Here is a 128010-nt window from a genome sequence, read left to right as displayed (position 1 = left end):
GTCGGGCTCTGTGCTGAACATTGAACCAGCTTGATATTCTCCCTCTCTCTCCCTCCCTCCCTCTGCTCCTCTTCCCCACTCACTCGCTGTCTCTAAAATTAAATAAAAGTAGCAAAATGGCACATGTAAATCTAACCACACCGATGATTACATTAAATGCAGGTAGACTGAGAGCTCCAAATCAAAAAACAGAGATTGTCAGACAGGCTAAAAAGGCAAGATCAAATAGATGCTGCCTATAAGAGAGACACTGTAGATTCAAGGACACAAGTGGTTTGAAAATAAGATGGAAAAAGATACACCATGCAAACGGCAACCGTAAGAGAGGTGGACTTGCCATATCGATATCAGATAAAATAGGCTTTAAGACAAAAAATAATATTCAAAGTAAAAAGTTATGTTACTAACTTTGGCAGGATTTAAAAAGAGGTGTTAAATACCACTAGTATTTAATGGGACATTCTTAAGAATTACAAATGGAGGAACGCCTGGGTGGTTCAGTCCATTAAACGTCCAACCCTTGATTTCGGCTCAAGTCATGATCTCACGGTTCAAGAGATGGGCCCCCTGTCCGGCTCTGCCCTGCTTGGGATTCTCTCTCTCCCTCTGTCTCTCTGCACCACCCTCCCTTGTGCATGGTCTCTCAAAATAAACACATAAACGTTAAAGAAAAAGAATTTCAAATAGAGGAATTTAGGAAAGATGCTTAAGTCATTGCCCAATACTCTGAACAAATGCTCCAGATGGTCTGTTCTTGGAAAAGTGTAAGTATTGCAACCCTTCAAGCACAAAGGGAAAGCTCAAGACCCAGAATGTTTTCTCTCTCCCAGTTAGTGCAAAAAAGCCACAAAAGCACAAAACCAGACTCAGTCCCCAAGGCAGGAGTCGAACTAGGTCAGTACAGATTCATCTGCCCACCATGCACCCTCACCTCTGATGGCCATCAGTCTTCAAGAGCTGCACATTCTCAGGTGAAAAAGGCCACAACTGCCCATAAAAACCAATCAATATATGGCCCTACCTGCCCATTCTTGTCAATAAAAGCTTCACTGTGTGTTGGAAATTTAGATCACACATTCCCATAAAACGAAACCTGACACTGACGTTGGGTTCTACCCGCCAAGGGAAGTCAGTCAGTAGCCTGGCAGACAACTGGCAAAATCCTCTTTAGAACATGAGAGCAAGGTTTCCAGAGAATGTCATTCCCCAGAAAAAGAGAAACATCTGTACCCAAAGATAAGGGGCACAGTGGGAAGTCATCTTTCCTCCCCACACTTACCCTTTACCCGTGTGAGCCTGGAGTTCCCTCCCAGTCTGAGAAGATGACCAAGACCTACAGCTGCCAGTTTAAGGGTTCCAGGTCACCTGGGTATGCTTCCCACCATCTTCCTTTCAAACGGATTTGTCTTTAAATATTTTTAATGGACGAACTATTCCCCAAAGTTGAACAAAATGTTAAGCACACACCTGTAGACATTCAAGAGATGTCTTTGGAATAAATGAGTGTTACCTCGTCTCCATGATCAACTCCAAACACTAACTTTGAGAAGACCATCCAAAATCACTAAAGCAGCTTAAACTTCCATACCACAGAGAATTGGCCACTCACTGGTGTCATTGGTTTTCTTTTTTAATTGTGTTAAAATGCACAAAACGTAAAATTTACCATCTCAACTATTTTTACGTGTACAGTTCAGTGGTATTAAACATATTCACACTGATGGAGCACGTGCTGGCTCAGTTGATAGAGCATGCGACTCTTGATCTTGGGTTTTGAGTTTGAACCCCATGTTGTATGTAGAGATTACTTAAAAATAAAATCTTAAGGGGCGCCTGGGTGGCTCAGTTGGTTAAGCACCCAACTCTTGGTTTTGGCTCAGGTCATGATCGCATGGTTCGTGAGTTTGAGCCCCGTGTGGGGCGCTGTGCTGACAGCATGGAACCTGCTGGGATTCTCTCTCTCCCCTCCCCTCTCTCTGCCACTCCCTCTCTCCTCTCTGCCTCTCTGCCACCCCTGGCAGCCATCATTCTACTTTCTGTCTCTATGATTTTGACTACTCTAAGTATGATCTATAATTGGAATCATAGAGGGACTTTTTGTGATTTATTTATTGCATTTAGCATAATGTCCTTAAGGTTCATCCATGTTGTAGCATATTACAGGATTTTCTTCCTTTTTAAGGCCGAATAATATTCCATTGTATGGATATGCTGCATTTTGCTTATCCATTCATCGGTCGATGGACAGTTCAACTGCTTCCATGTTTCAGCTGTTACAAATAATGCTGCTATGAAGATGGGTCACAAATATCTCTTCAACACCCTGCTTTCCAATCTTTTGGGTATATACCCATAAGTGGAATTGCTGGGTCATATGGTAATTCTATTTTTAATTTTTTGAGGAATCTCCACACTGTTTTCTACAGTGGCTGAGCCATTTTATATTCCCTCCAACAATGCTCAAGTGTTCCAATTTTCCCACACCCTCCCAACACTTGTTTCCTGTCCCCACCACTCCCTCCCCCCCCCCCCCCCCAGAGTAACCACCTTCATATATCTTCTTCAGTAGAATGCCTATCCAAGTCGTTTGCCCATTTTCTGAATTGGGTTGTTTCATTGTTAAATTTTAGGAGTTCTCTATATATTCTGGATATTAATCCCTTAGTATGATTTGCAAGTATTTTCTCCCATTCTGTGGCTTGCCTTTTTACTCTGTGGATAGTGTCTTTTGATGTAGAAAAGTTTTAAATTCTTATGAAGCCAATTTGTCTATTTTTTCTTTTGTTACCTGTACCTTTGGTGTCATATCCAAGAAATCACTGCCAAATTCAAAATCAAGAAGCTTTTGCCCTGTGTTTTCTTCTAAGGGTTTTGCCATCTTAACTCTTACATGTAGGTCCTGGTTTCATTTTGAGTTACTTTTTGGGGGTTAATTTCTATATATGGTGTTAGGTAAGGGCCTAATTTTGTTCTTTTGCATGTGGACATTCAGTTTCCCCAGAACCATTTGTTGAATAGACCGTGCTTTCCCCCATTGAATGGTCTTGGCACACTTGTCAAAAATGATTTGTTCATATTTGTGAGGATTTTTTCTCTGGGCTATTCTATTGCACTGGTCTATATGTCTGTCTTCATGCCAATACCACACTTTTTTTATGTATCTTCAAAGTAAGTTTTGAAATCAGAAAGCGTGAGTCCTCCAGATCTGTTCTTTTTCAGGATTGTTTAGGCCGTTTGGATGAGGTTCCATATGAATTTTTCGATGGGTTTTCCTATTTTTGCAAAAAATTATTTTTTGGGATTTTGATATTGGATTGCATTGGATCTGCAGATCGCTTTGGATAATATTGACATTTTAACAATATTAAGTCTTCCAATCTGTGAACATAGGATGTGTTTCCATTTATTATTATTTTTTTACGTTTTTTTTTTTTTTTAATTTATTTTTGAGAGACAGGGAGAGAGCGTGAGCTAGTGGGGGGAGGTGGCAGAGAGAGAGGGAGACACAGAATCCGAAGCAGGCTCCAGGTTCTCAGCTGTTAGCACAGAGCCCGACGCAGGGCTCGAACTCATGAACGGGGAGATCATGACCTGAGCCGAAGTCAGATGCTCAACCGACTGAACCACCCAGGCATCCCTCTATTTATTTATGTCTTCTTTAGCTTCTTTCAGCAATTGTTTTTTTCCCCCAATTGTTTTGTAGTTTTCATTATACAAGTTGTCACCTCCTTGGTTAATTCTTATTTTATTCTTTTTGATGTTATAAGTGAAATTGTTTTATAATTTCATTTTCAGATTGTTCATCATGTATAGAAATACAACTGTTTTGTGTTGATTTGTATTGTACAACTTTGCTGAATTCCTGTATTAGACCTAATGTCTTTTGTGTGGTGTCTTTAGGGTTTTCTATATATAAGGAGCATCTAATCTGCAAACAAATAATTTTACTACTTCCATTCCAATTTAGATGCCTTTTCTTTTTCTTGTTTAATTGCTCTGGCTAAAACTTCCAGTCCTGTGTTGAATAGAAGTGATGAAAGTGGCCAACCTTACCTTGGTCCTGATCTTCGAGGAAAACCTTTGTCTTTCACAACTGAGTACTATGTTTGCCACGGGTTTTTCATATATGACTTTTATTATATATATCTAGTTATAATAATTATATATTTTTATATTGATTACATATTATATTTTTATCATGAAAGAGTGCTGAATTTTGTCAAATGCTTTTTCTGCATTGAGATGACATGTGGTTTTTCCCTTTCCTTTTACTAACATGGTATATTACACTGATAGTCTTATGTTGGACCATCCTTGCATCCCAGAAATAAATCCCATTTGGCCATGATGTATGGACCTTTTACTATGCTACTTGTTAGTATCTTGTTGAGGATTTTTGCATCAATGCTTATAAGGGATATTGGTCTGTAGTTTTCTTTATAGTGTCTTTTCTGGCTTTAGTATCAGGATTATGCTGGCTCATGGAATGTGTTAGGAAGTGTTCTTTCCTCTTCTTTTTTTTTTTTTTTTTGAAAGTTAGTTATTTCAATGTCTGGTAGAAGTCACTAGTAAAGCCATTGACTTCAGGAGTTTTCTTTCTTGGGAGATTTTTTTTTAAATATTTTTTAATGTTTATTTTTATTTTTTGAGAGAGTGAGAGAGAGGGGGAGCACAAGTGGGGGAGGGGCAGAGAGGGAGACACAGAATCGGAAGCAGGCTCCAGGCTCTGAGCTGTCAGCACAGAGCCCAATGTGGGGCGTGAACCCATGGAATGAGAGATCACGACCTGAGCCAAAGTGGGACGCTCATCAGGCTCTGGGCTGATGGCTCGGAGCCTGGAGCCTGTTTCCGATTCTGTGTCTCCCTCTCTCTCTGCCCCTCCCCCGTTCATGCTCTGTCTCTCTCTGTCCCAAAAATAAATAAAAAACGTTGAAAAAAAAATTTTTTTTTAAAAAAACAAAGTGGGACGCTCAATCAACTGAGCCACCCAGGCACCCCAGTACTAACTTTTACATTATTAGGTGTGCTTAAGTCATGCAGGAAACAGAGTACAGTTACACACCATTGCTACAATATTAGCTTTTATAATTGCTCATGATCTACCTTTTTGAGATCTTTATTTCTCCATATGGCTTTGAGGTACTGATGGTGTCTTTCACTTCACCTTGCAGAACTCCTGTGGGCATTTCTTGTAGGGCAGTTCTAGTGATCACAAACTGCCTCCTCTTTTATCCGGGAATGTCTTGATTTCTCCCCCACTTTTGGACAGTTTTGCTGGATAGGACTATTGGTTGACAGGGGGGTTTGTTTGTTTGTTTGAGCACTTTGACTATATTGGCCCACTGTCTTCTGGCCTCCAACGTTTCTGATGAGAAATCTGTATACATTCTCATTGAAGATCCCCACATGTGATGATTTGCTTCTCTCTTGCTGCTTTCAAGATCTGCTCTTTGTCTTTTGGAAGTTTGATTAGAATGTGTCTCAGTGTGGCTCTGGGTTCATCTTACTTGGGAGATTCTGAGCTTCTTATATATTTATGTTCCTATCTTTCACCAAATTTGGTTAGTTTTTAGCCATTCTTTTATTTAATTTAATTTTTTTAAATTTTATTTTAGAGGGAGAACATGCAAGCAGAGGTGGGGGGCAGGAGAGAGAATCTCAAGCAGGCTCCAGGCTCAGCTCTGAGACCAACACAGGACTCAATCCCACGACTCTTTGATCATGACCTGAGCCAAAATCAAAAGAGTTTGACGCTCAACTGACTGAGACACCCAGGCACTCCTAGCCATTCTTTGAATGTTCTCTGCCCCTTTGCCTTCTGGGACTCCCACAATGTGCAGGTTGATCCTTTTGATAGTGTCCATAGTTCTCTTAGGTTCTGTCCACTTTTCTTTAATTTTTCTGTTCCTTAGCCTCACTGATGTCCACTGTTCTATCTTCAAGTTCATGGATTCTTTCTTCTGCCTGCTCAAGTTGGCCTTGGAGGCACTCTCGTGAATTCTTCATTGTAGTTGTAGTTTTCAGCTCTGGAACTCTGTTTTTTTTTAGGTTTTCTGTTTCTTTATAGTTTCATTTTGCTCATACATTTTTTTGGCTTTCTTCACATCTTCCTTTAGTTGAGCATCTTGAGAATTGTTTTAAAGACTTTGTTTAGTATATCCGCCATTACAAGTCTTTCCCAGGGACCAATTCTGTTGTTTTCCTTTGGATGGGACATACTTTCCTATTTATTTGTATGCTTTGTGATTTTTGGTTGAACACTGGACATTTAAATCTAATCATGTGATAAGTGAAAATCAGATATTTCCCTCTTCCCCAAGGTTTGCTGCTTTTTGTCTTCTATTTCTATCACTGTAAGCTCTTTGCCAAGGATCAGACTGAGGTATAAACTTCTACTTTTCTCAGGTCTTTCTGAGCCTTTCCTTGGGCATGCACAGTTTCTAATTTTCCCTGTGTATGCAGTTGTTTCTAAACATCCTATTTTATCGTCTGTCTCCTGAAAGGGGAAACACACACACAAACTGAAGCGGGGGCATGGGCATCAGACCATTAAGTCCTCTGGCAGCCAGAGCGGGAGGGGCTTGCAACAGTGAGGGGAGGTGCAAACAATGGCTGCCAGGCTCTTTGCACCTGTGATCTGAAGCAGCAATGAGTGATCAGAGCACAGATTCTCCAAGGTTGTAGTTTAGGGTCCTTTTTACTCACCATAGCTCCCCTATGGTGTGTGCAGGCTGCTCCAGGAACACCTGCACACCTATGTGGCTAGGGTTGGGGGATGGTAGTGCTTCTGTGCTATGAGCTGAAATTGATCAAAACTGACCACAATGTCCAGTCTTCTAGAATGTGCAAGACTTTAACAGACTCCAGAGTTCCAAAATGGTTCTATCAACACAGGTTTGATTTTAGCCATGATATTTTCTGTGACTGATCCCAAGAAAATTCTAGGTATCAAACCAACAAAACCACGTAGTCGACAGTTTAAAAAAATACATCTTTATTGTGTTTCAATGTTCTTGCACGATAGATACCTAGTCATATAAACTTAGTCTCCATGTTAAATATAAATTAAGCAAAGAACTATAAACAAATCAGCACAACTGCTGGAAAATCCCTCCAAGCCATGAATCCTTATTAAAGGTGCACACTGGCATGAGAAAATGTTCTTAAATCACCATATTCTGAAAATTGTTACCTGCTGCCAAATGTAAATGTTTAAAGAAGCAATCAATAAAGGGCAAAGTGATACAGGAGAGAACTGTGGTGGGTTCCTCAACTCCACATCCAGTGAGTCAGGCAAGACAAATGGCTCCATCCGACATTTCAGCAAAGTATCATCTTTGTGTAAAAAAAAAGATCAGGGCCTGTCCTCAAGCTATAGGGAAATGCCAAAGCAACCACCCAAGAGCATGGCCAGAAGCCTTGGAAGTTACATGATTCCAGAACACGAACCCCAGAGGGCCCAAAGATGAGGAAAACATCCATTCCACCCCAAAAGCCATTCCTAGAGCTCAAAACCAGATCACTAACAATGACTGAGGATCGGCACAGACCCTGAAAAGTCACAACTGTAGCAAAACATACACGAAGACATATAAAACCTGGAAAAGTCTTGGGTTTCAGAACAGAAAGGTTCAAACATTAACCTTAAGAGAGGTTTTTTACTGTGGCCAAAATACCCAAGTTGGGACTGGCCTCACGTGTTTTCCCTATAAATTCTGAGATCAAAATCCTTGAGAGAGGAGATGCACATTGTCTTTGGTCATCTCTCACAGAGGTGCACACACACAGGGGACCTAGTGTCCCAAGTGTCTCTGTGCCCCCTTCAGAGCTGGAGCAATCCAACTGGCTTGTGGCATGGTACTGAAAACTACACCAGGCCCAAATCCCACAGAGAGGGCAAAGTTCAGCCCCAACAGGTTCCATTCCTTACCAGGAAACAGGAGTGGTCTGTGACTGCCCTCGGAGACCCGTCTCTGAGCTCAGCAGCGAAGATGGCAATCGCCGCTTTTCAGGTGAACGTGGGCTCAGATTCCCACGGCGGGGTCAATTACGAGGCTCTGAGGCCGTGGGGCTGCGGACGGTGGACATGAGGTGCGATTTGTAGGTTTTGCTCAGACCCGTCATCCAGAACTTGAGCAGCTTGACATTGTCCTCCTCGGATGCTCCAAGGATACTGAGGAGCTTCTGCGTGTCCTCTTTGGGCCGACTGTCCACCTTGGTGAATTTAAAGAGGACCTTCACTTTGCTGAAGAAAATCAAACACAGAGCACTCAGACACCACAGCATAATCGCACCAGGGCTCTGGGCTGAGGCCGGACGGCTTCAGGACCAGCCAGAGCCCTGCAGACGCCTGCACACCCCAGGACCTCTTGCCCGCCCCACACTTCCGCCCTGGGTCACATGGCTGGGGCCTCAGGATGGGGGAAAACGCACATTTTCTTTAAATTCATTAAAGGAGTTCAGTGCTCCCAAGCTTCATTATATTATTAAATCAGGACAAGGTCTAACTGAATTTGACAGAAAATTACTAAGGAAAAATTACTAACGGAATAACTAGTTAGCTTCAACGGAAAGGGAACGTCTGTTATCTGGCTTTCAGATTTTTAAAGTTAATTAAGCAGCAAAAATAACTGCTTCTCTTGGAGGCACGTGTCACTCCCATGTCACAGAGGACCCGCGTGGGGATGAGGAGCGCTGACCCTGCTCGAGGCCACCCAGCTAACAGACTAAATGGCGAAGATGCTATCTGAACCCACGCTGTGAACTCCTATTCTAGCCCATTTCTCACGGAGGCCACGGCTTCTTCTTCTTCTGGAAACAGCTTCTGGCTCTCGCCAGCAGAATATAACTGCCGCTGGCTGCCAGCCCGCCCCCGGGGAAAGCCAACTCTGGGGGCCGACAGGGCGTATGCTCACTTCATCCACTCCTCCTTGAGGCAGACGAGGCACTGGTCCACCACACCCACAGACAGATTCTGGTTGCTCAAAGCAGCTTCCATCTTGTTCAGGATGGTGGGGCCAACTGGGAACAAGGGCGGGGCCGTCAGCGCGATGGGGAGCGAGAGGCAGCCTCACCCTCCTTCCCGCTCCCCCTGTGAAAGGAAGCCCTGCTCAGCAGCGCCCACCTCGGTCCGCGGCCACGGGACTTCCACTGGTCACCACGAACTCATACTTGCTGAGGGACTGGTCATCCTCGCACCCGACCGGGTGGAGGCTGGAGCGAGGGGCTGTGTGGGCCTCCACAACCACAGCAAATTCTGCAGCGACACAAAACGCACCACTCGGGGAGCCTGCCTCCCGCCGCCACTCCGAGTCATCTCGGATCACAGAGCGGAAACACCTCCCCGGACTAACGCTTGGGCATCTAAAGCCTTTTCTGGTGTACTTGTGAATACAGGTTAAGGATTAACTCTTGCCTCAGCGAACGCATTATGTTACAGTCACTCCTGATTACATACCTCAGTTCAGCTAACGCTAAACAGCCTTGTGGCAGGGTCCCACTGTTAGCCCCATTTTATGACAGGGGAACAAAGCGGTTTGGCTCAAGGTCACACAGTTAGTAGTGGTGAAGAAATTCAAGCCCATCTCTGACACCAGGAACCCGTGTTCCAAAAACAGGTGCCGTCCGAGGGACTCAGGACCCAGCCCGGGTGCTGACCGCAGCGGCAGCTCAGGACTGCTGGGCGCCAGAAGCTCCGCCCGTCAACCTCCTGGCCACCTTGCATCGGTGTGCTCGGGTGCTCAGAGAAGCCCCTGGCTTGCCTGGGGAGGCTGGGATTTACACCCACGCCGACTGCTAAAGTGCCCCAACCAAAAGACAAGGATGCTGACTAGATTCTTGGCTCTGCCCGGAGGAGGGAACCTGCCAGCACTGAGGGAGGAGCCGGGCTGAGCAAGCCCCACTGTACTCAAGAACGTCAAGGATGGATTTAAGGCACGTAAAAGAGTCGTCGTCTCCGGAATCCTGTTGGCATCACCAACTCAGCACAATGGCATGACGAGAGCCTGGCAGCCATCTGTGCCGTGCCCACCCCCAGGACTGTATCCTGCCCTCCACCGAGAACACATCCAGACAAGCCACCCTTACTCTGAGGCCGCCTTGTCCAACCCTCACCCGCTTCACAGACAGAAAATCGACGCCCAGAGCCGCCGGGAAAGCTGCTCCTCCTGCTTCGAGCCAGCAGCATCCTCACGTCCACGGCAGAGACCCACTTCTGCTCGTGTGCCCTAAGGCGCAGGGACTCGGGTCAGACGGGAAAGGTACGCACCTGAGGACAGCACGTGGGAGGGGATCTGCACGTGGGGGCTGAGCCCCAGGAAGTTGCACCGGTAGGCCTCCTCATACTGGTCGCTGTAAGGGATGATGCGGACGCAGCCCACCGGCAGCATAGTCTAGAGAGGACCCAGTGACTCAGGCTGACACCAGCTGGAATGTCCCCCGCCACTGCCTGTCTCCATCACCCACGCCCCAAGCGCCCTCTGCAGCTCAGTGCAAAGCCTCTCTCCTCCCAGAAGGCACTCCTGGTCACACAGCCCCACTGGGGTGTCTCCCACACGGCCCCAACTCCTATTCCGGCAATCAGTCATACAGGACTTAGGCTGCCTCTTGCTTTGCGGTATTAATCTATCGATCTTCGGTTTCTGTCTCTTCCCTCGTCCCACAAAAAGATTTTAAGCTTTCTGACAGATTGTGTCACATTCATCTTGTGCGCTCAAAGGCCTAGCAAGATGTGAGGCACCAGGTTTCTGATGACTTAAATATCATCAGAGTCAGACCTACGCCTTGGCGCCCTCTGCGCCTCTGGGGCGCAGACAGCACGGTAGACCCGCATCCCATCTGACTCACTGGGAATGTCCTGTGCCCAGGAACGTGTGGTGACCCGGACCTGCCTCTCTGGCAGCTGAGAACCATGCCCGTGACTTCTTGGAGGGATTTGGGGATGGGGTATAAGGTAGTCAGTTATCAATCTACCAGGGTAGCACAGACTCCTTCCACGGGAAAGAACGACCATTGATGGCTGCCATTTTTTTACACAGTGGAGAAAACAACACATATCTTAGATTCAGGCACAAACCTTTACACTGAGCCATTAATGCCTCTTAACATTCACACCCGAAGTCAGGATTTAAAAAAAAACCCACTAGACAAACCCGGTCCTGCTACAAAATACTTAAGAGAAAAAATCCTCTTACCCGAAGAACTTCAAAAGCTGACTGGACAAGGTCTGCGTCTCTGCTTTTCCAGATCACTTGATTCCCCATGAGAACATGCCAGGCCAACATGCGAAAAGACGGGGCACCCAGGACCTGAAAGATATAGTTCAGGGTTTTCTCTGTGAATTTTCTTCCATGCACCTCAAGTTATTTGTGTGCTCTCTGTACAGGGAAGGGAGATGGGCCAAGAGAGAAGAGCTGGTAACTAGCCTGCAGCCGGGAAGATGCAGCAGGAAGTCTCTGGATTTGCACCTGAAAGCCTAACCGCAAAGCCCTTGCACACTTTGAGATCTTTTCTCCAATTTTATTTTTAAACACTTGAGGCAGAGAATTGCAACATTCACTCTCTCTCTCTATATACGCTATTTTGCTGAACCATTTGAAAGTAAGGGACAGGCAGCATGACACTTGAGCACCCAGAAAGGACAGGGCTCTCCGACACAACCCAGTACACACCACACCCAGAAGCCCCACATGCATGTGCCACCAACCCAGTATCTGGATCCCCAAACCTCTAACAATATCCTCTATAGCTGCTATTCTTTCAATCCAGGATTCACTTAAGGATCACGACTGTTTTACTTATTCTGCTATCTTTATCCTACTTTAGCCAGAACAGTCCCTCTCTCCACCCGACTTTTTATAACTTCCCTGATACTGGCATTTTAGGAGAATTCAGTCTGTTATCCTATGGCTTATGAGCATGGCTTTAAAAAATAAAAAGGGAGGCTAGAAATACTAGAGATTTTAGAAGACTCTTATAGCTTCAAAAAACACTCCCACTTCCCATGGAATTTAAGATTCGTTCCAACTTTAAACTACACGAGCAATCGACAAGGATGGTTTTAGCCAAATACATGGTTTTGATGGGTGACTGTTCCTCATCCAGCCCCACAGAGCATCTGCCATTAAATCAGTCCTTACTCCATTTTCCAAAACAGAAATATCTTTTGATAAAACTCACGCTCACTGTAAAAACAGCCACAGAAAAGTATAAAAAGGGACTGTCCTTACAATCTTGTGACCTCTTCCTCCTGTATGACCCAATATAACCATGGTCAATAGTGCTGCGTGAGACTCCGTCTCTGCTATCGCATATAAACACACCTGCCACCCTGCACAATACACCGCTTGCTCTCTTCTTTGTGTTTAATGACATCCCATCATTTGGATGCAATTCCTTTGGTTGGACATCTGGGTTCTTTCCAATTTCTTGTAAGAAGGGCCATCATTTCTACTTTACAAAGTGTCTAGGCTGCAGGCAAATCAATAGTGATGTTCGCTTCCTTTAAAAGGTTCCAGAATGACAAGATGAGAGAACTGTGAGAAGCCAACCATGCAGGTCTTTCTTTAAAACAGACACGCACATCATCACTAAAAGGGGAGCACACATCCCGTGGCTAAGAAACCCCAGACGGCCACTGCCGTCTTCAGCCAGCCATCAAGGATTTTTTTGGTTACTCCTAACCGACACTCCTGCCAGGTCTCGAACACGACGGGCCTGAAGGACAAAGCTTGCTGGATGAGGGGGCTGGGCTCTTCTCTAGAGCTTCTGAGCGGGGGTGTGCTTCTCTGCCGCCTACCTGCCTCATGTGCCGAAGGGACTTAAAGACAGACAGCTTTCGGGGCTGCCAGTTTCCACAGTCTGAGAGCAAGGAAGACTCTGCTGGGCATTTGGTCAGCTCCCGCCCTTCTGCACCGTCTGGCACGACAGGGGCTTTCTCCTCCTCTTCAGCCTCAGAGTTGTCCCAGCTTTCTGATTCCTCTTCTAAGTCTGCAAGGCGGACAACACAGACATTTATGAACATGCTGCCCCTGGATCCCTTCATTCCCTGGATGCAAAAGGGTCGTGTCCACTTTAGCACAAGGCATCTCCTGATTTCTGGTTTGGGCCAGCTTTCATACGTCTTGTTCTCGGAGCCCCGGGGTGAGCAGGGAGGGTTGGTCTGCTTGCTTATTTAGTTAGCTCAAAGCCTCACGTTGCATTAGGAAGCAGGCACCTGCAAGACTAGGAGCTGCTCACGGTCATGGAAAAATGCAACGCTGAGCAAGCTGACAGCTCATTCACTGAACACTTCCCCAGGCAGGTGTTATGCTGGGGGTGGCCACACGCTATTCCTCTTCATCCTTCCAAGTGTCCCGAGGTCAGTGCTATTCTCATCTTACAGATAAAGAAATACTTGTTATTTCCATTAATCTGTGTGACAACTGTCACAAATGAGGACATCTTCATTCCGTGTTCCGAGTGAGACCTGCAGGGAAGAGGCCTGATCTGTGCACACAGAACACGACAGGAGCAGAGCCAGGATCTGGCCCCAGTTCTGTCCAAATCCAAGTGCGTGCTCGGAGCTGAACTACAGTCCAAGACATGACAGAGAGCCCTGCGTGCCCGCATGTCTAGCCTTCCTACGAGCTCGGATGGACTTGCTTGGCTCTCTGTGTAAATACTCTCACCAACAGACTACCCTTGCCATCTTCACTAGCCTCGAAATTTCTAATTTCTAATCAGAGTAGCAAATGGTCCTGGGCCCGACTTGATCCACGAGGACACGAAGGCGGACGGCAACGGCTTTGTTTTTCAGAGCTTGCCCTGCTCCCGCTGATACTCTACCCTCTTCTCCCACTCAGGAAAGAAGCATGTCGGAATCGAAGTGCGTGCGAAGTCACCTGACTAGGAAGAACCAGCTCCGATTCATTAAGGTCCATCACACGCAACCTGAAGCACGTCAAGTGTTACTGGTAACACATCACACACGACATACATCACAAGTCTGGTTTACCCAACCCGGAAGCTGAGGCCGTGGACCTAGATCACCAAGAATCAAATCACCTCCGAGGGAAAAGCTCGGCCGGGATTGAGACCAGAGGTTCCTGTGCTGGTGCACAGCACACCAGAATCACCTGGGGAGTTACTTAAAACCCCAGGACCCTGAGCCCCAGATCTGGTCACGAACTTGGGGAGGACTGCCCAGACATTGGAAAGGCTTGGGAACCATCCTTGACAGAAACCTTGGGTCCAGCTGAAGCGCAACATTTTATCATTAAAGAACAAAGAATGAGAGACTGTCTAGAGAGACCAAGCACCTGGATATTGTAAAACAGGGACAAGAAAAGCTTTAATCGATCCGTCCTCTCCACCCTCCAACAACCCCAACTAGCAGATTTTCCCAACCTGCCCAGAGCAGTAGATTCTTTCATAGGACTGTCAAAAAGGAGACAGGAAATCACGATAAAAACACCCAAGAACAAAGGGCAAGCCCTTGCAGACGCTCCCCCCGGTTTCCCATCCTTGGGTCCCCTTCATAAGGACGGAGGAGGGCCTGGAGGCTGTGACGCGGCCCCCGCCAGCCACCACAGGCAAGGCCTCCAGCACGGGCTCTCCCGGCTCACCCGCAAGCTTCTCCATCTGGACCAAGGTGTCCTCCGTGGGGGCGCCCTCCAGGAGCTTCTCAGTCAGCCGGCTGCCGCACGCTTTCAGGAGCCTGGAGAACAAAGCACCATCTGTGAAGGGTTCTTGCCAGAAGAAAAATGGAACCTGAAGCCAGACAAGCCTTTTGATCTGGCTACTAGTTTACAGAGAATATGGGATAAAAGATCACATTGCAGTTACATTAAGCCAAATCCAAAACAAGAATTCTGCAGGACAAGTGACCCAGGTCCTCCAACAAAAGGCACAGAGAACAATGTGCAAGTGGAGGGGTGACCTGACCCCACTTCAACGGTCAGTTCTGAGGCAAAACAGGAAAACTGAACATGGATTGGGCTGGATGATACGAAGGAATTTGTCAGTTTTGTTCGATAATGGCTCTATGTTTGAAATGATACAACTAAAACGTGCTTTAAGAAAAAACTCCGGGGGCGCCTGGGTGGTTCAGTCAGTTAAGCAGCCGACTTCGGCTCAGGTCATGATCTCGCGGTCCGTGAGTTCGAGCCCCGCGTCAGGCCCTGTGCTGACAGCTCAGAGCCTGGAGCCTGTTTCAGATTCTGTGTCTCCCTCTCTCTGACCCTCCCCCATTCATGCTCTGTCTCTCCCTGTCTCAAAAACAAATAAACGTTAAAAGAAAAACAATTAAAAAAAAAAAAAGAAAACACTCCGGAAAAAAGTGAGGAGACAGAAAAAGCAGTAAAATGTTGTAACTACTACAGCTGGATGATGAGGGTGTGCAGTTCATTAGACTATTTATTCTATTTTGGGTCTGTCTGAAAACCTCCCTAAATGACTGTACATTGGGTGGGGGAGACAGATACTTTCTCTTGACGTCACAGGTCCTCAGGGGCCACCCTCAAAGATCTTCGTTCTAGGTGCCTCATCTGTACCTGGGCCTGATTTCGACGACGAGCCCCCACACCTGGGGCCGCTGCTGCACAAGAACGAGAGTTTGGGAGTTTTCGCGAGAACATCTTGCAATGGAAGGAACAGAAGCGATCTGAGGCCAGAGGCCAGACTATGGTGGTTTTCAAAGGCAATCCTTTCCTCCTGACTTGGCAGGTGTTAGCGAATGGCACACTCCTCACAAACAACAGGTGCTTGACGTGACCATGCCCACAGCACCACCAGCTTGCCAGATGACTGCAGACCCAACCGATAAACTCCTGAGAACCTGAGCCAGAACCACTCAGCTAAGCCACTCCCGAATTCCTGACCCACAGAGCTGTGTGAGAGAAACGTTTATTGTTGTAGACAAAAAAGGGAGGTGATCACTGCTCTTGGTATGGGAGCATCATTTTAAACATATCACGGGGAGGGGCGTCTGGGTGGTTCAGCCAGTTAAGCATCCAACTCTTGGTTTTGGCTCAGGTCATGATCTCGAGGTTCATGAGTTTGAGCCCCGAGCAGGGCTCTGCACTGATAGTGTGGAGTCTGCTTGACATTCTCTGTCTCTGCCCCTCCCCTGCTCATGCTCTCTCTCTCTCTCTCTCTTAAACATTAATTAAAAAACTAAATAAATAGGGGCGCCTGGGCTCAGTCGATTAAGAATCCAACTTCAGCTCAGGTCATGATCCCACGGTTCGTAGGTTTGAGTCCCATGTTGGGCTCTGTGCTGACAGCTTGGAGCCTGGAGCCTGCATCAGATTCTGTGTCTCCCTCTCTGCCCCTCCCCCGCTCACTCTTTGTCTCTCAAAAATAAACACTGAAAAAGAAATTTTTTTTAAATAATAAACCAACAGACCACAGGGAAGTGAGTGCCACCTAAGTAAATCTTCCACACGCTCAGGGGAAGATGCCTGGAGGGAAAGGAGGACTGTAGCCCAGGTCGGTGCCTGCCAACAAGTACACAGCAGAGAGGCACTGAGGGGAACTCATCCAACAACCTTTCTCCCCAGATTCATGCATAACCCAACCACTATATGGGTTATGTGACTGTACCCATGACTGTACCCGTGACTGTACCCATTCTAACTGGTGCTAAAAGACCTGAAAATCTCCTTACCAAGCAAAGGAGGTGTGCAGGCACGCCCACAAGTTGTCATCGCTTGTCAAGGAGGTCAGTGAACGAGCAGCATTACCATTCCTTTGGTGCAGGAATGGCGTAAAGGCCGTGTTCATCCTCTGGGCACGCTGTGGGCATCCGAACTGCTCTGCTTCAAATACCTGAAATGCAAAGGGAAGAGTTAGTCTTTTTTTTTTTTTTAACGTTTATTTATTTTTGAGACAGAGAGAAACAGAGCATGAACGGGGGTGGGTCAGAGAGAGGGAGACACAGAATCTGAAACAGGCTCCAGGCTCTGAGCTGTCAGCACAGAGCCCGACACGGGGCTCGAACCCACGGACAGTGAGATCGTGACCTGAGCCGAAGTAGGACGCTTAGCCGACTGAGCCACCCAGGCGCCCCTTTAATGTTTACTTTTGAGAGAGAGATAGAATGTGAGTGGGGGAGAGGCAAAGACAGAGGGAGACACGAAATCTGAAGCAGGCTCCAGGCCCCGAGCTGTCAGCACAGAGCCCGACACAGGGCTCGAACTCACAGTCTGTGAGATCATGACCTGAGCCAAAGTCGGACGCTGATCCGAATGAGCCACCCACATGCCCTGGGAAGAGGTAGCCTGTTAACCAAACCAAACCAGCCAAGAAACCCAGAGCCAGCTCATTCACAGCCAACATCCTGGATCCTGCTCCTGAAAACTCAGTCCCCCTCTGAAGGGCACAGAAAGTGCCGCCAGCCTAACAATTCCAAACGGGATGGTTTTGCTTCGCATCTTGATTAAAAGCCACCCGAGGAAGAGGAATGGGGTTAAGTGACCTCCTGTCCCTCTCCCACAACCCGCTCATTAGGCACTTGACAGTACTCGGCTGGCACGTGTGGGGGTGGTCATCAGTGTTGCTCTGCAAGTATTTCCAGTCCCAGGCCCACGGAGGGACCCGGTGGCGGGGGGGGGGGGGGGGGGGGCGGGGGGGGACTCATGCCCAGTTCTGGCAATGACGGAGAGAGACAAGGCCCTCCAGCACCATCTACCCCTCCAGCAGAGAAACGAGCCAAATTCCCCTTTGGCTGCGGTCCACCTGCTGGGCTGACTGCAGTAAGCAGATCCCACTTCCCTGCCATGGACACAGAACATGAACAAAAACCAAACTGTGACTTTGAGCCACCGAGGTCCGGGGGCTGTCTGTTACCACAGCATGACCCAGCCTATCCCGAGAGACGTGATGCCACAGCTAGAGGCCTACGCTTGTGGTGGGTCTACAACACGATTAACGGACAGGCTTCGGAAATGAAGGTCAGAGGAAGCACAGGCACCAGGGAGACACCAGGGCATTCGACCGCAGTAAAGAACCCAGAGCTGGAGGAGAACTGGGACAACAGCGGACTCCAGAGAGCCCAGTAAAGCAAGCAGGACTGATGGTGAGGCTCATCACCAGCCCTGAGTCTGAAGGCAGAAGATTCAGACAGAGCAACAGCCACCAAGACCTAGGGGTCATAAATCCACCCGTGCTCTGACCCCCCCTGTTGGCGTGAAGTTCCTCCCCCACTGCCACCCACTCTTTCTGTGGGGTCACCTTGAGTGCTTTGCCCTGAAGTTCATCAATGATCCCTCGGATCTTTCCAAGCAGGAAGGGCCAGGAGTTGATGAGGTAAATCCGGTCCATCATGATGGCGATGATGCTGTACCAGCGCTGGAAGCCCCGGGCCAGGCTGTCTTTGATGAAGAAAGTGTGGCTGAACACGAAACCATGCTGCTCATCTCCAAAGAAGATGGGGCCTTCACGGCCAGGGCAGACCTGTGAAAATCAGCAGTCATTCCAGGACACAGTCCTGTGCTGGCTTTAGTGACACAAAGTCAAATCCTCCTCCTCAGACTTATCTCTCTGGCCTAATTAACTAGCATCTGTCATAGGAAGAGTGGGAAAGGTGGGGGCCAAGACAGGAAAACTGCTTTCATCTGCTCCTGGGATCAAACTGTCTAAAGATCACGTTCGTTATCATGGATTGCAAGGGCAAGTAGGTTCAGGACTTTTTTCTACCTTGAGCCATAAATAACTCCTATTCAAATATTGTAAATACTCCAGACTCAAATTTCCAACTGTCACTCATCTGGAACATACTGGGGAAGGTCAAAATAGTCATCGTAGGGTCCCTTCAATGAAACCTGCATACTTCATTTATAGGAGAAAAGTTAGGTCTCCCTCATGACATACTCACTCTTACTTTATACACAACCATCTGCTTCTAGCAGATTAGCCAACAGGAAATCAAAAAGAGGGAACGAGCTGAAGGTAGGCACACAGCAACCGTCAAGTGAAAACAGAGAGAGGCGCTCAGTGTGTCTGCTCAAGTCAGTATGGAAAAGGGAAATTTTACAACTGGGATTATGAATTCATGACAGATACAAACATAGACTAAGAACTTGAAATCAGAAGACGTGAACTAAGACTTGAAATCAAAACAGCAGCGGGGTATAGTTAAGGAACAAACTGATTTACCCTTCAGCAGGTTCGAAGACCACACGGTGACCACTAAGGCTTGTAATGATGACAGAGACAATAAAAAAGTGATATCTGATATGGTAAATGAAATATCCTAGAAATACTTAATATCTTAGAAATATATTCACCAAGAGTGAACAGATAACAGAAGTCTGGTGCTTGAAATTATAAGCTAGCAACCATTTAGAAAACTGGAGTCCAACCCAACCTATTCTGGCGTTCTAGAGACCTGGGGCTGCTCCGTGCTCCTACTCACTGATCCACGTCCTCTTCAGGGCAGGACTCTGTCTTCCTCACTGTAACCAGTACTGAACTTGTTCGGGGCACCTTAGATGTGTGTGATATCCCCAGAGTGCCCCCTGAGTCATGGTGCTCACCTCACAGCTCAAGCTCCGCACACAGGCCTGGCGAACAATGCTGAAGAGCTGGGGGTGGTTGGGGTGCTGGTGACTGACATATTTAATCGAGGTCTCTTTATCATGGCTGATATACCCAGGATGGCCTGCAGCAAGTGACCGGCAGCCCTGCCCCCCCCGAAGGAAAAGAGAACCAATTAGGAAGCAGGTAACAAACTTTCTTGTGCACATGGGAACAAAAGACTCCATCTATTTTCATATAAAAATAGCTGGCTTCTAGAGTACTTATCTGAAGATCTCAAATGTTTCCTGAACAGGAAAACCAGGACAGAGAGATCACAAAGATCATCAAGAGTGTGAATAAGAGGTCTAATCTGAGCACTTACATAGCAGGTATTATGAACAGCTCTGCATACATTATCTCATATAATCCAAAGCGTAGCCCTATGGGATAATTACGGTGAGAATCCCCATTTTACTGAAGGCAAAGCTGAGGCTTGGGGCTGCAAAGTGGCTCACATACTATGTGCCAGCCTCTGTCCTTGGTCCTGACATAGCCACTTAGTGAGGGCCTCAGGAGGTTGCCAGACTTCCAAGCTACTGCAGCAGCCTGAGAACACAAGCTCAGATCGTGTGCTGTGGAGCAGATCGACTGGTGGCCCCAGCTGCTGCCCCTCCGGAGCCACCACCACCTTGGTGCCGAGATCACGCATCCCGGAGGCTCTCCCGACCCTGAGACTGCACAAGAGGGTATGGAGGCAAGCCCCTCCCGTGAGATGCAGGACATGGCAATTCCAGCTCAAGGACTCTGTCTGCCCAGCCCTCCTCTTTCCTTCCTTCTCCTTCACAGCTGTCAGACTTGTTCACAGCAGCGAGGCTCTCCCCACCTTCTGCTTCCTCACGGGTGTTTCCAGCAATAAACACAGCAATCCTGGGCATGCTACCTGCTTCGCAGTGGAACCAAGCTCATGCAGTTGGATTCCTGTTCACACTGCAGTGACAGGTCTAACACTGCCTCTGATTTCAGGTCCCGACCTAGAGCTGTCACTCAAAGCAGCAGCCTGTTGAGGGAACTTAAACCTCATTCCCCAGAGCTCACAAAATGACACCAGAAGTAACAGCCAGGACCCCACGAGAAAACTTCCCGAGAGCACTGGACTGAAGGAAGCGGAGCCTACGATGGGCTGGCACGCAGACGTGAGCAGCAGAGGGGAGGGCTGAAAAAGCGAACGCTGGGGTGAAGGGAAAGAACTAAAAGGACATGAGAAGAAGCAAGCATATTCCACAGGGCCCACAAAGAACGGTCCGTGCTCACACCTTCCCGTGAGGTCACGTCCACTGCTCTTAGTCCCACAGGGTGTCCTGCCCACTCTCCAGGAGGTCAAATACACAGCATGAGTCCCTGTTGAGAAAGAAACGTCTCCAACACCCTGAGAGACACTTGCCTCGCACATGTCTGACTTTTTGGGCCCCGGGCTGCTGGACTCCGCGCTGGCCCCTTCCGCCGGGCTGTGAGCGCGGATCCGACTACTCATCTGAATGCCACCTTCCTCCTCCTCGGCCTGTTCGCCCTGCCCAGGGCTGTCCCCATTCCCAGCCCCCTGAGGAAGTGGGGCGTGCAGAACTTCGGTGCAAAAGAGAGTGCGGGGGCCGTGGAGCTCACAGAAGTGACAGAGAGCGACGATGGCGTTCATGGTGTCCTGGAGACAGAAGGGGGCCTGTGTGTATGGGGGGTGGGGAAGAGAGGAAACAACATCAGCGCCCAGCCTGTGTTCACGCTACAGAACCTGCCAACTCCTCTGGAGCACAGGCACTGGGGAGACACCACCGACAGGCTTCCTGACCAGCAGAGGCGGGTCACCCACCCAGCACGGTGTCAGGTGTACGGGAAAAACCACGTCCTCGGTCCGTGCTGACCAGGAGTCACAACAGAGGAAGGAGGATGTAATTCAAGGATCACACAGAAAACCCTTCAGTTACAGCTGTGACAGGGCTACAGGGTAGACAGCACGGAAGAGAACACATGTGCGAGTGACGATGGGGCAAACGTGACACAAATAAGTAACAGTGGGGTTTGGAGGAGACACTTTTTCAATGTATTCAATCAACAGCAGTTGTGCTGGGTGATAGGCCACCGCCCTCACGGAGCTTACCCCTAGGAGGGAAGGGACACATGACAGACTGCTTGCTCTCCTACGGTGCCAGCCTTGGGAAGGAAAGTACGGCAAGGCCAGGGCAGAGAAGTGCCGGAGAGGTGGGATGCGGTTTTGGACACAAGGGCTCGCTGAGTGAGAGCTGAAGGGAGCCGTGGAGGCGGAGGGGGCAGGACTAGGGGTCTGTCTACAGAGATGGGTGATGAAGGCAGAAGATGAGGAGGAGGTGGATTTTAGGAAGCCTTCTAGGCCTTAGTAAAGACTGGAATTATCTACAGATTGGAGAGCCTTTGATAGGTTCTGATGAAAAGTACGGTAAAGGAGCATAGTGGCCAGTGGCCAGGATCTAAACCCTCTTCTCTTTGGGGACCCCCTCCCCCATTACGGAGCCGAAGAAGGCGAGACATCCTCTGTCCTCATCCCCCCGCATGGGCATGACCAAGGCTTGGCCAGTCAGAGGCACCTGCCCAGGAAGCTGAACCCAGGGAGACAAAGTGGCAGTCCCAGTGCGAACATGCATGGGGGGCGGTGAGCAAGTCCTGGGTGACAGGGTCCTCAAAACCCCACGTGGTGTGTCCGTCACTGCGTCCTCCCAGCAGCCTCCCTTCTCCAGCCAGCTCGCTTACTCTGCCACCCAGCTGGCATCTCGCAGACAATCTCTCAGCTGCCACGACAACTACTGCCCCTGCCCTGCCCCTGTCCCTGAGGGAGGGGCCGGAGCTCGAATGTTACAGTGGGAAACTGGAGAGAAGATCAGCTGGGCTGATGTGAGTCAGCCATGGGGATCAGACGGGGATTACGTGCCTGGCACGTAGGGAGAGCTGGGGCACCTCCCGGAGGGAGGTGGGCAGTGGGAGAGGAGACAGGGTTAGAGAGACAGCAGGACATGTAGCTGGAAAACCCTGAGAGCTGCGTGGAGATTCCAGACCGCGCTGTCTGGGAGCCCCGAGCCACTCCACAGACCTCTACCCAACTCCCCATCCTCACCATTTCGTTCTGCCCGGCACATCCCTGCTGAGAGGCCTCCCGAACCAGCACCCCAGAACACTCGCTCACTCCCACTGCCTCACTCTCCCCTCCTCCGCACTGCGCTTCCCCTGTACAAACGTTCCCTAAGTGGCGACAGGAGTCAGCCTGAGGTTGTATCTACAACAGTTCCTGACACGCACAGGAGGCACCACATTAAAATATTGAACAGGGGATTTGGGAGCTGCCCGTGACAAGGGGGCAGTTGCTGCCACAGGAAGTGGAGAACTCATTGAGGATCTCTATGGGCAGGAGAGGTTCAAGAGCACAACCATGGGAACAGCAGTCTGAGAGCCTAGTGGCACGAGACCCAAGTAAGCCAAATTTAAACAGGGGTTCCACCAGGCTCATTCTGGTGAGATTAAGGAAAATGATGGTTTAAGAATCCATTGTGAAAGGGGTGGTGAGGTGACCACTGACAGAGTAAGAACCTCAGAAAATTAGTATTAAGACCCAAAGGCAGAGGCATTAACCCCAGAAAAAGAGGCCACATCTTCCTTGAGGGACATAAAAGGGAAGAGAAATAAGGTTCCTTCCAGCAAAACATTCGCATGAAAGCAGCACTTGGCTAAGCTTCACCCGACGTGTAGAGCATCCACACGAACCTTTATACTCAGCAAAGTCACACGTCCACCGTCCCACCTACACAACAGCGTGCAAGGCCATTTCCAGATGAGCCAGGCAGGGTGGCCATACTTCAGCTCTAAGACCTGACGTTTTCTAGTGAAGAAAAAAAAAAAAAAAAAAAAACTAGAGTACATTCTAAGAGCAACTGACTTAGTGATACACAAAAAGCAAGCAGTTACCGCCGACTTAAAATCAGAACATCACAGAAGAAGACGTGGGGCTGCCCAGGGCTCTGAATGGCTTCGCGGGCCTCTTGCCTTTTGAGCAGCAGCGGACAGCAAGCTGGCTTTGCAGCCAAAATGCGAGCTGAACTTTTACACCTCTACAGGAATATTTCGTAAAGGATTTCTTTAGATAGAAATATGTCTTTTTAAAAATACAAAATATTTAAAAATATAAGGTCCTCATCCTTCCTACCCTTGGTTACAAGGGGACTGCCTTGGCAGCACTCACACCATGCCAGTTCAACCCTTCAGACTTTAGACCTACAAGTTTCTCTCTTCCTCGAATGGAAAGGAAAGATCAGAGATGATGTTGCTAAGCTACTTCCCAGCACCCATGGTCAGCCTGGGTTACTCTCACTAATAGTTTTTTGGTTTTTGCTTTGGTTTTTATTTTGTTTTTATTTTTTCATGTTTATTTATTTTAAGAAAGAGATAGAGTCAAGCGGGGGTGGGGGGGGCAGAGAGAGAAGGAGACACAGAAACTGAAACAGACTCCAGGCTCTGAGCTGTCAGCACAGAGCCCGACGCGGGGCTCGAACTCACGAACCGTGAGATCAAGACCTGAGCTGAAGTCAGGCGCTTAACGGACAGAGCCACCCAGACACCCCCTTGTTTTGTTTTTTTTTAAAGAAAAGCAGTCCTGTCGGACAAGAGGACAAGACTTCTGACTCTTCCGATCAGGAGTACCATGGTGCCAGGCAGCCAGTGGAAGACAGGGAGGTACCACTTGGCTCTGAAGTCACACAGAAAAAGCCTGTCTCCAGCTCTTACCTGCCAGGTGATGTCCAATATCTTATTTATCCTCATCTGGCACCACCCTAAAGCTGAGAAACAGAGGAACCCCCACCTCTCAGGTTAACCGCTGCACGCGGCATCAGAATTCTGAGTAGCAGGAGGTCAGTTCTCTATTCATTCTCCAATTCCAATCTCCATCAGATGTTTACTGAAGAAAACAACCTGGCTTGAGTATGCCTAACAGTTCTTCGCTTCCAGCCAGCCTTCCGGAATCCAAGGAGGCAGAAATCTGCACACGCGCTCACACCCCACCCTGGCCAAATCCCTTCGACTTTATATTCCAAGAGAGAATCCAAACAACTGGAGGAGGCAGGGCCCTTCCCACAGCCCCCCTCCCCCAGTGGCTGAGGCTGGCCCTGGGCCTATTTCCTCCCCACTTTCTGTGGTCTTCTCATAGGACCACAGAGGATCACAGAGGGCTTTGCAAAGAAATCCAGTATCACAGTAGCTCTTGGCCAGTAATGACCATCAGAATCCCCTGTGGCTTCTCCACCTAGTCTCCCACAGGGGAGTCTTACTGGGTCAGCAGCTGGATCTCGGCAGGCGCAACGTGAAAAGTCCCACAGGGCATTACTTCCAGCTCAAGCGCAGTCACACCATGGTGGCTTTCCTATTCCCACTGCCTTCACCTCGTTTTTGGTTTACAAAGTGTCCTCATGTGTGACACCAGTAGGGCACACACAGTCACCTGCCGCTATTTCCCAATCTCTTCATAACAATGTTGGTAACCCAATGCCTCCAGCACTTTCTCTGCTGTGACACGGAGCCCCTAGGGCCACTCTGGCGGGACACCACGGGCTGGAGAACCAGTACCTCCTTTCAGCAAACCCTTGCCCTCTGCCTCCAATAGCTGGGACCTCAACCCACAATGAGCCAATTCTTGGGGAAACATTTTTCCCAGGTGACAAGGACGCACCTAACAATACCCACCAAACTGGAGGGAAATGTGCTCTTCTACCATCCTTCTAGGCCTATCGGCCCATCAGAGTGCCCGCCTCAGAACGCCAGCCTGAGGAAAAAAGAATTTTGACACACACCCTCTTCCCTAAACCAGAAGGAAGGCAAAACCTGGGTGGGAGGGATGCCAAGAGTGCAGTCTCCCGGCAGCATCTCTAACGTTGGAGAATAAACCGACGACGCTGATGGGGTCTGCACCCAGGTCACGTTCCCCATCCCTTTACGGTTCGTGGATTTGCCCCCCACCCCGCCCCGCCCCGCCTCCATCCACACCTCAGGTTCTCTGCAACCCCTTCCACTCTGGCCCCCGGCCACGCCGATCACTAACACCGCACAGCAACTCAGAGCCCGGCTGGGTCCCCGCAGCTAACCCCAAGGCGGTCAGGCTTCTCCAAGGCCCACAGACGCGGACCCATTCCCCTTCCCCGCCCCCAGGGACTCCCTCCCGCCGCCACCACCCTCCTCCCGGAAGCCAGGCTCCCTTCAAGTTCCACGAAGCAGCCCCGACAGCCCCTCTTCGAACTGCCTGCACAAGCCAGGGGACCGCTCCGGAGCTCGCTCCCGCAAGGGTGGTCGGGGCCCGGGTCGCCCCGGGGGCCGCGGCGGGGCTGAATTCCAGGGGGCGGAGAGAGCTCCGAGCCCAGCTCCGGCGCCCGGGCCGCGGCGCACCTGACGGCGTCTTCCTCACAGGACCCGCCCTGCGCCCCTGCTCGAGCTCGTCGGCCCGCGGGGACACCCGCCCGTCCCCGCGCCTCCCGGCCGGCAGGGGAAGCCTCGGTTCGGACCCCGGCCGCCTCACTCACCAGCAGCCGCTGCAGCCGCGGCGCCCAGCCCGAGGCGCGTGACTCGGCCGGGCCGGACCATCCGCCCACCCCCGCAGGGGGGGGGGCGTGCGGGCCGGCCGAGAGCGCCTCTGCACCGCGACGCGAGCGGGGCCTTACCCAGCCCGCACCCTCGGGAACACCGCGCGAGCCCGGCCACGCGAGCTCTGAGCTGAACCCGAAGCGGCTGCCCGACACCCCCGTCTTTCGCCGCCAGGCTTCCGCGCCTCCCCCCACCGAGAAGTACGGAATGGTTTCAGCCGCGCCGGCCCGGCGAAGGGAGGAAACTACGGGGGGAGGGAGGGGAGGATGCTTAAAATTAAAAAACATTTTCAAAAGAGATTTGAGGAAAAATATAGCCAGCTTAGTATAGTACTCCCGGTCCACACCGAAGAGAAAATGAAAGAGAATGTCTGACGTTAGAGCGGGGTAATGTCTCATAGTGTCACCTGCGGCTTTTATCAAATTGCCGACGGACCCCGTCTTCGGTGGGACGTGCGGGCAGGTGGCCGGGAGGTGGCCGTCACATGACCGTGGGCAAGCGCGCGACGCTGTGCTGTGGCCGGTTCGGTAACTGGAGGTGGGGTGCGGCTCGAGTGCGCATGTGCGTGACCCACTCACCTACCCGAACTATAATTCATCCAGGCTTTTTAAAAATATGAGTCAATTATTAAGCAATATATATCTTTAAGACCCGGGTGCCTGTTATTGAGTCTGTCTACTCAAAGATTAATTTTAAGGCCATCAGTGCAAGGTGTCCCGTCGGTCCTTAAAGTGAACAGCTAGAGGGATGTGAATCACACCCTGAACCGCAGGAAATTCGGTTTGACCTCCGAGAGAGATGGTGCTGCCACCTTGTGTCCGGGCCGGTCCAAAGACCGCCGACCTCTCTGGGCGCCTTATGGCGGAATCTTGGTCCCTGTGACTGCCGCCGGGGGTGTCCAGAGGGCGGTTGTCTCAAGTGTTGGGGAAAAAGCCTGAACCATTTTGAAGTAGAAGTAGGTGGTTGTGTTATTTCAAATAACCGGGTCATTTCTTTCTCTCTTTGAATTTCCATGTTAGAAGACAGAGACAAAATTACAATTTGTTTTCTGTCTTCTTTTAGTGGTGTGATAAAAGATGAAGGACTATGGGAGTTAGGAGGTTAGGCATTGCCTTTATATGCTTACTTGTCCTACCGCTCCAGTTCCTCTTGATACTGAACAGCACAAACTGAATATATTGGCTAGTAAGTCACAAGATAATTTTTGAGGGAAATAACAGAAAACCCACAAGGATATACTGATTTGGAATTCTGTTTTTTTATTTTTGCCATCAACAATTCAGATACTTGAGGAGTGCCTGGGTGGCTCAGTTGGTTAAGCTTGGAGCCTGCTTTGATTTCTGTCCCCCTTTCTCTGTTCCTCCCCCATTCACCCTCTCTCTCAAAAATAATAAACATAATTTTTTTTTTTTTTTTTTTTTAATTCAGGGGTGCCTGGGTGGCTCAGTTGGTTGAGCGGCCGACTTTGGCACAGGTCATGATCTCACAGTTTGTGAGTTCGAGCCCAGCATCAGGCTCTGTGCTGACAGCTCGGAGCCTGGAGCCTGCTTGGGATTCTGTGTCTCCTTCTCTCTCTGCCCATCCCCCACTTGTGCTGTCTCTGTCTCTCAACAATAAATAAATAAATGTAAAAAAAATTTTTTTTAATTTCAGATACTTGAATTTTATTGAGTTTGCAGAATTCTTTGAAAGCCTTAGTGGAAAGATGCAAGAAATGTTTGCAGCCACCTCATGTGACTGTGCCTTTCCAATTTCTAAAAGAAAAACATCGTTGCCAACATTTGTCAAAGTGAACAGGATTTACCCTGAAAAATTACCATAGCAGCAATGCTAAATACAAATCTGATTAACTGACTTCCACACTATAAGGAAGTAATTTACAATCCAGTGACAAAAATTTCAGTCACTGTGACTATTTTTATTTTACAAGATTAATATATATATTACATATATATTATATATATATGTACATCATATATATAAGCTGCTTGCATATTGTATTGTTTCAAGAAAGCCAGGAAAATGCTTCTTTTTTTTTTCCTTTTTTTGGTAATCTTTGGGTTTTTTTCCCATTTTTTCTCTTCGTGGTAGCTATTCTTGAAACTGACATTGATTGGTTAGATAGGTTTTAAGCCAAGAAACAACAAATATCTGTTCCTGTATTGTAACTGATTTGAAGAATTAACTTCCTCGATTTGTTAGTGGAGGACACCACCTAGCTCAGATTATCCTTATTTTCATAATGATAGGCTAATGACCGTGCCAAGTGGAGGACAGTTTATTCAACCGCTGCCATTTTCAATGCAATTCAGTGTGCATTCGACTACAGCTGGACTCCATTTGTGTCATTAAGTATCCTTTCCGGAACCACCGCCTACATCTTCTGGAGGTGCTTTCTCAAACCTATAAATCTGTTTAAAAGTAAGAGCTACATGCCAATTCCTTGCCTCGATGAATTGTGCCAAAGATTAATTAAACTATGCTGCCGCACCGTATAAACTTTCAAGGACATTCAGTTGAAAGGGACATCTTGGAAGCCAGAAAATGTAGTCCACGTTATCGGTGAGAAAGCAAAGCAGGCAATAATGCCCAACAATGTTCAACGAAATGAAATACCATGCTAAACTCAAAGCTTCTATCCCATAATAAGAATTTTATGGGGGTGCCTGAGTGGTTCAGTCAGTTAAGGGCCCAACTTTCGATTTTGGCTCAGGTCATGATTCTGGGGTCATGGGACTGGGCGCCACGTCAGGCTCCGCGCTCAGCGTGGAGCTTAAGATTCTCTCTCTCCCTCTGCCCCTCTTCCTGGGTCCTGGCATTTACGGTCCAGAACGTGTTTTCCCACCAGTGAAATGGGCTCAATCAGAACTGAAGATTTCTTGATGCTTTTCTGCCTTCCTACTACTAATCAAAAGGCTTGACTGACCAGGTATTGACCAGCTCATCATCCAGACTGATGGAGTGCTTTAGGGACACAAGTTGCCAAGACCACTGAACAACTTCTCACTGTGAAATTCCTCATAGAGGTTTTTAGGTATGCCCTTACCAACATACGGTCTTATATGGCTATACAATACAGTTGGGCTTTATGAGTCAAACCACCATGTCCCTGAATCAGTTTTCTGTTTCAGGAAGAAGTGTGTTTCATTTGTAAGCAATTATATCTAATATTTTTAACCACATCCCATTATTTTAAGGGTATTACAATAGATTCTCTGTTATAAAAATAATCTAAGCTTTCCTTTCGTCCAACATCTAAAGTAACTTTCTGTGTTCTCAGAGGTGTTTAAGTTTGGGGGGCTGTCGAGAGGCTGCGAACAGTGAGTTCTGAAGGTGGAACTCATGCAAAGCCTCTAAGTCAGTTTGAAGTTTTAGGTTATTAGACAATTAACTCTGCATATAAGGTGTCCAGCTAGTTGCAAGAACTATTAATAGTATAATATTTTCTCTTAAAAAAAAAAAACGCCGCTAATGTTAATTTAGCATTTAAAAAAAATTTTTTTTTTAACATTTATTTATTTTTGAGACAGAGAGAGACAGAGCATGAACGGGGGAGGGTCAGAGAGAGAGGGAGACACAGAATCTGAAACAGGCTCCAGGCTCTGAGCGGTCAGCACAGAGCCGGACGCGGGGCTCGAACTCACAGACCGCGAGATGGTGACCTGAGCCGAAGTCGGACGCTTAACCGACTGAGCCACCCAGGCTCCCCAGTTTAGCATTTTTTTTTAACCATAGCACTTTCAGAAAACTTTTAAGAAACCCTTCCCCTCAGAATTCAACTGTTTTAACCTAATACTAGCTGCTGGTTAAATATTAAATGCCAAGTGGCTTCTTTATGTCTGATAAACTTTACCAGGTCATTATGGATCCAGGCTTGTGAAATGCCTTTTACAATTAACAGAAATTCTCTTGTCTCAACTTCTGATTTTAGGAAAGGATGCAGATAGGAGTTTGTCTCTGTTTACCATCGTTGGTTCAACGGCCTTAAAAGGATACCCTTGATTTTTCTTATTCATAAATACCTGATTTGCCGTCATTTATTTTCTCTGGGCCTTTCGCCACTTCTCAGACTTGCGTGCAAATAATGTTTTCTTCTACAAATTGGTTACCGTTTCAAGTCGCAAACCCAGAAACTCAGAACTTACAAACCCAAAACTCTATCTCTGTAAAGCAAGCAGTGGGAGAGAATCAGAATACCATTCTGACCATTGGCATAAACAGAGGAGGGAACTTGAACAAGGTCCACCAATGCACACCAAGGATTCAGCACACCTCAAAACCCAAGACTTAACTTTCCCCTCTGCCAAACTGTTAGAAAAGTGCAAGTATTTGTCCCTGATTAGACCGCAAGGCATTACTGTTACTAAGGCATCCGTTACAGTGCTATCACCTAGCTTTGTTTCGAGTTTCAATTTGCTAAACAAAGGAGGTGCCGTCCATCCAAGGCAGAACGCCCTCCTCCCCCACTTTATTGCTCATCGCTACCATTATTGGGCTCAGAAAACATCTACCGTACAAAAACGTGCAACCAGAGGTTTCTTTGAATAATACCTTCTACTACAAGCTCCCAAATCTCAGGTCAATCGGATCAAGCACACACATTTAAGAAAGCCTGTATGAAAAGCTAAATGTTGTCCCTTTGGGTGGTTTACTTGGCACCTATTGGAGAAAGGGGGAAAATGTCTCACCAAGGTAGTAACTGCAGGAAATAGAAACACAGAAACAAATACATGAAGCAGGTACTGAAATCTGAGGGCAATCGTTCTCATTAATCCAGAGTATTTATTAACATCTGATATCACCATGAAAACACGAAACTTGAAAATTCCTCAAAAAACTGGTAGGTCCATCAATGAACACCAGCCCAAGGCTATATCCCTGGTCCTCGGAACTGCCTTAATTCCCTAGGTACAAACTCACCATCTTCTGGCACCATCAAAAGGCAACAGGTATCCATAAGTAAACGTGTTCAGAAAGTAATTTGCTGCTGAGAAGAACTCAGCTTAACTATTCATGCAAACAGATTCTGATACCTGTTCAACCAAGACACTGGGCATAGCCAGGCTCCAGATTTTTCAGAGGCAGCATGTGTGAAATCTTACATTCTCTTAGTAACAAATGAGGCCACTCGTCTCCTTGACCCAAGATTTTCAAAGGTAACTCCTGTCAAGAGAGAGAAACCACTCACCCGTTTCTTTAACAGAAATAATTTAATCGATGCATTAACTAGGTATTGGAGAAAGGGGGAAAATGTCTCACCAAGGTAGTAACTGCAGGAAAGATCCCACCCTCAGGGCTGGGGGAACAAAGGGAAGATATTAGCAGTAACAGAATTTAGAAGGTGGGAGGTGCCCAGTGGAACTAACTGGGCTATGGGGGCAGGTGGGGGAGGCCCGCCTTCCGATTCTGGAATCTCTCCAGGGGTGTGATGAGCTTAATTCTAGGAGCATGGGAATCACAGCCTGCTCCTCGCTGTTGCGCTGAACCATCCTTGCGAGGGCGAAGAGCTGTTGCTGGGGTTTTACTATTCAACAGGAAGCAGACTCAGACAGTAGGAAGCCTGTCCTTTTTTCCTCTCTAGCCTTCCAGTCTGCCTCTAGCTGGCAAAAAAAGAAATGCGGTATGCAGAGTTCTAGCCCCAGAATCAGAAAGAATAAGGCAGGCGTTAAGTGGAGACAACACTGACAGAGGAGGGGCCAGGATGTGGTTTGCATATAGTAGGACCAGGCCCTAAATACCATAGTTTCGGTCTCAAAATAATGTGGTGTTTTAATGAATTCGTTTTGAAGCCCACGAGAGAATTATTCTTTCTCAACGTTTTTTTGTTTTTTTTTTTTGTTTTTTTTTTTTTATTTTTGGGACAGAGAGAGACAGAGCATGAACGGGGGAGGGGCAGAGAGAGAGGGAGACACAGAATCGGAAACAGGCTCCAGGCTCTGAGCCATCAGCCCAGAGCCTGACGCGGGGCTCGAACTCACGGACCGCGAGATCGTGACCTGGCTGAAGTCGGACGCTTAACCGACTGCGCCACCCAGGCGCCCCGAGAATTATTCTTTAAACAGTCATGACTCACAGCTACTAAGATTCTCAAACACATCTTAGGTGATTTTAATTTACATCCAGGTAAATCAGAAGTTGTCCAACTTGTTTTTTAAAAAAAGTCTGGAATTTGCTATGCTGATAACAGGAAAATTTCTGTGAAATAAGTGTTCTCTCCTTAGTATAGGCACATGTCAAAGTAAGTGGAAATGATGTAGTCCACAAGCGGCACTAATCTGAGCTTGAGAATTTGAGGGTTTTGACGAAGGGTCAAATCCAGCCCTCGGCCTATTTTTGTGTTCATTTTCTTGGGACTCACTGTGGCTGTTTTCCTGCGGCAAAACGGAGTAGTTACCACAACAGACCACATGCCCCCCCAAAGCCTAGCAGGGGCAACTTTTTACATGACTCATGAGATTTCTTTTTGATAATGAAAATGTGACCGACTATAAAGTTGACACATTTAAAAAAGTGAATGTTGCTAGCAAGAGAGGGACATTTTTAAGGACTAAATTCTAATTCAGGCTTCTCATACTTTACAAAGACTCCACACCATTCCCGGGCTTAACTGGTGAGCCCTGTCAGACAAATTGCAGAGTTCTGCAGAGAGACCCTGGGAATAATCACAAGGCAGCTGTGCAGCTTCACTGAAAATCCTTCTGGAAGAAAATGTAGCAAAGTCTGGCCCTGGTCTCAAGACTGCAGAAGAGTGGAGCCCACCCCACAGGTCAGAAAGAGCACAAAGCGGGGCGCCTGGGTGGCGCAGTCGGTTAAGCGTCCGACTTCAGCCAGGTCACGATCTCGCGGTCCGTGAGTTCGAGCCCCGCGTCAGGCTCTGGGCTGATGGCTCGGAGCCTGGAGCCTGTTTCCAATTCTGTGTCTCCCTCTCTCTCTGCCCCTCCCCCGTTCATGCTCTGTCTCTGTCTGTCCCAAAAATAAATAAAAAAAAAAAAAAAAAAAAAAGAAAGAGCACAAAGCATCTCGGATTCACAGCGTGTACTGTCACTAAGACGCATGTTACTTCTAATTATAAAAAATTAGCTTCTGTGTTATGGACTCCCAGACTTTTCAAATCTTCCAAAAATTCCTCAAGTTTAACCATTTCTGTTCACAATGAACATAGCCCTTAAAAACTTTTCAGAGGGGGAAAAAAGCGATACAGAAGACACATTAATGTTCAAGTAATTTAAAACAAAAAGGCAGATTTAATGCAATAACAACATTAATCTGAGGATAAATAAATCCACAACAGACTTTAAAGTTTGCATTTTTTTTTCCTTTCTTTGCAGAGAGAATGGTTTTCTTAAAGCATATGGGACTGAAGATGTCAAAACAAAATGTAATTTCTTAATGTCCAGGTGAAACAGGCTTGGTCCTCCCTGCTGCCCTCCTACCGCTTGCCACTGGCCAAGGTGATCAGTTTCTCTCATCTAACTCAGGATGGATGTTAGTTTCAAGAGTAACTAGACGGTTTGTTTCCAGAATCATCTTCTTGTGATCCCATGCTCTGTAAAGAAGAAGTGAGACGATGTATTTACACTTGCCCTTGCCAGAGATTTCCCACCGGCCCCAAACAAGCACACCCCGTTCTTCTGTGAGGACAGTCGGTCACCCTGTGTACAAACAGGCCATAGTTCGCATACTTCCAGGCTGCAGTTTGATAATGCTCTCAGTGAATCTCTCCATGAACTTGGTCACAAAGGTTTTCAAGAACTTCAGGCAACTAATAAGCATTTAACCTCAAATCAAGTTCATGTTCCTTTTCTGTCCAGGCCACTTCTAATTAATGAAGGGAACCCTAATCACCTTTTGTACGAACTGGGGGTTCACTGTGATCTCCTGGTCCATGGCCTTCAGTCGCTCATCCAGCTCTATGCACTTCAGCATCTGGTGATAGACATGTTTGAAGGTGGTTAGTAAGCAAGTCTAGGTCAATTACCTCCTTTTTAACCTAGGCTACTGATATGGGTGCTACAAGTTCACAGTCCCATGATCTGAAACCCCTGGGGCGACACAGGTTTGGAATCAGAATTTTTTGAATGCAGAAAGCTAATACTGTACAAGTACTGTATATTACCTAACATCCCAGTAGGATCTAGGGTATGCCCCATAATCAAACACATTAATACCTTTTGCAGTGAGGCCTAAAAATATGCACAAAGTGGGATAAAGACTATGCATCATTTCAGGTGTAATTCGCCATCACACTTAGTTACCAAAACCTCCAGTTTTCATGGTTTTTTTGGATTTTAAATTGCAAAACAAGGAGTGGGGAAGTCTACTATGTTACTATCCATTGCTTTCAGGTTTCGGAGATTTGATATCTGGTTCCATCTACTTCCATAATGTGAGGTAAGAAACACAGACGCCCACACAATCCCGACTCCTGTCTGGAACCCAGAGTGGCAGTCAGAACACGTGACTTCAGAAGATGCAAAGGGACCACTCTGGCCATGCCCAACGGAGGACTTTCTTCCTCCAGCTACCCCCCTTCTTCCCTCTCCTGACACACAGAGGTTTCTGACCTTCTGACTATACTTTACCGCAGAAATGAGGCTCTGCATTATGAAAGGTGGTTGGGTGTGGATAAAAGCATACTGACTGTAAGACCCTAAAGTGTTTCAGTAGCTAAACTAAGCTGTGGTGAGCTGCCGGGAAATCCAAACCACCACTGACTTATAACCATACGATCTGGAAGAGGGTTAAGCAATGCTCATATTCAAAACAACTTTGTAGGAACTAAAATGTTCCCAGAAACTAGTTGGGAACTACCTGTATGTAAGGGGTGCCTGGGTGGCTCAGCCGGTGAAGCATCTGACTGTTGATTTCGGCTCAGGTCATGATCTCACAGTGTGTGAATTTGAGCCCTGCATCAGGCTCGGCACTGACAGCACACAGCCTGCCTGGGATTCTCTCTCTCTGCCCCTCCCCTACTTGCGTGCACTCGCTCTCAAAAAACAAACAACTAAAATTATCCTGGAGCATGGGAGCAGTATTTCAAATACAGCATCTCAAACATCAATCAAAACCTGGCGTTCAGATTTACCTCCTGATCAATGTTATGAAGCATGGCTGGGTTATTATATTTTTCAGGGTTATCATGGAAACTGACCATACCATCCTTCTGATTAATACTTGCAAAAATTTCACCATCTTCTATCTGTAAAAAAAGAAATCAGGAAAGTAGTTTAGACTCAGATACTATGTGGACATATAATGTTTCAATATAACCGGGGGGAGGGGAGACAAAAAACAATAAATAAATTTGTATGTTTATTTTTAGGCACCATCTGTTTAGTCAACAAGTATTTACTGAACGCCTACTATGTGCTAGACAGCACTGCAGATACTAAGGGCTACAAAACTCATACAGAGACACGTATACCCGCTCTTGTATTTTTTTTACTGAGCTAAGTTTCACATAATATAAATTAACCATTTTAAAGTAAGCAATTCAGGGGTGCCTTGGACATCCAACTCTTAATTTCAGCTCAGGTCATGATCTCTCGGTTGTGAGGTCAGTCCCGCATTGCTCTTGGCGCTGAGCGTGGAGCTTGCTTGGGGTTCTCTCTCCCTCTCCCTCCCCCTCACTTGCCTTCTCTCTCTCTCTCTCTCTCTCTCTCTCAATAAATCAATAAATAAAACAAAGTGAACAATTCAATGTAATTTGCAATGTGTAACCACAAACTCTAGCTAGTTCGAAAACATTTGCATCACCCAAAAGGAAACCCTGTCCCCACTGAGCAGTGACTCCTTTTCCCATCCTCTCCATCCCTGGCAACCACCAATCTACTACTTCCTGCTCTAGGGATCTGCTTGTTCTGGACATTTCACATGATTGAATTGTGTATGTTTCTTTTGTTTCCTGCATCAGCCAGCATAACGTCCAAGTGCCTTGCACCTTAAAACATGAAACCCTAACACATTTGGTTCACCCCCGTACAAATTCTCTTCTGATCCTTCAAGAAAACTTTTCTGCTAATGCTGATTCCAAGGTAGTTTCACGGCTATGTTCTTTATTTGCATCAATGACTGAGGAGTTATTTGACCCTCACAGCCAAATCCTGTCCCGAAGTTAACAAGTGAGAAACCAGGAAGTCTTGAATAGGACTTGTTATTCCTAACACACTGCTCCACATTCTAGCTTTGGAAGGGACAGATGCTGCTTAATGAAACAGCAACCAGCCCAACACACATTAAATGGAATACATCATTCTCTGTGTGATCACGGAGAGCTACCTCTTTAAACGTGGACAGAACACGCCCAAATGAAATGCAAACCTAGGTTTACCACAGCAGCTCTTTTGGTGATAACCAGAACTAGAAACAACCGAAATGAGTATAATCACAGTGAGATACTGTAGCCCTGAAAATGAATGGAGCCACATACAACATTTTGCTCATAATATTGGGCAAAAAAAGCCAGACCCCCCCAAAATATATACTGTATATTTCCTCTTATATACAGCTCAGAAACAAATACAAAATAGAATGTGAGAAGCCAGGATAAGAACCTGGCGAGCCAGGAGTAGGGCTGGAAGCAGGCATGAGAGATGTTTCTGGGATGCTGATACTCTGATTTTTGACCTAGGTATTGGTTTCACAGGTGTCTTCTCTTTGTGAAAATGTATTTAGCTATAAACTTAAGTGTACTTTTCTCTGGGCAGGTGATATTTCAATAAATGTTTACTGAAAAAAGTTCCTGGGGTACCTGGGTGGCTCAGTCAGTAAAGCATCTGACTTCGGCTCAGGTCATGATTTCACAGCTTGTGGGTTCAAGCCCTGCATAGGCTTCTGTGCTGACAGCCCAAAGCCCGGATCCTGCTTCAGACCCTGTGTCTCCCTCTCTCTCTGCCCCTTCCCTGCTCATGCCCTGTCTCTCAAAAATAAACATTAAAATTTTTTTTTAAAAATCCCTGACATACAATCGGAATAGGCCAATATCTATTAAAGAAAATGAATCAATAATCTTCTAAAACAAAACCACCAGGCCCAGAATGATTCACTGGTGAATCCTACCAAACAATTAAGGAGGAAATTATACCAATCTGTATGATCTTTCAATGACAAAAGCAAAGAGAATACTTTCCAACTACTATGAAGCCAGCATTACCCTGATATTAATAAAACCTGACAAAAACATTACAAGAAAACTACAGACCAACCTCTCTCATGAACATAAGTGTAAAAATCCTCAAGAAAATATAAACAAATCCAATAATATATAAGAATTATACACCACAACCAAGTGAGATTCACCCCAGGTACACAAGGCGGGATGGACATTCAAGAATCAATGTTAATTCATCACATCAGCAGGCTAAAGAGATCATGATCCTATCAACTGACGCAGAAAAAGTGCTTCATAAAATCCAGTGAAAATTCATGATAAAAACTCCGGTAAACTAAGTCTAGAGGGGGAACTTCTTCAACTTCATAAAGAATATCTACAGGGGTGCCTGGGTGGCTCAGTCGGTTGGGTGTCTGGCTTCGGCTCAGGTCATGATCTCATGATTTGTGAGTTTGAGCCCCACATCGGGCTCTGTGCTGACAGCTCTGAGCCTGGAGCCTGCTTCGGATTCTGTGTCTCCCCCTCTCTCTCCCCCTCCCCTGTTCATGCTCAGTCTTTCTCTATCTCTTGTTAAAAAAAAATTAAAAAAAAACATCTACAAAAATCCTACAGCTAACATCACACTTAATGGTGAGAAACTCAAAGCTTCCCCACAAAGATCAGGAACCAGGCAAAGATGCACCCTCATACCACTCCTTTTCAACATTGTACTAGAAGTCTAGGAAGACAAGAAAAGGAAATAAAAAGTTAGGAAAAGAAAAACAAAAGTGTCTTTGTTTATAGATGATAAGTTTGTCTATATGGAAAACCTGAAAGTATCAACAACAAAAAACCCTCCTGGAACTAAGAAGTAATTACAACAAGGTTGCAGGATACAAGGTTGATATGGAAAAGTGAATTGCTCTCCTGCATACCAGCAATGAATAAGTAGAATTTGAAATAAAAAAAACGATACAATTAGCATCCTCCCCACCCCAAATGAAGCACTTAAGAATAAATCTAACAATAGGTGTACAAGATCTATGAGGAAATCAAAGGATGAGGAAGGAAATCCAAAGGGACTAAATAAATGGAGCGATATTCCATGTTCTTAAATAGGAAGATAGTATCATCAAGATGTCAGTTCATCCCAATTCAATTCATAGATTCAACACAATCCCAATCAAAATCCCAGCAAATTATTTTTATGGATATCAATAAACTGATTCTCATTTACATGAAGAGACAAAAACCCAGAATAGCCAACACGATATTAAAGGAGAAGAACAAAGTTGGAGGACTGGCACTACCTGACCTTAAGACTCTTCTCTAAAGGGACGCCTGGCTGGCTCAGTTGGTGGAGCATGCAACTCTTGATCTCGGGTTGTGAGTTCAAGCCCCACACTGGGTGTAGAAATTATTTAAAATACAATCTTAAAAAGAAAAGAAAAGAAAACTTACTATACACCCATGGTAATCATGGCAATGTGGTATTGGTGAAAGAACAGACAAATGTATCGATGGAGCAGAATAGCCAGCCCAGAAATAGACCCACATAAACAGTCAACAGATCTTTGACAAAGGAGCAAAGATCCTCCTTTCAAGCAAATGGTGCTGGAACAACTGGACATCCACAAGCAAAAAACTGAATCTAGGTGCAGCCACTACATCCTTAAAAATTAAATCAAATGGGTCACAGACCTAAATGTAAGACGCAAAACTTATAAAACTCCCAGAATACCACATAGAGAAAGCCTAGATGATCTTGGGTGTGATGATAACTTTTTAGCTAGAACACTAAAGACACAATCCAGGAAAGAAATGATGGATAAGTTGGGCTCCACTAAACGTAAAAGCTTCTTTCTGCAAAAGACAATGTCAGGAAGATGAGAAGACAAGCCACAGACTGGGAGAAAATATTTGCAAGAGACACATCTGACAAAGAATTGTTATGCAAAATATACAAACGACTGGGGCGCCTGGCTCAGTGGGTGGAGCATGCAACTCCTGATCTCGGGGGTCCTGAGTTTGAGCCCCACACTGGGCAGAGAGATTATTTTAAAATAAAAGAAAAATACATACGGAGAACTCTTAAAACTCAACAAGAAAACAAACAGACTAAAAAATGGGCCAACTATCTGAACAGGGACTTCACCAAAGAAGATATACAGATGTTAAATAAGCATATGAAAAGTCGCTCCACATCGTATGTCATCAGGGAAGTGCAAATTAAAACAAGATACCACTATACGCCTATTAGAGTGGCCAAAATCTGGAACACTGACAATATCAAATGCTGGTCAGGATGCGGGCCAATCAGACCTCTCTTTCACTGCTGGCGGAAATGCAAAATGTTGCCACCATTTGAGAAGACAGTTTGGCAGCTTGGTACCAAACTAAATATAGTCTTACCATCTGATTCAGCAATCACACTCCGTGGTATTTACCCAAGGGAGTTGAAAGCTTATGTCCACACAAAAACCTGCACAGGGATGTTTACGGCAGCTTTACTCGTAATTGCCAAACTTTGAAAGCAAATCAAGATGTCCTTCAGGAGGTGAATGGATAAACCGTGCCACATCCAAGGAATGGAATATGATTCAGCGCTAAAAAGAAAGGAGCTATCAAGCCATGGGAAGACATTAAGGAACCTTAAATCTTGATTACTAAATGAAAGAAGCCGGTCTGTAAAGGCTACATACTGCATGATTCCAACGACGGGACATTCTGGAAAATGCACAACTATGGAGACAATAAAAATTATCAGTGGTTGTCTCAGAGCACAGAGGATTTTTTAGGGCAGTAAAAATAACTCTGTGTGACACCATAATGATGGATACATAGCATTATATGTCTGTCCAAACCTGTGCAAAGTACAGCAGTGGCCACGTGTCAGGTTGGCTCACCAACCATGACACACGCACACGTGTCACAACTATAACACACCACTCTGGTGAGGGTTAGTGACGATGGGGAAAGTCATGGATGTGCAGCGGCGGGGGACATACAGGAAATCTCTGTACCTTCCTCTTAATTTTGCTATCAACCTCAAACTGCTTTAAAAAAAATGTCTTCTTTAAAAAAAAAAAAAATCCCCACCCTCATAGACCTTATATTCTAGGGCAAGTCTTGAGCTTACACTCAAGCTTGGCAGGATGGATATACCAGGCCAGAGAATTCTCTGTCGTGGAAACTGTGCTCTGCATCGTAGGACGTACAGCAGCATCCTTGGCCTCTATCCACTAGATGGTAGTACCCCTAGCTGTAACAACCAAAAATGTCTTCAGACATTGCTAAATGTCCCCTGGCAGACAAAACACCCCTGGTTGATCCAGAGCCTGTCAGGGTTCGTCTGGGTTGGTCATGCAGTGTTCAAAGCCCCTTCCTCCTCCTTTGATCCCTCAAAGCATAGCTTCTGACTCCTTGCTGGTGTCATAACCACTCATGTATTTCTTCTCACCCACCAAATAGTGAGTTTCCTGGGGGTACTGTGTGGCTCACTGATGCTTAAACCCCTGGGGAGGTTTAGCAAGGTGCTCCTAGCGAGCACTCCAAGGTTGGTCGAGTCAGACAGGTGTTGTTTGTTTGGGATGAGCGCGTGTTTTGAGAATTAGGATGAAAGATTAAAACTTCAAAATGTTTGTAAATTGCACTATGGAAATAAAGTACTCCATTATCACAGTGGAAAGTAGTTTCATTATTCCTAATCCCGATACGGCAGTGTTCCTAAAATCAAAGGGGACATCAGCAGCAGAAAAATGTAAAATGCTGACTTTCTACACCTAAGATTTGCTTGACCTGGGCTGAGGACATAAGTCTGGTCTGACGGATCAGATCTTAGCCATGTATTTACATAACTGAATAGGTAGGTAGATTACAATCTATCAACTCGGTGGGTTACCCTGTGCATATTTAAATAATGCTTCTCTAAATCTGGGGCGTGGACAGATGCACCCGGGACACTTTAAACAGGGATGCTGGTGGTACCTGACTTCTGAAGGCAGGTGCTGAGATAGTGTCTGCTTGAGCCCCCTTTATTGTTGATGCTAACTCTAAGCGTACGAATGAACTGACAGTGGCCCACAAGGAGGGAAGGGGCGCAAGTCACATCACTGCTCCCTCTCTAGCTGAACAGGACTTCCTCGGTGTGGGCAGGAGTGTGTGTGCCCTGACCTCCACACAGCTACGAGCTCACGTCCTCGCTGTAGAGCAGCATGTTGAGTAGCACTGCTCTAGGACTCTGTACTTCACAAGTGCTTTACAAATATAAGTAAGGAGGACGAACGGGACATACCATGTACATCACATGGGTACCTATGACTGGAAAACCCCATAGATTGTAAGGAAATAAACCAAAGTGTCCAGAGGTTGACTCCGGATGTCCCTCTCTTTCTCTCTCTCTCTTTGTATTTTCTCTAATGAACACCTGTTACTTTTCTAAGGCCAAAAATCCACCAAGGAACTTTTTAGAAATGAAGACACACTCACCATATGTAGGACATATTTCTCTGCCTCCTGAGGTCCAGATAACTGCACACGACTTGCCATATCTTGTAATGATAGTGTTAAAAAGGTCTGAAATTCAGAAGTAGAATTAATCACAGGTAGAAACAACGGAGGACATAAATTTCACTAAATGTGTACAGAGCTCTATTGACTCACTCAAAATCTGCTTTCTGTGACTGTGCAAAATAATGTTTTGTTGTGAAGATGACTTAGAGTTGAGGAAACCCGTGTAAATTTTAGTCCTCGGTTTCCTAGAGGTGTAAGGACTTCTGGAAATGTATCCTACACAGACACGCAAGTGAAGTGACACACACACACAGTTCTTTACTGCAGCACCGGGACCACCTAGAAGGATTGGTTGGTGCCGTCTGGTATAATTGAGTCTATAGATGACTATGCTGTTGTTTAAAAAAAAAAAAATTAAAAAGGATACTTCTCATGAACTGAAATGGAATCTAAGATAATGTACACCATTCAATGAAGAACAGTGTGCATGGCATGCTGTGTAAATGGAAGGAAACTTTATGTACCCGTGAGAGTGTGTATGGATATGTACGTATATGCACACAGACAACCTCTAGGACACCCAAGAAACTGGCAACACTTTCTTCAGAGAGAAAGGAAAGGGGTGGCTGGGGTATAGGACCTGCATGGAGATTTGTGTGTCTTTTGAATTTTGTACTGTAAACATACTACCTATTAAATAAAATTGACAACATCACTTTCGGTCTTCAAAATGCCAAGCTAAAATGTATAAACACATGGGGCGTTAGAAGGAAGCCAGTGTTTCCCACAACTCTGCTTGGGACTTGATGAAAATGTTCCCCTTCAGGAACAAATTAAAAGAGCTCTTTTTTAAGGAAAGCTGGCAATATTTACAGCAATGGCCTTTTCAGAGCAGAGCATGTTAAAACCCTGATGTTGAAAATTAATAAGCCAATGACCAAAAAGTCTATGTATACTTTAGTTCAGGGAGTAGCATCCAAGAAAATGTGATTGTTAATTTTTAAAGTACATAAGCAGTTGAACACAAATGAAGACTTAAAAGTCAACATTTCTAAATACATGGGTCATTTTTCCTGTTTCAAAATAAAGAGAAACTTCCACCTGAATGTCCATCAGTAGAGGACCAGTTGAATGAATCAATCGTGATTCATCCATAAAACAGACTACTATGTAGGGGAGCTGTGATACAGGCTTACTCTGCCAGGGAAAGAGGTTTAGAACATAACCCTAATCACATTTAATTGTGAGTGTCTCCATATACATAGAGAGAAGAGAGAGAAGCAAGAAGAATCTAGAAAAATGTCCATCAAAACATTAACATGAAGTGGCAGATTTCAGCCCCATGTGAGAACCCCTTGTCCCTAGTTGCCTTCCAGCCAGCAATGTCACAGAACATCATTCCCGTCACTGACATGGACACACGGTCTCCTTGTTGAGACTTTCTGAAAAACTTCGGGTTTTCTGACTTTGGAATAAGAAAGAGCCTGGCGTGGCTAGAAAATCCGTGCATTATTCCCCCTTCTAGAATTCTGGCACTAAGACATGATGCCTAAAAGTACAACAGCCACCAGTGAAGATTTAACCTTCTTCATTTAACTTTTATTTGCCATTCTGCAATTTAACATTTTTCTGAAAGGTACCCTCTCTTACCTGTGTTAACATTTTGACTCTTTTAGCTAACGTGCAAGTGCTAGTCACAAGCAGGGGGCATCTGTTTGTCAACAGCTACCTCTCAATGGTGACACAGCAAGGGACAGAGTGGTTCTCAAAAGAAAAACTTTTGTGGGGAGAATCAGGCTGCTTGTTACCCTGAATCTCTTAGGTCCCGGCCTTGTCTGCCCATAGATAAAGTCAGTTTTCCTCTGGCAGACAGGTTACATTTGTTTCTAATATTTCTTGAGCTACTTTCTCTTTCATTTTCCTTCTACAAACCAACTTTTTACAAATCCTCTGATTTCCGTATGTGAGTGGGGCAGCTAGGCTTGCTCTCTCTAGAGTATTTGGAAGGAGTTTCCTCCTCTCGTTCATTGGCCGTCTCCTCGCCTTCCTCCCTCTCCCTCCTGCGCGGCTCACTTGCCTCCATGACCGCCCCCTTGTCACCACTCTCCTCTGGCTTCTCCAGGCTCTCACTGCCTGACACTCCACCCAGAGCCCCGCGGCCCTCCCACGGAGAGGGCACCCAGCAGCAGACACCCCCTCTTCTGGCTCCTCTGCCTCTCCGCCCCGTCCCGCGGCTGCCGCAGGGTGAAGGGTATGCCCAGAGCCAGACTGACCACGTTCTCGCCAGCTGTGAAACGCCCCCTCTGACTACACTACTTCTCAAGAGGAAAAAGCAATCCTGTTTGCTGAAGCGGCTGTTCGCTTCCTGTTACTTGCAGCACATGCCTTTGGAGGTCACATGGGATTTCATTTTTCTCTCATACTTTTTGGTACCGTTTGAACACTGGGTAATAAGCATATTTCCTCTAATCCAAAACCAGCTGGTCGTTTTCATTACTTCCTACAGTTCAACTGCACATAGCTCGTTCATCTGTGGCCTAAATGGCAACGTCGAGGTAGTGCTGAGTGTTCGAGCAAGAAGTTCAAGTACAGATGAGCACAGCCCGGGAGGGTCCACGGCTGGTCTCAAGGGACTTGTGTCTGCATCGTTAGCGCCACCCCTCTGCCCATGGGACTGTTTACCTCTCTCGGGCTACCTGTCTCTGCCTCCCCATGTAGCCGTATCTCCTACCTGTCTTCCTCTTCACCTGTTCCTCTTCTCAAAAACCCTGTTCTAGCCCTGAAAAGACCAAAAGGTATAAATCAAACTCTTTCTAAGTCATCGGTTGTGAGAGTTCTTGCTTAGTAAAGAAATCCTGCCACACTTTATCCCTGTATCTGCTTCCTCGGCACTGAGAAGAGAGAGAAGAAGGGGAGGCCCCAGGGGAACCAGGAGATGCTATCTGAGGGCGTCGCTTGCCTCACCTTGGTTAGCCTTTGAATATTCTTCTTATAAAGAGAAGACAAGCACTGCTTCACCAGCCCCATGTTGTTATCACGAGTAAAAGTTTCACTGTGCTTGCTCACCAGGTTGCGGAGTTCTGAAGGGTTATTGGTTGAATAAACTTGTGCTAACTCGTGGTATGCGTTGCTAAGAGGCTGAAGGTTTAAAGGTGGGAAGAAATCAGATGAAAACATTAGAGATACAAAATTTGTATAGGAAGCAAAAAGAAAACACGGTGCTATATCATGCACAAGTATATTCAATATCCTTTATTGTTACCTAAGCAACCTATTGCTTAACCTTAACCTATTGTTACCCAGAGCAAATGCCTAGTTTTTTTTTTTTTTTTTTTTTTTTTTTTTTTTATTTTCTTTTTCAACGTTTTTTTTATTTATTTTTGGGACAGAGAGAGACAGAGCATGAACGGGGGAGGGGCAGAGAGAGAGGGAGACACAGAATCGGAAACAGGCTCCAGGCTCCGAGCCATCAGCCCAGAGCCTGACGCGGGGCTCGAACTCACGGACCGCGAGATCGTGACCTGGCTGAAGTCGGACGCTTAACCGACTGCGCCACCCAGGCGCCCCGTAAATGCCTAGTTTTGAAGACCAAAGATAGAAATTCACTATGGAGTGACATATTGTCAAAAAAAACTTTGTTATTTCAGAGCAAATAACGGCATAGCAGGTGAAAGTATACTGCACTTAATAAATGCATGCGTCTTTTTTCTTTTCCTATTGATAAATTACACTGGGAAAAAAGAAGGCAAGATTCCTATCATTCTCAACTCTCTTGCTCTCTCTCTCTCTCTCACACACACACACACACACACACACACCCCTCACCAGATGCAACAGGACAATCTATTTTTGACAAAAAGGAAGATAGGAGCAAGAGAACCAACAGCAGCTGAGGGCCTCCTAAGAGCCTGAGCTGCTTTATGCATTTTATATACATTATCCTCTACTTTAAATATTAGGAGATTGGGGCGGAGGTCTGAGAGAATGTGGGATGGTCATGAGGAGCACAGGTGCAAAGCGGATTCAAATCTGTGTCTCTCCTCCAAAGTCTGTGTTCTTCACCATGGGTGCTAGCCTCATAAACCACGAATGCTGTGAAGGACGCCCTGTAGTCATGAAGACGTCGTCTTACGCAACTACTCTTCCTCGAACAGGCCAGCTCAAGGGACCATGGGAGTTCTCCCAAATGATCTGAGAATGGCTACCCTAAACTTAACCCTGCCTCTCACTCTTTCATGGGATTCAAGGGACCTTCCTGTCCTCCCTCATCTGTGACTAGGCAGCCCAGAGCCCTAAGAACCACAGCAAGGCTCTGTAGTGAAGGACACAGGGCTGTCTGCAACAAGACAGCATAAAAATCTTCTCATCAGGAAGATTTTCAAATTGATACCCTGAAATTCTGAGTTCTGTATGAATAACAGGGTTAAAATTGTTATCCAAATGACTGTGACCTTATAACCTTTTGAACTGCCCGATTTTATTCTAAACCATGAGGATGTATTTCAAAATAAAAAAAAAAAAATCTATTTTTCAATGTGGTCCAAAGCTGGGTCCTCAGTGGAAACAAAAGTTCAGTGAGCAGAACTTGTGGTTTTCATTCAGGGGCTCTAGAAAGATTTCCTAACACTCGGGCAGATGCAGTTCCATAAACTCAACACTGTTTTTTCAGTACTTTCGCTAAACTGTAATGAAGAAGAAGATCATCATCAGCCTTTACAGGAGCTTTGGCATCTATGGCAATAATTACTCAGAGCAAAAGTTTGAAAACAGATTTCTAAGTAACATTTCCCCCCCCTCCCCGGTCAGTGATCAGAGGGTGCATGGACTGGAACAGAGGCCAAGATTCTGCAAGAACAGCAGCTCCCAGACAATAATGTCCACTATGAAACGTATTAAATGTCTGCTAACTTGAAGCTGCTGGGAGAGCCAAATCACTATAAAATAAAATTACAGAACTACGTATCATTATAATTTCCTTATGGACTTAACATGTCACCTAAGAAATCAATTTAAAAAACTCACCTTAATGAATCTACCCACAATTTGAGACGTATATTTTGGTAGCTGTTGTACTTTTCCAAGTAATATCAAAGAAACTAGAATATACTTTTTATATGATTCCAACATGATATGACTGACCGCCATGGCAGGAGTAGTTATGGCCTGAGCAAGAGAAGAGAGAGCACACCAGGGCAGAAAGGGCAATCAATCAGCCACACGTATCACTTTAATTAAAAACAATTCTTACATTTCGTGCCCTATGAGTATTTTTAATAATGTCTTGAGAACGGATTCTCGTGCTATAAAATTACCCTCTTAAAGTATACCAGACAGTGGCTTCAGTATATTCACCGTGCTGTGCAACTATTACCATTACCAAATTTCAGAACATTTTCACCCCACCAAGAAGAAACCCCATATCCACTAGCAGTCATTCCTCATTCTCTTCTCCCTCCAGCCCCAGGAAACCACCATGCCACTTTGTCCCTATGGATGTGCCTAGTCTGGACAGTTCAGATAAATCTGTGGTCTTTTGTCACTGGCCTCTCTGTTTCCAAGGTTCTTCAGTGTCGTAGCAGGTACTGGTGCGCCATTCCACTTGATGGTTGATGATATCCCACCATATGGACAGACCACATTTTGTTTACTCATCCTCAGGTGACGGGCATCTGGGTTGTCTCCCCTCCTGGCCACTCCGAACGAAGCTGCCACGAACATCAGTGTACGTGTTTTGGGGCAGACATTTGTCTTCATTTCTCTCAGGTATATTTCTAGGAGTGGAATTGCTGGGCCAGGGTGGTAACTCTATGTTTAACACTTTGAGGAGCTGCAGACTGATTTCCCTAGTGGCTGCACCGTTTCACACTCCCGTCGGCAGTTATGAGGATCCCAAATTCTCCACCTGCCTGTCAATGCTCGTTTTTGTTGGCTGTCTCTTTTTAATTCGGGCTGTCCTCGTGGTATCATTGTGGTTGTGATTTGCATGTCCTTGATGACTAATGATGAGGAGTATCTCTTCATGTACCGATGGGTCGTTGGTGTATCTTCTTTGGAGAAATGTCTCTTCGTTGGCCATTTTTAAATTTTAGTTTTTTTACTGTTGAGTTGTAAGAGGTCTTTGTACATTCTGGTTGCAAGTCTCTTGTCAGAGATCTGCAAATGTCTTCTCCTCTTTTGTGGCTGACTTTCTATTCTCTTTCACCCGGATTTATGAAGGTCAGGGAGAAATGAAAACTATCATACCCAAATCAGCTCAAACATTCCAAATCAAAACCCAAACCACTGAGCCTGTAAGGTGCTTCTTTGAGACGCTACAGAAACATTCAAATGAGTGCATATGTTTACACGTGCAATGATTTCTACTACAGCATTGCTTCAACAGTGAAAAACTGCAATTGACTTACATTCCCACCAACCGAAGACCAGTAAACTAAGTAGGTCAATGTGTGGTGTGATAGGAGAAGACAAAGCTGCTTTCTTTCACTTTTGGCTTTATGTAATGCTGAATGATCTGATTTTTTTCCACTAAGTACATCCCTCTCTTGGATTCTTTTTTTTAAGCAGTAAGAAATCTGTATCACCTTCTGAAATCAAGGTACTAATACCATCTATAGCTTCATGTATATTATTAAAACACAGTTGCATGAAGTACCCTAACACTAGACAATGCTGGGCAAGGCAAAATCAGGGTATAAATAGATTTTCAGCAAAAACGTTCCTATCTGTATCAAAAATGTTTTACTTTTAACATTTTAATTATTTGGGATGGAAATATCTTTTCTAAGTGCATTACATACTTTCCTGCCTTTTCCAAAGCCCTCATCATCTTGATATTTCTGGATCATCAATATGTTGTCAGCTATCATACTGGACTATAAAATCATTTGCCCAGTGACTATGAAATATGTTTATAATTTTCTGAAGAACTAAAGCTTTTGACTATGTACTCTTAAAGAGAAGTCACCTTGGGGCGCCTGGGTGGCTCAGTCAGTTAGGCGTCCAACTTTGGCTCAGGCCATGATCTCGCGGTCCGTGAGTTCGAGCCCTGCGTCGGGCTCTGTGCTGACAGTTCAGAGCCTGGAGCCTGTTTCGGATTCTGTGTCTCCCCCTCTCTCTCTCTGACCCTCCCCCTGTTCATGCTCTGTCTCTCTCTGTCTCAAAAATAAATAAATGTTAAAAAAAAAAAAGAGAAGTCACCTTGAAGGCCCTTACTTGACTAGACACAGCCCCCTTTTTTTTCCTTTGAGTAAGCTCTACACCCAACATGGGGCTTGAACCCACGACCTTGAGATCAAGACTTGCATGTTCTACCGACGGAGCCAGTTGAATGCTCCTGACTAGACATGTTCTAATGACATCATCCCTGCCCAACAGCACCTTCTGGTGACAATTCCCTGAGGCAATGCTAATAAATACATGCATGTGTATTTATGTCTTAGCATTTTCAACTAAATTGTGAGCTCCTTCAAGGCTTAGAATATCCTTTGTTATCATAATATGTGATAGGAATATAAGAAATATTAAACCTCTGACAAATTTCTTAAAATTCTAGTATTAGCCAATATTGTATCTCTTTTTCAGACTCTAAAACATTCTACCAAATTATGCACTCTACAGGTCATTACACAGACCAGGGGCCATCACATAGACAAAGCAGGTAGGGGCTTTCCACTGTATGCTCAATACCCTTTGAATTTTGAACCATGAGACTGTTTTACTTATTAAAATAAATAAAACTTAACAAAACACCACACATTGTTTTAGAACAAAAAGACATTTCAAAGATCATTCAGCTCAATCTCTTCCCTTTGTGTAAAGGTCAAGAGACATACAGAACTTAACCTGAATCACACAGGATATGAGTGGCAAAGCCTAGATCAGACCCCACTCATTAGTGCTCTTCCCTCCACTCCTACTGCCCTTCAACTCAAGGACAGTTTACCACCATGTACATGATGATCCCAGACAAATGATCTTTGAAAGGACCTCCACCTGAAACTCAGAGGCCCAAGATCAATCCACACCAGCTGTGCACTTCTTCGAGCATACAAGTTCAACAGAACCTCAGGGGCATTTAGAGAGATGATTACCTGTTCATAAAAGTACAGTGCTCTTTCAAAGTTCTTCAGCCCGGTATAGATCATCCCTCCATAATAATAGTAACATAGAAAGTGCTTTGCATCATAGGCTCCATTCTCTTTACAGATATCCATCATGTCCACATCAAGATATGGAAGGGCAGGCTTAAAGCATTTTGCCAGCAAACAAAGCTGTGAAAAATTTTACACAGATTTTGAATCATCATTTTAATTGTACTTGGCAGGCTTTAGCAGGAGCAAATTCATAGGTTCCAGAAAGTTCAAGAAAACATTTTATTTACTATTTATTTTTTTAAATTTGAGAGCGAGCAAGTGAGGGAGGAGTGGAGACAGAATCCCAAGCAGGCTCTGCACTAACGTGTGGGCTTGAACCCATGAACTGCAAGATCATGACCTGAGCTAAGGTTAGACACTTACTGACTGAGCCACCCAGGCGCCCCTGAAGAAAACATTTTAAACCATCTTACTGATTAAAACTGTTCTAAGTGTTGACACATTACTCCGTTTTCCTAAGCATTCAGAACAAAACAGCATGTGTTTATAAAAGACTAAGCAGGCAGGGGATAAAGTACTCCACAGACGAATTAAAGCTCAGCTATTACTTAGCCTGCCCAGCACCCGCTCGGCTTACAGATGCACAAACAAGTGAGTCCTTTTTCTTTTTGAATTAGCAGAATAGAAATAGACCAATATGGTGTGATAAAAATGGCAGCTTTTCTTCAATTATTTCTTTTTAATTTCTGAATCGTTTCCATAAGCGTAGGGAATTGCTCAAGTCAAACTCAAGACAGCAAGCACAAGGCAACGTTTTGCAGCTGGATGATGCTGGTACAGGTGTAGTTACAGGTACAAACTCAGAGCTGTACAATTAAGACTAATGTACTTTACTGTGTGGGGGTCATACCTCAAGCACAAAAGCTTTTTTAAAAATAGAAAGAAAGCACCTTGATGTGAAACTACAACATGTGTTTGGAATAATCCAGGTACCACGCTATTAAAGAAACAATCCATACCCCACAGGAGCTGGTTAAACCCAGAGCATTATGGTATAATCTGTAGCCGTAAAACATTGATACGGAGACCTCTCCAAGATACATCAAGTAGAAAAAAAACAATGTACGTATGAGTTCATACAGATTATTGCTACTGGTATGAAAAAACTCAGAGAAAAATACACACATTTGCTTATATGTGCATAAAATATCTTTGGAAGGATACACAAAAAACGAACACTGATTTCCTCTGGAAAGAAGAGATGGGTGGCTCACGAGCAAGGTGACTTCATTATCCACCTTCCCTTTTGCCTTCCGGAGTTTGAACCACATAAAATAAAGTAAAAGTGACTTGGGACATTTTTAACATCGCAAACATTAACCGGTCTGCTTACTCGTCTCAGAAGCCCGCTGGCTGAGACCCATTCGATACTTTGCGTTCTAGCAGCCAGTTGCAAATTCCCGCACTGATAACATCCCTACGCATTTCAACTTCTAGAACACATCACAGTCCCCACCAAATTGCTCTCCTTTATTGAGCAAGCGCACAGCCCAACTTCCACCTCTGACCCCATGTGACTCACTCCTCTGCTGCTTACCTGGCAGAGATCAGCGTGGACTGAGGTCAGCTGGTTTGTATTCATCTGCATCTTGTCTACGGCTTGCTTAAGGACGCCAATTCCTCGCAGGGGCTGTCAGAAATGACACCTCTTTCAGATAAGTTCTCAAAGATGGCAGCACATTGGATCTTATGTTGTCACTTACAAATAAAAAATAACACTAATTGATAGGTTCCTTTCAAGAACAATATGAGGTTTCCATACTCTTTCAGGAAATATGTGTGTCCCTATTCAGTCAAAAAGCGCTTTCTTGAGCTGTTTCTTACACTATTTTAGAGTAACTCAGCACCATTTTGGGGGTTATAAACCTTTTTTTCTTACAATGAAGATCAATAATCAAAAGCAATATTACTCTGTCAACAGTTCATCGTATTTACATTGCAACAAACAAAAAATTTCCAAATCATTTACAATAAAGAGCCTATGCTTAGTAAGCGTAACTATGGCTAAGGATGTTGGCATCTTACCATAGGGCAGTCTAGATATCGTCTGTAAATTCTCTCTACCACCACCATCTCCTAATGGATTATAAATGACTACTGAAACAGATATCATAACTTATAAACAGATCATTTCCTGCCCTGATGATAAATAACAAGACAAAGTTTCAAGTGAGGCAGTCAGTTTCTGAACAGGAGATATGACTCTAAAATAGCTAATAAGGGGCGTCTGTGTGGCTCAGTTGGTTGAGTGTATGACTTTGGTTCAGGTCATGATCTCGCGGTCCGTGAGTTCGAGCCCTCTGTCGGGCTCTGTGTTGACAGCTCGGAGCCTGGAGCCTGCTTTGGATTCTGTCCCCCCTCTCTCTGTACCTCCCTGTATACACACACATACATATATATACGCCCACACATATATACTTATACATGTATATATAAAATAGCTAAATAACTCATATGAGGTTTTCAACAAAGATTTTTTTTAACCATTTCTTTCAAACCACAATTTGTTTACTATTCCTACAAAATCCCAAATGGTTCTTTCTGTCTGGTCTCCTTCCAAGCTCCATCTTACAGTTCAATTTCAAATAATAATTGAAAACACTCCAAATTATAACTTGTGTCAGTATCACAGAAGTTAAAGACCAAAGAACTGTTTCAGATTAAAGGAGATGAAAGACACAGGACGCCCTAATGGAATTCATGACCTGAGATTTTCTTCTGTTGTAAAGGACATTAGGGAAGTAAGTGGCAAAATACGAATACGGCCAGATTTGTTTAAAAGATTATAGCAACGTTCGTCTCCTGACGTTTATCATTGTGCTGTGGTTGTAGAAGAGAATGTCCTAATTTTTAGGAAACACTCATTGAAGCATTCAGGGTAAGTGGTAACATATCTGCAATTCTCTTTCCGATGGCTCGAGAGAGAGAAAAGGGTAAGTGGGGTAAAACGTTGACATCTGGAGAATCTGGGTGAAAGGTACATGCGGATTCTGCATACTGTAAAGCTAAAATGTCATACTTAAAAGTTCAAAGTCTGAGCAAACAAAAACCCAGTATATTGCTACGTAAAGGGCACTAGAACCGTAGCTCCAAAAACATCCACTGGCAGCAGCAGCCTCCCTTGAGGCCCTACTTCCCATGCATCTGAGAGGCCTCACCTGATGTACGAGCTGGAGGTCCTCACAGCAGATGCTTGGCGACCACACAGATCTGTTAGGATACTCAGTACTAAGCTGGAACCTTAACAAAGGAGTTCGTTGTGTAAATCAGAGATTTCTTAAAATATCGGACTAACGCCGCTTACCTGTTTCCTTTCCACAAGCGCGTTTGTCAGCTGATGGCAAAGCCCGGCAACTAGAGACGGCAAAGGACAAAATGTTGGCAACATCAATGACTACACAGGTAGAATGCATTCGGTGGGAAATAACAAAATGTTAGTTGGCTTACAAGTGTCTGTTGCATATCGAATGTGCTCCCCATTACAAGTGCTGATAAAAAGCTGAACCTGTGAGAACAAGGTTTCGAAGTCAGGAACACTGGGCATGGAAAACTTCACAAATCTGGAATAAAGAGAAAAGAATCAATTCCTCCTGATATTTTACGAGGGAAAATGAAGAAGCCACTGGGGCCAGAAGTTCATCCTATCTCCAGTGCTCTATGAAAGTAAATGAGTCACCGATATTTTTAAAAACTAGGAAAGAGTATATGGGACTGGCCCGGTTCTTTGCAAGGTCAAAACACAGAACACAGACACATATGAAGGCTGAGAAAAATATGCTTAAAAAAGAATTTATTTTTTGTTAATGTTTATTTATTTTTCAAAGAGAGAGAGACATAGCGTGAGCAGGGGAGGGGCAGAGAGAAAGGAAGACACAGAATCTGAAGCAGGCTCCAGGCCCTGAGCTGTCAGCATAGAGCCCGATGAGGCGCTTGAACTCACAGCCGTGAGATCATGGCCTGAGCCGAAGCCAGACGCCCAACTGACTGAGCCACCCAGGCGCCCCAAAAAAGAATTTTCAAAAAAGAAAACTCCATTAAACGAGGCCAAATATCAGGTTGTCTAATATTCGTGAAGGAACTGAACATGAACTTTTAACCCAAAGTTTTCAAAACCAGTTTTCTTTTGAGCTCCCATGTAGTTAGGGCTATTTAGTCATTTAAAAACCAGTTGGAGGGGCGCCTGGGTGGCTCAGTCGGTTAAGCGTCCAACTTCGGCTCAGGTCACGATCTCGCGGTTTATGGGTTTGAGCCCCGCGTCGGGCTCTGTGCTGACAGATCAGAGCCTGGAGCCTGCTTTGGATTCTGTGTCTCCCTCTCTCTCTGCCCCTCCCCAATTCACACTCTGTTTCTCTCTCTCCTAAAAATAACCAAACATTAAAACAACAACAACAACAACAACAACAACAACAAACCAGTCGTTTTTCTTGCTCTAAGGATGACAGACTGAAGGGGCACAAGGACTGAGAAGTTCCGACTGGCTGGAGACTGTGACTGTACTTCAGGGGGTGCTGAGGTCCGTATGGGAGAAAGAACCAGCTGATGTGAAGGGCAGAGGAGTGGGGGAGATAAGAGGCAGGATGTGGATGGTCCACCCTGAGTCACTGGGCAGATGGGGCCTTTCAACAAACACTCTGAGAGGGGACCAGAGACAGGTTTTGGGGAAGAAATCAGATAAGCTACTACCACTCAGGTATTGCTTACAAGCAAACTTCCAGCTTTTTATTTATTTTTTTTTAGAGAACTGTTGAAACTAACTTCAAGTAAAACAAAATGGATATTACTGCCTGAACCCAATTTCTCCTACATATTTGCATTTGTCTTTTCCTCTCTGTAGTATCATTCAACTTAACAATGTCACCTCACATCTGTAATTGAACTTTCTCGTCATCAACATGCAATCAAACGATCTCATTTGGGCTTCACAAGAGATCAGCACGGCATTGTGATTTCCATCTTATAAATAAAAACAGGCAGCTCAGGACCCCACGGCTTATAATTGGAAGAACATAGTTCAAATCCAGGGTACTGGGAAACAAGTTCAGGGTTCTCTCCAGGTTTTCTTTTACAGATATACAATGGTAAAATGCCTTATAGCTTCAAAACGCTGTCATGCACCTTACCTCACCTGATACACAGCCACATAGAAGGTTGTATGTGCATAAAATATGCACGCTATCCATTTTGCTAGCCAGCAAACACAGACAGTAAAAATCTTTACCCGCCAGCACCATCCAAAAGAACTTGCTGCAACGGTAGACCCGTTCTGTATCCGTGCTGTCCAGCGCAGTGGCTACAGGTGGCTACTGAGTACTTGACAAGTGGCTAGTGCGACAGAGCAACTGAAGTTTTAATTTTAATTAATTTACGTTTAAATAGCCACCTGTGGCTAGTGGCTACTGTGTGGTAGAGCACTGCTCTTGACCCTTTCATGATGATAAAGTTTCTTCTCTAAACTCTATGCCCGACACATCTTTGTCTCAGGGGTCCCTGCGCCAGCGAAGCCAGACCCTCGCTTTAAGTCCATTTCCTCTCAGTTTATTTATATTGCTTCAACTTTCATGACAACCCTAACATCCCAATTTCTAATACTAAAACATCGAAAGGAAAAGAATTCTGTCAAGCACACAGAATTACAAGGAACCCCAACTGAAATGAGGTCCATTTAATTTGGTCTTAAACGGCTTGAACGTGTTTGAAGGCAATCTGAAGCAAAGTTCCTTTGGATCGCTGGTAATTTCACTCAACATACTCCACTGTGTCCTATTCCATCACCCTTCCCTAGTTTCTTTCCAAGTTAGAAAATGTGGACAATCTGACAGATTATGTGAATAAAAATATTCAGATAAATGCAAACTGTAGTGCTCACAACTGAGATGGCCACTTATTTTTGAAAATAAATTTCAAGGGGCGCCTGGGTGGCTCAGTCGGTCGAGCGTCCGACTTCGGCTCAGGTCATGATCTCGGGGTTCGTGAGTTCGAGCCCCACGTTGGGCTCTGTGCTGGCAGCTCAGAGCCTGGAGCCTGCTTCGGATTCTGTGTGTCCCTCTCTCTCTGCCCCTCCCCTGCTCACGCTCTGTCTCTCTCTGTCTCAAAAAGAAATAAAACATGAAAAAAAAATTTTTAATAAATTTCAAAATGTGTATAAACAGAATTAAAAAATAACAAAATTGAAAATATAACAAACAAGGATTAGCTAGGAGGAGTAAAATGTAACTATGAGGACTTGACTTTATAATTGTGCAAAAGAGCTCACTGTTGTTTAACATGGTATACTTTCTACACCAAAAAAACAAAAACAAAAACACCTATAGCCAGAAAGGCTGCAGCGTTCAGGTTTAGCAAGTGTTCAGGTTTAGCACTAAACTGTAAAAGGAGACGCCTCTTACAGAACAGCAAGGACACCCAAGGAGTGCTCTTGTACGTCCAGAGCCCCGAGCACAGTGTCCAGATGGGATAGGTTCTTTGCAAGGAGTTCCCCACTCTTGTTGATCAGTTCACAAAGCTGAGTCATTTGCCCTGGAAAACAGGAATAACACCATCATTCAGTTACAGCACGAACCAAACTAGAGAAACTCTATAACCACAGACTTCATTCCTCAGAGCAAGAAATAATCTAAAGGTGACTTCTTGTATCTCCTTCATTTCAGGTGGGGAAATGGGTCAGCAGGGTCAGAGAAGTGAAATGGCCTTGACTCAAAACTAGACCTCCTATTTCCTTCTGGCCCTGAAAGTTTCTACCTTTCCTCTATTCCCTCTTCGATTCCCCAAGCCAGAAATGCACACATTACTATCACCACCACCCTCACCTCCCTCTCTGTATCCAAAATGCCACCAAATACGATTTTACTTTTAATTTTCCTTCCTAAGTCTCTTGGCTCCTTTCCTTTCTCTCTCCCCTGCCTTATTCAGACCCTCATCACTTCTTGCCTGGACTACATCATAAATCTTCTAAACGGTGCCCTTACCTCACTCTTTCTCTCCTCCAACCCATACTTCATATTGTACCTGTATGACCTTTCCAAAATGTAAAATCCAATCAAATTACTCCAAAGGCTTTAAGAAGTCCAAATGCTTCAGCCTGGTAAGAGGCCGCTGCACCTCCCCAGCCTTACCACCTGCTTCCACCCCTCTCTCTGCCAACACACACTCTCTAGTCACACGGAGTTCACAAAATTCATTCCACATTCCATGTCGTCTCACCTTTCTGCCTCTACACATCCTATTCTGCAAGCTTGCTGTTCCTTCCTTCACTCTGCTCTCCTGGGTCTTCCACTACCTGACTCATACACTTCATGCAGCAATCGGCCTGGGACTTTGGACCCTCATCTTACCTCCTTTCCCCGAGCTAACTTGAAAAATGTGTTCTCTCTGTGCCCTCTCTGCATCACCTAGGATTGTGGTGGTTAGGTAACTCAACATAAACTCAGGAGGAGAGGCTGGCTCATGTCCCCAGTTTCAGAATACAGTGCTTACTTACCAGCGAATCAATCAACAGCCTGTTAATTAATCTCCTAATTGATCCACCGATTCCCCACCCCCCCATACCACAATGTTACGTTTTCACAACTAAGGTATAGAATCTAATTAGGCCTGAACTGGTACTCTGAAGTAGACTCACTGATTTTGATGGGTTATTCCGAGACACATTCCGAAATGGCCACACTCTAGACCTCCAAATTCCACTAGCTGTCTTTTTGGTGGTGGTTGGTGGTGTGTATGGCGTTTATATAAGGGAATGGGCAGGGGTGCCTGGACAGTTCAGTCGATTAAGCGTCCGACTTCAGCTCAGGTTCTGATCTCACGGTTCGTGGGTTCGAGCCCCGCGTCGGGTTCTGTGCTGACAGCTCGGAATCTGGAGCCTGCCTCGGATTCTGTGTCTCCCTTGCTCTCTGGCCCTCACTCTCTCTCTCTCTCTCAAAAATAAATAAACATTTAAAAAAATGTATATAAGGGCATGGGCAACAACTTCTTAAGTTTCCTCCTTTATAGTTCTCTTTCACATTTTGAACTTCAAGCTTATATATCAGCTATTTCTATTTAGTAGCTGAGGGATTTTTTCCCATATCCCCCCCAAAAAAAAAAAAAACCAAACAAACAAACCCACGTGAATACCAAAAAATTTAAAATCCAAGTGACTGCAGCTCGGTAATTTTGTTTCTGAGGCTTCTATACTATACTTTAAAATTTTTTCCAAAAATAAAGAAATATACTATTATTATCACATGCACTGCAAAGCAGGAATAAAAAAAATCTGTGATCTGATTAGGTACTATCTCTCATGATAACACAAGGTGAACAGGAAAATACCATCATTTTATTACAAATCTCACTGGTAAATACAAAATAGCTTCTTCTAGTTAAATAATTGCCCCCCCCTTTTTACTCACTACTCTATAATTACACTTACAATGATAAGAACCACACAGAAACAAGCATTTCAGTCCATCATTTCTCCCCAATTAAATATATAGAGCTGAGACTTAAAATAAAAGCTGGGTCATTATGAAATCGTAAGATAGTTAACTACTGTGGGCCAAGGGAAGAATTAACAGTAAGTGCAGTGCCACAGGGTGCATCTGACAAGAGCCCAGAGATGTGGCCAATGAAATTCCCTCTAATCAAAGAAAGCTGGAAATTATGAAGTTCCCTTCACTTAAGGTCCATGTTAGGAAACTCTGAGTTAAGTGCAGAAAAAACAGAAACCTCATAAACATTTCCTATGCACTGAGCATGAGGCACAGAAGCCATAGGCAGTGAAAGTATCTTGTTTATCTCTGCCTGACTGTTCCTCACGCAGTGACTCGCAGAACACGCATAAAGAGCTTTTCAGATAAGTGATCTCACTTGATGCTAAATAGTCCCAGTCCCATTTTGTAAATGAGAAAACTGGCCCAAGAAGCCACTGTCAGGATTCCAACCCAAATCTAAATAACCATACAACACCCCAGGAAGGAGAAACCAAATACTTGTAGCATAAACGAATGAATGAATGGTTCCTTCATTCATGGAGGCTGCAAGTTTGTGCCTTACCTGTGAACCTAGTTTCTATCAATAATAAGGGGAAAAAAGTATTTCATTAGGCATGGCTCCAACCCGGTCAGTTAACTTGCACCAGTGAGGTAAATCGCACTCCTCCATTTTTACAAATGGAGATAAAGAGATTCAAGAGATTAAAGGTGACTTATCCAAGGTCAGGCAGCTCCTAGAAGTTTACAATTAACAGCTGTTAGCAATAATTTGCAACTGTATCTACTGCACCCGAAATAACAGGTACTGTTTCAAGTACTTTTACATGATTTCTCTCATTCAATCCCAACAACCCTCTGAAGTAAGGTCTTATTTTTATTTTAGAGATGAAGAAACGGGGTGCTTAAAGGGACCTTCACAGCCTGCAGCTAATTAATTCGGAGTCCAGCGCTCTATACTCAGGTGATGAGCTGAATGAACCAAAAAGCACGAAAATTTAAGTAATAATGGTCACAGTTCTACCCCTGGAAATGCAGCCCTACGAGTGAGTGCTCCCTCGGCATTCAGCGGGACTAAAATAGGCGCGGAGGCTTCCCGAAGGCACGCCGGACGGCCAAGGCGAGCCTCCGAGCCAAGGCACCCAGAAAGGATTCGCCTCGCGCCCGCTACCCGCGGCCTAGGCCGGAGGCGGCCAGGCGCCACCGGGACAGACGAGGCGGTGCACCAATCGGCGCAGGGAAGGGAGGCCGAAGAGACCAACGGGCGCTCGGGAAGGCGTCCAGCGGAAGTCACCGCCCCCAAAACTGTCAAGCTAAGCGCCCGAGTGGAAGGGGCCCGGGCCGGGGGGAGGAGGGTCCGGGCGGCCCCAGGGAGGGGAGATAGCCAGGCGGCCGAGCACACTGGCCGGCAGACTAGAGCAACGAAGACCGAGAGCGCGAGAGGGCTGCTTGAACTCAGCCTCGCCCGATCCCGCCCTGGTCTAAGCGCCGCAACCCCGAGACCAGCCCCGGAGGCGAGGTTCGGCACTAACAGGGACGTCCCAGCCGTCCGCGCTGGCGGCTAGGGATGCAAGCCCGTCCCCGCGGCCCGGGGGGCCCTCCCAGGCCCAGCTCGGCGGCCCAGGGCCTCACCTTGAGCCGAGAGCTGTCGGACACTGTTCACGAACTGCTCCAGGGCAGACGCCATGTTTCCCCCCCGGCGGCCCGAGCAGCAGAGGCAGCTCACGCGGGAAAAGGAGGCTGCTCTGGGAGGAGGGGCCGCGGCGATCCACCACAGGGCCTCGACAGCAGCCGGACGTCACTTCCGCCGGCTCAAGCACCGCGAGATCTCACCTACCTGGGGGCCAGTTACTGTTTCCATGGAAACAGCTCCGCTACTCACCGTAGCCAGAAGTTGGCTTTCTTTTCCTTCGCTTTTTATGCCGTTCCCTTGTGAAATTCCTCCTGCTGTTTAGAGGGCCTGTGAGCAAAGGAAGACGCTAAACTCATAATTAGGCGCATATTTCCCGGATTTTGCTTGGAATGACCGTCCCGTTTTCCACCTAGCCAAACCCTTCACGCCTGGATTAATTGCCACCTCTTCCACGAGGCTTTTCCTGTAATGAAGACTGGAGCCAGGCAGGCTGCCTGGATTCAGATCCCTTTCCTACTACTTAGTAGCTGCGTGAATTTGGACAAGTTTACTTGGCCGTCCCCTGCCTTGTATTATCCATCTGTAAGATTCTTACAATAACCTCAATCACTAAAACAGAACAGTGCACAGCACATAGTGAGGACTGCATTTTCATTCAGGTATATGCTGAATGAATTGATTTCCCCATTTGAAATTGATCTGTCCTACTTCCAGTCGACTCCCAAAACACTTTGTTCCTCTCATATAGCTACTTCCACTCTGTCGCAGAAAATTGTCTCCAAAGTCCATACCATACCCATTGGTCTTAACTGGCCTGGAGTCCCTTAAATTGAAGCATCTTTCTTACTCATTTCTGTATCTTCTAAGGGCTTACCACGGGATCTGGTCCATAGTGGGGACTGAGCAAATTAGTGTACATTTTGAATTTCATCCAACATACTGGATTTACATTTAGCATTTACAATGTGCTCTGCTAGGTGTGTAAAAACAGTCACGCTCCTTCTTCCCTGAAGATAATGAACAGATAAAGACCCCGAAAAAAGCAGTTGTGCTCTGAAGGAATGGAACAAAGTTCTGTAGGATCATGCAACAGAGGAAACTGACCTCGCCTGGGAACAATTGGAAAGACTTTCTTGAAGAAATGACATAAGCTGAGCTCTGAAGAAAGAGTAGGAGTTAGTAAGGTAAGGGGGAAGGAATTTTCCTGAGAGAACAGCCGTGGTGGGAGGGAGTTTGCTATCTGAGATTGAGGAATTGAAAGTAGATCAGGATGGTTGGAGAGCAGTGGTATGAGATGGGGCTGCGAGGTAGGCAGGGACCACATCAAGTCAGCTGTGTTAAAGATACTAGACTTTTCCTTGAGAAGATGGGGAAACTGCTGAGAGTTTTATGTAAGTGAGTAGCATCATTGGGTTTGCACTTAGAAAATGTTGTCATGGATGACTTTAAAGAGACATTTAAGAAGATATTATAGTAGTCAACAAGAAATATAATAATAATAATAATAATAATAATAATGATGATAATAATTGTATATTGAAAAAGTAGATTGAAATAGATTGGTGAATTTGGGATATGCTTAGATGAATGACTTTGACACTTGTACTCTAAGATGGAAATGCCCCTGAATGTTCTATGGCAGCACTTGACCCTGAATCTTTGATCTTTGGCAACACATAAGACAGATATTTTGACCTAGGGGACACACTTCTACGGATATACATGGATTTGAATGAAAGCTGAAAAACATTGTGGAGTAGAGCACTATAGTAATTCAAAACAGCCACAGCTGCTAATCCTACTTTAAAATTTGTTGCCTATTTGGATTGTGCCAGCTGCTCCCCAAATGTGGTTCTCCAACCAGTAGCATCAGCATTATCTGGGAACTTCTTAGAAATGCAAATTCTTGAACCCACACTCTAGATTCACTGCATCAGGAACTCTGAGGGTGGGCGGTTACCTGTAATCTGAGATAAACGGGTAATTCTGATGCACACTAAATTGGCAGAGAGGAGCCAGGATACAAATTGCACTCATTTCAAAACAGCTAAGACCCATTCTACCTTTCTGTCTTCCTCTCCAGAAGGAACTGACTGAAAGAGATTGGGGTTATAAGGATAACCTTGAGTATATTCTAATTTACATCTCTTTTAAGGCTAGTCATCTGTAAAATCCGTCAATTACTTGAGACACATTTTACAATAAAGAAAGACACACCAGTGGGTGGAGATGCTACACTTCATCATTTGTTCTTCCATTCTTTGAACACACATCTACTTTGTATCTAATATGTGTCAAGCCCTGTGTCTGTGAACAAGACAGAAGGTCCTTGCCTGCATGAAGTTCTGGCTTGGGGAGTAACACAGTAAGCAAGCAAACGCACAAAATAACTTCATATAGTTAATATAGGGTCTGAAGAAGTCACGTGGTGATTGGGTGCAGGAAGGTCAGGAAATGTTTCTGAGGTCTGAAGGATGAGAAGAGCCGTCAAAAAAGATCCAGGGGAGGGGCGCCTGGGTGGCTCAGTGGGTTGAGCTTCTGACTTTGGCTCAGGTGATGGTCTCTCAGTCTGTGAAATCGAGCCCCTGGTCGGGCTCTGTGCTGACAGCTGGGAGCCTGGAGCCTCCTTCGGATTCTGTGTCTCCCTCTCTGTCTGCCTCCAACCCACTTGCATTCTGTCTCTGTCTCTCTCAAAAATAAATAAACATTAAAAAAAAAAAAAAGATCCAGGGGAATAAATTCCAGAGAAAGAGGAGCAAACACGGTATACAAAGATCTTAAGGCCCAAACAAGCTTGGTGTGTTTCTGGGCGGAAAAAAAATGCCAGTGTGGCTAAAATATGGTGAATGAGAAGGATCCTGGTGTCTCTCATGAGTACTACTTGTCTGTAACAATAATAACAATCGCTTAGGTTTGTCCAGCTTTTTCAATTTGTAAAGCATTTTCAGATCCGCTAGATATTTGCAAATTCATCCGTGAAATAGCTTTACCAAGTAAAGTGGCTCAAAAGAAGGGAATAGTTAAAAAAAAAAAAAAAAGGAAAGGAATAGTAGATAATACTGAGAAAAAAACAGTGTCAGGCACTATCCACACATTGCATTTCTATTTGGAGATTCATGTGGTTCCAGGGAACCTGACTTGGAGATCTGAGCAAAGTGACCCGGGGAAGCCATCCTCACATGCCATCACCAGTCCCCTCAAGCCACCCTGAGCATATGTCTAGGATGATCCAATCAGAGGAAAGCTCGGGACTTCTGTGACCACTCTTCCCTGCTGGATTGAGCAAGGAAGCCCACAGCTTCTGGCAACCACCACGGAGACCCAAGGGGAGCAAGGTGTAGAATGAAGCTAATATCTCCAAATACGGAGAAGAGAGGTACAGAAACCAGCCCTGTGCATCTTTGAGTCACCGGATCCATTTTTACCTGCAGTAATCCTTCCTCTAGAGCTTTCGCCAAAAAGTATGAGCCAAAAATTTGCCTTGATTGTTTACAGTTTTACTGTTGAAAGTTTATTTAATTATTGAGGGGGGAGGGGCACAGAGAGAGGGAGAGAGAATCCCACGTAGGCTTTGCACTGTCAGCGCAGAGCCTGACGTGGGGCTCGATCTCGCGAACCATGAGATCATGACCTCAGCCAAAATCAACAGTCAGATGCTTAACTAAGCTACCCAGGCACCCCCAAACTTTTATTGTTTAAGTTCCCATGGTGTTTTCTCTTACTTGTAGCTACAGGCATCCTGATACAGCACTTTAATGGTCCTCCCAAAAAATCCTTGGAGGCAGATTTTATTGTGTGAGGCATAGGGGCTATTCACAAATACTCCATTTCTTTTCCTTCCACCCTCCTTTGAAGTTAAGTGTGACTGTGACTATGTGACTTCATTGGTCAATGAAACACAAGAAGTGGCATGTGTCACTCTTGGGGTAGGGGTCTTAAGTGCCAGTGAGCGGTTCCTCCTCTGTCAGGGTGCCCACGGATGCAGGTGTTGAGATGGAACCTCCATCAGCATGGGTCCCTGACTAGGGTGGGTCAAGCATTCCTCAGACCACTTTGGACATGGAGTTCTGTAAAAATGACCTCAAAATCTAGAGGATTGGCATTTAGTGCTTCAGAAACACTTATTATCTCACAATTTCTGTGGATCAGGAATTCTGTCACAGTTTACGTGGGTACCTCTGCCTTAAGACTCTCATAAGACCGCAGTCAAGGTATTGTCCAGGGCTGTGATCTCATCTGAAGGCTTGATGGGGAGACAGTTGGCTTCCAAGCTCATTTGCATGGTTATTAGAAGGATTCAGGTACTCACAGCTTTAGGACCTCAGTTGCTTGCTGATGGTTGGCTGGAGATCTCTCTCAGTTCTTTGCCATTTGGTCCTCTCCATAAGGCCACTCATAACATGGCAAGTGGATTCCGAGAGGGGTGGGACAAGATGCAATACTGAAGTCCTAGCCTTTTTTTGTAATCTAGGTGCAGCCCACACCCACGAGCAGGGATTTTTCACAAGTATGACTCCTAGGAGGCAGGGCTTCCTGGGAGCCATTTTGGAGGCTGCCTACCATAATGAGTGAGAAGTAAACTTTTGTTAAGCAACTGAGAATTTGGGGTTGATTACTGCTGCAGCTTAATGTAGACTATCCTCATTTGATACAACTTCTATTCTTTAAAAAAAAAATTTAATGCTTATTTATTTTTGAGAGAGAGAGAACATGCGCATGAGCAGAGGACGGGCAGAGAGAGAGAGGGAGACGCAGAATCTGAAGCAGGCTCCAGGCTCTGAGGTGTCAGCACGGAGCCTGACATGGGCTCGAACACAGAGCTGGAACTTGTGAACCGGGAGATCATGACCTGAGCCAACTGAGCCACCCAGGCACCTCAATACAACTTTTGTTCTTCATTGTTCCAAAGAGGAAACTGATGCTCAGAGAGATTTAGGTGCTTGGCCAAAGATACATAGTTGGTTACTGGCAGAACTAGGATTTAAATCTATATCTGACTCCAGAGTCTGAACTTCCATTCACCGTATACACTGTGCAAGTGTGAAATGTGGGGATGGAAAAGGCCTTCAGTGTCAGTCAGCGGGACAGTAGCAGCCCTCCACATCACTGCCAGAGTATACAGCAATGTGGGGTGAGCGGGTGAGAAGAAAGAACCCAGACAAAATCACGCCCTACTTCCTTGCACTCTGCTCCAACGCACTTTATATTCCCAGATTCACCACCTTTCTTTGATCACTTTAGCAGGTCCAGGTTTCTACCCACAGCCACATGCAGAATTGGCGTGTTTGGTTGGTTGTTTAGAAGATGGACAGAATCAAGAACGATTTGTCTGAGACTATTTTGTCAACCCCTTCCTATTACTGATGAGTGGATGAAGGCCAGAGAGGAGCTGTAACTTGCCCGAGGTCCCACAGCACACTAGTGGCAGATATAGGAATATGACCTCCGTTGCTAGAATCCCAGTCCAGGCTTCTTTTCATGCAGTATATGGCAACTTTGTAGAAATGCTACCAAGCAGGCATCAGTGGCCTTTATATGTTAACAGCACAACCTCCTCCGAACAAGCTGTGCCTTGTACGGAGCTAGAAGGGTAGTCGAGGTAGAGCTTTCCTAGCTGTATTCTGGAGGATCTACTCTCCTTTCCTTCTGCTTCTACTTGTAAAGTTCCAAAAGGGATTTTTGATACCTCTAATTTAATTCCTCATGCCCATACCACAGCCTATTTCCACTCTAGGCTGCATCCCATTCTTTTTTTCAGTCCAGCTAGTGATGCTTGAAAGCCAAATTTATACTATGGTCTTTGAATAGCCAAAACAATCTTGAAAAAGAAAAACAAAACTGGAGGTATCACAATTCCAGACTTCAAGTTACATTTCAAAGTGGTAGCGATTAAGGCAGTATGGTTCTGGCATAAAAACAGATACAAATATCAATGGTATAGAATAGAAAATCAAGAAATGAACCCACAACTATATGGTCAATCAATCTTTGACAAAGGAAGAATGAATATACAGTGGAAAAAAGATAGTCTCTTCAACAAATGCTGTTGGGGAAATTGGACATTTACATGCCAAAGAATGAAACTGCACCACTTTCTTTGACCATACACAAAAATAGGTTAAAAATGGATTAAAGACCTAAATGTGAGACCTGACACCACAAAAATCATAGAAAAGAACATAGGCAGTGACTTCTTTCACATCAACCTCAGCAACTTCTTTTAAGATATGTCTCCTGAGGCAAGGGAAACAAAAGCAAAAAGAAACCATTGGAACTACATCAAAATAAAGAAGTCTCTGCACAGTGAAGGAAACAACAAAAATAAAAGACAACCTACTGAATGGGAGAAGATATTTGCCAATGGCATATCTAATAAAGGGTTAGTATCCAAAATATACAAAGAACTTATACAACCCAACACTCAAAAAACAAATAATCCAATTAAAAAATGGACCGAAGACATGAACAGACATTTCTCCAAAGAAGACATCCAGATGACCAACAGACACATGAAAAGATGCTCATTATCACTCATTATCAGGGAAATGCAAATCAAAACTCCAATGAGCTATCACCTCACCCCTGTCAGAATGTCAAAAAGAAACAAGTGTTGGCAAGAATGTGGAGAAAAAGGAACCCTCTTGCTCTGTTGGTGGGAATGCAAACTGGTGCAGCCATTGTGGGAAACAGTACGAGTGTTCCTCAAAAAATAAAAAAAATAGAACTACCCTATGATCCGGTAATTGTACTACTGGGTACAACACCCTCCCCCCAATACAAAAACACTAATTCAAAGGGATACATGTGCCCCTATGCTTATGGCAGCATTATTTGCAATAGCCAACTATGGAAGCAGCCCAAGTATCCACCAATAGATGAATGGATAAAGAAGAAGTGGTATATATATATAATGGAATATTACTCAGCCATAAAAATAATGAAATGTTGCCATTTACAACAGCTAGAACTAGAGAGTATAATGCTAAGCAAAGTAAGTCAGTCAGAGAAATACAAATGCCATGTCATCTCACTCCTATGTGGAATTTAAGAAACAAAACAAATGAGCAGAGGGGAAAAAAAGACAAACCAAGAAAGAGACTCTTACTATAGAGAACAAACTGATGGTCATGGGGCAGTGGGGCGGTGGGAAGGAATGGGTGAAATAGGTGATGGAGATTAAAGAGTACATTTAGCATGATGAAAAAAATATATAATATGGTTTGATGGAATTTCCAGTGTTTGTAGATGTAAATGTGACAACTACAACAGAAAATGGGAGTGTAAATGGACCTTATAGTGGTAAGGTTTCTATATTCTACTCGAAGTGGTAAAATATTTATTACTAGTAGTATATGAAAAGTTAAGTATGTATTGTAACTACTAAAAAGTAAAACTCAATCGATACATTAAAAATACTAAAAATTTCAAATAATTCAAAAGAAGGCAGGAAATCAAAAACAGAGGAAACAAAGAGAAAACATAATGAAATAGTAGGCCTAAATCCAATATGCACAATTACATTAAATATAAATGGTTTAAACACACTAATAAGAGAATTGAGATTGTCAGAATGTATCAAAAAATAGATCCAAGTGTATGTTATCTATAAGAAACTCAGCTCAAATTAGTGCAAAGATAAAAAATAAAAGGATGGGAAGAGATGCTTTGAAAACATAGTGAAAAGAAAGTTGGAGGTGGTTGTATTAATATCAAACATAGTAAGATTATGTACAGACAGTTGTTCATAGTATTCTCCTATCCTTATAGTGTTTGCAGATTCTGTAGTGATAAATCCTACACGGAAAATTAACAGATAAAATAATGCTGAAAAAGTCAATTCACCAAGAGGATAAAACAATCTTAAATATATATAAACCTAACAGAACCACAAAATGTATAAACCAAAAATTGACTTTAAAAACCCTGAAATTGGGGTGCCTAGATGGCTCAGTCAGTTAAGCACCAGATTTCAGCTCAGGTCGTGATCTCACAGTTGGTGGGTTCGAGCCCCGCGTCAGGCTCTGCGCTGACAGCTCAGAGCCCGGAGCCTGCTTCAGATTCTGTGTCTTCCTCCCTCTCTGTCCCTTCCCTACTCTCTGTCTCTTTCTCTCTCAAAAATAAATAAACATTAAAACAAAACAAAACCCTGAAATGGACAAATCCATAATTATAATTGGAGAATTTAACATTGCCCTGTAAGTAATTGATAGAATAAGTAGACAACAAATCAGCAATGAAATAGAAAAACCAAACAACACCATCAACTGACTGTATCTAATTGACATTTAATATAACCTTCACCCAATAACAGCACAATACACATTCTTTTCAAGTGCATGTGGAACATTCACCAAGATATACCATGTAGTGGGTCATAAAACAGGCCTTAACAAATTTAAAAGAATTGGAATCATACAAGGCATGTTCTCTAAATAATGGAATTAAAGAAGAAATCAAAAAACAAAAAGATAACTGAAGATTTTCTAAATATTCGGATTTTAAAGAACACACTTCTAAACAGTTTACGGGCTGAGGTAGAGGTCTCAAAGGAAATTAGAAAAAAATTAGAACTGAATGAAAATTAAAAGACAATGTATCAAAATCTGTGAGACGAAACTAAAGCAGTGCTTAGAGAAAATAGTATAGCATTACACATTATATTTTAAAAGAAGAAATTCTTAAACAATTTAAACTTCCACAAAAACTACAGACTAATATCCTTCATGAATATAAGCATATAAACCCCCAACAGAATATAAGCAAATTGAATTCAGCAATAGATTTATTTTTTTTTAATTTTTTTTTTTTCAACGTTTTTTATTTATTTTTGGGACAGAGAGAGACAGAGCATGAACGGGGGAGGGGCAGAGAGAGAGGGAGACACAGAATCGGAAACAGGCTCCAGGCTCCGAGCCATCAGCCCAGAGCCTGACGCGGGGCTCGAACTCACGGACCGCGAGATCGTGACCTGGCTGAAGTCGGACGCTTAACCGACTGCGCCACCCAGGCGCCCCGAATTCAGCAATAGATTTAAAAAAAAAAAAAAAAAAAAAGGTCATACCATGACTAAGTAGGGTTCTTCTCAGGAATGTATGAGATGTTCATTGTTTGAAAATCATTGTAATCCATCCAACAACAGCCTGAAGAAGAGAAAACTGTATGATCCTATAAACTGCCGCATGCAGAAAAAGCATTTGCCAATATGCAACATCCATTCATGATTTTAAAAAACTCTCAGAAAACTAGGCATAGGAAGGCACTCCTTAATTGGATTTAAAAACAGAGGGGGTGGGGGGTGGGACCTACAGAAACCTCACAGCTAACATGATTCTTAATGGTGAAAAAGTGAATTCTTTCCCCCAGGATGAGAAAAAAGACAAAAATGTCTTCTAAAATCCTAAAACGAAACAGCTAATCAACACTCAAATGTCTTAGTGTTTAAAATCTTTGAGGCTTTGAGGCACCTGGATGGCTCAGTCGGTTAAGCATCCGACTTCAGCTCAGGTCATGATCTCACGGTTCCCGCATTTGAGCTTTGCATCGGGCTCTGTGCTGACAGCTCAGAGCCTGGAGTCTGCTTTGGATTCTGTGTCTCCCTCTTTGTCTGTGCCCCTCCCTGGCTCGTGCTCTCTCGCTCTCTCTCTCTCAGAAATAAATAAACATTATTTGAGCCTTTAATTTTTACATAAGAACTGACTGGACTATAAATGTCATGGTATCTTCTATCTGCTTCATATCTAAGGAAACTATGAAACATACATACTCGAGGCATAGTGTATTTTTTTCCTTTCAGTTTTTTCTTTTTTTTTTTTTAAATATATTTGAGAGAGAGAGAGAGAGAGACAGAGCATGCGCAGGGGAGGGGCAGAGAGACGGAGACAGAATCTGAAGCAGGATCCAGGCTCCGAGCTGTCAGCACAGAGCCCGACATGGGGCCCAAACCGTGAGATCATGACCTGAGCCAAAGTCAGATGCTCAACCGACTGAGCCACCCAGGCGCCCCTTTCTGTTCAGTTTTTGACATATAACTCACATGCCATAATCTTTCCCCCTTGTACAATTTACTTACAATTCAGCTGTTTTTCATATACCACGAAGTTGTGCAGCCATCACCACTACTTCATTCCAGAATATTCTCTTCACTCCAAAAAGAAGTCACTTTCCTATTAGCAGTCACTCCCCATTCCCTCTTACCTCTTCCCATCCCCTGGCAACCATTAATCTCCTCTCCATCTCTATGAATTTGCCTAATATGGAAATTGCAGATAAATGAAATTATGCAGTCTGTGACCTTTTATGTCTGGCTTCTTTTACTTAGCATAATGTCTTCAGGGCTCATCCATGTTGTAGCGTGTCACAATTTCCTTCCTTTTCCAGGCTGAATACTATTCCATTGCATGGATAATACCACACTTTGTTTATCTGTTTATCAGTTGATAGGCAATTGGGTTATTACCACCTTTTGGTTATTATGAGTAATGCCGTTATGACTATTCGTGTGCAAGTTTTGGTGTGGATATAGTCTTTCAATGTTCTTGGATTTATATCCAAGAGTGGAATTTGTGGGTCATATGGTAACTCTAAGTTTAACTTTTAGAGGCCACGGCCAAACTATTTTCTAAAGTTGTGGCACATTTTACAAGCCTACCAGTAATGCGTGAGATTTCTTGTTACTTTACGTTCTTGCTGCATTCAGAATTTTCAGTCTTTTCAATTTTAGCCACTAGTAAGTATATAGTGGTATCTCACTGTGGTTTGGATTAGCGTTTCCTTAATGAGCAATGATGTGGAGGGTCTTCTCTGTGCTTCTTGGCCGTATCTTCTTTGGAGAAATGTCTGTTCGTACCCGTTGCTCGTTTTATGTTGAGTTATTTGTCTTTTCACTGTGGAGTTGTAAGAGTTCTTTCCATACTCTGAGTAAAAGTCCTGTTCCAGACATACGATTCGCAAACATTTCCTCTCATTCTGTGGGCTATCTTTTTACTTTCTTGGCAGGCCGCTTTGGAGCATAAAAAGTTTTAAATTTTGGTGAAGTCTTTTCTTTTTTTTCTTGGGCAGAGCATATCTGAAAAACATCCTGACGTACCTTCCCCTTATGAGTTAGCTGGCTTCTTTCTCTTTACCCCTTTTGCTGTATAAGCTTAAGCCATGAGGTTTATGCAGCCCCAGAAAGGGAAGGGGAAATAGCAGCAGTTAGAATACAAAGGCCATTTGATTCAAAGTCAGCTTTTGGGTTAAGATTTCTAAATTCTAGGGGCGCCTGGGTGGCTCAGTCGGTTGAGCATCTGACTTCGGCTCAGGTCATGATCTCACAGCTCATGAGTTCGAGCCCCGCGTCGGGCTCTGTGCTGACGGCTGGGAGCCTGGAGCCTGCTTCAGATTCTCTGTCTCCCCCGTCTCTCTGCCCCTAACCCACTCACATTCTGTCTCTGTCTCTCTCAAAAATGAATAAACATTAAAAAAAATTTTTCTGAATTCTAAAAATTCCCTCCGTATAGCAAAGGAAATGCATGGTGTTCTTTGCCGTGGGGAGCACTCTATCCAAAGGGAGCTTCTAGACACCTAGGAAGAAATGGGAAAGGCTTCTGGAACCAGGAGCTTGAGAGGAAAATTAGATAGGGAAGCAGTCAGATGCTGGCCCTGGCTTCTTCTCACTCTTGAGTCGAAAGCCTCAAAGGGCAGGTCAGTTAGAAACCACAGCGTTCCCAGAGCTTCCCTGGCATCAACGGGGAAGGGGGCAAGCCCTCTTGGAGAAGGATCGTGTTAACTTGGTGCCAGATCAGCACGGCTCCTCACTGGCAGGCCTGCAATATCTGAGGGAGGTGTCTAGCACCAAGTGGACCTGAGGTAGCGTCCTGCACGGGCTATGCTGTGGCTCACGTGTACCCAGGGCTGCAAGGAGACGGTCCGAACACAGAGGCTGCAGTTCAAGGACTCTGTGAAGAGGCAACAGGCCAGGACCACAGGCATCTCAGTGTAGACCAGCCCGGGGGGTGGAGGGGGGGGGGATTGGTACAAACAGCTATGCTCTAGAGACAGCAAGAACAGCACGCAGATCCAAGCTTCTGCCCGCCTCCCACCGTGGAGTTATGAAGCCTTATTCTTGCGGCCATCATGTTGCCTGGGAGGAATCACCAGCAAACACTAGCCTGGACAGTGGAAGAAGACACAGGTCCAAGCGGTGGGGTGGGAGGAGATCCTATCTATTTTATGCAAAGACAATGCTTTCGGCAGGCGGGGTCCCACCAATAGGGCAAAATAATCCTTTTTATCATAAAAATCAACTTGGCACACTGTAGGCTATTTTTAATTCACCAAGAACTCTTTGCGTGCCTTTCACATGCCAAGCATAAGAAGGAACCTGGGGAAACATGTAGTGAGTCACTGCTATGGCCCATGGGTGAATGAAAGAACATATGGAAAGCCTTTGGCTCAGTGCCTGGCACACAGTAAGCCCGCAGTAAATGTGAGTTCTCTGTCCGCCCTAACACGGTTAGCAGAACATCTAGATTAATGCAGAGGTCGGAGGGTCATATGATGAAAAGGATTGGTTTGAAGTCATATAGACTTGATTTACAGGCCCGCTGTGTGACCTGGGAAAAGTTACTCTACCTCCCTGAGGCTGTTTCTACCCTGTGAAATGAAGATACCTACCTGTGGGGTCATTGTGAAGATACAACACGATAAAGTGCTTGCACGCTGTGTGTAGGTCACCATGACAGATAAAGAAAACAACATGTGAGGTAATACAACCGATACACATTGAGTGCTTACTATGTGTATGACTCAGTTCTGAAAGCTCTAAGTGCAAAAAGTCATGTCATTCCACAAGAACCCTAGGAGGCAGGTGCTATTATTATTCCTGTTTTGCAAATGAGGAAATTTAATGAGTGGTGTTTAAAGACATGTCAAAGTGTCAGAGCTGGTAAGTGCCAGAGTCAGGATTAAAATGGAGGCGGTTGAACTCCAGAACTTGCGTCCCCAGTCACTGCGCTACAGTGCAAAGATCAGGTACCAGGTTCCGATCAAAGCCACTAATGCATGGAGACCATTTCACAGAGCTTGGCCCCTGAGAGACACTCGGTGAAAGATCGATGTCATTGTGTACATGGTGGCGCTTGGAATCCGACCGATTTGAATCCCAATTCTAACACTTACTAGTGACCTAGTGTATTAGCGACCTATTGATGTGTAAAATTACCCCGAAACTCGGAGGCTTGAAATCACATTTACCATCTCACAGTTTCTGAGTTACAAATCTGAGACCAGCTGAGGTGGGTGGTTCTGAGCCAAGGTCTCTCGTGAGATTGTAGTCAAGGTATCAGTTGAAGATACATCATCCGAAAGCTTGACTGGGGTGGAAAGGTCTGTTTCTAAGGTGGCTCACTCACATGACTACTTAACGTCAGGTGGTCTCAGTTCCTCTCTGGGTATTGGCAGAAGGCCTGAGTTCCTTAACATGGGGACCTCTCCATGGGGCTGCTTGAGTGTCCATAGACATGGCAGGGAGAGTAATGAGAGAGAGAGAGAAAGAGAGAGAGAGAGAAGCCACAATGCCTTTTAATGACCTATTCTTCTACCATGTTATAGGTCAGAAGTGAATAAGTAAATCCAGCCGTATCCCAGGGCACAGGAATTCAGCTCCATCTTTTGAAGGGACATGTATCAAAATCATTTATTTAAAATGACCACATCAAGGGGCAAGTTATTAATCTCTCAGTGCTTCAGTATTTTTATCCTTTAAAATGGGTTAATATTAGTTTTCTTCGTAGCAACTTTGTGGGTTAAGTGAGACAATTCACAGAAAGAGCCTAGATGGTGCCTGACACATAGGGGGCATCCGTATCTGTTAGCTCTGATTGCCATTTATTATTAGCTATGCTGAACATGGCTATGTCTCTTGTCACTTAGTCTCAGTTTGTTCACCTATCAAATGGGATTAGTGATATCTACTCTGTTCAAGGCACATAAAAACTGTTTGCTGAATGCATGCACAAGTGAATTTATTGAATACATACTATGTGTCAGGCCCTGTTCTAGGCACTAGGGACATAAAACTAAACAAACCAGACAAGGTTTTACCCTATGCAACATACATTCCAAAAGGGGAAGACAAAAAATAAAAACCGACAAGTAAACAATAAAGCAAATCATTAAAAAAAAATTTTAATGTTTATTTAGTTTTGAGAGAGACAGAATGCAAGTGGGTTAGGGGCAGAGAGAGAGGGAGACACAGAATCTGAAGCAGGCTCCAGGCTCTGAGCTGTCAGCACAGAGCCCGACACGGGGCTCAAACTCATGAGCTGTGAGATCATGACATGAGTTGAAGTTGGACGCTCAACCGACTGGGCCACCCAGGTGCCCCAAAGCAAATCATTTTATTAAAAAAAGTTTAATGTTTTTATTTATTTTTGAGAGAGAAGTGGGGGAGGGGCATAAAAAGAGAGACACAAAATCCAAAGCAGACTCCAGGCACTGAACTGTCAGCACAGAGCCCGATGTGGGGCTCAAACCCATGAACCGTGAGATCATGACCTGAGCCGAAGTTGGATACTTAACCGACTGAGCCACCCAGGTGCCCCATAAAGCAAATCATTTTAGAAAAATGAAGCAAAACATGGTGTTGTATGAGAAATAAAATACAGTGAGATAACCCACCAGAATGGCTAAAAAGACTGACAACATCAAATGTTGGTGAGTATGTGGAACAAACAACTCGCATACATTGTTTATGGGTGTGTAAAATGGCTCAATCAGTTCGCAAAATATCTGGAAGTTTCTTATAAAACTAAACACACACCTTTCCTGGGACTCAGTGATCCCGCTTTAGGTATTTACTCAAGAGAGAAGAAAATCCACACCAAGACTTGTATGAGTTCATAGATGCTTTACTCATAATAGCCCCAAACTAGAAATAGTTCAGTGCCCATCAATGGGAAAATGGACAAAATGACATATATTCCTGCAATTAAATAGAATTCAGCAATAAATCTTCTGATACAAGGTAAACAACACAAATGATTCAAAAACATGCTAAGTGAAAGAAGTCACAAAACAAATATATAATATATGATTCCATTTATAGTTCTAGAACAGGCAAAACTCATCTACGGTGAAAAAAAAATGAGAACAGTGGGAGATGGGTTTGATGGAGGAGGAGCAGGAAGGAACTTTCTGGGAAGATGGAAATGTTCTAGAGCTGCATTGTTTGACATGCAGGCCACCAGCCATGTGGATCATTATTGTTTTTATTTTTAATTTTTTAATGTTTATTTATTTTGAGAGAGAGAGAGAGACAGAGACAGAGACAGAGAGTATCCCAAGCAGGCTCAACGCCATTAGCATAGAGCCCGACATGAGGCTCAAACCCACGAACTGTAAGATCATGACCTGAGCCAAAATCAAGAGTTGGACGCTTAACCAACTGAGCCGCCCAGGCGCCTCCATGTGGATTATTTAAATTAAATTATTCAAAGTTAAATAAAATGGAAACTTTGGCTCCACAGGTGCAATAGGCACATTTTGATTACTGAACAACCACACATGGCCAGTGGCTACTGTATCCGGATAGCATTGTTCCATATCTTCCTAGGGATGAAGTCCTAGGGATGAGTTGTCAAATCTCATGGAATGATAAAGTTAAGATTTGTGCATTTCATTTGTAAAATTTGCCTTTAAATATATTGAACTCCCTTAAAGCTACCTAGGCTGATGTGTTTAGGGGTGGGGTATGCTGCTGTCTGCAGCTTACTCTGAAATGCATCCAAGAATAAGATGGGCTGATGGATGGGGAGGCGCACTGACGTATGGTAAAGCAAATACAGCGAACTGTTAACTGTGGAATCCAGGTGGTGGGCATATGTATCTTCACCATACAAGTCTCTCAACTCCTCTGGGTGAAAACTTTTATAATAAAATTAGGAAGCAACACATGGTGACATAATTAAAGAATGAATATCCCAAGTGGAGAAACACGGTGGGGAGTCTTAGTGAGGGGGTCAGGGAGTAACCAGACAAGGTTACTTGCAGGATCACATTCATTCACTCACTCACTCATTCAGGATGCAGGGACGAATCAGACCTGGTCTCTTCCCTTGAATCCGGGAGACGTCAGGAGAGTAACCACTTGTGCCAAGGTGCTGAGGACCTACTATGTGCCCCGGTTGGAGCGTGGGTCAGTGGGACAGCACAGCCCAAATACTTTCTTAACTGCTCCACACTGCTTCCTTTTGGCTCTACCTCTCTGGCCTCAGAGTGGACTACCTTACCCTTCCTTCACCATAATTTCAGAAAGATCCAAAAATGTCCGTTCCATCAGGGTGGGGACTTTGTTCACTGCTTGATATCCACCACCAAGCACATAGGAGATGTTCGGCAAGTATGGTGCCAAGGAAATATAAGAATGAAGCTTGTGGTCTCAGTGGCCTCTCTACCCCCTAAAGCCTCTTTCCCTGCTTCAGGACTTTGACCTTGCTGCCTTCTCTCTCTGGACCGATCGGTCTTTCTGGTTTTTGCATCCCCTATTCTCATCATTTATGTCTCTGCTCCAGCATCACCTCCTGCAAGAGGCCTTCCCTGACCACCCTGCCTGTCTCCCCACCTCTCCATCATCATGTGCTTTTTGCATCATCGTCTGCTTTTTGTTTTTGTTTTTTTTGTTTTGTTTTGTTTTGGGTTTTTTTGCTAAAAAAAAAAAAAAACCTTTACCAGGGTACAAAATAATATATACTTATAGATTTATTTGAAAATCATCAGTTTTATGAAGGCTTTGTAATGTTTGCATCAGCCTCTTCCCAGATACTCGCTGTAAAGCAGGGAGGCTCTCCGGGGGCACATCATCCTGTTTTGGTTCCTTCATACTGTTGCCACTCTCTGAAAAATTTTTTGCCCGTTTTGTACGTTTGTTTGCTTTTCATCTGTCTCCCTTCTAAGAGGTAAATTCCAGGATGGATGGCAGGGACCTGGTCAGTTTTGTCCACAGCCCCATACAGTGAATGCTCAGTGACACAGCCTCGCTCCATCAGCGCGCACTGCTCCTGCAGTCACGCTGCGGCTGTGGGAGGAGGCAGTCCAGGCCCGGGGTCCCGGGAGAAGATGCGAGTGGAGAGCAGGGGACTGTGGCCTGTCCCCAAAGCCCCGCCCCCTGAGCTCCGCCTCCGCCGGGGCGCGTGCCGCAGCCTCGCTCTGGGGCCAGAGCCTGCGCGCTGCGCCCCGCGCGCCCAGCGCCCCGCGCCCTGCGCCCCGCGCTGCCCGCGCGCCCGAGCCGGCAGGGGTTTCTTTCCCCCGTCGCGGTCATGTCTCCGGGTCCGGCCCGGCGGGGTGGCGCGGCCCAGGCCCCGGCGCCCGCGGCGAGCGACCGCCAGGGACCATGATCCGGCTAGGCTGCTGGTGTGCGCGGCGGCCCCGCGGCGCGGCGTTCCCCGCGGGGCGGCGCTGGGGGTCGGGCGGGCCGGCGGGCCGGGCGGGCGGCCGCTCCCTGCGGGTGCTGGTGGACATGGACGGCGTGCTGGCCGACTTCGAGGGCGGCTTCCTCAGGAAGTTCCGCGCGCGCTTCCCCGACCAGCCCTACATCGCGCTGGAGGACCGGCGCGGCTTCTGGTTGTCGGAGCAGTACGGCCGCCTGCAGCCCGGCCTGAGCGTGAGCACCCCCTCGCCCCAAGCCCCGGCCCCGCTCGGCGCCGCCGCGGGGCCGCCGTTCCCGCTCCGGGGCCCCGAGCCCAGCCCGGCGGGACTGAGGCCCTCCTTCCCGGTCCTGGGCCGGGAGCCCGCGTGACCTTGGGTGGGTCATCGCCCCGAGCCTCGGGGTAGTCTTCGTGTGAAAGGGGGGCCTGGGGAGGACCGAGGGCGCAGCCCTGCGCGCAGGAGCTGGTGGCTGTCCTCTCAAAAGTCAGGAGAATAGGAAGCGTAATATACTGTCTTCAGCACACTTTTTAAGTTTTGGTGCATTTGGCCACGAGTCTTTTAATTTTTTAAATGAAATAAATGTTACAGGTAAAGTCCTCTTTGACCCCTGCCACGGTCACGTGCCCACTTCTTCATCCTCGCGAATTTGATGAGTGTCTTTACCATTCTTTTTTTGCCCTTTTCCATGAATGCATTAGTTCCCAGTGGTATTTGAGGTCCAGCGAAGTGGAGTGCTGCACATCACACAATGCGTCAGTGGTCAAGATGGGGTGGGATCAACTCCTTGGTTTATCCCCTTGCTCTGGCGGCCCTGCTGAACCTGAGCCCGCCACATCCCCCTGACTCCTGATGTGCTCTGCTCTCTGAGTCTGCGATGGATGGAGGGGAAATATCCAGGCACGTTTATAGACAGATGGCTTGGTTTGTGAGCTTAAACTGTTTGGTGAAAGGAACAGGATTTTGCCTTGCCCGCTTAAAGAGGCTGGATGTTTTCTGGCATCCCTTGATTGGCCACCTAGGGTCCCCTAGGTCACCAGAAGTTTGATGATGATGATGGTGGTATTAGAGCCTATTTTGTATCCGTAGGTTGACTGCATTATCTCCCATGTGAGATAGACATTATATCTCCATCGTGCAGGCGAGGAAACTTGTCCTAAGTCATATAGCCAGGGCTCAGCTAGGATTGGAACCCAAGTCCGTCTGCCTCCCAAGCACATTTTTATTTCGCCACCCCAAAGTCCTCTTCTCTGTCCTGCTCTAACAAGTAACTTTTCTTTCGACTTAGAAAAGGTTACTTGACAATAATTGGTTTGTTGAGAGGCAGGTTGAAAAGAAAATCAAGCACCATGTCTCTCTTAACACCATGCACTTCAGAAGGTGACTTTCCCAGAGTTCTGTGTGCTCACTCCTCCCAGCTCTAATGGCTGATTACCAACTTCGAAGTGGAGAGAATACCCTAGTAATTTTTTTGCGGCCTCAGTAACATACCCCCCTGCTCTGTGTGTGTGTTCATTTATAGACGGTGCACGGTATTGACAGTCTGGGCACCTTGTTTCCTTCCAGAAGTGTATTAGGGCAATAAAATAAAGCCCGTCCCCGATCCTGGAAAGGACAGTGGCTTTTGCAGTCCTTTGTACAAGTGTGCAGGCCCCAGGACTAAGGAGATGAATTACCATTTTCTAAGGACGAGGCAAAGGAACAGAGCTCCTGGGACACTAAGGAAGGGGTGTTCTGGGAGTGACGTGCTGAGTTCTGCTTCTGGGAACATTGCAGGAAATGGGATTTTAATAAATGAACACGTGCCCTTTATCCCCAGCACAGCTCACAGCAGGACATCCCCGGGTCTCACCTGGGCTGAGCTGGCCCAGCATCTACAGTTAAAGACAACCAATCAGTCAACCCAGCTTAATTATGTAGGCACATCTGCTTTACAAAACACTGCTCTATCTGTATCCCCTTTGGTCTCCACGGTGCTCTGAGGGGTCACCGGGGCTCAGATGGAAGGCAGTGCTCATTTTAACTGACTTGGAATGCCGCGTGGTCAGAACAGTTGAGGAACTGAGCCCAGAGACAGGAAGTGCCTTGACCAGGGTTTCAGAGCCCAGTTAGTGATGGAAGGAGGGAGAGGTGGCTGGGATGCTGTCGAGTGCGCTTTCCACCAGCCTATGCTGCCTCTGTGTGAGTCAGAAGCCAAAAGTCATGTTCTGACAGTATCACCCATAAGTGGCCTTGAAAAAACAATCCTCTGTAAACGTCAGTTTCCTTATCAGTAAGCCAAGGATAGCAATTCTTGCCCCTTGTGGGATGTGAGGCTCAAACAAGAGAGAACAGACATTAGCAAGAGTTACTCGTTTGCTTAATCTCACACAGTTTGCAAGAATATGGCCCGTGTGATCTCAGGGTTCTCCCTGCCTGTATGACACGGTGGTTCTGGAGTGTGTGGCCTCTGGCCTGGCAGAGACCCTTGCTGCACCACACACATGGGGTTCAGGTTCCTGCTCCTCAGAGGACTGGGTCTGTCTTCCTTCCCCTTGTCCCGGGCCAGGAGAACTGTGGCATTCTGCAGACTTGGTTTTGGCCCCGTAACACGAGGTAGAAACTTCTAGCCCGGGACTTGGGAGGTGGTGTTCAGCTCTCAGCAATGCCACCGTTCCGCTGGGTGACATTTCAGAAAAACCCTTCCCTATTCAGAGCCTTGATTTTCTCATATGACAGATGCAGGTCTGGATTTTTGGCTTTCAAACTTTAGAAGCAGCAGAATACGTTTTACACAAAGTACTTACTGACATATCAGTGCACAAAGCAGACAAAAGGGCTGTCGTAGTTGATATGAGTGAGGAGCCTGGAGTTCTGCTCAACTGGCCTTCCACCTGCTCTCCACCAGCACCCCCCCCTTAACCTACACTGCACAGAGGTGCGCTGAAAAATCTCTAAGTTCCTCCAGCTCTTGAATTCAAGGACTCTAGTGCCATGGCAAGACCTGGTCCACCCTCAGAGCCTCTACAATGCCTCTGGCCGTTCGAATCAAGCAAGTGCATATGATTCATGACCTACCTTGGGTCCCAGGTGGCCCTAGCCGTGCCTCTAGCAGAGCAGGCTTCAGAATTCATGGCCCCTGACACCTTAGCTGGTCTCTGCTGGATCCTTGCTGAAGTCGGAGCCCCTGGAGAGGGGCTGGAACACACATACTCCATGTGACCCGCCCTCCCCCTGGGATGTGTCCTTGTGTGTGTGTGTGTGTGTGTGTGTGTGTGTGTGTGTGTGTTGGGGGGTAAGGGGAGCGTGGAAGGCTCACACTCTTATTGTCAGCAGCTCTTCCCAGCTGTGCCGTCCTTGTGGTGAGGCGAGGTGCTGAGTACCCTGTAAGCCGCATGTTTCTCTCTCGTCTTCTTAGGAGAAGGCCATTAGCATATGGGAATCGGAAAATTTCTTTCTTGACCTGGAGCCTCTACCGGGGGCTGTGGAAGCTGTGAAGCAGATGGCCAACCTAGAAAAGTAAGTTTGTCTTCCCGCCTCAGTATTTGCGCCTTCCCCCTGCCGGCGCCTCCCCTTCTCCCCTGCTGCCCCCACCCTCTGCCGCCCTGCCTTCTCTCTCCCTCGTCCCTGCACAGGCCTCCATGCTTGTTTCTTCAGCCCTGGACATGGTAACACCCTGAGTGACACACACTCAGCCTGTAGGCTAGTAAGGTGTTTTGATCCAGTAACAGGAGAAAATATTGAGTCTAACGGGACCTGGGTGACTGGGTGCTGGATGAGCCCGTATTCAGCAAATATCTGAGAACCGACTCTGTTAGATGCTCCTGGACACCAGTGATACAGAGACGAACAACACATCGTCCCGCCGTCTTGGAGCTCACAGCCCTGCCGGAGAGTAGGTGCTGACGTTAAAGAATCTCACAAGCAGAGATAATCACGGACTGTGATCAGTGCTGAAAAGGAACAGAGTAAAGGGTACGAAGGGGCCTAACAGGAGACCTAATGAGAAAGGTGGTGAGGAAGCAGTATTGTGTGAGGTATTTCTGATTGCTTCTGGTGGAGCAGTTGCTTCTGTGAGCTGAAGCTCCCGCTCCATAACCACCCACTAAAATCCATCAGCAGTTACAGATGATGGCCTTCCCTGAGGACTTAAAACAGAAAACACAAAAGCCATCCTGAGATGTAGTTCGCGTGCCGTACAGCCATTTAAAGTGTCTAATTCAACGGGTGTGTTCGCAGAGTTGTGCACTCATGACCATGGTCAACTTCAGAACACTTTCATCACCCCCAAAAGAAACCCTAAACCCATCAGCAGTCACCACCCCTTCTTCTCCTTCCCTTGCAACCCTAGGCAGCCACCGTCTACTCTAAGACTCTGTAGATTTGCCCGTGCGAGACATTTCATGTGCATTTCATGTCCATACACTGTGTGGTCTTTTGAGACTGGCTTCTTTTATGCCGTCTTGTGTTTTCAGGGTTCATCTGCTTCCTAGCACAAATCAGTACTTCATGGCTGGGTAATATTCCACGATACGGATATGCCACGTTTTGTTCATCTGTCCATCAGTTAGTAGACGCTTGGGTTGTTTCTGCTTTTTAGGTATTAAGAATAATACTGCCATGGACACTCAGGTACAAGTTTTGGGTTTTTTTGTGGTCATATGTTTTCGTTTTTCTTAGGTGTGTATATACCTAGGAGCAGAATTGCTGGGTCTTGCGGTAAATCCATGTGTAACATTTTGGGGACTGCCAAACTTTTCCAAAGTGACAGTACCATTTGACGTTCCCGTTAGCAATGTATGAGGATTCCATCACACCCTTGCTAACACTTGTGGGCTTTTTTTTTTTTTTTTTTTTTTAAAGGAGGCTTCACACATAGCATGGAGCCCAGTGCAGGGCTTGAACTCATGCTCTGAGATCAAGACCTGAGCTGAGATGCAAAGTTGAATACTTATAACCAACTGAGCCACTCAGGCTCCCCGTGCGGTCTTTTTTATTGCAGCCGTCCTAGTGGGTGTGAAGAGATATCTCATCGTCCTTTTGATTTGCCATTTCTCTGAGGGCTTATGCTTTGAGCATCTTCTGGTGTGCTTTTTAACCATACGTTTATCCTTTTTGGAGAAATGTTTATTCAGATCCTTTCCTACTTTTTTTCAGTTGGGTTATTGATCTTTTTTATTGCTAATTTTTGAGAGTTCTTTATTTTAGATAACAAGTCCCTTATCGGATATATGATTTGCAAATATATTCTCTCATCCCATGTGGATTGTTGCTTTACTTTCTTGGTGGTGTCCTTTGAAACCCAAAGTTTTTATTTGGATATAGTTCACTTTACCTGTTTTTCTCTTTTGCCCCTGTGTTTTTGCTGTCGTATCTAAGTATCATGTGCCTTAGCCAAGGTCACAAAGACTTGCTCCTGTGTTTTCTTCTAAGAACTTTATAGTTTTAGCTCTTACATGTAGGTCTTTGATCCATTTTGAGTTAATTTTTGCATAAAGTGTAAGGAAGGGGTCCCACCTCAATCTTTTGTCAGTGAAAATCCAGTTCTCAGAACCATTTGTTGAAAAGACTCTTTTTTCCTTCTATTGAATGGTCTTGGCTTCCTTGACAAACATCAACTGACCATAAATGTTTAAGATTTATTTCTAGACTTGTATAAACTTTTATTGGTCACAGTTTTGCTTGAATTTACCAGCCTGGCTGACCAATCAAACATAAGGTATGATTTGGTCTTTACTGTGCCATATAAATGCCTCCCCAAATCATCAGTGTTCAAAGTTCCACCATTAGAACTTTGAGTTAGAGTTTTTCAGACTCATTTGGTTGGCAGTTTAGTTTTAGACTTGAGTCAGGTCCTGCAGAGTACTGTATTTCATTCTGGTGTATGATTTGAACTTGATTTATGGTGGAATACTGTTGTACGACTTCTTCCACCTACAGGAAGAGCCTAGAGGGGCAAAGCGTATGTGTATCTGCACTGAAGCTGTTCAAAATTCTATTTGGGTTTGGATCAGCGTTTCCTGGACCACATTCAGCCAACTGTATTCTGGGGTGCTAGATAGCGTAGTGGTTAAGGTTATATCCTAACTGGAGTTGGGCTGCCCAGGCTCAAATCCGGGCTTTTCCCGAATCTAACTCTGAGATGTTGGGCAAGTTATTAAACTTTCTGGGTCTCAGTTTCTTCAAGTGTAGAAGGAGGGTTATGAGAAAGTCCTCAGTATATATAGCTCCTGGCACATTGTAAGTGCTCAGTAGATGTTAGCTGCTGTGGTTGCTATCCTGCAAGATTTAATAGGTATGCAACAAAAAAGTATTCTTTAACCAAAACACTATGGGGGGGGATTGGATTAAGATCAGACTTCTAAGGGCTTCCAGACTGCTAGTGTGTGCATCATGACCCTTCACTGGGGTAGCAGAGGATATAGCATTCTTCATATGTATTCTAGCCTAGAACACTTTTCCCCCCACAGCTTCCCTGTTAACGCTTTTGTGAAAATGCAAGTCTAGACCATACCACAGGTCTTGTACTTCCATTTGGCTCCTAACAGGGTAGATTCCTAAGGTCAGTCAGTGCCCAAAGTTTGGACAGAGAGAGAGAGGGATCTAGTCAGTAACTAAGTGGATAGCTTTGTATCTAGTACCGAAATAGACAGAGGCCAAGGTTTAAAATGTTACTTAAGGGGGCGCCTGGGTGGCGCAGTCGGTTAAGCGTCCGACTTCAGCCAGGTCACGATCTCGCGGTCCGTGAGTTCGAGCCCCGCGTCAGGCTCTGGGCTGATGGATGGCTCGGAGCCTGGAGCCTGTTTCCGATTCTGTGTCTCCCTCTCTCTCTGCCCCTCCCCCGTTCATGCTCTGTCTCTCTCTGTCCCAAAAATAAATAAAAAACGTTGAAAAAAAATTTAAAAAAAATAAAAAAAAATAAAAATAAAATGTTACTTAAGGAATATTTGTCAGGCATCTGCTACATGCTAGGCTTCCTAGAAGATGCTGCAGATACAGAAGTAGGTAAGAGATCTTGCCTTCAAAGAGTTCACTAGTAAACAGATGACTAGAACATAGTTCTAGAAGTGGCGTGGTAGATGTATGAATACAGAAGGCAGGAGCTAACACTCCCCAGAGGAGGTGGCGACACTTGAGCTGTCATCTTGAAAAATGAAAAGGGATCTGGCAGGTGCAGAAGGCAAGGGGGTGTCAGGTAGGAGGGGAACAGTGAGCGAATACCTTATCTGCCCACTGTCCTAAAACAGCCTTCCTGGCATGCTGTGTCCTTCCTCCACCAGCGCCGAGCAGGGGCTGTGCTTCCTCGGACTATCTTCAGTGGCAACTACCCTTTTTTTCTTAGTGTTTATTTTTATTTTTTGGTGGGGGAGGGGCAGAGAGAGAGGGGGACAGAGGATCCAAAGCAGGCTCTGTGCTGACAGCAGAGAGCCCGAAGCGGGGCTTGAACTCACAAACCTCGAGATTGCGACCTGAGCCAAAGTCGGACGCTCAACTGACTGAGCCACCCAGGTGCCCCTACCCTTTATTATTATTATTATTATTATTATTATTATTATTATTCAGTAATACACGAGTATATTCTTATGAAAAATGCAGTGTGTACATATGTGAAAAAATGTGAGTTGCCCATTTTCTCCACTCTCCCATGTACATCTCCCTCAACCCCGCTCTTTCTATCCTCGTTAACAATTTGGGGTGTATGCTTACAGACCTTTTACTTTTTTTTTTTTTGTTTGTTTTTTAACGTTTATTTATTTTTGAGACAGAGAGAGACAGAGCACGAACGGGGGAGGGGCAGAGAGAGAGGGAGACACAGAATCGGAAACAGGCTCCAGGCTCCGAGCCATCAGCCCAGAGCCTGACGCGGGGCTCGAACTCACGGACCGCGAGATCGTGACCTGGCTGAAGTCGGACGCTTAACCGACTGCGCCACCCAGGCGCCCCTAACTTAGATTTTAAAACCATGGGCTTGGGGCGCTAAGTTTGGACAGGCAGTTTTCCAAAGAAGATATGCAAATGGCCAACGAGGGCATGAAAATTGGCCCCGACATCATTCGTCTGTAGGAAAATGCAAATCAAAACCGTAATGAGATACCACTTCGTACCCACAAGAATGACCGTAATAATAAAAAAAACAGGACAATCATAAACGTGGCCGAGGATGTGGAGAATTTGGAACCCTTATCACTGCTGGTCGGATTGTAAAGGCGTGCAGCTGCTGTGGAAAACGCTAGAGAAAACGTTTCCTCAAAATGTTAACTGTGGGGGCACCTGGATGGCTCAGTGGGGTAAGCGTCCAACTCTTGATTTTGACTCAAGTCATGATCCCAGGGTCATGGGATTGAGCCCTGCGTTGGGCTCTGTGCTGACTGGATCCTGCTTCAGATTCTGTCTCTGTCCCTCTGTCCCCTCCCCTGCTCACAGTCTCCCTCGGGGGGGAAAAAAAAAGGTCAGTCTGGATGCTTGGCCGGGGCATGGGGGTAGGAAGGCTTGGCAGGGGCAGAATTGGAAACTGAGGAACCATCAGAGGTGGTTGTGGTAACTCAGTAAGCGATGGCGGGGCTTGGGACTGGGGTGAGGACCGTGGAGGGGAGTCGGTGGAATGAAACACGCGTTGGAGGTAGACCCCATAGGTCTGGGGATGGATATTGGAGCTGGGCGAAGGGTAGGAAAAGGCGTGATTTTTCATTTTTTTCTTGAGCGGCTAGATGAATATAATAGTGCCATTAACTAGGGAAGGAACAGGTCTGGGGAGCGGGGAGGACCACATGTTCCGTTTTGGAAAAACCGAGTCTGCGATGCTGACGAGATGTCCACATGGAGACACTCAGTAGACCATTAGGGATGCGAGCCTGGCACGCGGGGGAGAGGGCTGGACTGTGAAGTTAAAGTGGGGGGGCACCAGCATAAAGATGGCGTGTAAAGCCTTGGATGACGTCACTGAGCAGGGAGTGTAGGCAAAGAGCCCCTGAGGGTCAGAACCAGCAGAGAGGCTGGGAGATTATGCTGGGGTGGCCGGCGAGGGGCAGGCGTGCCAATGCAGGAGCTGTCACAGAGGAGGGCACGGCCGCTCGGGTGCTGGTGAGCAAGAGGAGAGTGGGGTGTGCGTGGGGTATGGTGACATGAGGGTCCTTGGTGACAACAGGCACTTCCCGTGGAGCAGAGGGGGTGGGCTCCAGGCTGGGTGGGTTGAAGCAGGCACCGGAGGTGAGCAAGTGGGGTCACCAAGTGCAGGCCGCCTGGCAGATGTATTGGGTCAGAGAGATGGGAGGTCACAGGGGCGGGTGTGAGGTCAAGGTCGCGTGTGTGTATATGTATGTTACAAGACGGGAGAGAACAGAACACGCTCGAAGGAGTTGTATGGAAGAGGAGCGCAGGGAAAGGGGGTGTCGCAGGGCCCCTGCGAAGTGTCGCCCCTGCAAGTATCTCCTTGCGAAGATAAAGGGATGGAATCCAGGACACCAGTGAAGGGCTTGCCTTGAGAGGAGGGAGGGAGGCAGGCCTGTTCCTCCCGTGCCGTTGAGCGAGAGAAGGAAGTTCAGGCACAGGCACGTCTCTAGAATCCACGATGGGAAGACAGGGGGTCTCGCGGCCGAGAAGTCTGAGGAAAGGGGGGTGGTGCCATGGCTGTCCTGGGGAGCGGAAACACGAGCACACGGCGGGGCCTCGCGGGGAAAGGCTGCCGGGCTCCTGCACCACTGCCTTGGGGTTGTGGTCATGAATTTAAGGTTAAAACGGCCAAACCGATCATGTGCAACATTGGGTTCCTTGGGTGCAGGTAGAAGCCAGAGAGGTGGGTTCTTTCAGGGCCTTGGTGGAGAGAGAGAAGGACGAGCGGGGAGATGGCAGGGGGGCCACAGGGACCTGAGGGAGGGCGGTGGCCAGGGATGACAGAAGCGTGCTGAGCCTCGGGGTTGTTGTCTTGCCATTGAGTGAAGATGCCTCCGCCAGGAGGACAGCAGGTGGCGGGCAGAGTGAGGACACAATCCAGGTGTGGCCGTGGGAAGGGTGTCGGAGGTGGGGCAGGGGAGGATTTTGGAGGCGTGCAGGCTGGACCTGGGAGGTGGGGTTGGGTCCACTGTGTGTGCACAGTGCGCGTGTCCACGTTGTGGCCACTGAGGAGGCTGATGGGGCGGGATGGAGGCACGTCGGTGAGCCCTTGGGCGGTGGGGGGGATGAGGGACGGCCCCTGGGCAGGTGGCAGGTGACGGCAGCTGGGAAGGGCAGCAGGCGTGGGGCCGTCGGGCACAGGCTTCACCGAGTCAGGGATTTTGAAGGAGTGTTGCTGTGCGGACGGGACGGGGGAGGCCCGGGGCCCCGAGGCCTCGGCCCAGCCTGTCCAAAGGTGTCACAGGAGGCTCTTGGTCTCCCGAAAGATTTCAAGGACAGACACAACGCAACGGATGAGCAGTACAGGCCAGGAGGTGTATTAAAGCGGAAGTACACTCTCGAGGGGTGAGGCCCGGCGAGCTCAAGAGAGAGCTGTGCCCACCGGGGTTTGAGTCTCTGTCTTTCACCGGCAGGTGTTAGCAGCAGGGTGGAATAGTCATTCCCTGAGTCGGGGATTTCTTGGAAGCAGGGGGCGGTCCCTTCCAGGACCGTGGGTTACTCGCTTTTTCTTCCTGATTTGGTCGGGGGTGGGGGTGGGGGGGTCCTGTCAAGGCTCCCTTAGGGAGGAGATTTTAGTGATACTCTGTCAGCCATCTTGGGCCTGTCTGGTTTGATCCGGTTTCTCGGGGTTTTGTTTCGGGGTGCTGCCTGGACGGCACCTGTGACTTTTCCTGACAGTTGACCGGGACTTCCTCTCTGCTGGCCTCTAGGCCTCCTGTTAGAACCTGACGGACCATCCACTCTAACAGGAGGAAAGGTCTGGAAGCGAGGAAGAGCCTCCTCATGTTGTGTCTCTGAGGCACGTGGGGTGTGAGGGAAAAACAGCTTTCGCTGCACGGCACGCAGGGGAGGCAGGTTCCTCGCGCGAGGCCAGGTTTCAGTGCGGGCAGGGGGTGGAGAGCGCACCTCGAGGAGAGGCTGAGTGCCTACGGGACGGACCCTGCACGCGGGCGGGGACAGTGAGGGTGGCAGGGGCAGCGCCACGAGAGCCGAGCCTCGGGGGTCGCTGGACGGCACAGGCATTCTTGCCTGGGGACCTGGCAGTCTGACGTCGGTCGGACTCTCGGGGGACTAATTTGCCAAAGAGAAAAGGAGCCAGGAAACCTAGTCTTCCCAGGCTCGTTCGATGCCGGCTTTATGTGGCTGTTTGGGACCAGATGGCTGTGTCGGGGCCCCTGGGCCGTGGGGACGAGGCCCTTCCTGTCAGTTCCCCACTGTCACCGGAGCAGAGCCAGATGGTGGGGAGGCGGTGTTCCTCAGCAGAGTCCGTGCCCGTCTTGAGGGGCCTCCCTGCCATCGTACGGCCGCTTAGCCTGACCCAGAGGATGGGGCCGCTGCTCTCTGTCACCTCCGACGGAGGGCTTGGCGGGCACACTCCCTCGGAAGGCTCCTCCCTCACAGGGTTCTTTCCTTTGCATGGCATGAGGCCCTGATTCTCCCTCAGGTAACTTGCTCTGCATCCTTTTAAGGCCTCTCGTCGCTCATGCTTCCTCCTCGCGGCATCTCCCCGTTCAGATCCCCGAGAGGGCGAGAGATTCGCCAGCTCACTGGCTCCGGCCACATGCAGAAGTGCCGTCCGTGGGATGCCTGTCCCCGAGCTGGTCGCAGGGCCGGAGGTGATGTCGCACGTGGCTGTTCAGGGCTGTGGGACAGAGCAGATGTCTCTGGCTTGGACAGCAATGCAGGGCGGTGGGTTTTCCGGTTCCAGGTGACGGGTGCAGAGCCGTGAGGGCCTGACGCCCGCAGAGCAGGAGGGCGGGGGTGACGAAGGCCGCGGAGACGTGGGTGCTCAGGCTGACTCTCCTTCCTCTTGTCGCAGCACTGATGTCTTCATCTGCACGAGCCCCATCAAGATGTACAAGTACTGTCCCTACGAGAAGGTAAGATGTGCAGCTTGCTTGGAGGGCCTGGTGCTTTGCCTCTTCTCACCTTTACCCCATGGTGCCGCGGGTAAGGGGTGCTGGCACTCAGTACCCCCCGGGGGAAGGCACGGCCCTCACCGCACCGCCTTCGGGAGCTCGGGCGGCCTCGTGGCTGCCTCTTCTCCCATCCGTCCCTCCTGTCCGTGCCAGCGACTCCTCTCCCAAAGATCTTCTCTAGCACCAGTCTGAAATTCCAGCACGTTCTCTGCGTGGACCCTGGGGAGGGTGCCAGGTTCTCTGGGGAGGCTGACCACCCCCATGTTAGGGAAGCATCATTTGTGAAGGGTGAGACGAGAGAAACGTGCCAGGGGAGGCCGTGGAGGCAACCCCCACCCAAATACTGGGGCGCCTGACTCTGTTCACACAAAAGTCTTACAAAGGTGAGGCGGTTACGTGGCGTCTTGCTCATGTCATCTTTATTGGAAAGAACTAGAATGACGTAATGCTGGGGCTTTTCTGGAAATTGAGAACAAGTGGTACCAAACCCACCGGAAAGGTGTGTTGCCCGGGAGGTGGGCACTCCTACCACAGGTGGGTTCACGGGAAGTGGGGGCAGCCTCCCAAGTCCAGGAAGGCGGGACTGGGCGCCCAGAACACCGCCCACCCCTCACCCCCCCCCCCCCCCCACTCAGGGGGATTGCTCGGCATGGAATTTTCTCAAGCGTCTCACACAGTCTCTCCTCTCTCCAGCTCCATGTTAGGAACCAAACATACACAGTCCGCACGACATTGAGTGCCTTGGGTGTGCTTTAAGTGCAATGGGAACTCACCGTTGCTGAGCAGGGAACGGTGGCATTAGGCGAGGCACTTGGCCGTCACCATCGCATTCCGTGCTCCTCACCCATTCCCTGGTTACCCTCTGACTTTTAACATGAGTTGCACTAAACTCAGGGGAGCTAAGGACCCGCCATCAGTAAGAGTGGAGTTAGGACTGAAGGCCTGGCCCGCTGCTTCTAGCAGAGCAATGATCCGAAGTCAGGTCCCCAGACCGGCGGGATCTGCATCCCCCAGACGTTTGGTAGAAGTGGACGTTTTCCAGCCCTTCCTGTGACCTTCCGAGTCGGAAGCTCTGGGAGCGGCCCAGTGTGTTTTAACAAGTCCACCAGGTGCACCCGCAGGGGTGAGTCACTGGGCCAGAGTAACTGTTTCAACTGTGCTTGTAGTGGGTGGTCAGGGTGATCGCCTGGTGCTTAGTGGAGTAAGACTGAGAAAATGGCAGCCATTCCTGCGTTCCTGTGGACTCAAGCGCCCTCTCACCTTATGGCTTCAGCCCAAGACCGCCCTCTGAGCTCTGGATAACTCAAACCTGATGCCCCCGGGCTCCTGATGCCCCCATTTCATGTTTGTCTGTCCCTCTCAGTAAACTGGCATCGTCCACCAGCCTCTGAGTCTGAGAGCCACAGAGCCATCTCGGTGATGCCCTTCTTACCCCCACGCCCAGGGCATCAGCAAGTTGTATTTCCTGTTCGGGCTCCTGGCATCCGCCTGCTTCTCTCTCCGTCACACCACCTTAGCTTCTCTTCCCAGAACCACCAAAGGAGCCGTCTGTACTGCCTGCTCGTTTCAGTTCCACACGGTTCTACAAAGTAGATCATGGGAGTCCCACGCTGTAAAACCTTTCAGTAGTTTTCCGGCGCACTTAAAATGGAATTTTAAAATACACGCGCGCACACACACAAACTCCTCATCATAACCCGCAAGGCCCCCCGTCTCTCCTGCCATCCTGAGTTCCTGACCCTCCGTTCTCAATGGATGCTCCGTGTTCCTATTTCTCGAGCAGGCCCGGTGTTCTTGGCTCGTGCCCTTAAACGTGCTGGGCCGTCTGCATGCCCTGGTTCTTCCTCCTCCCTGAGGCCTCACTCAGCTGCCCCCCAACCCCGTTTCCTGCCCGTATCTAAAAGTTTGTTCTTTCCCTGCCTTGCTGTTCCATCCCTCAGCCCGTTGTTTCCTGTATAAACGCTTGCAAGGGGTTTACGTCTTCGTCTGTGTCTTGTGATTTGTTAGACTGCAAGCCCCATGAGGGCAGCGACTGTGTCTGTCTTGCTTACTTTTGGTCCCAGTGCCTGGCACGCTGACAGCACTCAGTGTTTGTTGTCGGATGCATAGATTCAACAGGCGCGCATCAAACATCTTCTAGTAACGATGTTTGCCGTTGATCTGATGCCTTAGCTATGCCAGGCACTGTACTTTTATTATCAGTACGGCAGCTCCCTGTGAAACAGGGTGCTCCTCTGATGTGAGGGACGAAGAGGGAGGCTGAGAGAGGCGAGGCAGCTTGTCCCTGAGCCTGGTGATCGTACAGGCAGCGGGGCCTGGTCCAGAGCCGCGCGTCCCAGAGCCCGCGCCCTTAGCTGCTCCCACCAGCAGTGCCTGCGCACTGCGGAAGGCTCAGAGTCCAGTGAACACAGATGATACCACTTGGGACTCCTTCGTTGCAAGCGACATCAACGGTGTCCGGCTAACTTGAAGAAAAATAGGGTCTTTTAGGAGGCTGTTGCTTTGCTCAGAGAACCACTGGAGGATCTGAAGGAGCAGCCCGTCGACAAGCCGCTGGGGAGCCAGAGCCAGCAGGGGGTCTCTCCGAGCACTTGTGCCCGCAAAGACCAAAGCCCCATTCGTTCTCCGTCCGTGGGTGTGTTTGCCCAAGATTCACGTTCCTAGGAGGGAGGCTTACCAGCTGAGCTCAGGTCACGCTCCCCGCCCTTGGTCAGGGGACGGTGGGCATCCTGACTGACATCCCATCAAGGCCAGGGGTCTTTGAAGAGAAAAAGCGAGGTGCTGTTATCAGAGGAAGGGGCTCAGTAATAGTGGGCAGTGGATGCCCTGACCAAACAAAGGGAAAAAATAACAAAACCCTGGCTATAAAACTGCTACCTGTGATGAAAACACTATTAATATTTTGAGGTGTTTCTTTCTAGTTTCTCTTTGATGCGTATTAATTTTTTTATGTTTACTTTTGAGAGAGAGAGAGAGAGCAAGAGCAGGGGAGGGGCAGAGAGAGGGAGACACAGAATCCAAAACAGGCTCCAGGCTCCCAGCTGTCAGCACAGAGCCTGACGCGGGGCTCGAACCCACAAACCGTGAGATCACGACCTGAGCCGAGGTCAAATGCTTAACCAACTGAGCCACCCAGGCACCCTCTCTTTGATGCATATTAGATACAATACATGTATTTTAACAAAACTTAAACCTCCTGTGGTTTAGCATCCTCTTTGCACTTAATGTAGTTTTAGCCTTTGTTCTGTCACCAAGTATTCTTGGAAAAACATGATTGCTAATAGCCAAAGTCATCTTGTAAATAAATCTTCATATGATTGTGTCCACAGGATAGATTCCAGGAGATAGAATTCCTGGCTCCCACAAGGAGGGTCTACCATGACCCACACCACAGGGAGGGAGGGTCACACCGTTGGCTCTGTGCTGGCGTCAGGCAGGGGCCAGGCCGGGCCACAGAGGGTCGGTCAGTGGAGGGAGTGGAGTACTGAACAAAGACATGAAGACAGGAAAATGCGGGGTATGTTTGAGGAACTTTGGGTGAGTTGTGTTGGCTGGTAGCCTTGGGGCCTGGCTGGGATGTGGGCTTGGGATCCGGCTGGGGTGCAAGCTCATCTCCCAGCCCTCTGTCACCGTTCAGCTACATTGTCACCTCCTCCCCCCCCCGCCCCGCCCCCACCGGAAGCCAGAGGGGAAGGCGGACTGACTGTGTCTTGCGAAGAGTTGAAAGTAGCTGTAGCCACCTCCCCTCCCACCATCCGTGTACCCTCCCATCCCTAGTACACGGACCCTCTGTCCTTGGCCAGCTGAGGCTGGGGGCAGGCGGCTGCTGCTGATTCTTCCGCTGGTGCCTGCGGTGGAGTGATGTCCTGTCTCAGGACGTCAACCGAGGATGGATGTTTTGCCCCCGTGGCAGCCCCGGTGGGTGCCCACGACCTGGACCTCTCACAGAGTTTTTCCCTCCGCGCCTGCCCCCAGGACAGCATCAGCCTTTGGCAGCAGAAGTGGGAGTTTTTCTCCTTAGTTGATTCCCCTCGAGACCCAATCAAAGGAAGGAAACCCAATTGCTAAGAGGTCAGCTTCTTTATCATACTTAGGGTGTCAGAATTAGGTACCATTCAGGTTATCAGAACCAGAATCTTCTTTCTGGCTCGACCGTGCTGACATTTTACACCCAGATGTACATGCAGGCAAGGGCTTCACCTGCAATGACCCATTAACTTCATAATAGCCTTTTGAAGTAGGTATTGTTATTATCCCCATTCTACAGATGAGGGAACTGAGGCACAGAGAGGTTAAGTCACCTGCCCAAGGTCAGCAGCGAGAAATGGCGAGTCAGGTTTGGGCAGTCTGACTCCAGGGCCTGTGCTCTGTACCTGTGCTATGCTGACCCCCTTTTCTAATTCCACCTGATTCAGAACTTAGCACGATATTACTAGGTTTTTTTTTCCCCCCGAAGAGATTTAAAAACAATCTACAGTAAATGCTTCATGCTCAAGCGTGATTTTTTTACTGTTACTTTTCCGTATTCCAATCACAAGTGGGATTAAGAGATGCTTGGACGTAACAATGGGACATGTGCTTTTCATTTGAAGTCTGGTCTCCAGATGATATGTCTGCTAGATTCTGTGTTTGATTTTAAGAATAAATGTTAAACATTTCCACCCCATAAGTGAGCCTCTTCACTTGAACTCAAATAAAAAATGTCGGCCGAGTTTTGAACTTCAGAAGGTAATGAATGAAATTTCTTCACATATTTCACACCAAAGTTGTCCAACTGCTCCCAGAACTTAAACCTCCTGTAAGACTTACACTAAAAGCACATCATTTGCCGCCAAAATAAACCATAATTTCTTTTAGGAGCAGTGAGAGTCATACTGCCAACATTTCAGGAACTTTCTCTGGTGGTACCTCCCACCTCTTGTGCTACCTAGGAGTCTCAAACTGGGGCTCATGTTTTGGCCCCAACTACTATTTATAAAAAAATTGGCTGTTCATGGTAATTGGCGTAGGGTTTTTTGGGGAGGATGATGGAAACATTCTGGAATTACATGGGCAATGGTTGCACAACATAGTGGATTACTAAAGCAAACCCACTGAAATGTATACTCAAAATTGCTGAATTTTATGATATGTAAATTATATATAAAAATGACTGTGAAGCAAAATAAAAAGGAAACAGCCTTTTACAATACAGAAAATAATGTGCTAGAAAAAAGAGAGGTCTCAAATAAAACCAGAAATGAAAGAGTTGTCACAACTGATACCACAGAAATACAAAGGATAAGAGACCACTAAGAATAATTATATGCCAGCAAATTGGACAACAGTAGAAGAAATGGATAGATTCTGAGAAACACAACCTTCCAAGACTAAATCACAATGAAATAGAAAATCCGAACAGCTCAGTTACTACCAAGGAGAATGAGTCAGTAACCAAAAACCTGCCAGTGAACAAATGTCCATGACCAGACGACTTCACTGGTGAATCTTGCCGAACATTCAAAGAAAAATTAATCCCAACCCTTCTCAAATTCTTCCCCAAAATGGAAGGGGAGGGGCGCCTGGGTGGCGCAGTCGGTTAAGCGTCCGACTTCAGCCAGGTCACGATCTCGCGGTCCGTGAGTTCGAGCCCCGCGTCGGGCTCTGGGCTGATGGCTCGGAGCCTGGAGCCTGTTTCTGATTCTGTGTCTCCCTCTCTCTCTGCCCCTCCCCCGTTCATGCTCTGTCTCTCTCTGTCCCAAAAATAAAATAAAAAACGTTAAAAAAAAAAAATGGAAGGGGAGTGGAGGGACTCTGAAACACATTTATGAGACCAGCATTATCCTGATCCCAAAACCAGACAAGAATGCCACACAAAAGAAAATTTGAGGTCAATATCCCTGATTAATACAGATGCAGAATTCCTCAATAAAATACTAGCAAACTGATTTCAACAATACATTTAAAGGATCATATGCCATGATCAAGTGGGATTTGTTCCAGGAGTGTAAGGATGGCTCAACGTATGCAAATCAACTAAGTGATGTGCTACATTAACAAAATAGATAAAAATTATATGATCATCCCACTAGATGCAGAAAAGCATTTGACAAAATTCAATATCCATTTTAATAAAAACTCTCAACAAAGCAGATATAGAGGGAATGTACTTCAACATAATAAAGGTCATGATGGCAAATTCATGGCAAATATTCTACTCAATGGTGAACAGCTGAAAGCTTTTCCTCTAAGAGCAGGAACAAGACAGGATTTTTATTCAACATAATATTGGATGTCCTAGCCACGGCAATTAGGCAAGAAAAAAAAATTGGAAAGGAAGAAGTAAAACTGTCACTGTTTGTAGATGACATGATATTACATATAGAAAACCTTAAAGACTCCACCAAAAAACTGCTGGAACTAATAAACAAATTTAGTAAAGTTACAGGATACAAAATCCTACACAAAAGTCTGTTGTATTTCTTTACATTAATAATGAACTGTCAGAGAAATTAAGAAAATTTCATTCATAATTGCATCAAAAATAATAAAATACCTTGGAATAAATTTATCCAAGGAGGTGAAAGACCTGTATATTAAAAACTATAAGACCTTAATGAAAGAAATTGAAGAAGATACAAATAAATGTCAAGATATTTTGTACTCATGAATCGGAAGAATTCATATTTAAAAAATTTTCATATTATCCAGGGGCGCTGGGTGGCTCAGTTGGTTAAGCGTCTGACTCTTGGTTTGGGCCTTTAGGTCATGATCTCATGGTTTTGTGTGTTCGAGCCCTACAGCAGGCTCTGTGCTGGCAGTGTGGGGCCTACTTGGTATTCTCTCTCCTTCTCTCTCTGCCCCTTCCCCACTCATGCTATCTCTCTCAAAATAAATGAACTTAAAAAATATATATTCATACTATCCAAAAATAATCTACAGATTCAGTACAATTGCTATAAAAAAAAACATTGGTATTTTTCCACAGAACTAGAACAAACAATCCAAAAATTTGGAGCCACAAATGACCCCAATAGCCACGGCACTCTTGAGAAAGAAGAACAAAGCTGGAAGTGTCACGCTCCCTGATTTCAAGCGATGTTGCAAAGCTATAGTAATCAAAACAGTATAGTCTTGACATAAAACTGACACCTAGATCAATGAAACAGAATAAAGAGCCCAGAAATAAACCCATGCATGTGTGGTCAATTAATTTAGGACAAAGGAGTCAAGGATAGATAATGGAGAAAGGACAGCCTCCAAGAAATGGTGGGAAAGTTGGACAGCCACGTGCAAAGGAATGAAACTAGACCACTGTCTTACAGCACACACAAAAATTAACTCAAAATGGATTAAAGACCATAATGTATGACTTGAAACCTTAAAACAGAAGAAAAATAGGCAGTTAACCCCTTGACATACATCTTGGCAGTGATTTGAATCTGGCACCAAGACAAAGGCAACAAAAGCAAAAATAAACAAGTGATAACTACATCAAACTAAAAAGCTTCTGCACAACAAAGGAAACCATCAACAAAATGAAAAGGCAACCTCCTGAATGAAAGAAAATAATTGTAAAAATGATATCTAAAATATATAAAGAACTCCTACAACTCCATAAGAAAAAACGACCCCCAAACCAAACAATCTGATTAAAAAATGGGCAAAAGATCTGAATAGGCATTTTCCAAAGAAGATACACACATGGCCAACAGGTACGTGCAAAGACGCTCAACATGATTAATTATCAGGGGAATGCAAATCAAAACCGCAATGAGGTGTCATCTCACACCTGCTAGATTGGCTGTTGCCAAAAAGACCAGCAATAGTAAGTGTTGGCGAGAAATGTAGAGAAAAGGGAGTCCTTGTGCACAGTTGGTGGGAATGCAAATTGGTACAACCACTCAGGAAAACAGAGTGAAGATTCCTCAAGAGATGAAAAACAAAACTACCGAATGATCCTGCAATTTTACTTCTGGGTATTTATTCAGAGAAAACAAAAACAGTAATTTGAAAAGATACATGCACCCCTTTGTTCGTTGCAGTATTATTTACAATAGCCGAGATGTGGAAACAACCTAAGTGTCCGTTGATGCATGAATGGATAAAGAAATTTAGTTATTATACACAATGAAATGACTCAGTCGTAGAAAATCTTGCCATTTGTGACAACATGGATGGACCTTGGGGACATTATGCTGAGAGAAATAAGTCAGACAGACAGAAACAAATACTGTATGATCTGTCTTATATGTGGAATCTGAAAACAAACAAACAAACAAACAAAACAACCCAAGCTCATAAATGCAGAGAGCAGGTCAGTGGTTGTAAGAGGTGGGGGATGGGAGAAATGGATGAACTGTTTGTTTTAGTGCAAACAAATAAAATTTAAAAAGCTAATGTTTAAAAAAAAATTTATTTAAAGGGGGGGGGGCTCCTGGGTGGCTCCGTGGGTTAAGTGTCTGACCTCGGCTCAGGTCATGATCTCACAGTTCCTGAGTTCGAGCCCCGCTTCAGGCTCTGTGCTGACAGCTCAGAGCCTGGAGCCTGCTTTGGATCCTGTGTCTCCCTCTCTCTCTGCCCCTCCCCTACTCCCGCTCTGTCTCTCTCACTCATCAAAAATGAATACACGTTAAAAAAAAATTTAAAAGACTTACTATAAAGATACAGGAAGTGAGACAAAATGGTATTGATGGGAGGAGAGACACATAGATCAGTGGAACAGAACGGAGAGCCCAGAAATAGACTGCCATGAATGTAGCCAACTGATTTTTGTCAAAACAGCAAAGGCAGTACTGTGGCGCAAAGGTAGACGTTTCAGCAAATGGTGCGGGAACAACTGGACATCCGCAGGGGGGAAGAAAGCTGTACATAGACTTTACACGCTTCACAGAAATCAGAATGGATTAGAGCTCTACATGTAGAATTTAAATCTGCAAAACTCTTGGAATATAAATAACCTAGGAGACAGTCGAGACGACCTTGGCTAGGTCTTTTTAAATACAACCTCGGACTTTTTAAATACAACACCGAAGGAACGATTCATGAAAGAAATGGTGGGTTAGGCTGAGCTTCGTTAAAATGAAACACTTCTGCTCTGCAAAAGATATTGTCAAGAGAATGAGAAGACAGGCCACAGACTGAGAGAAAATATTTGCAAAAGACATAACTGATACGGGACTGTTCTCTAAGATACATAAAGCATTCTGAAAAGTCAACAACAAGCAAGTGGGTAGCCTGATTAAAAAATGGTCTTGGGGCACCTGGGTGGCTCAGTCGGTTAAGCATCTGACTCTTGATTTCAGCTCAGGTCATGATCCCAGGGTTGTGGGATCGAGCCCCGCATCTGACTCTGTGCTGAGTGTGGAGCCTGCTTGGAATTTTCTGTCCCCCTCTCTGTGCTCCTCTCCCCCACTAGCACGCTCTCTCTCTCAAGATAAATAAATAAACATTTTTTAAAAAAGAAAACTTTAAAAAATGGTTTTAAGACCTAAACAGACACCACATCAAAGAGGATTTACACTCAGCAAATAAGCACATGGAAGTGTGCTCAATATCCTTTGCCATTAGGGAACCACACATTAAAACAACAGTGAGATGCTACTATGCACCTGTTAGAATGGCCAAAATCCAGGACGCTGACAACACCAAATGCAGGAGGAGATGTGGAACAGCAGCAGCTCTCGTTCATTGCTGGTGGGAATACAAAATGGGGCAGCCACTTGGAGAACACAGTTGGGCACATCCTTACACAAGTAAACACACTCTCACTGTATGATCCACTAATCACACTCTGTGGTATTTGTCTAAACAAGTTAAAAACCTAAGTCCACGGAAACACCTGTGTGCAGATGTGTATAGAAGCCTTATCCGTGATAGCCAAAACTTGGAAGCCACCAAGATATCCTACAGTAGGTGAATGGATAATAAGCTACGGTACACCCAGGCAATGAAATATTTTCAGCCCTGAAAAGAAATGAACCGTCAAGCCATGAAAAGACATGGAGGAACCTAAATGCATGTTATGAGTGAAAGAAGCCAATCTGAAGAAGCCAAAATAGCAGAGGATTCCAATTATATGACATTCTGGAAAAGGCACAATTATGGAAGCAGTAAAAAGATCAGTGGGGAGGGAGGGATGAATAGATGGAGAGCAGATTTTCAGGCAGTGAAATTATTCATGGCAGATACAGGTCATTATATATCTGTCCGAGTCCATACAATGTACAACACCAAGAGGGAACCCTCACATAAAATATGGACTTTGGGTGATAGCAATGTGTCAACATAGGTTCACTGAATATAACAAATGCCCCCCTCTGTTGCAGGATGTGAATAATGGGGGAAGTTGTGCATATTTGGGGACAGGAATTATATGGGAACTCTCTGTACTTTGTGCTCAATTTTGCCGTGAACCTAAAAGTGCTCTAAAAAAATAAATAAAAAAAAAAAAAAGTGTGTCTTTGTGTCCCTTTCAGTCAGTCCCTTTTCCCTGCCCTGTCCCTCTCTGGGTATTGTTGGTAGGAGTGAACTACCGATGTGTTCATTCCTACAGTTTTGCCTTTTATGGAAAGTCGTATAGTAGGGACTCATACAGTTTGTGTCTGGCTTTCATGTGAAGGCATAATACTTTTGAGGGGCGCCTGGGTGGCTCAGCCGGTTAAGCATCCGACTTCGACTCAGGTCATGATCTTGAGGTTTATGAGTTTGAGCCGCGCGTCGGGTTCTGTGTTAACAGCTCGGAGGCTGGAGCCTGCTTCGGATTCTGTGTTTCCCTCGCTCTCTGCCCCTCCCCCACTCACACTTTGTCTCTCTCTCTCTCTCTCTCTCAAGAACAAAAATAAACATTTAAAAAAAGTAAAGGCATAATACTTCTGAGATTCACTGATGCTGTTGCATGCATCAGGACTTTATTCCTGTCTGTTGCTGAACATATTTCTGCTCTATGGCTGGATCGTCATTTGTTTATCCATGTGCCAGTTGATGGACATTTGGGATATTCCTAGCTTTCGGCCGTTGTGAATAAATTTCCTGTAAACATTCATGTGCACATCTTTGGGTGGACATATGCTTTCATTTCTCCAGGGCAGATACCGAGAGTAGGATTGGCTGGGTTGTATGGTAGGTGTGTGTTTCACTTCTTTAAAGTTTGTTTGTGTGTTTACTTATTTATTTATTATTATTTATTTTTTTTATTTTTTATTTTTTTTAATTTATTTTTGGGACAGAGAGAGACAGAGCATGAACGGGGGAGGGGCAGAGAGAGAGGGAGACACAGAATCGGAAACAGGCTCCAGGCTCCGAGCCATCAGCCCAGAGCCTGACGCGGGGCTCGAACTCACAGACCGCGAGATCGTGACCTGGCTGAAGTCGGACGCTTAACCGACTGCGCCACCCAGGCGCCCCTGTGTGTTTACTTATTTATTTAAAGAACATGCACATAAGCCGGGGAGAGAGAGAATCCCAAGCAGGCTCTGTGCTGTCAGCACAGAGCCCAATGTGGGGCTCGAACCCACAAACCATGAGATCATGACCTGAGCCGAAACCAAGGGTCAGAGGCTTAACCGACCGAGCCACCCAGGCACCCCTCAATATTTTTAAATTTCAGCTGTTTTAGTAGGTTCCTAGTTATCTGTCTCTGCAGTTTGGATCTGTGTTTCCCTAATGACTAACGATGTTGAGCATCTCTTCTGTGCTTATTTGACCTCTATATACCTTCTTTGATAAAGTGTCTACATTTAAAAAAAATTTTTTTTTAATGTTTATTTATTTTTGACAGAGAGAGAGGGAGACAGAGCATGAGGGGGGAGGGGCAGAGAGCAGGAGACACAGAATCCCAAGCAGGCTCCAGGCTCTGAGCCATCAGCACAGAGCCCGACACGGGGCTCAAACTCACGGACCGTAAGATCATGACCTGAGCCGAAGTCGGACACTCAACCGACTGAGCCACCCAGGCACCCCAAGTGTTTACATTTTTTGACTGATTTTTCTTGGGCTGTTTGTGTCTTCGTCTGAGTTGTGAAAATTCTTTGTATATTCTACATACAAGTCCTTTATCAGATAGCGGATTTTATAAATATTTTCTGCCAGTCTGTAGCTTGTCTTTTCCTTTCCTTAACTGTGGCTTTGGAAGAGCAGTGTTTATAATTTTAGGTTTTATATTTAGGTTATGGCCCATGTCAGGTTACTTTTTATATATGGTAAGAGTTAAAAATAAAAGTTTTTGTGTGTCGGGTTGTTTTTTGTTTTGTTTTGTTTTTTTCTTTTTTTGGCCCGTGGATGCCCAGCCGTTCCTCTGTTGAATTACCCTGGTACCTTTGGGTGTGTTTCTTAAATATATTCTGTCTCTTTGATCTAAATGTCTATCCTCATGTGAATATCACTCTTGGTTACTGTAGTTTTAGAGTAACTCTTGAAAACGATGTGAGTTCTCCAACTTTATTCATTTAAAAAACTGTCGGCTGTTCTAAGTCCTTTGTATTTCTCTATACATTTTAGAACCAGCTGTCAATTTCTACAAAAAGCCTGGTGGGAATTTGATTGAATTGCATCTTATCAGTGAAGGCTAATGACATTGAATCTGCTGAGCCATGAACATTCATACATATGTCATTCATACAAAATGACAATTTCTTTAGATCTTTGACATTTCCTTCAGGAATATTTTGTATTTTTTCAGCGTATAGGTCTTGCACACATTTTGTTAAATTTATTCCTATTTTGCTTTTTTCATTTTTGTGCTTTTTTTTTTTTTTTTTGCATAAAGCCTGTCATTTTTTTTAAGATTTTTTAAATGTTTATTTATTTTTGAGAGAGAGACAGAGACAGAGACAGAGCACAAGCAGGGGAGGGGCAGAGAGAGAGGGAGACACAGAATCCGAAGCAGGCTCCAGCCTCTGAGCTGTCAACACAGAGCCCGACGCGGGGCTCAAACTCACAAACTGTGAGATCGTGACCTGAGCCGAAGTCGGACGCTTAACCGACTGAGCCACCCAAGCGCCCAAGCCTGTCCTTATTTTTAAAGTATTTTTAAAAAATTTTTGGAGATTGTGGTAAAGTGCACATAACATAAAATTTACCATCTGAGGGGCGCCTGGGTGGCTCAGTCGGTTAAGTGGACGACTTCGGCTCAAGTCATGATCTCATAGTCCATGAGTTCGAGCCCCGTGTCGGGCTCTGTGCTGACAGCTCGGAGCCTGGAGCCTGCTTCGGAATCTGTGTCTCCCCCTCTCTCTGCCCCTCCCCTGCTCATGCTCTGTCTCTCTCTGTCTCAAAAATTAAAAAAAAAATTAAAAAAAGAATTTACCATCTGAACTATTTCTAAGAGTAGAGTCAATCTGTTTCATGTTTCTTTTTGGCACTATTGTAAAGGTATTGTTTCTTTCGTTTCAATATCCAAAGGTATAGAAATACAAGTGATTTTTGCGTATTGACCTAGTATCCTGCCATCTTGCTAAACTTCTTAATTCTAGTAGCTTTTTTTACATATAATTCAGGGCTCTCAAAGTTTAACTAAAGTAACATCTGTTAACTACTTACTACGTGTCAGGCATTACTCTGTGTCCTACGCAGATTTAATGTGATCATAACCACACTGCAAAGACACAGGTCTTAGAAGGTTAAATGGTTTGCTTAAGTCCCGCAGCTCAGACACATCAGAACCACAGGAGAGGAGAGATGAGACCAGAAGTGGCACCCTTTGTCCAGCTGCCTTGTACGAGCACTCTCTGTGTGCCAGACACTGTGCTAAGACTTTTACGTACATTGTCCCATTTAATCCCCAAAGGAGTCCCGTGAGGTAATACTCCCATTACCTCCACTTTCCCATCTCCCCTGCTCATGCTCATGCTCTCTCTCTCAGAAATAAATAAACATTAAAAAATTTTTTTAAAAAAGATGATGGGTGATGACAGGCCGCCTGGGTGACTTAGTCGGTTGAGCGTCCAACTTCGGCTCAGGTCATGATCTCATGGTTCATGAGTTCGAGCCCTGCACTGGGCTCCCTGCTGTCAGCACAGAGCCTGCTTCGAATCCTCTGTCTCCCTCTCTCTCTGCACCTCCCCCTCAAAAATAAATAAACATTAAAAATAAAAGGTGCAGGAGGCCTTCATAGCATGCGTGTTGGGTTGAGTAGGCCAGGCATATGCAGGCTTGGAGCTGGGGTGCGGGCAGCCTGCGTTTGAGCCAGGGTTCTGCCGCTTTCTAGCTATGGGGACATGGACAAGTCCCACCATCTCCTTGAGTATGTTTCCTCTGCTGCCACTGGGATCATCACATCTTGATGGCGGCCCTTCCTCCTGGAAGAAGCCTTGCTGTGCCCCAGCCGTGTCTGTGCCCAGGCCTGACGGCCCCTTCCTCTCCCCCTCCCTGTTTGTGTTCCAGTATGCCTGGGTGGAGAAGCACTTTGGCCCCGACTTTCTGGATCAGATTGTGCTGGCCACAGACAAGACCGTGGTCTCTGCCGACCTTCTCATAGATGACCGGCCAGACATCACAGGCAAGTGGCCTGCCTCAGGTGAGGAGCAAGTGTGGAGAGCTGGGAGCCACTGGGACTGACAGCATGCAGGGCTGGCCTCACGGCCCCTGTCCTGAGTGGTCCCCACTTAATCACCAGATGTGTATTAGGCCTTCAGCCTCCAATGCTCCCCTACCGGGAAGGCAAGGTTATTCTCAGCATCCGGCAGCATTTGGCCTTGGAAGGGGTGCCCCTGGGAGTCGGGAGAAGCAGGTCCCAGCTCCTGGGGTAACTCGTCGGATGAGTCCCTTTATACCTCATGTAAAATGAGGACCAGGCCGGCCTCCAAACATTTGTTTTTAGCAACAAGCCGTTTTTTTCCCCTAAGGGCAATGTGGACTGAACCTGCTGGAAAACAGAAAAGCATAATGTGTCTAGTTGAAGGAGCTATATTTGTCCCTTTTGCTGATGGGTGACTCCCTCCCTCCCTCCAAACAAACAAACCTTATACCACCTTCGAGAGGAGAGGGGAAATTCATCAGCGCACCTAACTGGGTAGGAAGGCTTCTGCTGCGGTAAATCTAGGAACTCAAACACCAGTCAGAATTCAGTTTCTTTTATCTCCTGACTGCTCTGCTTTGCCTTTGTACTCGGTCAGGCTCTCCTGGTAGCCATCAGGGCTTTCAGAGTTAGCGCCTATTCTTCTGGTCACCTCAGTGAGAGAATACAGAATATCGCTTCCCTAATGGCTTTTGGAGCTGGCTCGGGAAACACACCCATCTATCTCCACACTGGTCACAGTGTGTCCAGAGGGTGGGATTCATGCGTGTGCCCACCCCTGACCTCCCAAGCCACGTGCTTCCACAAGGAGAGTCAGGGCACATGGGGGGCACGGAGCCCCGCCTAGCTTCTGTCTCTGACCACGGGGAGCAGGGGGGAGGCCTGTGCAGGAGGAGCCGGGGAGTCAGGCTGTAACCCGGGGGACAGGATCAGCACCAGAGTGCTGGTGTGGACAGGTGGACCTGAGGGATCGAAGGTTACCCACGGTCGACAGGTGGGAAGCTGCGAGGCCGGCACTGGCCAGCGAGGGAAGGCCAAGCACGAGGGAGGGAAGGGCAGGGCGTCAGCAGGGCTCAGCTCTGAGGGCGGCCGTGGTGAGAACGACCACCACCACCACCACCACCACCACGGAAGCCACCGTTTGCTTTGGGTCCCCTGGGGGCTGTCCCAGGTGCTCCTCCTTGTGGCCCATCTCATTTAACCCTTGCAACCCCCCAGTGAGCCGGTGCTGGCGCAGTCAGCACTTGACCGACGGGGAAGCCGGGTCTCAGAGAGGCCCGCTGTTGCTGAGGACGCCCCGGGCCTCCTGGAGCCGGCATCAAGTGCTGCTTTCCCGCCCACAGGGGCCGAGCCGACCCCCAGCTGGGAGCACATCCTCTTCACGGCCTGCCACAATCGCCACCTGCAGCTGCAGCCTCCCAGCCGCAGGCTGCACTCGTGGGCAGACGACTGGAAGGCCATTCTGGACAGCAAGCGGCCCCGCTGAGCTGGACTGTGCTCCGTCCGGGCTTCTCCGCAGGGCCCCTGGCCTCAGGGCTCCCACCTCAGGGCCTGTGGTGGGGGTGGGGGGGCTAGTGCTCTGGCCCGGGGCTCCCTCTCCGATGTCCCGGGCCCACTGCATGTCTCCCCCCTTTCCCCAGCCCTCCCAGGCCTTAAACTGATCTCGGGGCAGGGCTGGCCCAGGGGCCCTGGACAAGACATGTGCCCCCGGGGGATGCAGGCTGACCTCAGGCCACGGCCGGGCTGCTCAGGGCTCGGGGCTCCAGACTGGAAGGAGCCGAGGGTCCAGCAGGCCTCCCCCACCCCTCAGGGAAGTCCCCACTCCCGGGTCTGCGGCCCATCGGCGAGGGTGCCAGCAGTGAGGTGCTTCTGGAGTGAGAGGGCCCCGAGCCCTCATTCTGAGCTGCAGCCCCTTCCCTTCCTGCCCGCCTGGTCCCCGCTCCCCTAGGGACCCACCGTGGATTCAGCAGACACCCCGAATTCCAGGGCACACCCGTCTCCAGGCACCGCACGTTCTTGTGCCTCCGGCCCCGGGGCCCTGCTCGGGGCACAGCACAGTCAGCAGGCTGGAACGTCTGCTGAAGGCCTGGAAAATAAATGCTGTTCACGTGTCACTCAAGGAGTGGCCACCTCTAGCCCTTGCCCTGAGGTCCTCTGGCGTCTGGCCCCTGGGAGCCCAGCTGCACATCTTGGGGGGTTGCCCCCCACACTGACGAGGGGGGCTGAGGAGCCTCCCCGCCCATCGCCATGGGTGCTGCAGGTGCTACGTGGGATCAAGGAAGGATGGGCAGGTGGAGAAGCTGGCAGCCATAGTGGTCCCCTGAGTAGACCCTCCACCACGCTGACTGGTCCCCTCCTTGTGCCCCCAGGTCTCCAGCCCCTGCTGTCCTGCACAGTTCAGAGCAGGGTCCTCCACTCTGTGCTCCTCTCACCCCACGTCCCTGAGATCCCAGCAGCCAAGTGGGGAGGGGGCGGGGTGTTGTCAGAGTCTCCACTTTTGTTCTTTTCGGTCTGCTGGGAAGGGTGATGCGAACCAGCCATCACATCCCCAGGCTTTCTTGAAGGCCTCCCCCCTCCACTGCCCTTGCAGGGAACCCCTGATTGTCCCATCTCTGGGGTCTTCCTGCCAGGCCCCCTGTGACAGGTACACTAGGGCTGCCCCAGGAGGTAGGGTCAAGTAGCAGACAAGGTGAGGGAAAGTTGCTGAAGCTCAGCCAGCCTGAGCTTCTTGACTTTCTGGCTCTCAGGGCCTCACCAGCTCGGGCATCCAGATGAGGAAGGAAGGACTCTGCTCCGGCAAGGACAGTTTTCCACTGTGCTGTCCCCACCTCGGCAGCTGTATCCCTCCGGGGCTGGGGTGGAGCTCTGTACGTCCGTCCTGACAAGGAATGTATTTGGGGTTGAGTCACCTGATCCAGGGTCCACCTGGCCCAAGCAGGGCAGTGTCCAGAGGAGTCCTGGCCCTCCCAGCCTGTGGCTCTGGACGAAGTGAGACCCTGAAGGGCTGGCCCTGCTCCCCAGAGACCCTCTGTGGCTGCCCACTCGAGGACATGGCCACTGTCTAAGAGCCAGGAGACCGTGTCACCTGCATGATGTACTTTCTTCCTGGGCCCATTTCCTGCCCACCGGGCCCGCAAGCCTTCTTCCTAGAGCCGCCCCTGCATAGTCACTGTGTGTGGATCCATCGGGATGCCCTAGCTTGGGACTGGCAGGGCATCGCAGCCTCTGGCCTGGTGAGAACCGCACCCTCGCCCGACTTGACCTTCTGGCCGGGAGGAGGGCCCACGGACGGAGTACCCGCTGCTCGAGGGGTTGGTGCTAGCCCAAGGCCACAGCAGTGAACCAGACCCACCCAGCCTGGCTCTCTGAAAAAACAAGCCACTTAGCTCATTTCTATCTTGGGGCCTCGTTCTGCTCCTGACAGAGACTTAATCCCATCAGGTTTTTCTCAGCCACATCTGGTTCCTCCCAGGGAGTGTCCCAAGCACGGGGTGGGAGGGGTGTTGGGATATGTGGTGGGGAGGTGGGGTGTGCGGATGCAGGGGCCTCCTTTCTTCATGTCGACGGCAGTGGGGAAGGGAACCCCCTTCCTCATCCTCACGCTGGTGTCGCCGGACCAGTGGGTGCCGACACTGCTGGGATAGCCTGTCCCCCCCACGTCTGGTGGACGGGGGGCCCCTCGGCCACGGGGAGAGAGTTGCTCCAGACTGTGCCCCGCTGGGGGGCGGTGCGACCCCTTTGCCTGCTTGCGTCCTCCCCGTGCTCCTGGCCCCTGGTGACCCGCAGGGAGCGCCAGGGCCACGGGCAAAAGCTGGGGTGGGGTGGGGGGGGCCAGGACACAGAGCCCCTCACAGGCACTCTGTCCCTCGTCTCTGCCAGCCCTTGCTGTCCGCTCCCAGCCCGCGCGGGGCCTGATTCTAGGTCTGCTTCTTACAGAGCTACGGCGTGGGTGCTGTGCTGGCTTCAGCAGGCTGGCTCTCCCACAGCCTCTCCTTCGGGACTGATTGGCAGCCTGAGTGTACAGACTCCGAAGCTACGGATTGCTGAGCCTGTTCTTGGCTCATCCAGGATCCCTCACCCTGAGGCGGCAGCGGCCTCAGCCGCCTAATTCATTTAAAGGAGAAAAAAAGAATTATAGCGGCAAAGATGTTTTAGTCAGTGCCTCGGAATGCGGCCCCACTGGATGAGCAGACGAGCCATCCAGAACTCACTGTGATTCCCTGAGCTACAGGAGAGGTCTGGGGCTGCGGGAGCGACTGGAGTGGGGCCCTGGCCAGCCTCGGGCCCGGACAGGCCCCTTCCAGCAGGCGGCACTGGCTGAGGTCTGGGTAGAGGAGGGGAGAGCCCTCCTGGCTGAGGGAAGGCTGTGCAGAGGGCCTGGGGCTGGAGGGGGTTGCTGAAGAGCGTAGGAGGGAAGCAGCAGCAGAACGAACCTGGACAAGAGATGGGGAGGTCAGGTCGGAGGTGGAGCCTGGGCAGAGAACCAGCATGGAGGTGCTGCCTGTCCTGTGGCACCCGCTCAGCCGGGTCCTGTCATTGCCCTCATTGTGCTGGGAGGGAGGGACACCTGCAGCAGCTGATGACAGAGGCCAGGACTTCTCAGCTTTATGATTTTCTTCCCTCCCTCCCTCCCTCCCTCCCTCCCTTCCTGCTTCCCTCCCTCCCTCCCTCCCTTCCTGCTTCCCTCCCTCCCTCCCTCCCTTCCTGCTTCCCTCCCTCCCTCCCTCCCTCCCTCATGCCCTTCCTCCCTCCCTCCCTCCCTTTCTCCCTCCCTCGCTCCCTTCCTCCTGCCCTCCCTCCCTCCCTCCCTCCCTCCCAGCCTTCCTCCCTCCCATACTCCCTCCCCTCTCTCCCCCTCTTCCTTCCTTCCTTCCTTCCTTCCTTCCTTCCTTCCTTCCTTCCTTCCTTTCAACAGGATACACACAAGTGAAATGAAGGTGACTTTCTTCAAAGCCCATGAAGTATGTGTTTGGCTTCAGCATCGTTTAATGGATTGCACAAAAGGGAGTCCACCTCCTGGTAGCAAAGCCAGGCTTGTCCTGCCCCGAGATGAGGTGGCCCATCAGCGTGGTCCCTTGCCTTCTTCACTGGCTGGCCTCAACAGGCTCAGCTCCTGTCAGGAGTGGAGATCTACCCCTTTGATGATGTTGGAAATAAGACCAGAGCCCCTGGAGGGAGCCATGGCCTCCAGGTTAGCCAGGGGTCTGAGGCAGAAAGATTTAGTATAGTTATTCCACTCTTCTGGGTCACGGTTTCCCCACTGGGACCCATTCCGACATCATAACCTCACTAATGGTCATTTCCTTAGTACTTCCACGTTCCAGATGCTGAGGAGCACATTCTGTGGCCTCATCACCACCCTCTTGTGGTCACTCCCACTTACTGATGGGGCTGTGGTCTCAGCAGAGCCAGCTGTCCCGACCGAGGGTGTACCAGGTCGGTGGTGCCACCAGGATTTTAGCCCACGTAGCTATGTTCTGGGGCTTGCGACCTCTACATAACACTGTCCTCCAATCCAGAATTCCCTAAGGGCTCAGGTGTCCATGGTTAAAGCCGAGTCGGTGCTCAAGGGATGGGCCTCCGTCTGAAGAGGAGAGTATTCAGGCACTCAGCCTGCAGCAGGCCCAAGGGCAGATAAGGGTCAGGTCAGAACTGCAATTCCTAGCAGCCAGAGGAGTTGGCTGGGTTGGCCCCCAGTGACAAGCCCGAGGAAAGGGGTATGGGAGGGGGGAGGAGGAGGAGGTGAAAGGGAGGAGGAGAGGGAAGCTCACTGATTCTCCTGCAGGCCAGGCAGAGGGACAAATGTAACAGAGCATGCGTGACACTTGGTATACAACCTCCTGTCCCCTCTATTTGCCAGTGTCCTGGCAGGCACCTGTTGTCTAGAACAGGAGGCCCATGGGATGAGCAAGAATGGGGAGATGGCTTGGGTAAGTCCCCCCTAGGGAGAAAGTGGCCCGCTGGTACTGTGATGAGTGAATCAGCTAGAACGAGAATGAGCAGGTTCCTGGGCAGGAGGACCCCCATCCTCTCCAAAGCGTGGGTGTCAGGGGTGTGAGAGAGATGATAGAAATTCCAGCAGCAACCCCAGCTGGTTGAAGAGGCCAGCTTCACAAGCAGAGGAGCTACTGAGCAGGTGGGACCGAGATCGTCCCCAGGATCCTGGCTCTCCCTTTAGCACGGAAAGGAACGAATTCAGAATCCCTGCATGAGAAGGACCATCCTGGGAGCTCATTAGTGGCCACCAAGGAGGGGCAAGGTGGTCCTGGGGCTGAGGGTTGCAGGGGGACCACCCAATCTGGCTGGGCCGAGAGCAGACCCTTGTTGCCCCTGAAGCAGGGGCTCAGTAGTGCAAGCAGGTAGGGTGAGGCTCACGGCCTGAAACCAGGAGACATGAGACGTGGCCAGTGCCCCAAGCAGAAGCCGGCTCCTGCATCCAGATGTCCTCTCACCGGGGAGGAAATGAGGGAGACCCTATGAAGAACAAGAGGGGATAGCAGCCCCTCCAGTGAGTGGGGACTTAAGAGTTAGATGCTTCTAGAAAGAGCCTGAGAGACCAAAGAAGACCATTTTAGGTGGAAAGAGACTGAGTTAGCTTTAACTGGCAATTAAAAAAAAATTGTCACCAGTTATAGTCAATAACAGACATCTATCTGCATATCTGTAGCGTTTTAACTTACATGTATTTGGTTTTTCCCACAACCTGCCCAGGAATCCGGGCACCGAGAGGTTAGTTGACAAGCCCTGGGCCACCCAGTGAGGAGACGTGGGGCTCCCAGAGCCTGCAGGGAAGAGCCAGGAGGCAGCCTGGCAATGGGAGGGACTGGGAAAGGGAGTCTGGAGAGTGGACTTGCCACCAGCTTGGTGGGGGACCTCTGGAGGCTCTGATGGGAACCAGGGGTGCTTGTCTTGACTTGGCCAGCAGGTGGCAGCACAGCGCACTCTTGAAATCGCGGGTGTGTTTTGTGTGTGAGGAGCGGGGCGGACTGCGACACTAGTGATGAGTGAGTGCACGCGCAACCGCAGGGAAAGAAGAAGGAAGGAGCAAATTCCCTAAGCTCCATTCTGGCCCCCCTGGACCAGCTCTTCTTGCCCCTTCCTCCTTCCCCCCGGGCTGCTGTGGACAAGGTGGGGCCCTGCTGTCAGACCCGCCGAGGGCCCGTGTCCAGCCTGGCTGCTGGGCAGGAAACCTTGTCTCCAGCCCTTTATAGACGAAGCTGGGGCTGTGACAAACTGACTCAAGGATAGAAACGCATAAAAACAGGAACCCGATCGGCTGTCCCGTGAACGCAATTTGGCTGAAATTTTTAAAATCCTTGATTAGATTGCACGAAGCTGGGTCAGACGCATAGGCTGGGGCATAGAAGAGGCCAGAAATGATCAGGGTACTTAAAACTTAGAAGGCCGGAGACAAGTGGGGCCAAGGAGACCCAGCCTGTGATGCGAACAGTGTTCTTGCCTGATTCTGCCGTGACCTCCCAGGCTAGGATCCTCTTATGTGAAAGGACAGGGAACTGGCGACGCAGGTTGTAGCGCGGGACCTGCAGTTGTCAACTATGGCCACAGGGTGGCGCCAGAGGACCATCTCTGGCTGCTCGGTGCCTCCCTGGGGCTCTGGAGCTGGTAGTCGGCTGGACCAGATCTGCCCCATATTCTCGTCCCATACTGGTGTTCTGACCACCAACATATCTTTCTGACCCCGTGTAAGCTCTGGAAACTCCTGTGGGTGGAGCCTGATCTGAGCACAGAGGGGACCTCAGCCACTGATGACTAAGTAGATGGATGAATCCCACCTGCTGTAACCCTCCCCTAAAACAGCCCAGGGCTGTGGGGGGCAGTTCAGGCTCCAGGGAGACACCAGGAGGGAGACTGTAGTCCCGGGTGGGCCCGGCTAGGGGAGAATGTAGGTGCTGAGAGACCTTATGGGTCCCTGTCCTCACGGAGACTCCGCTGTTGCAGGGTTCCATCCATGCTTCCTGTCTCCCCTCCTTCACTAGATGGTCCACACAAACCAGAGGTGCAGAGCCCTGAGGCTCGTGTTATCGGCCAAGAGTGTTTTCTCAGGGCAGCTTTTACACCCTGCCACTCACGTGCCCTGGAGTCTGGCTGGGACAGTTGGTGGCTCTCCTGGTGGGGCAGTGCTGAGCGGGGCTTTTGCAAGGCTGGGCCCTGCTGTCAGACCCGCCGAGGGCCCGTGTCCAGCCCGTCCGGTGCGCAGGAGTGCTCACTCCTTCGCGTGTGCTGGGGGATTTGTCTCCGCTCCCTCCATGACCCCGGCCTGCCCACATGTTTCAGTCATCTCCCGGGCCCTGGTGGCATTTGAGCGCCTGGCCTCTGACTCTAAACAAGGCTTACCACTGTTTGCTCAACATTTCCCGCTCGACCTTGTTCTGTTCTCCCATCCCGCCCCACCCCCGCAACCCGCAAGCGCCCCCTTCTCCTCCCCATTTAGCTCACCCCTGCTTGCCCCTGCCACCCCCAAGAAAGTTCTCGAAGACTGCCCCAGTCTCCCGGGACACCTCCCTCTTCTGACCTCAGCACTAACTGCCTGAACCCCTGGCTTAAAACTTGGGCTCTAGGGAAAGAATTTCCTGTCTTGTGGATGAAAGAGGCTGAAGGGGGAGAGGATCCAACATTTACTGAGTATATTCCAGACACTTTCTCACGTCACTAATCTCTCCACATGGCTTATGAAGTAAGTCAAGGATAATCTGGTTTCGATTTTGTGAAAATTGAAGCTGAGACTGTGATGCCCGGGTTCCGTCCAGCTCCAAAGGCCAGGCCATTCCCGCCATCCAGAGCTGCTGCTCCCAGTAGGGAGAAAACACCTGCAGGCATGCAGAGGTCAGAAACCTCGCCTAACACCTTCAAGGGAAGGCGGCTGGGGCGGATGGAGGGAGGGAGCCGTGGGGGAGGGGTGGCTGCTGCAAAACGTGAGGGGGCCCAGAGGCTCTGGAGGGGTGGATATGGGGACTCAAGAGGCTCCTGGACTCCTGGCAGAATAACTGTTTAGGGTACCTCCGTGGAAACCACCGGGTGAGTTGAACTTTCTTCCCTACCACCCACATGCATGTGACGCGTGCGCACACACACACACACACACACACACACACACACCTGGGCCAGGCAGTGCAGGTATCTGTGTTTTGGAGGAGTGGGGAGGAGGGAGCATGGGCGCTACAGTTGGAGAGATACACAGTGTCCTAGAAAGATGGTGACACGCAGGGAGACTAGAGAGCCCTAAGCACAGAACACTAAGGATTGGGCGGTGGTACCTTCCATTCCCCTAGAATGAGTGAAGGCAGGCTGCGGGAAATCGACGAGGTGCTTGCAGTTAGAGCAAACCTCGGGCGCAAGGATAAGTCCCACTACTGATGGCGTCAAACTCCTAAACGAGAGGATGGATGCCCAAGGTCAGGGACTTACGTAACCAGAGCAACGATTTAGAACTAGTGTGATCAGTATCCTTAGATGTGGTAGAATTTTGGACCCTCAAAAAGACCAACGAGAGAATTTGGAAAATTAAAAGCCAGTCATGGAAAAAAGCCCTCCATCCATCGGCTGAATAGCAGAGTGGGCATAGCTGGAGAGCAAACAGTGAGTTGGAAGATTAAGGACTCTTAAAATGCAGCACAAAAGGACGAAGAGATAGGAGGTACAAAATAAAAGGAGGGAGATACAAAGAACAGAGTTTTGTTGTGGAGGCTGACACCTCAGAGCCTCAGAACTCTGATTATAATAGGTCACCGGTGCCAGGCAGGATGAATGAATAGAGATTCACTACTGGGAAGAGTATTGAAATTTTAGAACACCGGGGATAAACATTTCTAAATATTTCCAGACAAAAACCAGGCTACCTGCAAACAACATAATGCTAGAGGCAAGAAGAAAGTGAAGTAATTAGCTTCAAAATCTAATGGAAAATAATTTCAGACTCAGAATTCTATACCCAGCTAAATGTAAGAATAAAACCACATCCTGAAGACACATGATTTCTTGGAATGTTTTGCGTTGAAAAAAATTCCCTTTTGAAAATAATACTAACTGAAGTGCTCTAGCAGGAAGGAAAATTAATTGGAGAAATGAAATACAAGAAACAATGACTAGCCGAGAACCGATAACATTTATTAAATCTAAGTGTTATTGCATAAGAATTAACAGTCTGAAGCTAAAACCACAGATATAATCAACAAAGGAGTTAAAGAGTTTGTGGAACAGAGGAGAATAAACGTATGTTAAAACTTGTGGGAAGGTGGATATAAATTCTGATTAATTCTAGTAATTGTAGGGTAAGACTAAGTGTGTGTGTGAAAATGTTAAGGGAAATCTCCACAAAAATAGAAGTAGAATGTATAACTTGTAAACTATTAGAAGGAAACACTGAAATGGAAGAAATGAAATCAATCTAACAAGTACGTGGAAAGAGGGAAAAAACACAAAACGTAAGAAATACGATACACAAATAATATCAGGAATAAGTTCAAACATTCCATTAATTGCAATAAATGTGAATGAGTCAAAATCACAAGAAAAATCTCCACAAAGAATAAGATCCTGCCTTCAAGAGATACATATAAATGGTATCGACCCAGGAAGTTTCTAAATAGGAGAATAGAAAGAGACATACTACGTAAGTCCTAACAAAAGGATATCAGTGAGTAGACCTCAATACCGGACAAGACAGAATCCAAAGAACATTAACAGAGGACAAAGTTGGATTCATGTTGCTAAAAGAGACAGTTTACCAACAAAATGAAAGTTATGAAATTTTATGCCCCGACAACATGGTTTCACGATGCTTGTAACAAAGACTGATAGATAGAGCCAGAAGGAGAAGTGGCCAGGGTCACGATTAAAGCAGGAGCCTTTAATAGATTTTTCTCGGAAACTGACAGATCAAAGGAGCAAAAATAAGGAACACACGTATTATATATGTGTGTTTAAACGTGTATATTATACATGTATTTATACATACCGTTCAAAAAAGAAATTACACTGCTTTCAAAGATGCATGGACTGGTCATGAGATTGGAGTCTTGAAAAAGAAGAGAGAAATTATTTTGTAGACAATAGGATCATCTCCTTAGAAAAGGGAGAGAGGGCCAATGGCAGAGCTGTTGGATTGTGAGACCAAGTGCAAGAACCATTGTTCCCCTGGCATTGGGGGTGGGGAAGAGCAGGACAGCTGTGAGAAATGACATTTGGAAGGCAGGGCAAGAGGGCTGGGAGAGTGAGGACAAGATGACAAAGGGGGAGACCTCTTTTGGCTGAGGAGGTGAGAGCTGGGAGGTGATAGTCTCCAAGCGCAGCTGAGTCTGAGCTTGCCAACAGTTACTGAGTGCCAAGCATCTCCCAAGTGTTTTGTATGAATCATCCGATCCTTGAGGTGTGTGCTATTAATACATCCATTCTGCCGATGGAAAACCCGGATGTACACAGGGATAGTGAATCATAGCAGGCTCGAAATTTGGACTTGGGTCCATCTGATGCCGACACTGCTATTAATCTCTAAACCGTAGGAACATAAATCACCATAAACAGGTGCTCTTAACCCTACTCTGGGCACCGTTCTAGGGAGAGAGTCTATCAGTTTTATCTGGCTCTCAAAGAAGACTGATCCAGGAAATATTAAGAATCCCTGGGGTGGCTCAGTCTGTTAAGTGTCCCACTCTTGATTTTGGCTCAGGTCATGATCTCGGGGTTGTGGGATGGAGCCCCATGTTGGGCTCTGCGCTGGGCTTGGAGCCTGCCTGAGACTTTCTCTCTCCCTCTCTCTCTGCCCTTCCCTCACTCTCTCTCTCTAAAAATAATAATATTAATAATAAATAATACCAAAAGAGTTTAAACAAAATAGAATCCCTGACTCACATGTTGGGCTACTTTCCAGAATTGGAAAGGAGGGACTCTGAGCGCTTGGCAGGGGGGAGGGTACTGGCCCCCACAGCCCCTGGGGCCATCGGAAGCCTGGACAAGAGGTCCTGGGATAGACCGTGCTGGCTGTTCTGACGCTCCCATGAGTCAGTACAGGACACGTGGTTCCATCCAGGCTCTCGGAGAAAGAAGAGACAGACTCTCTGAGATCACCTCTGCCGTCAGAGATTATCCAACCCTGCGGTCACAGATAGGGCCCCTGGAGCCCAGAGAGGTTGCCCCAGTCACCCAAGGTCCTACAGCCGGTTGGTGGCCAACGGTCAGAGCCAGGAAGTGGTCAGCACCCTCCCGTCTCACTGCCCTGACCTCGGTGGTCCAGCCTCTCCCCCTGCGGTGTGATGTTCAGGGCCAAAGGAAGAGCCCAGTTCTCCAGGGAGCCTATGTGGCAGCAAAGAGACCAGAAGAAGAGGTCAGCCTGTGGCCAAATGGTGTGACTTCGTTGATTTGTTTTTTAAATCGTGGTAAAATACAGATGGCGTGAAACTTCTCATTGTAACCACTAACAAATGCACAATTCAATAGCATTAAGTACATTCGCCATGCTGTGCGACCGGCCCTACTGTCTAGTTAGTGCCAGAACTTTCTCATCACCCCAAACCCATTTGCAGTCACTCTCCATTCTCCCCTCCCTCGGCCCCTGGAAACCACCCATCCACTCTCCGTCTGTGCATTTGCCTACTCTGGAGATTTCGTATGAACAGAACCAAACAATGGCCTCCTGTGTCTGTCTTCTTTCACTTACCATATCTCCAAGGTCCATCCGTGCTGTGGCATGCATCAGGGCCTCCTTTTTTATGACCACATAGTATTCCTTTGTGTGGGTAGATTACATGTTGATGTTTACCATTCGCCTGTTGAAGGACACCTGGGTTGTTTCCGTCTTTTGACGACCGTGAATAGCGCTGCTGTGAACAACGATGTGCAAGGTTTTGTTTGAACACCTGCTCTCCGTTTTTTTTTTGCGTGTATACCTAGGAGTGAAACGGCTGAGTCATATGGTCATTCTATGCTTAGCTTGCTGAGGAACCAACAAGCCGATCTCCACAACAGGCTGGAATTTTCCCTGGCCCTTCCTCTCCGCGTGCGGCAACCCCCGCGCCTTCCCAGGCAGCTCCCCACCACCCCCTGCAGCCCGCCTGCGCTCCTGGGCTCCAGGCCCACTGCCCATGCTTGCTCGACCTCTCGGACGTCCCCGTGCGTTGTCCTTCTCAAGTCTGCTCCCCTGGCACTTGCCCCTTTCCTCCGACATTGCCGTGCCCTCTGCCCAGTGTCCCTGCAGCATGGGCCCCAGCAGGTGACAGGCCCCAGCCTCAGGCTGGCATGCGAGCCGTAGGTCACAGGGCTAAGGGTGGCGTGCCTACCGTGTGCTGTTGGTCTAACTATACCTGTTGCCCCGTGTGATCCTCACCACGAGCCCTTGAGGCACATACCAGTATTGTCTCCATTTGTGGATGTGGAAACCAAGGCTCAGAGAGGTTCAGCCACTTGCCCAAGACCACACAGCTAGTACGCGGTGGCGCGTGGGCTTGAAACAGGCAGGCTGTCTCCTCAGGGTTGAGACAGATCGCGGGGCTCCCGGGAACAACAGAAAACCTCTCTGACTTGCAGAGAAGAAGGTCAGAGATTAGGACGTGGGCTCTATAACAGACAGATGTGGGAGAGAGGGTGGCTCTTGGGAGACGTGCCTCTCTCAGGGGGCTGAGGTCACAGTGAGGGTCCTCCCGGGGGTGGCTGTCATCAGGTCCTGCGTTTACCAGCTACTGTGGCCCTCAAGGGCCCGCTGAGCCCGGGGGAGTTGGCAGAACCTCGTGGCAGAAAGCACGTTGGAGGTGACAGGTAGCTGAGAGATGATTTTGCTCCGGCGCGACTGGCACACAGCATGCGATTTCTCGCTGAGATGGTTTGTGTCACTGCAGGCAGGCTGCGAGCGCAGGGGTGAGTATGCCTGGACGTGGAGCATAACCCTCAGCTCCATCAAGGACCCAGGCGGCAGGCGGGGGGGGGGGGGGGCGGTGCCCACGTGCCCACACGTCCACATGCCAGAGTCTGAGCACAACACCCCAGCCAGGGGCCATTCCACAGACCCTTCCCCCAGATGAAGAGCCAGCCGCCAGGGCCCGGCAGGGGTGGTCCCCACCCCCTTGGGCAGCGACTGGCCCCTAGGTGGGCCTCCTTCTGCAGCAATGTCTTGGCAGGAAGTCTGGGTGATCATCTGCGGCTGCCTTAGACCTGAGCCAGGTCTCGTCCTGTCTCCCCAGCCTGGGCTCTGGCTCAGGTTCCAGCTGATCCCTGAGGGCCAAAGGCAAACGGGGGGCGGTCATCAGCGTGCGGGGCCCTGCCCTAGGTGCAAGATCACACCAGGGAAGGCGGGCCCCGTGGTCGCCTTCCCGAGCACGGGCCACACAAGCAAAGGAGAAGGTGGCAGTGAGCCATGAGGACCCCCCACTCTCTCCCCTGCAGGGATTCCGAGTAGGGGTGGCCACCTCAGGAGGCCCGGGGAGCCCTGGGCACATGTGCCAGCACCGAGTGGACGCCAGGAGCTCGCCCCTGGGCAATCCAGCTAGCTAGGGGACCTCGGGTCTCCCGTGGATACGGTGGTGTCCCGGTTCCAGCCCCCTGAGCCTCCTCTCCCCGGAGCCTCTGGAAAACGATTTCCAGATCCAGGAAGCCGAGGATCAGGTCCCTGATGGCAGAGACCTCGTAGGTACCCGCTGCTCTGTGAATTCCATGGAGAGAGGGGCATTTAAACTGGGACAAGAAGGAGGAGCGGGAATTAGCTAGGCAGGGGAGGTGGTAAGGGTGATAGACAACGGGATAATGTGTGAAGACCCCAGGGCAGGAGGGACAGGGCCTTGGGGGGCTGAAACAAGCCCATGTGGCTGCTAGTGTAGATGGGGACAGGAAGCAGGGGTGGGGGGAGGAGACAGAGGTGGGCAGAGACTCCACTCTGCACCTGCCTGGTGGCCTTAGCTTGTTATGGCACCTTTAGCCATCAGCCTCCCGTTACAGTGACCTCCCCACACCCCAGCCTCCTGGGTGACTGTAAATGTCTTCTAGGTCAGACTGTCTTAGCCTCATCTGTACCTGGCCCAGGGACTGGTCGGCGCCTGGTGGGTGTCTGCGGGACCCATAAATAAATAGATGTTCGAATTAAGCAACCAATCTCACCGAGAGATAGAAACCGGGGTTAGGTGAGGTTGAGGGACCTGTGTCCCGTGCGGTAACCCTGAACTCCTGGGAGGGATGGGGCAGCCCCCCGGGTGGGGCTTCGGGAAGGCAAAGGGTGTGTTTAAAGAAGCCAGACTGGGAGAAAGAGAAAACAGGTCTCCACACCTCTCCTGGGAGGTGAAGCACCTTCTTGAAAACTTGGAAGGCTCCCTGGAAGAGGTGATCCCAAGGCAGCCGGCTCCTCCCATCCCCCTGGGCTTCTGACCCACTGTCCCTGGAACCCAGAGGCCCCGCCCATTCCCTTTCCGGCAGGGGCTCCTCTCCTCTGGTTTGCAGGCCCGGGAGGGAGGGAGCAACAGGGAGTGGGGAAGGAGGCAGACGACCTGTTCAGGACACTGGTTGATTCATCAGGCTTTGCTGCTTTCTGCAGCTCTGCAGCCTTCAGCTGCATATTCAGGCTGGCTCCTGGCTTAGCCCTGCCTGCGTCTGTGCAGCTCTATTTTTACAGCCCCGGGGAGGGCTGACGAAAACATTTAAAAAGACACAAAAATTAAAAAATTTACAAGTCCGGTGCCAGCTGTTCTGTTTGGAAAGCAGGCTGACATCTGTGTTCTGTCTCATTGAGCTGCATGCTGTCCCCACATCCACCCCCCCCTCCCCCGATGGCCCAGGGGCTTAGGAAACTTGGCTCAAGCCCCCACTTTGCCACTCACCCTCTGCGTGACCTTACCCAACCCCCTTCCTGTCCTGTGCCTCAGTTTCCACAATGTGACAAAGAGAAGTTCGGACAAGTGGATTCGTGTTTGAATTTGGGTGGTTCAAGAACTTTCTCCATGCAGGAGAGGGGTGTGACGGGAGGAGGTCGCTCCCCTTCCCTGTTTCAACACCCCCTCCTTCTCCATCCCTTTGACCAATTCCTCTAAAAAAGCTCCACTTTTCAACCTGAAGGAAGGGTCCGGCCAGGACCCTTGCAGTGGGCTGGGAGGTTGTGGGGACAGGGGTCGGCACCCCTGAGTCCTAGTCTTGACTCTGCAGCTCACTTTCACCGTGACCTTCCGGCTCTCAGTTTCCGTATCTCTCGGTTCCCCGTGTGGGGGCAGAGTCACCAGGAGGCGGCGCGGGTGCACCCCCATGATGCGGTGTCCACACCAATATCTCTGTCCCTCCGGGTCTCTGCAATGTGACCTCACCTCGCCCCCGGAATCCGGGAGAAGGTGAACTCACGCAGGGGCAATAGCACGTCCAAAGCACCCTGAGGCTTAGGACAGAAAAGACAATGCAGTTTCCGCTTGGTTTGCCGCGATGTCCCTCAGGCAGTGCTGATGTCTGAGGTCATTGTCATGCTGTGAGGAAGCCCAGGGACAAGCCCTGAGCTCAGGCCAAGCGAGACTCCCAGGGGCTCTGGACTGCGCTTGCATCCAGGAGAGCTCCCAGAATTCCTGAGGAAGGGGGAGAAGCAGTAGTGTTGCTGTCCTAGCCACTAAGATTCGGGGTACGACAGTAGCCGGCGCAGACCCGGTGAGTGCAGAGTGGAGCGCGGGCGGTCCTTCAGAAATCTCGGGCAAAGACCGTGGTCCAGAGCTGCTGTGGCGGCTTTAACAGAGGGTAGGGAGCCGTGGACGCTTTGCTGAGCTGGCTCCTCTGGGCCTGGGAGCCTTTTCTGTCAAGTGACGGATGGGATGATGTCAAGTGATCAGCTGTACTGGTGCTCCCAGAGCTGCTAGTCCTCCCCTCGGCTGGGCACCAGGAGGTATGCATTCCATTCTCACCCCACCCCCAGCCCCCCACCCCCCACTCCCCAAAGGAGGCGTGGTACCCGTGAGTGACTCGACGGTCAGGGAAACCACACCGTAGTGGTTAGTAGGTGCTACATCCTGGAAGAGAGGCCAATGGCTGGTTCTCCACGATCTTTTGTCTTTGACTTGGCAACCGCTAAGGCCTCACGTTGAGATGCTGTCACAAGACACTGAGCGCCCCGTGGCCTGGTTCCTGAAGATCTGTGAGGAGAGAGGCCTCATCCCCCTAAACCCAACCTTTGTGGTATTAAGCCACTGAGATTTGGGGGTTGTTACTGCAGCCTGAGATAACTGGCCTGAGTGATGCGATGCGGAAAACAGTCACAACTACGGATTTCTCATCTAATTGTTGAGCATCTGGGCGATCGCAGGCACTCAATCAAGCCCTGGCTCTTATTACAATGACAATTCCCGTTTCTCGGGCGAGTTTTCCCCGGAAAGAGATGCCGAGGCCAAGCTCTGAATGCAAGGAGTGTATCCAGAAAGCGATTCCAAGGAGCATGGACAAGGGAGTGAAAACGAGGTGGGGAAGAAAAGGAGGTCCAGTAGTAGGGTGTAGGGAGGACCCGGTTACTGCTGTGGGCAGCTGGGGTTCCGCTCTGCCGGGGACCTCTGGGACAGCGGTCAGCATGCACCAGGTTGTCCCCACCCGGAAGGTGAGGGAGCGGCGGATCTGCCCCTCAGCGCCCATGGGTCGCGAGCTGAGGGCGGCTGGTGGGGGAAAGGGACAGTTAGCTCCCAATCCGGGGGCCCAACACCAGCTTGCTCTGGGCGCCGGTGCCTACACACGGGATGTGGGGGCGGGGGAGGCATCTGCTTTGGCAGCCAGGAGGGGGGCTCCGGCAGCTGGGTGCGCTCCCGGATCCGAGCTCGACCCCAGTCCCCTGACTTCCCGGCTGGCCTGGACCGTGCGCGCTCAGGGTGGGCCCTGGCGTCCAAAACCAAGCTCTGCGAGGAAGGGACAGCTTGGCGCGCTGGGAGCGTTGGCGCTGCACCTGCCTGAGTGACCGTGCAGACTGCGAGTGAGCCGGGTGCGCACCTGCCGGCCCGGCCGCCCAGCCTCCCTCCACCGCGGTGCCCGCCCCGTCTGCACGGGGGTCCCGCCGCCCCCGTGCTGCCTGCCGGCCGCGGGGCTGGAGAGCAGGGCGGCCTCGGAGAGAGGCGGCGACACGGGGGGGGGGGGGGGGGGGGGGGGTGCTGGCGGAGGAGCCAGCCAGACCCCGGGTGCAAATCCTGAGGCTGCTGCTTGCTGGTTGCCTGATCTTGGGCGGGAGACGGCCTCTCGTCAAGCCCCAGTTTCCTCATCTGTTGGGAAGACTGAGATCGTGGTGGTCACGGGCCAGCTGTCACACCTGCCGCTGTATCACCCGGTATTCTCAGTGTCACGGATAACCGGGAAGGTCTTCCGCCCTCGCTGTGGGACCCTGAGAAAAATACGGGACCTCTCTGGTTGTAGTATCCGACCCTGCTTTGCCCAGATATTTGCACAGACAGATGGGGTGCTGGGTGTGATGTGAGGGATGAGGGCCAATGAGGAAAGAACGAGGATCGGCCGTGAGCGTTACGATCCATCGGGAGAACCTGACGTGGACAGTATAGACCCCCCTCCCGGCAGGTGATCCCTGGGGACACGTTCCACCACTCCCACCCCGCTTCTGATTAAAAAAAAAAAAAAAATCAACTCCAGGCATCCGTCATCTACTCATCCATCCTTCGGACACACTTAGCAACTTCCAGGCCTCTGGAGAAGGAGGATTCAAGACAAAGGTACGTGCAGTTGAATTGGGGTGAAACATGTATAAACAAGTAACCCAAGACCCAGAGGCTTATTGCAATTTTGGAGTGTGGCGTCACACTGAGAAATTGCTCCCGCATTGTATGATGCTATAAAAGCCTCCCAAAGGAGAGAGGGCGGGTCCTGTGTCCAGAAGGGGACACCTCACCTGGGACAAGAGTCTGCACCCTTCTGACTCCCAGGAGCAGCAAAAGATGTTCGGATTCTAGGGCTGGAAAAAAACAGGCGAGGCTGCCAGACATTCAGTGTGGCCTAAGCAACGGGTAATGCCAAGTGGGAGTCCCTCTCCCCGACAGTCAGGGCTTGCCTGGAGTAGCCAAGTTCTCGTTTGTCCTGTGGGTCCGAGAGCGAAGAGACCCCAGCATCGGTTGGTTCTGACTTCTCCCCATCTGTGGGCAAGCGGCTGCTCAAATGAAGTTTAAAATGGCTTTAAAGATGTATGAATGTAAATAAAAACACAACAGACCAAAATTTACAGGATGCAGCAAAAGCAGTGTTAACAGGGAAGCTCATAGCTGTAAAAGACCACATTCCAAAAGAAGGAGGGGGGCGCCTGGGTGGCTCAGTTGGTTGAGTGTCTGACTCTGATGTCGGTTCAGGTCACGATCTCATGACTCGTGAGACTGAGCCCTACGTCGGGCTCTGTGCTGAAAATGCGGGGCCTGCTTGGGATTCTGTCTCTCCCTCTCTCTTTCTGTCCCTTCCCCACTCTTTCTCTCTCTCTCAAAATAGGTAAAATAAACATTTAAAAAAACCGAAAAGAAGGACGATCCCAAATCATCAACCTACCTTTACCAGTGAAGGAACTAGAAAAAGAAGAATAAATTAAGTCCAAAGCTAGCAGAAAGAAGGAAATAAGATTAGAGCAGCGATCAATAAAATAGAAAACAGGAAACAAGGGAGAAAGTCAGTGAAACCACATTTGCCTCTTCAGAACATGACAAAGTTAGCAAAACCGATAAGCCATTAGTTAGATGGACTGAGAGAGACCAGGATAAGGGGGCGGGGGACTCAAGTTATTAAAATCAGAAATGAAAGTGAGGACATCACTACTGATTCTACAGGAAGAAAACTGATTATAAGAAGGTTGCACACCAACAACCTACTTGAAATGGACAAACTTCTAGAAACACACGACCTATCGATACTGAATCACTGAAAACCTGAATAGGTGATTCATTCAGTAATCAAAAACCTTCTGACAAAGAAAAGCCCTAAACCTGACGACCTCACTGGTGAATTCTCCCCCAAAATTTAAAGAAAGACTAACACGAATCTCGCCCAAACCTTTCCAAAAAATTGAAGAGAACACTTTCCAACTTATTCTACAAGGCTGGCATTACCCTGAAACGAAAGGCAGAGGAAGAAACTATAAGAAAAGAAAGCTACAGACCAATACCCTTTACGAATATTGATGCAAGAATCCTCAGCAAAATGCTAGCAAACTCAATTTAGCAGCATATTAAAAGGATTATACACCATGACCAAATGGGATGTATTCCTGGAAAGCAAGGATGGTTCGATATACAAACATCTGTTCGCCTAATATACCACATTCACGGGACCAAGGAAAAAAATCCCACAAGAATTGCTTGCAGGCACTCAAACGGATATTTGTACACCCATGCGCACAACAATCAAAAGGCAGGAACGACGTAAGCCTCCATTGATGGAGAAACAGATCAACAAAATATGGTCTACACATCCAACGGAATATTAGTCAGCCTTAAAAAGGGAAGGGAATTCTGACACACTACAGCGTGACTGAACCTTGAAGACATTATGCCAAGTGAAAAAAGCCAGTCACAAAAAGACAAATACTGTGTGACTCCACTTACATGAGACACGTGGAGTCGTCGACTTCATGGAGACAGAAAGCGGAACAGTGGTTGCCAGAGGCAGAAGGAAAGGGGATGGAGAGTTAGGGTTGGTTTGTTTTTTGATTTGTTTTAATGTTCGTTTATTTTTGAGAGAGAGAGACAGACAGAGTGCCAGTGGGGGAGGGACAGAGAGAGAGGCAGATACAGAATCCGAAGCGGGCTCCAGGCTCCGAGCTGTCACCATAGAGCCCGACGTGGGGCTGGAACCCACGAACCGTGAGATCATGACCTGAGCTGAAGTCAGATACCGAACTGACTGAGCCACCCAGGTGCCCCGAGAATGAGTGTTGAATGGGGACAGAGTTTCAGTTTGGAAAGATGGAAAAGTTCTATGGATGGATGATAAAGGCAGTTGCAGAAAAATGTGAAAATATGTCATGCCACTGACCTGTACACTTAAAAATGGTTACGCTAAGCACGCTTTCGTACAACTGTAGCCCCAGCAATTCAGGAGGCTGAGGCGGGGGGGTTCGCTTGAGCCCAGAAGCAACAGGTTGTGCCAGGAGGGCTGGACCTCCCCAGGTCGGAAGTGGGGCAGGTAAAAAACGGTTAAAATAGTAAAATTTGTGTTGTGCGTAGTTTTCCACAGTAAGAACGTATACGTAAAGTTCGTAAAATAAAAATAACGAGCTGTGACCTATGAGCCCGCGGTGTTGGGGAGATCTTACACCCATAACGAGTTGTAGCGACACCATGACAAGGTATTGATGAATGTGGTCCTAGGAGGGGTTGAGCGAAACGCCAAGGGCAGCCGGGGTGGGGAGGATATGCTTGTCACAGAGGGACTGAAAACTTCATTTGAGCTGGACCTCCCAGGAAGGCAGGGTGGAGAGGGCCTTACAGGCTATGCACTGCCTAGGCAGGTCCTGGAGGGAGGTGAGGGCTGTCCCGGGTCTGCTGTGACTGGTATCAGGACCCGGGAGAAGGGCAATCCAGGGGAAGGTGGGCCTCCCCTGCTCTCATCAATCCTCGGGCTTCCCTGCTCACTCCTGGGGCTCGGGGCCCTGGTGAGCCTCCCTGAGCAGTTTGCTGGAGAGGAAGGCTTAATCCGGCCTCCTTCTTGCACACAGGAGGAACCGGGGGTCTGGAGTGGGGGGAAGCGCCAGGAGATAATGCAACAAGGAAACATAACCGCTAAAACTCTAACGCAACCGTAGCCGGGTGTCACAGGTATTTTATCCATGTCAGCGAGGCCGGTGGAGCTATGTGTCTGATGTGTTACTTTCAAGTAACAAGAAAGGGAATTCATTGGCTCCGGTATCTGAAAATTAAAAAAGAAAATTCCCAAAGAGTGTTGTTGCAGGCAGCGCTTGCTCCGGGCTCGGGGAGGTCTCTGAGGTCCAGCTGTCTCTCTGCTCTTCCTTCTGCGGTGGAGACTTATCCTGGGGAGGCGTTCCTCCTGGCCCTGGGGTGGGTGCTGGCAGTTGCCAGGGATACGTGCCCCACGCGCAGGCTCAGAAGAGCGACTGCAAGTGGGCAAACCTGACCCCGGCCAGGGATGGAATGTTCTAATTAGCTTGGACGGAGTCCTGTAATTAGCTTTACTCCAGGTTCCAGGTGTGGGATTGAATGCCCCAGAACGGTAGGGATCCTAGTCGGAATCAGGGATTCCTGGGAAGGAAGAGGAGAGAAATGGATGTTGAGATCAATTCTGAGTGCTCAATGTTAAGAGATATCACAACAACTGGAAAAGAATGATATAGTTATTAGAAGTGCCTCCGGGGGGGCGCCTGGGTGGCGCAGTCGGTTAAGCGTCCGACTTCAGCCAGGTCACGATCTCGCGGTCCGTGAGTTCGAGCCCCGCGTCAGGCTCTGGGCTGACGGCTCGGAGCCTGGAGCCTGTTTCCGAGTCTGTGTCTCCCTCTCTCTCTGCCCCTCCCCTGTTCATGCTCTGTCTCTCTCTGTCCCAAAAATAAATAAATAAATTTAAAAAAAAAAAAAAAAAAAAAAGAAGTGCCTCCGGCTGCAACAGAAAATGCAACCAACAATGAGTTAAACGAATAGAAGCCCGGGGTTCCGCGGTGGCCAGCACCGATTGAACTGGGCGGCATCGTTCCCCCAAAGAGCCAGGCTCCATCCACACGCTCGCTTCTCCACTCTTGGCGTGCTCACTTTTATTCTTTACTCGCATGATGACTGCCATAGCCCCGGGAATAACACCCGCGTCCAAGGCAGGCGGATGGGGGACAGATCAAATCTGCAGGCTCCCTTCCCACATCATCCTTCTTATTGGGATGCCGGAGCCTGTCCAGATGCTTCTGAAGAGACTTTCATTTAGGTCTGGGTCCATTTAGGTCTAGGTCCCATTTAGCTGGGTCCTCTGGCCACTCATACTTGCAGATAGGCTGACCAACCATCTTGGTTTGCCTGAGACTGAGGGAGGTCCGGGGACTTTTGGTGCTAAGACTGGACAAATCCTGGGCAGACCAGATAAGCTGGTCACCCTAACGGGAAGCGAACGTGGGGCTTCCCAGGCTCTATGGTAGAAGGTTGCAAAGGAGGAGGGGGTGGTGGTGGGTTTTGGGGGTAGCCACCAGCAGTGTCTACCACAAACAACCAGGGTGGTGAAGGGATTCAAAATCAAGACATATCTGGAATCGGTGAAGGGACTAAAAAAATAGCCTAAAAATTAGTAGACGTTATACATTCTGGATATGGGTTGCGGTATCTTCCCCCAGTCCATGGGTCACCTTTTTGCTTTCTTAATAGTGTCTTTGACGAACAAACGTTCTTGACTTAGCATAGTTCAATGTATCACTTTTCTCTTTATGGTTAGCACTCTTAGTTTCCTAAGAAACCTCTACCAAGATCATGAGATACTCTCCTTTTTTTTTTTTAATGGCTTTATTGAGAGATGATTCACATACCATACAATCCACCCATCGGAAGGGTACAATTCAATGCTGGTAAGATATTCAGAGATGTGCCACCATCAGCAATCACCATCAGCAATCTAAGGACATTTGCATCACCTCAAAAAGAAATCCCGTGTCCTTTAGCTGTCATACCCTTGTCCTCATCCCTCCCCGACTCCCAGGCCTAAGCAACCACTCATCTACTTTCTGTCTCAATAGATTTCCCTATTCTGCACATTACATATAAACGGAATCCTACAATATGCGGGCTTTTGTATCTGGCTTCTTTGACATAGCGTAATGTTTTCAAGGTTCGTCCATGTGGTAGCATGAGTCAGAATCTCATCCATCTTTATGGCCAAATATGAGGTCAGGGTCAAGATAGTGTCTCCTCCATAAGGATATCCAATTGACTTGGCACCATTTACTGAAAAGACCACCTTTTCCCATCGCACTCTATCATCAATTAGGTAACCTACATGCGTGCTTGTTTCTGGACTCAATTATTTTTTGTTTTGTTTTGCTTTGTATTTTTTGGACGCAGTTCTATTCTTTCAGGCTATTTGGCCATCCTAATGTCAACCCCACGGCATTCTCCCTGAATAGAACTTTACAGCAAGTCTCGATATTAGCTTATCTAAGTCCCCCCATTTTGTTCTTCTTTTTAGTTTTTTTTTTTAATGTTTATTTTG

At 47.6% G+C, this 128010-nt stretch overlaps 3 protein-coding genes and 1 long non-coding RNA gene across 13 annotated transcripts; 2 read left to right on the top strand and 2 right to left on the bottom strand.

The window, feature by feature from the left end:
• Positions 1 to 6977: 6977 nt before the first annotated feature.
• Positions 6978 to 26192, bottom strand: FLCN (folliculin). Of its 7 annotated transcripts, XM_058702595.1 has the most exons (14): positions 25945 to 26051; positions 25249 to 25327; positions 23278 to 23392; positions 20939 to 21211; positions 19515 to 19661; positions 18211 to 18432; positions 16646 to 16806; positions 14604 to 14695; positions 12797 to 12987; positions 11193 to 11306; positions 10268 to 10391; positions 9125 to 9256; positions 8916 to 9021; positions 6978 to 8245 (listed from the first exon to the last, which is right to left on the bottom strand). In XM_058702595.1, the coding sequence occupies exons 4-14, from the start codon at positions 21185 to 21187 to the stop codon at positions 8044 to 8046; spliced, it is 1740 nt and encodes a 579-aa protein (XP_058558578.1). In that variant the 5' UTR covers positions 21188 to 21211; positions 23278 to 23392; positions 25249 to 25327; positions 25945 to 26051; the 3' UTR covers positions 6978 to 8043. The 7 variants fall into 7 exon arrangements, with proteins under 7 accessions (XP_058558578.1, XP_058558579.1, XP_058558582.1 ...); XM_058702596.1 differs by lacking the exons at positions 25249 to 25327; positions 25945 to 26051 and adding an exon at positions 26079 to 26192; XM_058702599.1 differs by lacking the exon at positions 25249 to 25327 and having other exon boundaries at positions 25945 to 26068.
• A 7168-nt stretch (positions 26193 to 33360) lies between these two features.
• Positions 33361 to 60120, bottom strand: COPS3 (COP9 signalosome subunit 3). The gene is made up of 12 exons (XM_058705944.1): positions 59991 to 60120; positions 56280 to 56409; positions 53341 to 53453; positions 53198 to 53247; positions 51431 to 51523; positions 49831 to 50010; positions 46763 to 46903; positions 44705 to 44878; positions 41717 to 41803; positions 35225 to 35338; positions 33985 to 34065; positions 33361 to 33685 (listed from the first exon to the last, which is right to left on the bottom strand). The coding sequence occupies exons 1-12, from the start codon at positions 60043 to 60045 to the stop codon at positions 33632 to 33634; spliced, it is 1272 nt and encodes a 423-aa protein (XP_058561927.1). The 5' UTR covers positions 60046 to 60120; the 3' UTR covers positions 33361 to 33631.
• On the top strand, positions 60083 to 63453 carry LOC131498555 (uncharacterized). Its single transcript, XR_009255470.1, has 3 exons — positions 60083 to 60650; positions 60969 to 61175; positions 63120 to 63453. It is a non-coding gene; the product is annotated as an uncharacterized LOC131498555 (long non-coding RNA).
• A 13714-nt stretch (positions 63454 to 77167) lies between these two features.
• NT5M (5',3'-nucleotidase, mitochondrial) lies at positions 77168 to 106028 on the top strand. 4 transcript variants are annotated; one of them, XM_058705946.1, is made up of 5 exons: positions 77177 to 77629; positions 80789 to 80889; positions 89300 to 89360; positions 103761 to 103875; positions 105237 to 106028. In XM_058705946.1, the coding sequence occupies exons 1-5, from the start codon at positions 77360 to 77362 to the stop codon at positions 105377 to 105379; spliced, it is 690 nt and encodes a 229-aa protein (XP_058561929.1). In that variant the 5' UTR covers positions 77177 to 77359; the 3' UTR covers positions 105380 to 106028. The 4 variants fall into 4 exon arrangements, with proteins under 4 accessions (XP_058561930.1, XP_058561931.1, XP_058561929.1 ...); XM_058705945.1 differs by having other exon boundaries at positions 77179 to 77629; positions 103761 to 103893; XM_058705947.1 differs by lacking the exons at positions 103761 to 103875; positions 105237 to 106028 and adding an exon at positions 90844 to 92721 and having other exon boundaries at positions 77168 to 77629.
• The last annotated feature ends 21982 nt before the right edge of the window (positions 106029 to 128010 follow it).

Source organism: Neofelis nebulosa, chromosome 16 (assembly GCF_028018385.1).
Source record: "Neofelis nebulosa isolate mNeoNeb1 chromosome 16, mNeoNeb1.pri, whole genome shotgun sequence".
Classification (NCBI taxonomy): Eukaryota; Metazoa; Chordata; class Mammalia; order Carnivora; family Felidae; genus Neofelis; species Neofelis nebulosa.
This window is presented reverse-complemented; position numbering and strand designations above follow the sequence as displayed.

Bases quoted from the DNA above. Each gene is read 5' to 3' on its own strand.
- FLCN (XM_058702596.1), bottom strand. From the start codon at position 21,187: ATGAACGCCATCGTCGCTCTCTGTCACTTCTGTGAGCTCCACGGCCCC. The intron at 11,307-12,796 runs GTAGGCGGCAGA...TATATCTTTCAG, and splicing joins CCCTTCGGCACATGAGGCAG to GTCCTGGGTGCCCCGTCTTT. The intron at 9,022-9,124 runs GTGGGCGCTGCT...CCTTGTTCCCAG, and splicing joins TCCCGTGGCCGCGGACCGAG to TTGGCCCCACCATCCTGAAC.
- NT5M (XM_058705945.1), top strand. From the start codon at position 77,360: ATGATCCGGCTAGGCTGCTGGTGTGCGCGGCGGCCCCGCGGCGCGGCG. The intron at 89,361-103,760 runs GTAAGATGTGCA...TTTGTGTTCCAG, and splicing joins AGTACTGTCCCTACGAGAAG to TATGCCTGGGTGGAGAAGCA. The intron at 103,894-105,236 runs GTGAGGAGCAAG...TCCCGCCCACAG, and splicing joins AGGCAAGTGGCCTGCCTCAG to GGGCCGAGCCGACCCCCAGC.
- COPS3 (XM_058705944.1), bottom strand. From the start codon at position 60,045: ATGGCGTCTGCCCTGGAGCAGTTCGTGAACAGTGTCCGACAGCTCTCG. The intron at 53,454-56,279 runs GTAAGAGGCGTC...TCTTTATTCCAG, and splicing joins TTGGGTGTCCTTGCTGTTCT to ATTTGTGAAGTTTTCCATGC. The intron at 44,879-46,762 runs GTGAGTTTTTTA...TTAAACCTTCAG, and splicing joins TTGTGGGTAGATTCATTAAG to CCTCTTAGCAACGCATACCA.